Source organism: Dermochelys coriacea, chromosome 8 (assembly GCF_009764565.3).
Source record: "Dermochelys coriacea isolate rDerCor1 chromosome 8, rDerCor1.pri.v4, whole genome shotgun sequence".
Classification (NCBI taxonomy): Eukaryota; Metazoa; Chordata; order Testudines; family Dermochelyidae; genus Dermochelys; species Dermochelys coriacea.
In genome coordinates this window covers 79,165,167-79,281,245 of record NC_050075.1, presented here as the reverse complement: position 1 = coordinate 79,281,245, position 116,079 = coordinate 79,165,167, and the positions used below count along the sequence as shown (strand labels likewise).

Here is a 116,079-nt window from a genome sequence, read left to right as displayed (position 1 = left end):
GGTTAAAGAACTGGCAATCAGCAGCAGCCTTTCTACATCAGCATCGTTGCTACCATCAGTTGTGCTGCATGAATTGTAGTGCAATGGTAGAAAATGTAAAGAATATCTACTGTAGACAAATTATAGATGAAAATTTTTTATTAATAAAAGTGTTAAGAATGTCAGTTTTGAAGACTTTTTATGTCTGGTAGGTAAATAAAGTATCTATGAAGGAGAAGCAATAAACATTACTTATTACTATTATAATACAGAAAACTACCAGCTTTTTATAACATTTTGCAACAGACTATTCTAGAAGCACCTTATTTAATTACGTAATACTTTGCATTATTTAGATAGTGTCTGTTTGATCCATACATGCGCTCTTCCTGCCTCATGCTCTGCCTCAAGACTAACTAGCACTGCGTGCACGAACCACCCTCCGTTTCTTCTCCATCACCGAGCCCCTATCGAGAGCTCTGAAGTAGAGGGGAGGAGGGCGGGTCGTGGAGCACCCACTGGGGGACACAACTCGAAGAACCATTGTTACTGCACAAGGTGAGTAGCTTCCTCTTCTTCTTTGAGTAGTGTCCCTATGGGTGCTCCACTGTGACTCCTGAACAGTATCCCCAATGGAGGACTGGGGCTTCAGAGTCAAGTCTGTTATGGATGACACTACTATAGAGCCAAAGATGGCATTGGAAGCAGAGTCTCTAGTAATCGCATGGTGTTCTGTGAAAGTGAGCAGACACCCAACTGGGATGGGAACATTTTTAAGGAAGGTGACAGAGGTGGAAACTGATCTCGTGGAATGTGTGTGGATTCCAGATGGAGACAGCAAATTACGAGCATAATAGCAATAGTTTATACAGTTCGAGACCCATTTGGAAAATCTTTGAGTTTATCCCTGTGCCTTTTGACCTGTCCACAACTAGAGGAAGAGTTTAGGAGATTTGTCCTGTCCAAATAAAAAAAACAAAGCTCTCCTAACATCAAGCATGTGTAGTATAGCCTCCCTGTTAATTCTGGGTGTTGATTTGCAAACCCAGTTGCGTGAATACGTCCATTGTCCTTTGGATAGTCTGTAAGGCATTGAAGGAGCAAGCTCTGGGAAGACAGTCATCCAAGTATGGGTAAATCATGATCCTCAAAGTACATAGTGGAGCTGCTACTACAGAGAAGACCGTGGTGAATACTCTGGGTGCATATGAGATGCTGAACTGTACTGTACTGGTAATAGTCCTGTCCCCAAGGTAAATCTGAAGAATCATTTGTGGGATGGCTAGATTGATATATGGACGTAGGGTTACTGGAGGTCAACGGCTAAAAACCAGTCTCCCTGTTCTAGAGATGGAATAATCACTGCTAGTGACACCATCTTGATTTTTTTGTGCCTTCACATATTTAATGTTCTTATATCGAATATGGGTCCAACCTCCTTTTTTTGTGGGTGGGGGAGGAGAGAATCAGGAAATACTAGGAATAAAAGCTTTGCCTCTGAGGTGCACATCAGCTGCAACCTACAGACCTTCCACATCCCTTTGGATGTTGCCTTGCTCTTTTCCTCCATATTTGGGAAGACAACTTCTGACAGATGGGTCTTGAAGATCATTTCCAATGGGTACTCTATCCACTTCACTTTCCTCCCCACCCTCCCTGTCCCTCTTCAGGGACTCTTATCACAGGAGATTTCAGACAGGAAATAGTTGACCTGCTGTGCTTTGGGGCCATAGAACCTTAACAATCCCACCCCTGCCTCCAAAAACCTTCTCCCTACGTACCAATACCCTCCAGGTTCACTCCCAGGCTCCTTCCCTCTCCCTCAGCTCCTATGTTACCCATGACTCTCCCAAGCCTTTGCACTGCTTCTGACAGGTGCAGGAAATACAGTTCTGTATTAATATGCCTAGTAAGGAATCTATTTGTAAAAAAAAAAAAATGACCAGAACTTTGTTTTTTTTTGTAAAGTGTATATTGTTACAGACATACTGGCTGACAGATATTTTGAAATAAATTACCAAAGTAATTGAAACTGGCATAATTATATTGTTATTTTGACAAAATATGCAGAATTCTCAAATATTGTGTGTAGAATTTTTAATTTTTTGGCGCAGATTTTTTAATTTTTTGGCACAGAATCCCCCCAGGAGTAATGAGGAGGAGCTTCAACTTTAACTCCGGTTCTTTCAGGAGTTAGCCGTCAATTGCTGGCAGAAGGTGCACTTGTGTGGGATGTGAACCTCTGCAAGGCTCACAATGTAGGAACACTGTCTGTCCATAACTGGTATTGCCTCCCTGCAGGAGAGGCACCGTTTGAAACTGGGGGAGCTGGCATGCCCCTTACGGGGGGCAGTCCCTGGAACGGGCGAAAAACGGGTAAGGAAGTTTTTCCCCCTTTAAAAAAAATGAATGGAAACCCTATAAAGCTAAAAAAAAATGAACAGAAACTATAATAGGAGCTCAGAAAACTGAACTGTATCAATCTGAGGAAAAGAGAAAAGCAGACTGCTATTCGCTCCATCTCAGGTGGGGGCAGTTGAAAAGGAACTGAGGGTGATTTGCCTGTGCACTGCTGGTTAGCCTCAAGGCAGCGCACAAGGGAGGGAGAAAAAAAACCAACACAACTATGTTTAGACTAGGACTAACTAACCTTCCGGGGCCAACTAACCTTCCTTTCAGAGCTAGAGTAGTCCTCTCTCCCCCCCTACGAGGTGTGGAACCCTAGAACATGCTAAAAGCTGTTCCATTACTAGCCAAGTCATGCAGCCTGGAAGTGATATGGCTGTTTTGCTACAATACTGTTCGCAGCAGCAATACTTTGAGCTTTTGACAATTAAAACTAGTCTAGTTTTTCATGCAGGGGTCATTGCCGCTAGATGGCACTGCACTTCTGTGCACATATTTGCATATATTTAGTTAAACCACAAGTAACTGTTATAACTGTCGCTTTGCATGGATCAAATATATTTCAGTCATCCTGAGATATCAGTGCAGAGTGGTACAGCAGGGACTGGGGCACCAGAGATCAGGTACATACAACAAGCCTAGACATTAGCACTCAACTTCAGAATAAAACTTTCAGTCTCTCTGAGAAAAAGGACCCACCACAACATACCAGAAACTAATACCCAGGTAACAGAGAAGTGTCATCATTAACAGTTTTCAGAGTAGCAGCCGTGTTAGTCATTATTCACAAAAAGAAAAGGAGTACTTGTGGCACCTTAGAGACTAACAAATTTATTTGAGCATAAGCTTTCGTGAGCTACAGCTCACTTCATCGGATGCATTCAGTGGAAAATACAGTGGGGAGATTTACACACACACACACACACACACACACACACACACACACACACACACACACACACACACACACACACACACACAGAGAGAGAGAGAGAACATGAAACAATGGGTTTTATCACACACACTGTAAGAATGCAACGGGTTCTACTGAAAGGCGAACCGTCAGGCTGGAGGGAAGTTACCAGTGGAGTTCCTCAGGGATCGGTTTTGGGACCAATCTTTTTATTACTGACCTTGGCACAAAAAGTGGGAGTGTGCTAATAAAGTTTGCACATGATACAAAGCTGGGAGGTATTGCCAATTCAGAGAAGGATCGGGATATTATACAGGAGGATCTGGATGACCTTGTAAACTGGAGTAATAGTAATAGGATGAAATTTAATAGTGAGAAGTGTAAGGTTATGCATTTAGGGTTTAATAACAAGAATTTTAGTTATAAGTTGGGGACGCATCAATTAGAAGTAACGGAAGAGGAGAAGGACCTTGGAGTATTGGTTGATCATAGGATGACTATGAGCTGCCAATATGATATGGCTGTGAAAAAAGCTAATGCGGTTTTGGGATGCATCAGGAGAGGCATTTCCAGTAGGGATAAGGAGGTTTTAGTACCATTATACAAGGCACTGGTGAGACCTCACCTAGAATACTGTGTGCAGTTCCTGTCTCCCATGTTTAAAAAGGATGAATTCAAACTGGAGCAGGTACAGAGAAGGGCTACTAGGATGATCCGAGGAATGGAAAACTTGTCTTATGAAAGGAGACTTAAGGAGCTTGGCTTGTTTAGCCTAACTAAAAGAAGGTTGAGGGGAGATATGATTACTCTCTATAAATATATCAGAGGGATAAATACAGCAGAGGGAGAGGAATTATTTAAGCTCAACACCAATGTGGACACAAGAACAAATGGGTATAAACTGGCCACTAGGAAGTTTAGACTTGAAATTAGATGAAGGTTTCTAAACATCAGAGGAGTGAAGTTTTGGAATAGCCTTCCAAGGGAAGCAGTGGGGGCAAAAGATCTATCTGGTTTTAAGATTCTACTCGATAAGTTTATGGAGGAGATGGTATGATGGGATAATGTGATTTTGGTAAGTAATTGATCTTTAAATATTCAGGGTAAATAGGACTAATCCCCTGAGATGGGATATTAGATGGATGGGATCTGAGTTACCCAGGAAAGAATTTTCTGTAGTATCTGGCTGGTGAATCTTGCCCATATGCTCAGGGTTTAGCTGATTGCCATATTTGGGGTCAGGAAGGAATTTTCCTCCAGGGCAGATTGGAGAGGCCCTGGAGGTTTTTCGCCTTCCTCTGTAGCATGGGGCACGGGTCACTTGAGGGAGGCTTCTCCGCTCCTTGAAGTCTTTAAACCACGATTTGAGGACTTCAATAGCTCAGACATAGGTGAGGTTTTTCGTAGGAGTGGGTGGGTGAGATTCTGTGGCCTGCGCTGTGCAGGAGGTCGGACTAGATGATCAGAATGGTCCCTTCTGATCTTAGCATTTATGAATCACTTAAGATGAGCTATTACCAGCGGGGGGGGGGAGGGGGGGGAGAAAACCTTTAGTGGTTTTTTTTTTTAAGTGGTTCACCACTAAAGGTTTTATTCCTCCCTTCCCCCCCTCCCCGCTGGTAACAGCTCATCTTAAGTGATCACTCTTCTTAGTGTGTGTGATAAAACCCATTGTTTCGTGTGTGTGTGTGTGTGTGTGCGTGTGCGTGTGCGTGTGCGTGTGCGTGCACGCGCGTAAATCTCCCCACTGTATTTTCCACTGAATGCATCCGATGAAGTGAGCTGTAGTTCACGAAAGCTTATGCTCAAATAAATTTGATAGTCCCTAAGGTGTCACAAGTACTCCTTATCATTAACAGTGTAATCTGCTACCTTGATCTAATGAGTAGGAAAGAGAAGAGAGAAGGCTAACTGAAGGAATGCACACAGTGGTCACTCTTAAAACTTTCTAATTTTGCCTTAGATAAACTTTACCTCTGTTTTACTAGTATTCCCTATACTTAATATAGAATAGGGACCGTCTAGGGAATCCTGCAATTACTCATTACTTAGTTATCCAAGACAATCAAAAGGTTTAAGAGCAACCACTGTGTCTGGAATATTAAGACCATCACTTTTATACACACATTTTTTAATTGTTAGCCTTAAACCACGATTTCTTCTTAAAACATTTTAGTACAGACATGTCTTCTATTGGTTTTATTTCTAAACCTGTAATAACCTTTAAGATTTGAAATAAAGCATCATTTCAAATCAAAAGATACCATGAGAGAACTAGACTAAATCGCAAAAAAATGCTGTCAGTCTCAAAGTAAGACAACTACAATTCATAGTACAACTGATACTTTATTCCATAGTGATGGGGGTACATAGTATAGAAACTGCAAGAGACACAAAAATCTAAGTAAATCTTTTCCAATATAACCGTCTATGAAATGCAATTATGTTTTTGCCACAAAAAGTGGGCAACAATATACTGTAATAAGGTTCTCAAGGGTAACAGAATTGAACACTGTGGTGATTTTGTCATCCTGTTTATGTTCTGAAGAACAATACAACACAGAACAGTGACTAACATGATTCTCATGCAACTCTATGCAAGTTACATTATACATCCACTAAAACTTTTATTAGGTTAAGTGAAGTCCATAGTATTTTGTTCACAGTCACTATATAAAGAGTAGAATTATTTTCATAGGCTCTTATTTGTTCATCTTCATAATTATCCATCGAATCAGACAATCTGAACCAATAAATAAGTTTCTGCAAATGTTTCCATATGAATTTTGATTGTTACCACCAAGGTAATTCTACCTTGACTGCAATTAAATACTTATGTGGCTGAATAATACCACATTTTTCTACATTTCACTCAAAAACTGCAGTCAGTAAGAGGGGAAAAGGATGTCACTGTTCTACATTCCACTGAACTTTTATTTTTAAAACTGAACATAGTGTTCCATATGAGCTATGAACCATTCTCATGGGAATCACTGTGTTACACTTGTCTTAAAACTCCTCAGAATACTTTCTTGTAATGCTATATGTGCAAGACTTAGAGAAGTGTGTATCTGTGTAGGAAACAAACGTGAGGATGGAGAAGCTGCGGTTTATCATCATATGGTACAGAATGTATGCACATTCTTATCAACAGAGATGAGTACTTGCTGACATTTTATTCACATTCTGTTCAAGAGGGAAACTTACACATCACATGATCTTCCTAAACTTATGATGATGGAAAACAACATATGGGAAAGAGTAAAAGGTCTGTCACACACACTGTAGCGCCTTCATTTGTACTAAGCTAAATTATTTGATTTAAAATTTTGATTAGAGATTCAAATCTCAGTGCCAGCTATTTACCACTAGACCTTCTGCACTGGAATGACATGGCACAGTCTTATTTTTGGCATAAGAGGGTTAACATGGTGCAGACAGTGCATTGTGTTGCATCTCCATTTTTGGTTTGAGATTTTCCTTTATTAGTTGTGGACAATGTTCTACATCAGGCATCTGACAAATGTTGCAGTGATAAAAATGTCTGATGTGCAGGATGCTCATTAGCCATATACATGTTGCATCAAAAAACAGCCATTGTTTTGGTTTGACTTGAGCCAGGGTTAAAGTAAAGGAGAAAGCTAAGAGCAGAGGGAGAGGGGTCTCCTGCCCTCCCTGGTTCAGGTCCCGCAACTGCCCCATCTCCCTAGCTGCTGCAGTAAGGACTTGCCAGATGGGAATCAGGAGTGGGGCAGCATGAAGAATAATGCCTGACTAGGAAGTTTCTGGGGCTCCCACCCTTGTCAGCAGTCAGGTGCTGCTGGTTTTTCAACTACAGGAAAATAAGAGGCACCTCAGCCATGAATCTCTAACTACCTCTTCTACAGGACAATCTGTCCATTCACTAACTGTCCCTCCCTTCAAAGGGGAAAATGGAGGAAGGAAACTACTTGCCACCTCTTCCATTCTCCACAGGGGGAGAAAGAATATAAGAAGCCACCGGCCTCCACCACTATTGACTCCTTCCTCTCCTCTGGTGCAAGACAAGAGAAGATGAGTCACTCCAACACCCCTCCCAAGATACAAATTCTGCTGCAGGCTCCCCCTTCCATCTGCACGGAAAAGACAGGCTTTGTCAGATTCTAGGGAAACAAAGTGGGTCTATCAGTTCCCTCTCTCCTGGCATCTATGCGAGAGGGCATGGGAGAGTTACATTAGGAAAGGTTAGGGTGGAATGGGGGCATTTGCAAATGAATGGAGGGGAAGAGAGAAGGAGAGTGTAAAGGGATGAGGAGAAAAATGAAGGGACTACAGGAGGAGGGGGGCAGAAGGAGAGATTTAGATGGCTGAAGCGTGAATGTATCAATCAAAAAAAACTTAAAACCTCAGACAAAGGAATAGAGAGACAGGAAGACAAAGAAAGAAATGACTAGGAAGTTGATAAAGTGTTCAGACTATTTGTCAGCCTCCTGGAAAATTCCCACTGCTGCTTCTGTTTGGGAATTTCTCCATTCTTAGTTTACAAATGATTTAAAAAGCTTCATGTAAATACTACTGTCTATAATTCACTTTACAGTCATGAAATATATATGAGTCAGTGGGCAAGCATGTTGTGGAATTTGCTACAACAAATATATTTGTTTTAACTGAATACCACAATAGATATTCATACAATTAAAAAAAAAATCAGACTACCATTATTCCAACGAGATCCCCAAGGACAGATCAAATACATATGCCAGCCTTTTGGGAAACAAGTTTCCCTTACTCATGAACATACCCCAGGAATAATGTCCTTCAGCTAATTCTACTACCATTCCTTTGTTTTGTGGTTTGCTAGTAAATTGTCTATATAATTACAGAAGACAAGAACTATACCGACTAGCAGGAAAAATAACTTCACTCCAAAACAGGAAAGAACATAATAGGTAGAGGCTGAAATGAAAATACATATAAAAGATAAAAATATATTTCTAAATATCTTTTATAATATAACATTTCTACAAGTAACTCAAAACATTCATTTCTGTGGTTCACGTGACAAAAATATAGGCTTTTTAGAAGGTGATTGATATATGGCATATATACAAGCCTCTTCCATTCCACCCAATTTGAAAGAAAGGTAACCAAACTGGGAGTCTGAACCCCGGGGCACACCTAGATTGGCTGATGGACAATCTCCTTTCCTATAATTCAAGCGTACCAGACACACATACCTCTTTAATGCTCCTGTACAGAGAGGCTTTCCTAAGCTGCCACCTGCAGTCTGAAATTGATTCTAATCAGGACTACTCCTAGGGGAATTCTGCGCCAATGTGCAATGCAGAATTTTGCAGAAATTAATGTGCATGCAGAATTTCCTTTCCCACACAGAAATGGGCTGCAGTGCTGCTGGCCGCCGCTAGGGACCCCTGGACCCAGCAGAGCCCAGCTCGCACATAGAAGACACTGCCCCGGGGGAAAGGGGAGGGGCCTAAAGGGTTCCTGAGAGCTGCAGTTCCAAGCACACCCTGAGGGAAGGAGAGGGTGGCATGGCAGGAAACTCCCTGCAAGCCTGGAACCAAGCATCAGGCTGTTTCTCCTTCTGGATCCCTGGGCCCTGAGGGGAAGGGGAGTGGGTATCTGGGCTGGCGGGGAGCAGGGGAGACAGATGGGCTCTGTGGGGAAGGGGCAAGTATCTGGGCTAAGGCTGTGCTCGGGGAGGGAGGAGGTTTGGGTGTATTGGCTGGGGGGGGCCCTGCAGCTGGACTCTGGGGGGCAAAGAAACAGGAACTGGGTTGTCATACAGGTTTCTTTAATATACTACTCCTGGGGGAATTTTTGTGTGTGTCTGAATTGTTGTAGACCTACTTGCTGACAGGTATTTTGAAATAAATTACCAAATAAATTGAAACTGGTGTGATTATGTAGTGTTATTTTGACAAATAAAATATGCAGAATTTTGCATAATTTAAAAATATTGTGCACAAGATTTTTAATTTTTGGTGCAGATTTTTTCATTTTTTTGGTGCAGAATGCCCCCAGGTGTAAATGATTCTACATAGAAGTGGCCATGTGGTACAGGCCAGAATAAGGAGTATAATCAATTTCACACTGTTCCAACTATCATAAGAAAAGCCTACTTACTACACAAGCCCAAATTCATGGTTCTTTTGAATTTCCTTCATTAGCTATATCTTGAATTCTTGACAATAAGGAGAGGAAGATAGGGGAAAGACTGAAAAAAAAAAAGGGTGATGAAGCAGAAAGGAAAGGGAGAGAAAAGGTAAAACACATGGGAAAGGTGTCTAGACAATGGAGATGCTTAGCAAATGGTTAGGAACTTATTTTCCCCCCATGTAGTTTTCACACTGAGTATGTAAATCACTAAAGCTAGGGATTAGCTATCATAGTTGACTTTGCTTGCTCATTGCACTATATTCATCCCAGCAAAAGCACACATATACCCTAAATACCATCTACCAGGACATAAAAATACACAAAGCAAAAAATTTGTAAACAAGGGTTAGTAGCACAGTGGTACAGTAGATTGTCAATAAAAACAATAAAAGTGTGGATATAGATTTGTCTACCTTGCATGTACTTTATTGCCAGTTACAAGGGAGGGATTCTATATCTCATAATTCTGAAGTTTTGTTAATAAGGACAGAACGACAGGTGAGTAACCCATCTACTTTCTCCATTTCTGTGTTGGTTATAGGGATCAGCATGTGGTCCTTCAGTTTTTCAAAAACCTGGTTAGGAAATAGAAGGAAAAAGTCATTACACTTGAGCATCTCTCCCCTCCATTTACTCCAACTATTTATTGAATCAATATAATGAAAACAAATTTACAAATATGAAGTTGTGTTGCCAAATCCCATCCCTACCCCAGCTTTAGCACTCAAGACTTTAAAAGCAACATAACTGTGATGATTCTGCTTTCCCTGGGGAAGAATACAAGACTGTGGAGGGGCCACAAGAGGAAAGGGGAAAAACCCTCAACCCTCTCCCCACTTCCAGTGTGCTGCTAGGAGTTAGGCGAGTTAAAAAGAGTAACTCTACCCATTGTGTATCTCATTCTCTTGTGGTTCACGGTGGATAATTATTTCTTCCTTGAAACGACAGTTGTTTCTTCCCCATATTACCCAGATGATTAGCCAGTTGTTGGTAATAAATAGTAATACTTTGCATCTATATGTTGTTTTTCATCTGAGGATCTCAAAGTGTTTACAAACATTAACGAATGAATTCCCTCAATACACAAAGGGAACAACAGGAGGAGAAAGAGATTAAGTAATAAAGGTCAGACAAAAATAAGTAGTAAAGCTGGAAATACAACCTAGGTCTCCTGACTCTCCAAGTCTTGTGCTTTAATCATCTGATGTGTTTACATGTGTGTGCACAGTACCGGGGCCCCATCCCAGGAGGTACTGACAATTTTCAACTCCCATAGACTGCAATGGGAGTCAAGAACACTCAGCACCTCACAGGAATAGCCCCTAATTCGTAACTCTCCCTTTACCTTTGCACTTTCTGGATATTCCTCAGGGGCTCGGTGCAGCAAAACGTGGCCTTTGCCTGGAATGTTTAGATATATGCAATTTGCTGCAGCGTCATCAGGCACTGTCAGTTTGTCATAGCGATGGTCACTCATCTGCTGCATGGTCTGTTGACAAAAGTGAAGTGCAGCTATTTAGAGGAAGTGCACTAGCTTTCCAAAATGAACATACAAACTCAAACCTAGAAAAAGTAGCTGATTATGGTTTCGCAGGAGTGATTTCACTACATAACAAGCAAGGTTTCTTTTTATGTCTGCTGTTCAAGTACAGGACCTCCCGGTACCAAGCAGAAATGAAGTCAAGGTGCGTCAAGTCAGATGTAAATTTTGAAAACCCTTGTACAATGGTGGGATGATTCAGCAGGAACCTTCTCCCTACCACTCACAAAACCATAGTCGGCAGGGTTTTCTCCTTAGGGACATGGAATGATTTTCAGGGATGCTGAATACCCAAACTCCTTGTTCACATTAATGGGAGCTACAGGTGCTCAGCACTCCTTAAAAACTGGACATTCGTAAGGTTGCTAAAAATACGGTGAATTAAGTTAATATAAGCAGAAAAGTTACACTCCCCAGCATGGGTTCAGCAGCTTCATAATTCTTCCCAAAGACGTCTCTTTTGTCTCCCAAACAGCCTCTCCTGGAGCTCTTCCACTAAGCACCTCTGCCCAGGGAGGGGGAAGTGAGCCTGTGTTAACTCCTTGCTCATCAGGGGACCACATAGGAGGTATCAACACTGCAGCTTGGAATGAGCTTTGCAGTCCAGGTATTCGTGCTAGCGGGACTTGAGCTAGTGTGCTAAAAACAGCAGTGTGGGCACTGTGGCTTAGGCAACAGCTTGGGCTCTCAAGCCCACCCGACCCCCTCGGTCTGAGCTCAGGTCGCTAGCCTAAATCTCCATTGGAGCCGCAATGTCCACACTGGTGTTTTTAGCGAGCTAGCTCAAGCCCTGCTAGCATGAGGCTGTCTACCTGGGCTGGGAGGCTTGCGCCCAGTTGCGACATAGACATACCTGTAGTGACACGGTCAGAACAACAGAGTTGGCAGCAATTGCTCAGGGCTTTGGTTTGGCTGCTTATAAATGTAGGGTGAATATGCAAAAGTTGGATCTAAATTGGGATTTCAAAGACTCACAGGGTTTGAGAGGGTAACTGCATCCAACGTTTTGGTTTAAGCCCCATGTCTGTAATTACAGATGTAAAAAACTATTTGAAGACAATGAGCCAGATTCACCACTGCATCGCTCCAGCTTTACTGACATAAAACTAGAGTAACAAAGTGATGAATGAGGCCCAAAGAAACTGCCCCAAACTCTGGCCCTACCCAAAAATCGTAAGCACACCCAAATATTCTAAATAGGCTATCCTCTTAACCACCGCGTTTTGTGTCTTTGTATGTACTCCCAAACCTCTTTGCCCCTTTCCTTGCTCTCCCACCATACAATCTGGATCCCTTTGGCCAGGATCTACTGGCTCCCGATGAAGGAGCAACCACCAAATACACAGGGATCTTGTGAGGCATTTAGAAGAAAAATCCTGTATTTAAACTACTCCCAGCAAAATGCTGTGAACAAAGATCTTAGGCCATATTCTGCTCCGAGACGCATTGGTATAAATCCAAAGAAGCCCCACTAACTTTAGAATTACCCCAGCATAGCTAAGAGAACAATTTAGTCTATTGGGTCTAGATGAATTAACATCTGAATGATTAATGAGGTCACCCTTGCTACTGCTCATCAGGACAAAATGACATATGAAGTGAAGCATAGAAAGGATCTACAGCACACTGTTAAGTAATAAAGCACCTAATACTTGCACACACCTCCAGTAATTCCTTTGTCTGGGTACGTTCTCCACAGTGTAGTCTGACTCAAACACATATCCTGTGGAGAATATGAAACTGAAGTAAGGAATGTCATGCATTCCGGAGGAAGTGTTTATCTTACTCTCACTTCTTGTTTCTTAAATTCTTCTGAATTTCCAAGGTCCCATTTACCTCCATAAAAGAGCTAACAGGTTTTGTTAGAATAAACAGCACTTTTATTGCACTGGATGCATTTTTATTCTTGAAGTCATTGTCTTTGCTTTCCTATTTTTGATCTTAACTTGCTTGTATTTAAGTTGCCCTCATCTGTTTTTTAACTTCTACTGATATTGCACACACTTCCCAGGTGTACAGCCTACTGTCACAAGTAGTGACAGGGACTGCTCATGGTAGTAAGTAATAGATGTCTGGAGGATCAGGCCTTTACAGATCACACTCCATAGCGGGCTTTTCTCTTTGCAATTGATCTTTACAGACCCTATTTAAAACCGTATATTCTTTATTAGGCCTGCATCACACTACTGGTATCAGTAAAGGAAGAACCAGCACCTGGATACAGCAGAGTTTGAGACACTGGTGTTCTTCCATTCTTGGAGGAAAAACAAAGAGAAACCTGTTATTGTAATTGTGTTGTAGCAATAGTTCACCTCTCAGGAACATATTGTGATTCACTGCAGAACACTAGCTTTAGAAGTTGCAAAATGGTATTTAATACAGAATGATGCCGAAACCATTCATACAGCATTCTTTTGAATTCTTTTACTGCATCAAAGGCTTCAGATAGAAAATAATGAATATTGCACAATAATTTCAGTGAGAGAGAAGGCCCTACTCTATAACAGACAGATGGCAGATGCATGGGAGACTAAACAAAAAGACATTTTGGATGGATTCCTCTCAAAAGAACATAGAAGTAGTGACTGTATTAATCCTAACACAGAAAAGAAAAGGAGAGCGGGACTAACTAGAAATAACAAGAGAAAACTTCCAAGAACCCAGCTGTGAAGAGGAGAATGTTATTTTAGTTAGCTAGTTCCTACAAAGGACAACATAATAATGTGCTCTGTTTGGTACCTGGCCCTTTGGGGACACAGACATTCTAGTATACAATTAACTGCTTACCCCAGGGGTGCGCAAACTATGGCCCGCAGGCTGCATCTGGCCTGCGAGCCATTTTAAGCTGGCCCATGAGCCGCACTAGCGGTTCGGCCCCGCTCCGGGGCGCTGGGTTGGGGCCGGACCACATGGCTCGGTCCTGCTCTGGCGCTCAAGCCGGGGTGCTGGGTCAGGGCCAGACCACATGGCTCGGCCCTGCTGGGTCAGGGGCCGCACCACGCAGCTCAGGCTCGCTCCAGCCTGGGCGCTGGGTCGGGGCCGGACCACGCTTGGCCCCACTCCGGTGCTCTGGCTGGGGGGCTGGGTCACGCGGCTTGGCCCTGCTCCGGAGCTCCACCGGGTTGGGGCCGGACCACCAGCTTGGTCCCACTCTGGCCGGGGCACTACATTGGGGGCCATAACACGTGGCTCCCGGAAGCTGGCATAGCCCCTCTCTGGCTCCTATGTGCTCCAGTGGGAACTGCAGAGGCGGTGTCTGTGGATGGGGCAGCGAGGAGAGCCACCTGTGGCTGCGCAGGAGCTGGAGAAGGGACATGCCATTGCTTCCGGGAGCTGCTTGAGGTAAGCACCACTCAGAGCTTGCACCCCCCGAGCCTCTCCTCATGCCCCAACCCCCTGCCCCAGCCCTGATCCCTCTCCCGCTCTCCAGCCTGGAGCACCCTCCTGCACCCCAAACCTCTCATCCCTGGCCCCACCCCAGAGCCTGCACCCCCAGCTGGAACCTGCACCCCTTTCCTCGCCCCTGCCCGATCCCCTTCCTGCCCTCTGGACCCCTCAGTCCCAGCCCAGAGCACCCTCCTACACCCCAAAATCCTCATCCCCAGCCCCACCCAAGAGCCCACACCCCCCCTTCTTTTCTACAGGGGCACTGGAAGAATCCTCTCATCCACCAGCCACTCAAATGCAGTGGTGGCAGCAGCTGGGGATTTCCCCTCCCTCTACTGGTCACCTGAAGATGGGAGACCCCCAGAGAGGTGGCAGAGGTCACCTTTACTCTCAGCAGTGGCAGGAGCAGAGGCAGAGCCCCAAGAGTGGCCACAGGGTGGCACTTCCAGAGCCATTAGGGGCCAGTCTGCTGTGGTGGTGGGTGTGGGGCCAGGCAGCTTCCTTCCAGGCACAAGCAGCTGCTTAAAAAAGAACTAGATAAATTCATGGAGGATAAGTCCATCAGTGGCTACTAGCTACGATGGGCAGGGATGATGTCCCTAGCCTCTGTTTGCCAGAAGTTGGGAATGGGTGACAGGGAATGGATCACGTGATGACTACCTGTTCTGTTCATTCCCTCTGGGGCACCTGGCATTGGCCACTGTCAGAAGACAGGATACTGGGCTGGATGGACCTTTGGTCTGACCCAGTAGGGCCATTCTTATTTTTTTAAGTAAAGCACTAGCGAAGTCAATACAAACTAAAGTATCATGCAGACAATGACTTGTGTATACTGCTCTATATACTATACAATAAATTGTAAGTATAATCTTTATCTTCCAATTGATTAATTTTATCATTATAATTGTATGGTAAAAATCAGAAAGTCAGCATTTTCCAGTAACTTTGTGCTGTGACATTTTGTATTTTTAGATCTGATTTTGTAAGCAACTAGTTTTTAGTTAGAGGTGAAACTTGGGGTATGCAGGACAAAGACTCCTGGAAGGGGTACAGTAGTCTGGAAAGGTTGAGATCCACTGCTGGCTTAATCTGCCCCTGCCTATGGTTATTCAGACCCTACTGAGGGTGACCCAAAGGAGGAGCCAGAGAAGCCAGCAAAGGATCCATAATCACGTTTTGAACACATGCACAATTCTACCACCAGCAGTATCTGATTTTGGAGCCTCAGCTAAGTGGAGCTTGGGTGGAGCTTGGGAAAGTGCCACTACTCCCCGCTACCTTCCCCGCCATGCAATTCCTGCTACATCTAGATCTGCAGGCTGAAAAAAAAAAATTAAATCTCATTTCATGGAAGACGCATAAGCAGTAAAAAGACTTCTTCTGTACACTCTAAACCAGGGGTGGGCAAACTTTTTGACCTGAGGGCCACATTGGGATTGCGAAACGGAGGGCCGGGTAGGGAAGGCTGTGCCTCCCCAAACAGCCTGGCTCCCACCCCCTATTCAGCTCCTCCCACTTCCCACCACCCTGATCGCCCCCCTCAGAACCCCCGACCCATCCAACCCACCCACACTGATCCTTGTCCCCTGACGCCCCCTCACGGGGTCCCCTGCCCCTAAATGCTGCCCCAGGACCCCACCCCCTATTCGACCGCCCCGCTCCCTGTCCCTTGAGTGCCCCCTCACAGGGTCCCCTGCCCCTAAATGCTGCCCCAGGACCCCACCCCCTATTCGACCACCCCTGCTCCCTGTCCCGAGTGCCTCGATCCCTATCCACACCCAGCTCTGACCCATCGAACCCCTACCCCCCGACTCCTTATCCCCTGACTGCCCCCTCCAGGGGTCCCCTGTCCCTAAATGCTGCCCCAGGACCCCACCCCCTATTTAACGCCCCCTGCTCCCTGTACCTCCCTCCTGGGACCCCGCCCCCGTCCAACCCCCCCGCTCCGTCCCCCCCTCCCAGGACCCCACCCCATCCAACCCCTCCCCTGCTCCCTGTCTCCTGACCGCCCCCACCCCTCAAACCTCTGCCCCATCCAAACACCCCTGGGACCTCCTGCCCCTTATCCAACTCCCATCCCCCCGCCCCCCTACCAGGCCACTCAGAGCGGCAGGACAAGCTTATTGGAAAGCCTGGGAGGTGGGTGGGCACAAGCCGCACTGCCCTTGCAGTGGCGTACCTACAGGAAAGGAGGGAAAGCAGGGAAGGGGCCGGGGGCTAGACTCCCCGGCTGGGAGCTCAGGGGCCGGGCAGGACAGTCCCGCAGGCCGGATGTGGCCCACTGGCCGTAGTTTGCCCAGCTTTGCTCTAAACCATCCCCATATAAAACAAGAAGTCTAATGGCCTTCTAATGCAGAAAAAAATACATTGATATCTTTTGGAAAAAAAAAGAGACAGGTCATTTCATCTAATTTGTGTATCAGACACCCAACTGGAAAGATCTTTTTAAAATTGCCTTATGTACCAAGATTGTAGCAGTCATGAAGTGAGTTTGTAGGGGTCTGGCTTTCTGCCCAGGAGCACTTGCATGACCAGTTATACTAGCAGCCAGGCATTTCCTGCATGCCTAGTTTTTCTGGGAATTCTCTCCAGCCTATAGAGGGTAATATTCACTGCACATTCTCTCAGCCCTTAGTCATGCTTTCCTTATATTGAAATCATTCACATGGCCTAAAATGCCTTTTCTGTAGTGTTTTACAGCATGTCCTCAGCCAAACTGAGGTAATGGGTAAGCTAAATAACCCTAAATGTGAAACAGCAATACATGTGAAGGAAAAATGTTGACGAGTTTAAGAGATACTTTAAACATGTCTGGCATCCTTTAAAACATAGTGTTGTGTTAGCTCTCATATGATAATAGACCCCAGTTCATTCAGACAGGCCCTTGTGCAGAGCCTCAGTGACTTCAGGGGTCCGCTCGTGTAGAGCTCATTAGGAGTGTCACAATAGTCAGCAGGAACGTCACACCTAAAGTGCCTTAACATCCCAAGGACCCCACCGACACACACAGTGTACAGTGCATACGTGTACTAAAAAGGTAGGAGAGCTGGTCAAAACTTTCTCAAGCGGATGCGTTAGTCAAAAGCCTGAACACATTTCAGTTTTGTTTTTTTTTGTTTTTTTTACAGAAGCCCAAAAACCTGAAGAATAAATTTAGACAGACGTTCTTATTTTCACAGAGAGCGAGCGCGAGAGGGAGAGCGTGTGAGCGAGCGCACAAAGCCACAAGTTAGGAAATGACAGAATTAAGGTTATTCATCCAACTCTAAATCAGACCCCTTGGACTCCCACTTACACAGAACACATGCGTAGAATATACGCATACACATTCATATCACATACAAAAGTCTGTGGCAAAGGAGAAATAGAACTGGCTCTTCTGGGTCCCAGTTCAGCACCTTAAACACAAGTGACCAGCCTCTTTCTTCCTGCAACCCTGTCCATCCCATGCATTAAATGAGGAAGGAACCCTGTTGAATAAATATGTGATAATATAATTAAATATTGCATCATAATGCATATGGAGAACGGGTTGAATTAAGGTTACCAGTGTAACATTAATTCTGGCATTTCCTAACTTTTCAGTGCTTGACTTTGCAGCATCACTATTCTTTAAATGTAGGGTCTTTTTTGTATGTAATTTTAGTTTTTGTTTTTAAAAGAAGAATGAGAAATGCAAGTTCCATCATGTGGAATGATACTGATCTCCACAGGAGTCATCAGCAGGGATCCACAAAACAGGCCTATCACATGTGCTAAAGGAGTAACTGGCGGCAGCTGCTAGCTGCTATCCTCTATGTAGACTGACTGCTAGAACTGATGTTTGCTATACAGTAGCAGGATGTTAGGAATCAGGATCTCTGGGTTCTTTTTTTCCTACCCATGAACGGAGTGTGGTCTAGGGGTACATACTGCACAGCCATGCAAACAGATTTGGAACATTTGTTATAAAATGCAGTGTAGGAAAATGGCTAATGGATTTATCATATTGGAAACCTGGGTTCTATTCCCAGCTCTGCCAAAAGTGACTTTGTTTAACATCTCTGGGGGAAAGGATACTCGCCTTCCTTCTAACATAGGGCCTGAGGCCTTGTACTCAATAATATGGTGCCTCCACAATAATAAACAACAGAAACTGGTTGGGGAAGAGCCAAGTCTAGACCTCCTTATCTCCTCCTTGGTCCCACCCTAACTTCCCTTGGCCTAGGTCAAAGGGTATTTTGAAGTTGCTGCTTTATCTGCATATTGTCTGGAGTTCTCTTTGTGACTCCGTGTGTCCGAAAGCATGCTCAGTGCAGACAGAATGGACAGAAACTTTAACAGTAGGCCTCTCATGCTCTACGGAGCATCTGGAAATGGTGATTTTCAGAGTCTTATACCTTGACCAAATTTGGATGGATTTTCATGGAAAGCAGATGGCACTTCTCTGTCCCCAGAATCATTCTCTTACCAAATTTCAAGTTTCTGATCTAAAGCATGGAGATAACAGAACTCTTCAAAGATTCTGTAGGACAATATTTAAGATGAGATGTCAAAAATACCTAACACCTTGGGAATATCTACACTATTTTCACTGAAAGTTGCAAAAGGAATTCAAACTGAGGCAGAGAGCAAGCATGGAACATTTCCATCCAAACCATTAAAGTCTGGCAACCGAAAAGAGAAGATCATAATGGAAAAATATTGGGCAACTTTAACTATACGTGTCACGATGAACTCTGTCTCAGATGATGAAAATTAAGTCATTCTTGGGGTGGATGGTAACCAACAGCCAGAGATGCAGCAAGCTCAGCAATAGGCAACAATGTCCAGGCTGGCTTGTCTGAGGACCTATGACCCTGCTTAAAGTGAAGAACCAGTTACATTGACTTGGAGGCAGCAGCAGACCTATAAACCTCTCACATGGTTAAACCATGAGAAGGGGGAAAGAGACTCTTGGCCAGTGCATTATAATAGGGGGGCGGGCAGGGGGAAGAAAAGGGAAGAGGTAAATTGTGGCCATCATCATCCTGGAAACAGTCTATGAAACAGTTTTATGAAAAGCACCAATATCCAGACAGACTGGAAGACCTTGATTTTTAAGGTTTGGTCTGAAAGGCCACCACCTCCCTTCACCTCAGCGTCAGATTTCATAGTACTCCATTAATGTACCTCCAGATAACGAGCAAAGATTTAAACATGTGTCTCCAAGAAGCCTAGATAATTAAAAAAACCCGATGCCTAGAAAGCACTAAGCCATATCCCAGTAGAGGACATCCTCGTAAGACTGTTTCATTGTGGATGACTGCTTTACAGAAGTAGTATTACTTATACCCCTAAACCATGAGCCTTTGAATCACAGTTTCTCATATTTAAAGGAATAAATTGGCATTTTAGCATGTTCATTAGTTCTCTCTCTGGATTCACTCTGTTTCTAAAAACTGATAGAAAGTTTTAAAGGAAATCATGCAAGATTTCCTAGGATAGCAATAAATGAGAAGGGAAGAAACAAAGTTACCCGTTCTCCCAGCTGTGCACAGCAATTGATTGGTTGGATTAGACCTGCTTCAAACAAAGCTATCTGCTGTGTTGTCCTCCACTGTACCAATTTCCACCAGTACAGAGCTAGTACGGACAGGAATGGCATGCTAGCTCCAACACCCATTTTGACTCCAGTTTCCAACCAAATAGTAGAGATAGACTTCACTTGGAGTAACAAATAGTGCTGTGAAAAATCATGGGAATGAAGGTTCAGTACAAGGGGGCTTGGGACAATGAGAGTAGGCCTGGTGCAGGGAGGAAAGTGGGTCTTTTCCATGATAAGCTGCACCAAATCCTTGGTACTTGCCCTTCCACACTGATCAAAATCCTAATGAATAGCATAGAGGTTCTTTGAAATGCAGTGGTGAAGAGTAAGGTGGAGAACAGTGGTGCCATGTAGCAGACAGGTAAAAAGATGAGGAGCGGGACCAGGAAAAGCCAGAGACCTTGTCTGGATTTCATGATGTTTCGAGAATCCCAGGATTCAGACATAACGGTCAGGCTGTCTCAACAGGAAGAAGATGTGGTAGCCTCATATGGCATAAATTGGAGTAGAAATTCTTATTAGATGTTGAGACACCTCTTGGAGATTTGGAATAAAAATACTAAAATCCTTCAAAGACTCAGATAAGATCCCATGTGGGCAGTGCCTATTGTAGTTTGGATCTCACAAAAGAATAATTTTTTGATGAACGTGGTGTATTACAAATTAGTGGAACCAAAACAGTGAGTAATATGCCAAGCATCTAGTGTAGACAGGACAATAGTGAGATTGCCAAATACCAAACCATCATCTCCTACACTTAGTGTTCTTAAGAGCTAGGCTTCTGTTTTTAATTCCTACTGCATCCCTTCAGTCACGTATTCCACATTGCCTCGTTTATAAAGAAGTTTGCCCTCCTGTTCATTCCATTACTAAACTTTTCCTAACTCAGGAAAGCCTTTACATCCTCACAAATTTAATTGGTAACATCTGATGCTCATTAGCACAGCTTCAAAGCACACCTGTGCTGCATTACCTCCTTTAAACAACCTTGTACTGAGGTCACACTGATGTGACGCCATCAGCATTATACAGGGGCTGATGCAGAAGGCAAGTACCTCTTGAGGAAGGGAAAAGGAAATGATTTAGATTTGCTGTTGTTTTTAATAAAGGAATCTAGACGATGAACATCCTGTCTTTTGGAACAGGAACTCATGGAGAGAAGGGAAGCTGATGCCCCGAAAAAAAAGGAAAGCAAAGGAGCAGAAAAACAACAAAACAAAATTTCCTATTTACGGAAAGCAAGCTGACAGCTCTCTCAATCATTATAGCCTCTGTCTTTACTCTTACAGGCTGACAGGCTCCCTGCTCCCTGTTGGTCACAAGTGCATATTTAAAGGGGTCCCATACTGACCTTGTCCAGGCCTTTAAAAAATAAAAAAAGTCTTGCTGTTTCCAGTCATTCTGCAGGTTAATTAGTGTATCGAAGTGTATGTCCTCCTGACTACTAGATTCTACAGCAACTGGTACTTTATAATTCCTTAAAAATCTATAGACAAATACAACTAAGTAAATTCAGTCACATACACAAAGTTTAATACAACAGATATTTCAAAGACATGTCTCTCAATTTTAAAGAGGTTCTAAATATTGTACTGTCTCAACTACTGGTGATTTTTTTTTTTTTAAAGTAGTGTGCATTCTGGTACACAATGAGAGCCCAACCCCATGAGATGCTGAGTGCCCATACTTCCCAAAGCAGTGGGACAACAAGCGAAGTTGAAGATGCACAGTACCTTGTAAGATCAGGCCCAGAGTCAATAACTATAAGCTAAAGGAAAGTCTTTAAGAAAAATCAGGCTGAATTCACAAAATTCTATCTGCAAGGTTTAGAACAGCAGATGTCTCATGGAACTATTTTTTTCCAGTTATATTCAGAAGCAGTTTGTCTGTTGTTCTCTCTGTTTCACTAAGCTCATTCTTCATTGCTACATTTACACAAAAGTCAGCATTCATCTGCACTTGCTGCTTATTCCCTACCTGAAGTCATCCTCTTTGGGCTGTTAATATTTGTAATCATTTCCACAGCAACCCACTGCAATATCGTAAATAGAGAATTATGACTTCATGTGGGGAATAAGAGGAGGCATAAGTGATTAATGCTCAAGGAATAAGACGCGCTGGTTTTTTTACACAAACATCTTTATTACTAAAAATAAGAGACTAGAAAGACAGTATTAGAAGATTTTTATCTAAATAAATTGTTCTTAATATTTTCCAGGAGGTATTGGCTGTTCTAGCAGAATACAGAAGTATTAAGTTGCCACTTGGGGGCCCTGTTCTGCAGGCACTTACACAACTCATAGCTAGGAATTTCTTAGTATTTACACAATTGAGTGCAACTCTGCTATGGTGGTTGATAACAGTATTCTGCTTTTCAATAATGGCATGTTGCAGAAGCCCTAGCAGCTACACAGGAGATGTGCACCTAATATAAATGAAAGACAGTAAATCATAAGAACTAGGGCAATTTTGTCAATGTTATAACAATTTACTCCAAAGTCTATGAAAGCACTACTCTGAAATCGTGGCTTCGAATAAAGACCAAGCACCCAGTTGCTTGGAACAGACTTTTCTCTCTACTTCCTTCCTTATGTGAGGTTTTAACAAGCCTCTCCTGACCAGTATCAGAACTGTGCACTGAGCTGCATTTGTAATAGCATTCTTGAGCAGGAGTTCAGATGATGAATGATCAATCCCATTCCCACGTACCAGTGAAGTTACAGAATGGCAGAGTCGAGAATTAGACAAGCCAAAGATGTTATGAGGATCTTGTATTTAGGAAGGAAGAGTTCTTCCAGAGTTCTTACAATTCCACTACTACATATTCTAATACATTCAGATTCTAGGTTATATTCCTGGCTACCAAGAATTAGTTCTGAAGCACAAAGGTCAGTTGTTCCACATTCATTCTGAGTCCCTTTAGGGAAGAAACAAACAGTTACAGGCTCAACTGCATTAAATCGTTGGCAGTCTCATCTTTGCTACAGTTTAGCATCTCCACATGACAATCCTGTTCAAGACAGACATTTTGTCATGTCCACAAACTACACAATCAAGGTTGTACCAGTGCGTTCTGGACTCCTGAAACACTTGTTTTCTATAGTGCTCAGCACAATTGCTGAGAACGACTTAGGTAAAATTCCAAAAGAGCTGCCCATACCTATGGAACCATTTAGAAAGTTTTTCAGCTTTTGGATAGTTTTGTGCAAGTTTCACAAATTCCCCAGGTCCAGTTTGCATCACTCCCATTTCTAGCATGAACCCTAGCAAGATCTCATCATGGAGGCAATATGACAGCTCTTTACACTGGTAGTTGATTTCATAAGAGAATGGATGGAGTGGGAAAACTTAATACAGTGAGTAGAACCCCAGACTGCCAGCACAGGGCATTGGACATTGCTCCAGGAGGAGAAGTGTGTCAAGTGGCTTGACATCAGTGTTTGCTTTAACAGCCTTATGATAACAAACCTTGCCCATGTGGAGTGTCTATTTTGTATCAGGACCCAGTTCACCAACTGGTGGCATGACGCAGTACCAGGAGCTTGACATAAACGACTTGAGAATGATAGCTTTTACTAACTCTATGTAGACTTTGGCCTGATGCTACAGAGTCTATACATAGGGCAGACTAAATCCCTGTGGACAAGAACATCGCTATTGGCTTGTGGAGGTGGCCAAAAAATACAGTAGGACCATTACCAAACCTATATAAAGGGAATGTGCAAGTTGGAAAGTCAGGCAACTCGCAAGTTAGAAATTCCAGAAGTAAGGTTCCTCTAGAATCTTAATTTGGCTTTCTTCTGCGCAAGGATGATGATATGCTATCACCAACTACTACTTGTTCTACAGGAACACTGTCTCATCCAGTGCACAGGCTGGACAGCGAAGGAGACAGAGGGTTGTAAGATGAGGATGTTGTGTTTTAAAGCACAGGGCTGGAACCCAGGAGACTTGCATTCTACTTCTGGGTATACCACAGAACACCTATGTGATGAGGGCAATACTGTTATGATCACAAGGGGACAGAACCCTTCGGTGCCTGATTTTGTAAACTTAACTTTCTTTTAACCGTTTTTTTGTATGTAACTACATAGCATCCTGGAAAGGTGAGAATGAACTCAGATATTCCTGTTTCAAAATTACTAAATTTATTATTTATGAACAATAAATGACTTGAATAAATAATACCCAATTTGTTAGTTGCAAGCACTAGAACCAATTCATTCAGTACTTTAGGCCAAAATTTTTAGAGAGACTCCCCCACCCCTTGGTGCAGAGCTTGGTGATAAACTTTCAGACATTCTGCAAAAAATAAAATAAAATAAAAATCATAGGCTTTTTGAAAGAGTTTGATGGGTATTTACTTAGATATGGGCAGTTCTTTATACGATTCTATTGGGTATTCTTATTTATGGAATAGGTACTCAGGGTATACTTTTTTTTGGTTTTGTTTTGTTTTAAAATAAATTTGGTGAAATAAATCCACACTGAAGCAGCTAACCAAGGGCCTGATCCTAAAATGTGCTCACTGCTTCTGTGAGGTGCTGAGCACCCTCAGCTTCCCATGGCACTTGCATGGAAAATTACCTTTGAGGGCCTGATCCAAAGCCCACTGAAGTAAATGGAAAGTCTTCATTTATTCCAATTAACTTTGGGTCCACCCACAGCACCCTTCAGGACTAGCTTCAAAGGCAGCCTGGTTTTCAGATGTGCTGAGTGCTCATGACTCCTACCAAAGTCAATAGGAGCTACAGCTCCCATTGAAGTAATGCTGGGAAGTAGGCCCATGAAAGCTCAGAAGGATTCAGCACCTTTCAGGATAGTATCCTTAATTCAGGTGTCTCTAACAGGACCGAGTTGCCTAACTTCAGGACCTAGGTTTGAAAACTTTTCCCTTAGTTCAAATGTTTTCAGTTCAACTTAAGTTTGTGGCAATGATTTTTTAAGCTGCACACAAGTAACATTTTGTCCTACGAAACACAGTTTTCTTATCAGCAATACTTGTACGAACTTCTTTATGTCCCAATCGGTTAGGAGTATATTCTAACCTTGGTTAACGGAGTGGAGTTACATGTGCATATGTCTCATTAACACTGATCCTCATACAGAGATGTATATACTTCTAAATCTCGAATACCAAAAAAACCATGCAAACCAACATGGTCAACAATTTAAAAAGGTATTTTTCAGTGTGTTTTTTTTTTTTTTTAAATGTTTGGTTACCTTGCTAGTACCCTCGAAAAAGCTTGACAATGCATCATCCTCTCTTATTAGGAATACTCTGCATTTTGCTGTATCTGAACTGCTGGTAATATTTACACGGCTGGCACTTTACAACCTCAATTTATTTATCATCTTATCCACAAATATATTTTGGCTTCAATAGCTAAATTGACACACTGCAATATGATTAGCAGAGCTGTGCAAATGGCTTTAATCAAACTGAAGAGTACTCAAATTAGTCTTGGCTTGAGTTCAAATTGAAACTGTCAGAAACCAGTACCCTGCTTGAATTTTGTTAGTGTTTATAAATGGTCCAAAGAAGTATTTTACCATGGCTGAGCATCTGCACGATTTATCAGGCTGCTGCTTGTGATGCCTTTGGAGTTTGAGTCTGATTATTTGGGAAGGGCATACAGATCAACTCACACTGGGGAATTTACATAGTACTTCATGTAAGCTAGACTGTCTGGGATACAGAATCAGGAGTGTCAATGCACGGCAACTGAAGCCATTTTCATTTGGTTTCACAGAAAGCGAAAGGGGGCGTGGAGCTGCAGGTAGGTGTGGACTGTTATTAGCAGTCACTGCACACAGCTATAAGATATCATTTTTTAAGTTAAACAGAACATGTCCTAATAGGCTTCTCTCCAGTCATTCAGCCTGAGGGCCAAATACATTATTTCACATTGATACCAGTTTTGCATGTTTTTTCCTGTTCCATGTGACATTTTATGCAAAAGAAGAAGAATTTGCCTAAAATCATGAACTTAGGCTTGCAGTCACACCCCCTGCTCGAAGTGATAGCAGTGGGGAGGTCACAGAGATTCCTAGATTTTGCACCTCAGGCTAAGGTAGGTACATAGGCGGGTGCGTGTGTGGGATGGGGGAGTCTGAATGGGAACCTGTGTGGTTGTTTGGTGAGCAGATGTTGATATTGCTGGGGTTAAGGGGCACCTGGAGCTCTCAGGCCCTGATCCTGCAAAGACTTAGAACATGGCACAACTCTGAAATACACATGGTTCCTACCCCAAAGAGCTTACAGTCCATAGCTCTGAACCAGAGATTTATGCACCTGTTTAACTTTATGCATGAGTGCCATCGAAGCTAAGCAGTCTTTGCATGGATCAGAGCCCTAGACTGTAAACTCTTTTGGATCGGAGCTATGTTTATTTCAGGAGTTGCTCCATGTTCTGGCCAGCACAATAGGGGCCCTGATCCTGATCAGAAGCCTCTGGCACTATCACTGTCACAACATAAATATTCTTTAATTTTCAAAATAAGTTTTATGGTTATAATAAATAGTAATATACAAAAACCTTATATATCTAAAACAATAATAATTAATCAAAGAAAGATTAAGATTTCTTTCCCAATACAATTAAACAAAGGGAATCTCTTTCACCTTCCTGTTCCTCCCCAAAAGGAGAGACAGAGCTGAGTTACAACATTTTGTAATTGCATGGGTTAGTAACAATCACCACATTACTCTTAATCTGGAAGTAGATTTTTTAGTACTGACAAGCAAACCTGGATTCATTATTTGCAAGAGAACCAGTACAGTAATAGGCTGTACATTTGGGAACACATTGGCTACTGTTACTGAACAAATGAACCTTTTGGTGACCTTGAAAAGTCATTCCTGATAAGGAGTAAGAATGAGAAACGCTGTCAGATGCCCATTTAAATACAATTCTTTTGGACATGACTTGATTGTACATATAAATGTTACATTAAAGAAAGGGGGAGGGGAGAGCTGTTAGTGCTTTAGTCTATTCTAGACTGAAGACAAAAGACTTTTTAATGTCCAGCTTGTGATGGAGAGCCTCCCTAGGGTGAGAACTGGAGTCTCAGGATGATAATTGCATAAGGAGTTCATGTGGAAGACTGTGACACTTTCTGGAGGTGAAACTAGCCACCTTACCCTTCTGGCAGTGGGTTCATCCTAGATCTTGGACTTCACTTTACTCTAGGATAGCAAGGCAGAATCAGCAATAAATGTTCATGTTAAAAACTTCAAGGCAGAAGGTTTTTTTAGGTTGGTAATAGTTACTAGTGTCCCCTTTGAGAAAAGAAGCCAGAAATCCAACACTGTCCCTTCTCTCAGGTATTCGGTTTGGTATATTTGCCTGTTTCCTGCTCCTACTGTATTCTGTCCATATCCTAAAGCTACATGTCAGCACAATGTGGAATTATTGAAAGTAGAGCCTATATCTTCCCTTTCTCTTCAACCTGTCTTCCTTATTTTCTTCATCTCACACCTCCTGGAGAGGGCTGCATGGTTCTAGTTATTCAACTTTCTCTCTTCCATCTGAGAAACTTCACCATCCTCCTTGTTATTTCAACTCACATCCTTGGGGTTATTTTCTATTCCTCCTTAGCCTTCTCTCCTCACATCCAAGCTCTCAATCCTTTTATTTCTCCCTCTGACATTTCTAAAATCTACCCAGTCTTCTCTCCAATTGCTCCCATGTTTCTGCTTTAAAAAAAAAAAAAAAGAAATCTTATCCCACTGCTCTGACCATATTCACTCCTTCCTCAAATCCTTTCACTGAATTTTATGCATCAAGAGATAAGAATCCAAAGTTAATGAACCTAGATAACTCTTTCCCTGCCTAAGTCTCAACCTTTATTTCCACCTATTCCCCATCCTATGCAACAAACAAAATACATCCCCTATCACCAGAACAAGCTAGTAGAAACTCTGAAAGCTACTTTAGATAATTAAAACTAGATTAGCATAAAACTTTCCCTACATAATTAATGAATAATGTTCCCTGCATTTTGCTCATGCGGGATTCTCTGAGGTGTATTTATTTCCCTCTTGTACTGACACTACATCTATTTTAAACTCAGGTGTTCTTGTCTTAAGATAAAAGTAAAATTAGTCACCTATCTTGGGTCATTTTCCTATGCATTTTACCTTGAGGGTTTTTTGTGCAGCTTCAGTCGAACCAATGGCAATCAGGTTTGGTCCAGCCATGCTACAAAAACTCTTCAGATGCAAAGAGTCATAAACAGGGACTGTGGAGACAGCATAATCCTATGTAGAAATGAAGAAGGTGCACAGTAAATACTTTAAGTCAGTACCAATTACATAACTGCACTGAGTAATTCAATGACACATTTTAGCTCCTCTGTAAATTAACTCATCTGCAGGTTCTGAGGTAAACTGGCTACAGTCAACTGTGACATGCCCCTCTGGGCTGTCTTGTGCATCAAGAAAAAAAATACAGAACTACTGCAGTTTTCCACTACTTGTGCACCTGAAAATAAATCTGTTAAATGTATAAATATTACTTATATAAAAACCTGTCAGGAACCCAAGTGAAAATACGTTCATGCATATTGTTGAGCTTCTCTAGAGGAGTAATGGGAGGCCTAAGATAGTAGCAAGTAGTAGTGACCTGGCATTACCCTACTTACAGTCTTAGTCCCTCAGAACTGACTTGACTCCACATTTCCTTTGTCCCCTTTTGAAGATCTGTGACTTTGATGGATCTGCTGGCTTCTCTGCCTTTTTGTAATTCAGACCACTACCTAGGAATCTAAATAGAGATACTTTAGGAGCTAGACTTTAGATACCAATTTCTGAACATTTTGGCTAATGTATTTGGTTCAGTGGGCTGTAGTTTAACCCGTTTCTCTGGCCACAGAAAGCAGAAGTCTTATTGCAGAACAAGTGTACAAACCTTAAATGTGTCAGCCAGAATTTCTGCACCACGTTGATTTGTCCGTTTTGACAGACCCACAAAAAATTCCCTGCCTGAAATGAAAAGATTGCAAAGAATAGTAAAGACAAAACTAATGATTTTTTTTTTATTTGAATGGCTGAAAAATACACGGACACCAACCATATCTAATAATCAGAACATATACATTTTATAAATAGGCCAAATTTGAGATGGAGATGTAATATAAAGTCCTTCACAATTATCAATATGAGACTTAACTGTGGCTTAAAAAAAAGTCTAGTAACAAAACTAACTAGAAATGTAGCTTTTAAAAAAAATGCATCTTGCAATTGGATGTTGAGTCTAATTAAATTCTTCTTCTGGTGAAGAATGATAATCACTGTAAATTATACACACAAACAGCTCCCTTTCCTTTAAAACTTTGCAGTGGTCAGAAGATAAATGGAGAGAACAGCTGTGCTGGATTAGTAAGTCACCGATTGACCTTCTGTTCCTCTTCTGAGATTTCTCCCATTCTTGAATTTTAAACCTCAGTGATAAAGACACAGCTATCTTCAAGGTGCTAGGGAAACAGATACTGGGATCTGTAACATAGTAGAAATGCCTTTTTTTTGGTTGCTTAGTCTGAAACAATCTTGTTCCCTTTGTGATTAAGGCAAGCAACCTGTCTATTGTGATGGTGATCAAAATAAACAGCCTCATTTATCTCAGACAAGAGGCAAAATGTATACCCAGCCAATGTGAAAAGATACATAATGGGTTTAACTATGTAAAAATCAGCATCGGTATCTTCCTCTTTGAATTTGTTCATGCATATAACTTGAGTGGCAACACCATTTCTCTTCAATGTGACATCTGGCAAGCAAGTCTACTTTCCTCATAAACTACAAATGCACTATCCAGTGTTTACTCAACGAGCCAACCACAATTACGTCTGAATCAAGCTTTTATGATTCCCGCAAACAGGTCTGTGCAAACATGGCTGCCAATAACAAAAAATATGAAATGATGAAAATAACTTGACTGCTGAAAGCCTTTTCTTTATTAGTAAGTAATACTTTACAAGCTAGGTGAATTGATTAAGGCTTAAATACACATGATTTGTATTTTGTCTACTGCTACTTCCATTATTCTGCATTAGTCAGGAAATTTTGCATTCAAAAGACATCTCTCAAACTAAAGTGCCGTGCCGCCGTTTGGTAAGCAAATGACCTAATAAAATCTTTACACTAGTATAAAGTATAATATTTATTAATAGAGACCAGATAGTGTTAAATTTTCCATGCAGTCCAGAAAAAAAAAATCACTTTAATACTGTACCTGTAAATAAGACATCTCCACCATCTAAGGTTGCATTTTCATCTGTCATCTCTATAATATTGAGGTTAAGACTTTCTAGTGCTTTCTTCATTGCATCAACCTGTTTAAAAGGAAGTAGTTTAGAATCTCATTAATGTTTTTAATAGTGGAACCTAAACCAAATCACAATAGGCATTAGTTTAAATTTAAAAAAAAGAGGAGGGAGCCAGGTAACTATTAGTAAGACAAAGCAGATGTCCTCCATCCCACCAGGTCCTGCCAATCTCAGATCCCAGAATCCCTTCAGGGGGCTCCAAAGCACCGAAGGGATATGTGTGGAAGTGAGTAGCAAGAGTCACTATCTTTTGTGCAGACACTACGAAGGGCTAGAACGTGCCCATTATGCATGTCAGCTCCAGTCCCTCTCCCATGCTAATCCTTCAGTGCTACAAAAAAAGGGTTCCTGTGGCCTCGAGTGAAAGAGCTATGGCAGAGAGCTGGCATTCCCTATTTCTTCACCTCCTAGTCACAGGGTTTTCTTGTCCATCACCCATGGAGGCAGAGATTCTGACTTGGTCTCTATCCACTAAAGGAAAAGATACAAATCAATCAATTTAATTTTCTTATCTGCATCTTTACTGATTATTGATGTCTAATGCCTTGTGTTAATGAGCTCTTTGTATTTCTGTAAATTGTGGGCTCAATTCTTCCCTGAGTCTGAGTGCTGCTTAATGATAGGGGAAGCATGGAGCGGAGGTGTCAGAAATCTAGTTATGGTTTCCCCAAGCCTGCTCCAAGCTCAGAGCAGCCAAGAGACCGGTCTAACTTACAACACTGGTGCATAGCACTTTATGCTAGCGGAGGGCCAATATAGTAGAGATCTCCTCCACCATGCCCCTGACATGTTCTTTCTTCCCCAAATATTCTCCCTATGTTGGAGTAGGAGGAAAGAGTGGCTGGTACTGAAGCCATCTCCACTGATTGTACTACAAAAAGAAAAGGAGTACTTGTGGCACCTTAGAGACTAACAAATTTATTTGAGCATAATGAGCTTATGCTCAAATAAATGTTAGTCTCTAAGGTGTCACAAGTACTCCTTTTCTTTTTGCGAATACAGACTAACACGGCTGCTACTCTAAAACCTGATTGTACTACAGCCAGCTATCCTACATATAGGTTATCACCAGCTATACTACAGCCAGGATATCCAGCTACAGCCATCCCCTTTGTGCCGCCTGTGCCAAAAGAAGCTTATAAATGAAAAATCCATAAAAGGTGAAGATAGGGTTGATAACATGCTACAGGAACTACAGCTAATAGAAAAAAGGAGTTATTCCACAAAGCCCTGATCCTCTTCAACAGTGTACTTGGTATTCAGAGAAGCTTGTTCATTATATTACACTAGAGTAAGTTACCAGCCATTAAGAAATGTGGAAAAGACACCGAGTGTGTCATGAAGTTCTCTGTTTCAGTTCGGTCCTGGATCTGCGTAATCTGGCAACTTAAACATTTTTAGAAGAAATGAGAGCGTTCCAACATGACTGACACACACATCACAAACAGAAGTGAACAGGAATGTGCAATATTTAAATTAAACAGAGTGATTATGAGAAGTCATGCTGAACAACATTATTTCAAGTACGCTTGGCAAATTATAACAAACCCAGCAGACTCAGTTTGCTGAGTTACAACTGAATACAAATAAGGAAATGCTCTGTTTTTGCAGTGTTGTTGAAGCTGAAGGTCCCAGGATATTAGAGAGGCAAGATGGGTGATAAAAGATATCAAATATATTACCTCACTCACCTTGTCTCTACATTTTTGCAAGTCTGATGGTCTCACAATTTCAATAACTTTACAGAAAACAAATACTAGAATACAGAAAATACAATCTCATCTTTTTTCTAAAGCTCGTGTGAAACAAGCTGTTGGACCTACATCTAAGACGACGACCCTCTAATTCCCATGCAGTTCAAATGTACTGGCTATTCAAAACTTACATCTAGTTACATTCCTCCAATATCATGTGACAGTAGGTAACACACTGGCTCCTTCTTGGGTCCTGCCAAACCGCAATCAGCACAGGATCCAAGGCAGAGGGGTGATCCCTCATGTAAATTACAGCAGCCTCAGTGCCGTTGTAACCTGTGTTCAAGCTACCATGGCCCCAAAGGGGCTGTTCTGGCAGCTGGGAATAGCTAGAGGGCAGAGGTGCTTCAGCCATGCTTACTCTTCCCGGACCATTATCCCTACATCAGGGCTGTGACGTAAGAGTGGCACAGAGCTGCTCTACAGCAAATAGGGATTCTCCCTATATTTGGGGATGGAGATGGGGGATGCCAGTTATGATGCATTTGTGGCCACACTAGGCCACCAGACCTATATTGTAACAGAGATTTGGGCCTATTGGCCTTTTAGATATAAAGGACTGAGAACCTCTGCACATGGAACTCCACTGAGTTTACTAGGAGTTCCATGCACTTAGGGCAGAAGGCTCAAACCCAGAAGCTGGAACTTGTCTTGTGCACACATTAACATGTCTATTCTGACTTATCTTCAGATTAGCCTCAGAGATACTTCAGGCTGAAATGCTGCACGTAAAAAGATCTCCAGCCAGGAGCAGTGGGTGTTTTTTGTTTAGCTGGTTTAAGATTTAGTGTGTGATGTGTACCTGCTTCAAAACACAGTGCTTAATATTCCTCAGTCTTCTATGACTTTTAAATATAAAGGGAAGGTTGGATCCTTGTGGTATTTTTAAAATAAATGTAAAACAGGTGAGTTAACGTTCAAAATTTGGCTATTATGCAAGGACTGTAATTTGTTTCATAACTTCCATGCACACTGCTACAATGGCCATTGTACCACTGATTGATACTGAATTTCTTTCTTTGCCTCTACAGCATGGAAGTCTTTTCGACGTAGGCACAATGTGCAGAAGGGGAACAGGGCACAAATGAAGAAGCTTGTTATAGGTGAAACAGCAGGTGTGGCATTATTTAAGATACCAAATACAACACCACATGGATCTGGAACATAAGCTAGAGTGAAACAGACCAACTAACTTGTGACTCCGTGCAATGCTATCCTGGCACAAGAATAGAAGCACACAAGAACTCAAGTCACAGGCAGGGAGAGTGACTAAATATATACATAGCATAGGATTACAGAAGGCAGGACACCAAACTTCCAATCCTCCCACCCCCACAGCCTGTTGTGTAGTTACACATTTATAGTTAGTCTGCTGTCTCAATTAACTTCCAAAAAACCGTAACAAAAACAAAAAACCCATCAAGTTTCTACATGGAGACACTGGCCTTGCTGAACTGGGGCAGGGCACAGACACTCTCAAAGCAGTGTTCGTTCTGGAAATTGAACAAAGTGGGTTCCATAAGAAATAGAGCATCAAGGTCTGGGTCACCAAATTCTGCTACATCCAGGGACACGTGTGCTCCCCCAAGTATCCAGCCGCCTTTCACCCTCTCATTTCTTTGGTACCTCTCCTTTCCTTCATTCTTCACTCCCAAGTTCCTGCACTCCAACGTTTTTCTGTCCTTGTTCTTCTCCTCTGCTATCACTTCTTGCTGGTTTCCTTCCTTCTGGCTCATTACTTTCTCCCTCCCCACCGCCACCACCACTCCCTGTATCTTTGACCATATTCCTCCACACATCCTCTTTCATTCCTACACAAATGCCGCAGGTCTTCAAGCTTCTCTCTTGGGCTGTTTAAGGGCTAGTTCTGTTTTCAATACTTTTTGCCACGGCAAGCAGCCATGCATTTTGGCTGCCTCTGTTCTAGAGTAACATGCAAAACAGAGAGGCAAGACATAGTTCTTTTAATGGAAAACTTCACAAAAGAAGGGGTCTCTGTCCTGTCCCTCCCCCCCTCCCCAATATTTAACCTTGGACTAGGAGTTTTGTTTTATTTTTAAAAGCGTTCCCATACAAACAGGGCCACCTCTATCTTTCATAGGGCTCAGTGCAAAAGTAGGAAGCAGCACATACCTGCTTTCACCCATAACCACGTCCACATACCTTGGCCCTGCAGAGCAGCCTTCTGTATTTCATCCCTGAAAAATCACGGTTAACTGCTCCTCCCTGCCTAATCAATCAATCAAATCAAATCTGGGGTTCTGGAGACCACTCCTATTAATCCAGAGAGCCAGGAGGTGGAGTCAAAGGGCAACTTTCCAAGAACAGAGCAGTAGAGGGCAATTAAGGAACTCTATACCTGTTGATGCCTGCTGGCACCAGAATCAGACAGGACTGCAGGCAAGAAATTACATAATCAGACAATTAGCAATCTGTGTGATTGGCAGAAAGTGTTGAATGTGGTTGCATAGAGGCAAATGTTACCACAGATTGCACAGATCCAGAGCTGTCACTACACATCAACTCAAGCGAAGACACTACCATTACAAATAATAAATTTTGACATCTTTCTACATGTTACAGAGTGATCTGAAGACAAATTCCAGATTTGTGGTGGTTGAGTGTTGGATACAGATTTCCATATTTTTGCATAAATGTGTCTTGGGTGGAATCCAGATCCATGCAAGTTAATGACAGGTCTGTTTGTTTTTTGCCTTTTGTTGTTAGGCCTATTCTGAAGGGCCCTATTGTAGAAGAAGAGGATTAGTAAGCAACATCCAGATACATATATTAGGCCTTTTCAAGTGATAAGATGACCTTCACGTGGGTCCACTCCATCTTTGTCCAAGACTGCCGCAAGATGAACTAGCCATTTAAGACAGGTTTCAGAGTAGCAGCCGTGTTAGTCTGTATTCGCAAAAAGAAAAGGAGTACTTGTGGCACCTTAGAGACTAACAAATTTATTAGAGCATAAGCTTTCGTGAGCTACAGCTCACTTCATCGGATGGGTTGCAGCTTATGTTTAAAGCCACCTCCACCCACCCAAAAAAAAAAAAAAAAGTATCGCATTCTGGGGTGCAATCCAGATCAGTGAAGGGTTGTGTCACGCTAGTGATGTGCCTCCTAACCTGGGCCACTCACAAACATGCAGGTCACATCCTCAATGACTGTGTATAGCTGCAGCCCTGGTCCTGCTGCTCTGACCCCAGTAGCCTGTCAGCAACACTCCAGCCACACTCTGGCTTCTACCAGCCTTGGTTACCACTTGCAGAGTGACCCCAACATGCTCCCAGCCCAGAATTTTCCCCAAACATGTGTTCTGCACTGCCCAACCCTGGGCAGTACAGATATTAGAGGTCTGTTGTCCCTATAAGGAGTCAACATTCAACAGTCTGCTACTGTAACAAGAGTTACCAACAGGTCAGTTTAAACACAGCACTGGATTTGTTTAGATTAAAAAATAAAACAAGTTTATTAACCAAAGAAGATAGGATTTTAAGTGAATTGAAGGATCAGGTATTAAAATCAGAAATGGTTAAAAGACAAAGATTAAACACCTTCTAGTAGCTAAAACTTAAGCTAGAGTTGTTCAAGGTAAAATCTGAACCACACGTTCCCAGCAACATGGCTGACCAATTCTCAGGTCAGGCTCTCCCCCCAAAGTCAAAGGGCTGGTTCCTTTGTCATCTTATTGGTGTGGGGGGGGGGGGGGAGAGGGTGAGAGTGAGAGATCTATCTAGGGTATATTTGCCCCCTCACTTTTATAACCCAGTCACCCTTTGAAGTGGATTCTTCGGAAGGTTACTCCTCAACCCCAAGTTTATTCAAATAGTAAAAATGGCGACCTGGAGGTGAAGAAGTTAGCTCCATGCTCCTTCTCACCTGTGCTTGCTGAAATGCAGATTTGCCTGATCTCTTGCCATTTCCCTCCCCCCTGCTGTTTCAAGGATCCCATTTACTACTTATATGTAAATTGAGAGACATATCATGTTGCTATCTACATTTCACCACGATATTATTCACCAGCAAGTTATTAGTTTTCAAATGATATCTCACAAGGCATATTTTGAACAAAGATTATTACAATGGTGTGTGTAGGGTGTGAATCTGGGGTGCTTTCAGTCACAAAGGGTCATATGACAGAGCACATGGACTCAGAACCAGACTTGTTGAGAGATAAGGGACAGGGCATGGGCATTAAGAGAAGACACTCCAGGAAGCAGCAAGTTGTCTAAGTTGCTCCACAGAGATTCTCAGTAGTTCCCGGGCTGAGGGCCTGGGGAGGCCAAGCTTGCACAAAGCAAGAGTCAGCTAAGAAGGCTGGAGGGGCAGCAAACTTGTTAGAAGGAAAGCCTCAGTAGAGACAGAACTAAAAACCTTGCACCAAGAGCTGTGAGCCAGCTAGGAAGGCTGGATGGAAGATCTGTGTTTCTAACTTGGTAACTAAACCACATTCCCAAAGGGAAGGATTATTGAGAAAAGAAACTCACAGAGTGAAGTTTCATTAACTGGAGAAGGAGAAACAGAGCCAAACAGCAGGGCCTGAAGCCAGATGCCAGGAGAAGATATTTCTGTGATTAGAGTACTCCAGATACCACACCGATGCAAGGTACCTTCAAATATTAAGCAGGTGATTCAGAGCCAGCAACCACTGCCCCAGGAATGGCTAGTGTTGGTTGGGAAGCATCTGGAGGATGCATTGACTCAACTCATTCCTAAGTGATTTCCTATTGTGCCCCAATTGTAACTGAAGGCTGCCTTTTCCAAGTGGAATGCCTGTAGAACACCATAGGCCTTTCCCTGGAGTGCAACCTCCACAGGTAGGGCAGAGGAGAGGGTTATAGTTTGAACCCCCAATGCCGGTAAGAATGGTCAGGCCAGTGTGCACACGGGTGCTATTAAATAAAGCTCCTAGCTAATGAGAATATCTGAAAGTAAATACTGACTCTCGATCTGCTACTTGAGCCAGATGTACTTTTTAATTACCACATGCTGATTACAACTTAACCATCAGGCTGTGACAGAGGCACTGTGCCATGTGTCTTAATTTAGTTTATAGGGGACAGCTGCTTAAACATTAAAAAAATTAGAACTAGAAGCTGAAACAGTAGAAAGCCAGTGTATTTCATTTTTTCTCATGATTGTTCCAGCCTCCAGCAGTATATGCCCAAAGATGTTTTTTCTATGTGACAGTTTGGTACCAGCTTCGCTCATTTTGTATTTGCAGAGATCTTAAAAGCCATTACTGCCCTATAGACATTTTATCCATCAAGATCTTTTCTCATATATATATATATATATATATATATATATATATATATATATATATATATATAAATATAAATATAAATATAAATATAAATATAAATATAAATATATAAAAAAGCCAATGGCTATTTTTAAATGCACTTTTTAGGTTTCCAAACATCCAGTATCAAAATACAGTCATCTCTGTATTTGAAGTATTGCTCATGAACTGAGGGCCTACATACACCTGGAACATGACAAGTTACAGGAATATCTTGCCACATCCATCTCCTGGATAACATGCCAAACACGTCCCAAACTACTGTTCACCAAAATATCTATATAATGCATTCAATACAGAGTCAGAAATCAAGAGAGTGGGAAAAACCGAAAGAATGAGGAAAAAGGGGTGAAATTGGTAATCAGGTGAATCAACATTTTTCACCAAACATATTCCTGAAAAGTCAGGTTCCCAAGAGGAATTTCTTGTGTAGTAAAATAACGCAGGTTTACATTAACACGATCAGAACAGTATTCTCAATGGATTAAATAGTCTTGACCAGTTTCTTCAGTGTACTGAGTATAATAAACAAGATTTTCACTGCACAGCAGACATGCATGCTTTTCACAAGCAAATGTAATGCTCAGGAAAGATGCCAAAATTGACAGCCCTGGAAACGAAAATCCTCTTTGTAGCACCACGGTAACTCTGAAAGCATCTTCATGCTGTGATGCCCATGCATGTCAACCCTGACCTAGAAGTTTTCATGCCCACTGAGTTTTTGGTTTTTCAGCCAAAGGTACCACCTGTGGTGATGTTTAGCTATCCAATAAGTGGATAAGTATTGTGGTCTCAGCCTGGGACCCAGTGCATTTAGTCAGTCATAAAAGCATCCCCAAATCATGATGAATTAGTCACTTCTCAAGAGAGCTCCTACACAAGAGGAGCAGGGTTGTTACAGATCAGATAGAATCTGTAACAAATGGGTTATCTTTCCTTCATTAGTTATCAACAGCAAAAAACAAACAAATGGCAAAGATGCAGTATGATGATGCTTTGCCCTTCATTTCCCCCTCCAAAACAGTTTTGGTTTCTATTTTTAAATCAGAGTTGTGTTTTTCTGAAATGCAAAATTTTCACAACAGAATAGTTCTAGTATTTGATAACGATGAAAGCAAAAAGTTACAGGTCAAACTTTGTTTTACGAATAAAGCACCAAAAATTCTGTTTACTCCAGGATAGAGCTGAATAGAAGTTTGCTGGACAAAGTCCTCCTTATAAGACAAATTCTGAAATGCACAAAGATTTGTGGAAATGAATTCAATAATAAATAAAGCACATTCAATATAAAACAGGTCCATTGCTTGCTTCCACCATACTACCCAAGAGGAAAGGCTGACTTTCCTCAAACCATCTCCCTTCCATGAAGGCTAAGTCCTCAGATACAGTCCAACCGGAATTTTGACAGGCAAAACAAAACCAAACCCTACTCATCTTTATCATTTTCAAGTTTTCTGTGTCATTATATGTCAGCTTTAGATTTGATGTAATACAATACTAGGATTTTATAACTATACCGATTAGTACATCAAGTGGCTGAATGTTAAAGCTTTTATGCTTTGTGTAGTGATTTTTTTTCTAATAAGCACATTCCTACTGTGAGATGGCATGTATCCAATCCATAATAAATCTGGTTGAGAGACAGTGGACTTCAGCCAGTTCAGTTTCAAGGAAAAAGGACAACAAACATGTCTGACATTTATCAAAATCTAATTTCCTCACCCCCTGCACTTTAAAAATGGAACCCATTACACTTCAGATAGATGGGCTTTATCATCAATTATTGTAACTGATATATACAAATCCCTTGCTTCTTCACATTCACATTTAAAGTACTTTAAATGGATGCAATTTCTTTACAAATTATTTATTGGGATTCTTTTTTCTAGCCATGTTCAAACAAATCTTTTCAAAATAAGAAGAGAAGTGAGGAATTGAAGGGAGGAGGGAAATGGTCACTGGTACGATTTTTGAAAATCCAATGAAAAGAATAAATAATAATTAATTGTGAGATGGGCCTGAACCCAAACACTCAAAGTTCTAGGAGAAATATGGATCCAGATCTGAACTTTATGTAGCGAGTCACTCCTGTGTATAGGAGAATTACTTTGCACTTGGGGTGAAATTCATCCTTGTACAGAGCGGCCAGCCCAAGGGCTAGGCACCACTTAAGCTCTGAAGTACCACTCTGCAGGAGGATAACATTATCTTTGAAGAATACTTTGGCAAGAACCTACTGCTGCGGAAAAACTATTGAAGTTTTCCTGCCTCTCCAGAAAGGCCTATGGTGTCAAAACAAAACCAATGCTGAAGAGAGGTTCATTATGGGTGCCTCACACTAAATGTGCACAGTGACAGATGTTACTGGTTCTCAAAAGGAATTTTTGCTGTGGCTGTGCACGCAGCCCCAGCAAATTCACGGTGGCCACAGTTTTGACAGTTAAAATATTATACTAGTGACACTCTAGTCACATGGATATTTGGAAGAGTTATGAAAATAAAATAATAAATCTTTGCAATGTAAAGAACAATTATTAATAGTATCACCTTGGGCTTGGGCTGCTGCTGCAGACAGCTGAGACAGTGGTCATGCCAGGGAGCTTGGGGGCCAAGAGGAGGAGAGTATTACTATAATACTATTTCAGAGTAGCAGCCGTGTTAGTCTGTATTCGCAAAAAGAAAAGGAGTACTTGTGGCACCTTAGAGACTAACAAATTTATTAGAGCATAAGCTTTCGTGAGCTATTATGCTCTAATAAATTTGTTAGTCTCTAAGGTGCCACAAGTTCTCCTTTTCTTTTTATAATACTATTAATACTGTTACACAATGATCATAGGGAGAACTATTTTCAATTCTATAGCATGCTTTATCAGAAAATCTTAAAGCTCTGCCAATGTAGGAAAACATTCACAGTTTACTATTTTTACACTTTGGCAGAGATTAGAGATTCGCACAAGGTCACACAGCATGTCAGCTGCAGAGCTGGGAATACCCGCAGATCTCCCACATCAGACCTCAGCTCTCACCAATGATTTGTTAAGTGATGACAGTGTGTTTGGCCCTGTACAAAACACAGTCCCTGTCAAAGGGAACATACAGTTTAAGAGCCACTAAACTACATTCTCTCCCTAAATCTAATTCTCAGATGTGGTAGATTAGCGTTATTGGGCCTGATCCTCCACTCCATTGCACCTTGTATTGCCATTTACAGCTCTGTAAGACAAGTGTCACACTTACAATATGCAAAGGTTAAGCTATGGTATCTCTGAAGTGACAACTTTTTCTGGAGCCATTAGCACTTTGCTCACAAAGTGTTCTTTCAGCAAGCCTCTGAGTGAAATTTATAATAAGTGGTTATGGACAAAACAGGGGTTTGAGGGAGGATGGATTCTGGTTTTGCAAAACTAAATAGTGTGTAAGTGTGTGTAAAAGAGTCTGATCCAGTTCCCATTTTATCTGAATCTGCTCAGTTTGAAGACTAAGGGTTTTCCCCTCTCTTCCTGACAAAGGTTCAATGTTAGGTCATTGACATTTCAAAGCAAACCAGGCAACACAGAATAGTTTGGGTTTTTGAAAAACCCAAGTGGTGGTTTTTCTGGACCCACTAGCAGTGGTTTGGATAGATGCCCTTTTTTATAAGGATCTCTTTAGTGGAGGGGGAAATGGGAAGGTTTCAGCTACACCTCTCCCCTGGGTCTATCAAGGACAGCCATTTATTTCAGGAGGACATTTGGACATAGGGCAAAAGGAACAAGATATCACTAACTCTAAAATGGCAACTCTTCAGACAGGCCATGCCGCAATACCTTGTACAAGTGTAATCATATGTTACTCACGTGCCAAGTAACATGACTAGACACTGTGTACCTGGGAAATCCCCTACCAGTCACATCAAAGACTGATCCTTAAAATCACCCAGCACCCACTCAAACCAGATTATTCAAGTATCAGTATATAATCACTACATATGGATAATCCAAGGGGCTAAGTCATGTCATGCAGCAACACTAGGAAGAAACATATCAGAGCTTTTTCTGAGCTCTTTCACTGTTGCTCTGTGTGACCCTAAGAGCATCCCAAAGCCAGAGGACAGGGGTCTCCCAAGTATCTAGCAGTGGGTCTCAGCTGGCTTGACCAGCTAAGTGTACCCTACTCACCGTTGTCATAATCTGTATCTAAAAAAGTGTCCCGTAAGGTATCATATGTGAACTGGTGACATGCTAGTCATTAATATTATTACGTGGTATTTATACATGTGATATATGAAAAGCTATAAATATGTGCTGAAGATACGTCCTCAAAATGTGTTTGGCAAGCAAAGTTGAAGTTGCCCCACCCTTGACAAAGGAACATGATCCTGTCTGCTTGAACGGGTCTCCAATGTAAATTGAGAAAGAGGAGACAATGAAAGTAGCTTTACGCAGAAGGTACACAAAGCCATCACACTACCAAGTGGTGGTGGTGGTGGGGGGGGGAGATAGCCTCTTAACTATCTCAACAGGAGGAGCCTACAAACAATTAATGTAGCATCAGCTCCCTGTGGACATAGCAAGCTGAGCCCAAAGGAGGGTTCCCTGACTTTGAAAACATAAGTAGAGAGAAAAAAGCCATTTTGGCACCCTTTGCCTGAGAAGTCAAAGAAACCAAGCACTTTGAGCTCTATGTGGTGGATCCTGGCCAGCAATGCTGGAAGAATAACTGGTGAGAAAAACTTCTTTGAACAAAAGACCCCAGGTTGTTGAGTTTTATTCTGAGAAGCATATTTTTACTTTTGTTTGTTTGCAACCATTTTTATCCTTATACTTGGTATCACTTAAATCTATGTCCTTTTGTTAATAAACTTGCTTTATTTTTACCACAAACTAACTCAGTGCTTTGACTTAAGGAGAGGATTTGTCAACTCCAGTTAAATTAAGAAGCTGCTGTGTACTCTCTTAAGAGGCAGCAAACTTAATAGATTGTGTTGGTGCTACAACAAGAAGGGCGAAGCACTGCAGAGACAGATATTTTGGGGGGAGAACTCGGGGCTGGAATGGTTATTGAGGTCGCACTAGAAGAACCAACGAGATGGCGGAAGCCAGGGTGTGAGCAGCATGCTTTGTCTGCTGGCTGTTGGTGTCACAGCTGTAAGCCACAGCAGCTCAGCTGTTAAGGGATCCAGAGTTACCAGGCATAGTCTCAGGTTCTCCCATACAACTGGTGGTGACACTGAGCCACAGCACTAGCCTGATAGGTCATGTCCAAGCTCCGTGATGTGCTAAACACAACTATCTGGTATCCTGTGGTTTGTGCCAGTATCTGCTGTCGAATGACAGCTGATGTGTTTGTTGTTTCTTTAGAGCATCACTAACACTAGCATTTATCAGGATCAAGAAGTTCCCTCTTTTCTTTCTGAGAAGGACAATGCACGTTCCATCTGATCCAGCAGGAAGATATGGTATACGCATTCAGTACAACACAAAATGCATTGAGCTTAACTAAGACCATTTCTAATAGCACAAACATGGTCATGGGCACTGGATATCCTGGTACTCTCTCCAAGTGGAGATCTGACTGTGCGTGTGGCCTATGAGGGCTTGGTAACAAGAGACTCTGTTAAGTGAATTGATGCGCATACTCACAGAGCGCATGCTGCCCACTAAAGCTGGCCAACAATGGAGTAGAGGAGCTACTGAAGGAGAACATAGCCAGTAGGGAGAAGGATGGACAGAAACACCTGGGGGTAGCAGAAAGTGGTAGATGCTAAGCTCCATCATGGCAGAGCTCCACTTTTGCAAAGCTTAACAACTCCACAGGAGATAAATGTGGCTGCCAGGCAGACCTACTGAGCTTCACAAGAAAAGTGCTCCAGTCTGGTGGTTCTCAAGAGCCCAAGTGGCAGTCTCCACTCCCAGGTCTCCCAATGCTACATCCCAAGATGAATCTATATTCTCCCAATGTCTTTCTGCCATGCAACCACTAAGCCTCAGTAAAACAGCTCATCTTAGAAGCCAATGCATGCCCCTCTCATCCCAGTCTGATGAAACTCAGGACAGCTGCTGGATGAGCTGGCAACAGCTGCAAAGTGACCATGTGCTATGGATATTGTGGTATAAGAGACAATTCATTCACCATTTTGTAAAAAAGACATTTTGGGGCTACATGATCATGTTATATCCAGGGCTCTGTTCACAATGTTAACAAATGATACATTTAGTACTTAAATGTTACAGCTACAACAAACAAGATACCTCGAGCAAATTCAGTGGAATGATGACACCTGAAACATACCACAAGAGAATGGTGAGGATTTAAACAGAACACTCCTTTAAAGTTATTGTTGCAAATGGAGAATAATTCTTAATTTGGACTTGTACATGCACTAAAAATAACAAAACCAGCTACTCATACACTCTGGGTGTCTTTTACACACATTTTTATTTAAGTTAAGATCCAAACATAACTGATGTGCAGGAATGCAATTTAATATAACTCACTATCGGCAACCAACAAACAATTTCAAATCCCCCTTCCCTTCCAATAATTCCCAACAATTATCATTTAGAAACATCAACTCATTTTATCATTGTATCATTTAGAAACATTTCCCACAAAATGTGGGGTCCAGTAACAAATCTACTCTGTACAAAAAGTTAGGTTGAAAACTCAACCAGTAAGAAATGGAGGCAAATTTTGAGAACACTGTGTTAAGTCAGTTGTATAGTGTTTACAAAATAACAAATGCTTTAAAAGTTTAAGATTTAAATTCACAAGACGTTTTTCCCCCCCTCAAGATGTACCAAAGTGGAATGAAGTTAGAAAGCTAGAGAAAAGTATTGCTTGCATAACTAGATTGTTACAAAATACCAGTAAAAATTTTTCCAGATAAAGATGAATGAAATTTAAGTCTTAAAAAAGCATGCTGAGAAAGTAACATTTTAAATTCTTTTCTGCTTACAGTTACAAAATGATCAATTGTTAAATGTTGGACAGAGAAACATTCTATTCTGTCTTGATATGCACGATAGGCCAAGAATGCACCTGGATAAGCCAACCATTCATTATCTTTGAGATACCCTATATCTCATAATACCCAGAGTGACTGCCAGCTCCTTGTCCACTATTGACCACACGCCATGTGCCCCATTTTGCAACTGAAAAGTATTTAAAATTCATGAACCTTGTTGAAAGCTCAACTGTCACATTCTACTCATTCCAAAGTGTATGGGAAAAAAGAACAGAATGGACATTTCAACTGGAGCTATTATTGCTCCTGAATAACCAACTTATCTTCAAGTGGGTTTATTAGCAATTTAATGGAATATTGATCACAATCAAACCATGCAGTAGCATTCCTTTCCTTTAACACAGTTGTCAGATTTCACTCTGTACAGTACAACTGTTTGTGCCATTTGTTCAAAACTTGACACAGCACATTCAAGAGGTACTCAATCCAAAGTAATCTAGCTACTCTATTCTAATGAAGCTGAAAGATCTTTGGCAAGGATTATAGTTAACATCTTTTAAAAGTACCAATATACAGTATCTCCAAGCAAAGTTATGTTAGACAAGTTAAAAATGATTGGAGATCAACAGGGATATTCATTTTTATACGATTTTCAGAAGGGGGTTCACAGACTGAAGCAAGCAGTAAACATTAGCATTCATGGCTAGACAGAACCTTTTTTTCCCCCAGCAGTAGGCAAGTTTGGGCATGTTTGAATCTTCATCTGGGTTCAACACACTAATCTCCAAAAAGCTTCACTTACTCTAACAAAATACAAAGACTTAAATAGTTTTTTTTAATTTATTTTATTTTATAAAGATTATATTAAATTCCTTGTACCTGTGAATTGTCAATCATTTGATGACCACTGTCAGCCTCTGATCTTCTTTGTGTACATATACAATGCTGCCATTTTGCCAGTCTACAATAGGGCTCAAATATTAATTTTAAAGTAACACTGAAAAGCATTTCAAACTTCAATATTTTTCAACTGGAACTAGTAACTTTTACTTTATACAGATCTAAAGTATATTGTTTAAATAGGCTCCCAACATACTGAGGTGTTTGAAAGCACTATTGGAGATTTCATCCCATTTACCAGCAGTTTTAAAGAGGCAAGAAAATCAGGGACCTGCTTAAATAATTAATTGTGGTGTATTTCTGGCCTGAGTTTCTAATAAGCTAAGACAGACAGGTAGGTTACCGATTCTGAGAACGAGCATGACAAAATATATTCCTCCAATATGTTTTGTTATCTAACATTGGCTTTTCCCTTTCAGCAAAGTGTAATGTTTTTCCTGATCATTTCTGAAAAGAATGACAGAAGTGTTTGAAGATACTATTCGGTATAAGAACCTGCGTAGAATAGAATAGTTCCAGCAGTAGAGCCATTGATCAAATTTCATTGGTTTGTTACAGTCCAGATAAAGTCAGGTTCATCAGACAAGGGTTTTGCTTACTGCATCCACAAAGTTTGTATTTTGGCAAGTCTCTTCACCAGTAAAGAGAGAGAAGCTGTTCCTCCCTGTATTTCAACTATACATTTATTTTAACTTATTTAATCAGCCTCAGGTGATGTAACTCTTGGTTTCAGACAGGTCAAAGACGACATCAAATGCAAGGCACATTTCAGCAAATGATCACAAATGCAGCAAAAATGACACGGTGAAAGAAAAATTAAACACGAGTTCAAGAGCAATAACAATCATTATCAAGTATGTTCAGTTAGTTGTGCAAGTGCAGTGTGAAAGGTCTCTGTGTAAGAAGCAGTTTGAGATATTCTAGTCATCAGGAGAGGAAAAGAAAAAACCTTCTCTTCTAACAGAGATTTAAATCTCTCCGTGTGTATGTGTGTGTATTATGGATTCTTCAATATTTGAAAAACTAAAGAATCCTCTCTGCTCTTAATGTAGGCAAAATCCTTGGTTTCATTTTGGGTATTGCAAATCTACTTGACCACCCAAGGCCTTTTTCCCTTCTGCCAGCAATACAATTCTCAACTGTGACATACAATCTGTGTCTTGACATCTGTTGCAGTCACACCTTTGTGGTTCAGTTTGTCTTCTACAACAGCATGCTAACATAGCACCTCTTGTCATTTTCATGCCGTTTGACATAATGCTGCAAGATGCAATCCACTGTGGTGGCAGGCATTATTTCCCAAAAAATCCTCTGTGTTCTTTTCTCCACTGATAAAGGATGTTTTGGTGCATGTGTTAACAAATGCGATCATGTGATGGATGCATGTGATGCCAATGCCATTGTAACAACACCCCCTGCAGGGACTGTACCTGGGACCTCTCAAACTATTCTCCATTGCCTGAGCTACAAGACCAAGTCTACTTCCTAGGAAGCAGTACAAGACTCAAACATCTACCTGTGGTCTAAACACTAGAGGGAGCCAAGAGCCACACTGTGTTAGCATGAGTTATGCAGTGCTGATGTGGTGGAGGGGCCTTCAGGAGAAATGGTTGCTCAGGCAATATATTATGCAGTCTAAATACTATATGCACTCTTCCCCATTTTTTGACCCTCACACTCAGCCCAAATACTAAGGTTCCATCTGAATGAAATATGGGTATTTAGTGGCAGGGGCATAATGGAGTTGTGATGTTTGGTTTTTAAAAAGCCCTTACATATACAAACCAACACTGGAGCAGTGAAAAACCAATGAGTTATGGTACAAGTAAACCAGAAGTCATTTATTTAACAAACTGGCCAATACCGAGCTAGGTTTAACAAGCTGAATATGTCAAATTATGACTTAATATAATATGGTATGTTCATTTTTAATGAATTTTTAGCTTTTAGAGACATCTGCAGTGCACGTGAGCTGAGGCAAGGTCATTCTACAAGTCATTCTTCTCCAAATACAATTCCTTTTTCTTCAACCAACAGTGGCTCAGAAGAGCCAAACTTGGAAATGGCTAGTTTTACATGAATGTCCCAACTTGCAATAATATTAAAAGGAAAGAGGTGTGTACTCAGATTTAGACAACACATGGAAAAAATACAGCAATTCTGTATGTAGACAGACATTTTTAACAAGTGGAAAGCTTGGCATATACAGTGCCGTCTTCTTACAAATTAACCAAATGTTCAGACAGTTGCTCACAACACTGGCAAGTCTACAGCAACAGCTTTGAGAAAGGACTTCTATTTTTCCTTGTAGCTGCAACAGGATGTATGCTAATACAGACATAGTGACAACAAGCAATAGTGACACTTAAGTAATGCAGAATTTAACTAGAAGTCATCTTAGGCTGCTCTGTCCACTGTTTAGAATTTCTCTAGCTCTTTTAGTCTTTTGTGAGTTTTCTAGAATTACACAGAAATAAAGTGCAAGAGTTCACTTTAGAAGATTTGTCTTCTACATTTTAAACTGTATACGCTTACAGGGAATATTTCAAAACCAGTACATAAGCCATATTACAAAACCAGACAACTCACATTTACAGATAACACTGCTCACCTGAGACAATCCCTTTAATTTTTAGTGTACCGTAAGTCTGACTGAAAAGTATATACCTAAGCTTACATCTTGAACGGACTCGAGAATCATCAATCCCAAATATCTCCAAGTACCCACTGTATCTGTAGTGATGGCTGAGTAAACAAAAACAAAATACTGTATACAGAAGTAAGTTAAATAGCCTGTTGCTTACGGTTAATAAACCTCACTTATGACAACGTTCAGTACTCTATGGCAAAATGGCAGTGAACCCAAAACGGAGGTTGAAAAACTGAAACTTTCCTCCCCTAGGAGGGATCATGAAATAGACCTAAAGATGAATATCCCAAAGATAGTGGAATTACTGGAAAGTATGGAAAGGGGAAAAAAAAGGCAGGTAAAGGGCTAGCGTCTTTTGCACTAAAGAAAGACTAATCTCTTACCTCAAATACACACAAGAAAAACTACCTCAAAAAGTTTTCAGAGTATCAGCTGTGTTAGTGCGTATCCGCAAAAAGAAAAGGAGGACTTGTGGCACCTTACAGACTAACAAATTTATTTGAGCATAAGCTTTCGTGAGCTTATGCTCAAATAAATTTGTGAGCTGTAGCTCACGAAAGCTTATGCTCAAATAAATTTGTTAGTCTCTAAGGTGCCACAAGTACTCCTTTTCTTTTTACCTCAAATACTGGCAAGAAAAACTAAAGCCTGGGAGAATGGTAGGCTTCTTGTCTTGTCCTCGCCTCAATCTATAGCTCTAGTTTAGATATCTGGAAATAGCAAGCAACCTAGAAAATGTTTGCTACATTTCAGAAATTCTCTTGCAATGACATTTCACTCAAAAAGAATCAAAAACGGGAAAGCTCAGGAGGTCAATGTTCTGAGCCTAAGCAGCCTTTTGTACTAATTCCAGAATAGATGGAAACCATCCAATAATAAGAACTTTATCAAAAGTTGTCCATCTCCTATTTACTTCACTGCACATTTTATTTCATGTGTTGGGATTTCACAACTGTATGTGACTAACTTTTCGCCAAAAATCCAACATGTACATGGCACATGTTTTACTGTATATAACTAAGTACAATAAGGTTGTCCTGTAGTTTGATCTCATGCCTAACACATAAAATTGTTTCGAGAGGAAGAGAAGCAATTTTACATTACCATTATATAGCTTATGCATGAAATGTATCTGGAAAGTACTGCAAGTCTAGTTAATGGGAACTTGGTCAATGTTATTGTTAGTCAAGTTTAACCCCCAACAGATGCTAGATAAGAGAGCATTCTAAAAAGCTCTGATCTCCGTGATCAGACTGAGAAATATCTGCAAAGAAGTAGTCAAAGGAATTCCCTTAGAGCTTTCCTACGCTTTAATTGGCTCGAATTGCGAAACATTTCAGTGCATTCAAAGCATATTTATACAAAAATCCAAAACAATCTCTGCAACATAGCTATATACATGAAAAGATACACTACACTGACACAGATTACCTTTAACATCAGGTGACAGGTGAGAAAGGTGCACATTTAAAATTAGGGTTGTCAAGTGATTAAAAAAATTAATCGCAATTAATTGTGCTGTTAACCATTTATTTAAATATTTTTGGATGAGTTCTACATTTTCAAATATATTGATTTCAATTACAAACACAGAATACAAAATGCACAGTGCTCAATTTATATTAATTTGATTACAAGTATTTTCCCTGTAAAAACCCCCAAAATAAATAGTATTTTTCAATTCACCTAATACAAGTACTGTAGTGAAATCTCTATCACAAAAGTTGAACTTACAAATGTAGAATTATGTTCAAAAAAACCTGCATTCAAAAATAAAACAATATAAAACTTCAGAGCCTACAAGTCCACTCAGTCCTACTTCTTGTTCAGCCAATTGCTCAGACAAAACAAGTTTGTTTACATTTGCAGGAGATAATGCTGCCGGCTTCTTTTTTACATCATCTGAAAGTGAGAATAGGCGTTCCCATGACACTGCTGTAGCTGGCATTGCAAGATATTTACATGCCAGACGCTCTAAAGATTCATATGTCCCTTCATGCTTCAACCATGATTCCCGGGGACATGCATCCATGCTGATGATGGGCTCTCTTCGATAACAATCCAAAGTAGCATAGACTGACGCATGTTCATTTTCATTATCTGAGTCAGATGCCACCAACAGAAGGTTGATTTTTCTTTTTTGGTGGTTTGGGTTCTGTAGTTTCCGCATCAGAGTGTTACTCTTTTAAGACTTCTGAAAGCATGCTCCATACCTCAACTCTCTCAGATCTTGGAAGGCACTTCAGATTCTTAAACCTTGGTTCGAGTGCTGTAGCTCTCTTTAGGAATCTCACACTGGTACCTTCTTTGCATTTTGTCAAATCTGCTGTGAAAGCATTCTTAAAATGAACAACAACATGTGCTGGGTCATCATCTGAGACTGCTATAACAGAAATATATGGCAGAATGCGGGGAAAACAGAGCAGGGGACATACAATTCTCCTCCAAGGAGTTCAATCACAAATTTAATTAACGCATTTTTTTTTAAACAAGCATCATCAGCATGAAAGCTTGTCCTCTGGAACGGTGGCCAAGGCATGAAGGGGCATACGAATATTTAGAACATTTGGCACGTAAATTTCTTGCAATGCCAGCTACAGAAGTGCCATGCAAATCCCTGTTCTCACTTTCTGGTGACATTGTAAATAAGAAGAAGGCAGAATTATCTCCTGTAAATGTAAACAAACTTGTTTGTCTTAGCGATTGGCTAAACAAGAAGTAGGACTGAGTGGACTTGTAGGCTCTACAGTTTTACATTGTTTTGTTTTTTAGTGCAGTTATGTAACCAAAAAAAAATTCTACATTTGTAAGTTGCACTTTCACAACAAAGATTGCAGTACAGTACATGTGTGAGGTGAATTGGACAATACTATTTCTTTGTTTATCATTTTTACAGTGCAAATATTTGTAATAAAAATAATATACTTTGATTTCAATTACAACACAGAATACAGTATATGAAAATGTAGAAAAACATCCAAAATACTTAATAAATTTCAATTGGTATTCTATTGTTTAACAGTGTTATTATAACTGAGATTAATCACAATTAATTTTTTTTGAGTTAATCGCGTGAGTGAACTGTGATTAATTGACAGCCCTATTTAAAATCCCAGAGCACAAGATTAGAGTACCACAAAGACCAATCGTTTTTCAGACATAAGTCACTTAAGCACTTATATAAATTTTAATTGGTAGGAAAACTTTGTTTTAAAACTGAAATTTAGACTGCTATCTCAAATGGCAGTGCTGTTTTAACCACCTGCAACACTTGTCAACACAAGTCTGATAATCTTTGTTAGGAGTGTTTTTAATTGTAGCTGTGATTTAATTGTAGCTAATTCCTACCTTTAGGAATCACAAACTCCATATCCAAGAGTGATACATTGCTCCCATAGTTATCTATAGGAGAGACAGGATGAAATCCTGACCCACTGAAATCAATAACAAAAACTCCCACTAACTTTACTGGGGTCAGGATTTCACTCAGAAATGTCAATTTACATTTTGATAGAGTAATCTAAATTTAAGCACTCCTTAAAATTAAATGTTTTAATTTGCCAGTAAATGTCTCCCAGTGCAGACCACTGACAAGTCAAATCTGGCTCAAAAAATGATCTTTTACAAACCTGAGACCAATGCATATTTCTATGAAACTAAGAGGTCCAGGAGAGAGAGAGACTGAAATTTTTGCATCTTAAACAGGGTTTTGCTACTGCATGATGAACTGAAAATGGAATAATAGAATTGGACTATAAACAAAAGAGAAAAAGCTTATTTTTATTGCCCAGCCTTAGAAAAAAGTTTTAAAACAAAAAACCCAAACAAATGCCCCACACACACACTCCCCCACCCCAAACAAGGCAAACCCAGCTTGCTACAAACCAACCCCACTTTAACGAAAACTATTTTAGTAAGATAGATATATATTAAGGATAGGATTTCTAACTGGGTAACTTTTCTTTTACAGGTTTCAGAGTAGCAGCCGTGATACTCTGTATTCGCAAAAAGAAAAGGAGTACTTGTGGCACTTTAAAGACTAACAAATTTATATGAGCATAAGCTTTCGTGAGCTACATCCAATGAAGTGAGCTGTAGCTCACGAAAGCTTATGCTCAAATAAATTTGTTAGTCTCTAAGGTGCCACAAGGACTCCTTTTCTTTTTGCAAAGCCAATTAGAAAACTCAGAGATATACTGCATTGTGACAACTGAATTCAATGATCTACATTTCTTAAATGCACATCCTGTATCTCATGATGCCAACCACAAAAGCTTATGCTCCAATACGTCTGTTAGTCTATAAAGTGCCACAGGACTCTCTGCCACTTTTACAGGCAATATTTTGTTACATGCAGAACTCTTCATAGAATTGCTGTCAGCTTACACTCTAGAATGTCCTAGCTTTGTCTTTCCTTACCAGATCTGTTTGCCATCAGACTGCCATCCACAACTGCTTTCAAGAAGCAGTTCCTTGACAATCTTTTCAACAGATTCACTATTTAAGATTCCACCTGTGTCACAGAAGACCAGTCTGCACCTGTTTAAGCCATAGAGCAAATAATAACAGAGTAACTGACAGACAGAATGCAATAGAAGTCCATTTTCCAGACTCCTGCGGGAATACAGAGCATGTCTGCTGAAACCATATCCAAGAGTCAATGATACTGTAGACCCAAGTATTATTTTGTAGTCAACCTAATAGCTTTTCCTTTCTCAGTATTTTACTATACCCATCTTAACCACAATATACAAAAGAGAAATATTGTGATTTACAGAACTGCACAAAATGGAAACTATATATCATACCAAATGCCTACCAAAATTATCCAGCACATACAACTAACTTAACATACCATTGCTTCAAGACTTCACTCCAAAGGGGAATGTTCTTATAAAGTCTAGACCCCTATGTTGGGTGCCGAATTCTAGGTCAGGTGCAAAGGTGAGCTTTATACTAGGAGGACTCATTTGTGAAGAAATTAAATCCCATGTTTTCTGTATTTTTGCTACTGAGATCTGAACAAAGCATTTCTCCCTAGCTGATTTTATGCATCACTGATGCAGTCCTGAAGGATCACCCAGATTCCCCTGGGGTCATTCTCTCTCAGTGTGAGGAACACTGCACAAGATCCCCTCTGGAACCAGTCAGCGCCACCAATTGGCCGGGGTGTCAAAGGGGAGGTCACTGCCAAACAACATGAAGCACTTTAGTCCACGGTTGAACGAGCTCTCTCGGCAGCCCCTCTAGTGCAGGCAGGGCTCAATCTTGCAAAGGGTTGAACAGTCTAGCCCCTATACACCCAAGGACTTCACTATATGCTTAGCTTTAAGTGTGAGAGTAGTCCCATTGGAATGAAGCACTGGGACAGAATCTCCAGTGTGGCAGTATATTCCAGTGTGTCCCAGACTCTCCAGCATGGCAGTTCAGATCACACTCCCAGGCCAGTGGGATGGCTCTTAAGCAATAAGTGCATCTTCCACAAACATTGTGGTGGGCACCCCCACCCCAAAAATTCCACACCCTTAAGCCTTGTTATTCATTCTTGATCTAGACAAATCAATTTCATTTCCCCATATCTGTCTCCAGCCTACTGAAGACAGTGTATTACACAATGGATTTTTTACTTCCTTAGCATATTGAACATGCTATTCGAAGGACACCTAAAGCAACTGGTACAACTACCAAAACCAGACCAAACCCCAGAAGGTCTGTAGGTCTAAACTAGAAAAGTGCACCACTTAGGAAGTGGTGCTGGAAACTTGGAAAAATATTTACTGCCACATGCTTTAAGACGTTAGTGCACTGTTTTTAGAACTTCCCCTGTAAGATAGTGTATTGCTGCGTGCTTTTCAGGATTAATGCCAATCAACATTGGTTTATGGAGAATAGATTTGATCAAATTTACAATCTCATCAAAAGAGATACAAAATTTAATTGATAAAAGTCATAGTGTTGATGCACTATACTTAGACTTTTGTAAAGCACTTGACTTGGTACCAAGTGACATGTTGATTAAGAAACCAGAACAATACAAAACCAAAATGGCACACATTACATAGATTATAAAGGGGAGAACAGATAAATCTCAAAACATAACTCATCAAGTGGGTGTATTTCAAGTGGAGTCTAGTAGAGATCAGTTCTTGGCCCTACACTATTTAACATTTTTATCAGTGTCTGGAAGAAAACAAAATTAAAAGGTTTGCAGATAACACAAAGACTGGAAGAGTGGTAAGTAAAATAATCTGGACTGCTTGGTAAATTAAGATCAAACAAACATTATGGGTTTAAATACAATGTCATTCATCCAGGAACAAAGAGGATGGGAGACTATCCTGGGAAGCAGACTCTGAAAAAGACTTGGGGGTCACGGTGGATAATCAGCTATCCTTGAACTCCTGGTGAGACCCTGCGGTCAAAAGTCTAATGCAACATTTTGACATATAAATGGGGCAATTTTGAGTAGGAAGGTATTATTATCCCTGCATTTGGCATTGTTCTAACTGCTGCTGGAATACCGCGTCTAGTTCTGGCAACCACAATTCAAGAAGGATGTTGATAAATTGGAGAGAGTTCAGAGAAGAGCCATAAGTATGATTAGAGGATTGGGAAAGCATGTCTTAATAGCGAAAGATGCAAGGAGCTCAATCTTTAGTTTATCAAAAAGAAGGTTAAGGGGCAACTTGATCACAGTACAGCCATTGGATCTTGTTATAGCTTTGTCTGCTTGATTGAAAGCCCTCTATGAAAATCTGTTCCCCATGTAGATACTTGTAGACTACGTTGAAGCTAGATAAATTTAGACTGGAAATAAGGCACACATTTTTAAAGAGTGGGAGCAATTAACTTACCAATGGTTGTGGTGGATTTTCCATCACTGGACCTGCTTTAATCAAGATTGGATGATTTTTCTAAAAGATATGCACTAGTTCAAACAGGAATTAATTCCAGGAAGCCCTACCAATTATGTTCACAATGGTCCCTTCTGGCCTTATACTCAATTTATGTATTGAGTCACCTATTATAGCTCTTGCACCATAAACATCAATGGGCCCAACCCACTTTTTCCTGAGCCTATGTAAATTTTGGAATTGATCAACGGGAGGAGGATTAAACACAATAAAGAGAGGCTACCAAGCCATGGGTCCAAAGGTTCTTCTTCCTCACTGAATCTAAGGGAGGAAAGGAGACAATGAGCCTAATGGGACGATCCGGTGCCCCTTTTCCAGACTGCACAATACTGACAAGCCAAAGCAGCACATTTTCAGAAACCGTTAAAACACATTTTAAAGAGGATTTCATCAAAGTCCCCGTACACACGAAAAGCTGTGGAAGTTGTGCTGCGTCTTCTGTTCATAGGATTAGAGAATGGATAATTATTTCTGTTAGTGGGTAGCAGCAGACATATCTGATTAATGCTTATAGTGACTTTAGACACCCTTGTGATTAAAGATAAATTACTGTGTATACTAAGTGGCACCACAAGAAACTGACCTGCAGCTTCTACTGATGTGTTTAGAGAATGAGGACATTAAACTGGTACAATATTAAATAAAACCACACTGGATCTGATTTATGTATTGTCTTTCCATTACTAAAATTACATTCCTTGAAGTAGCCCTACATCATTTGAAGCGGGTTTATGTAAGGACACTGCAAAACAAGTCATTTCACAAAGTAAGATTTTTTGTCTCCTTCCTCCTCCCCTTTCCGCTATGCATCCAGTTGTGAAAATCCAACATTAAATTAAGTCCAGTGTTCCCAGACAGACCGAGGACTCCAGCCTTAACCAGAGTTAAGTTTTCCAGCTGCTTACAGGCCCCTCCCTTCCCCAACAGACAGGCTCACAGCAGTGCCTTAATCATTTGTTTAGGAAGGATGTGACATCTTCCAATTTAATACATTTAGCCCTACTTAGAGCAAATGCAGAATTAAACCTCAGTATGCCCTTGACAGATCTCTTAGCAACTAGAGTGGAATCAGCCAACAATGGATGATTCACGGTTTTAGCTAGAGTGTGCAGAACAGTCTGCCAAAAGGTCTGAATAAACTCACATTGCTAGACACTATGGTAAAATGTACCCTGATCTCTTTTAAACTATTATATCAGAGGAAAGTTAAACTCCATGCATTCCAACAATTCAGTAGAGTCTGGAAATACAATTGAACTGTAACATCTTGATTTTTTGAGAATTAATATACTTTGTGGTTATTTTCACGTAGAATAATGATACTTCTTAAAGAAAATAGCAAAAGCCTATCAGAGAGTCTATGAAACTAGGGACAAACACGTTTTTTCTGGTTTGAAATGTAAAAGAAGGTTTTTCAAAACACAAACTACCTCCACAAAAGTCCTTAATTATCACCAGTGATACTGACTGGACAGTTACCTGAAGACTATCTAATTTCAATAAAAAGACTGGGCTCAAGTCTCCTCTCATTTACAACAATACGATTAATTGTAAATACACTGTGGAGTTACACCGGGTTCTAATGCACCTCTTGCACCTTTTAAAACTTTACAAGTCTCTCTAATCTACCAACTAAAATAACAGTAACACAAAAGAAAAAAGTACAGTGATCACTCCCGAGTGTTTACACAGTACCCAAAACAACAGGGCCCACATCCTGACTGGGGCATCTATAAAGTAGAAATAATAAATCTGTATTCTATGGACAAATTTCTGTTTTCACACACATGACTGATTTCACTAGGAGCTGCAGATTTTGACCTTAAGATGACTTCCTTTGTGGTCTACTTGTTCTTTGTGGATATACTACATGCCAAGAGACCAGAACAAAATTAGTGAACCACAGAAAATAAACAAACAGGAAAACACTGTAGGGATTAATCCAATACAAAGAGAGAACAAAATGACTGAAGAGAAATCACTGGCCTTTCCCCTTTTGCTACAGAAATCAAATCAGAATTAGGGCTTTTCCTCTAACCCACTAGAGACCAAAATAAAATACCTAGACAGACAGTAAAAGATCTATTTTCAAGAATATTCTATAATGCCTCCCAGTGTTACAGCCTCGTTTTAATGAAATTAGTTAAGGTTTTCTCGGGCTCTCTACTGCAAACTTTGGGTTTAAAAGTCTAAGTTCAGAAACATTTCACTCAGCTGAACTTACAGAGATTCTTCTCCTCCCCTACATCTTAGCCCTTCTTTCCCACTGGATAGTGGGTATCCTATCTGGGATAGGACCTACCTGCTCCGGCTAAGTGAGACCCTGATGGCACACTTCCCTCAGGACCATCTATTGGGGTTCAGAAATAAATCACTCCCCTCCAGAGCCCTTGACCAATATTCCCCTTCTTCTGTGGTCTACTTTATTTAGTTCATGCAGGTTCCCCAAGAAAGCTCTCCTTTAAGCATGGAGATCTTAACAGCCCTCCTACTTAGGAGTGTGGGGGGTTTTAGTCCTGGCCTTCCTGGCCCACAGATTCTCCCCTCAGGTTTGGGAATCTTCCAGAACACCTCCTTGGGGGCAGGAGTTTGTCAGACTTCTCCCTCCTTGGCACAGGAAGCCCAAGGCTCCCCTTGGTGGGCTACACTCATCAGTTCAGGCCAGATGGGGCTTTCAATCAGCGTCTCCTTCAGCTGGTCTTACTTCCAATTAGTCCCCAGGCTCGGGGGGTTCAGCAGGCAGCTTTTTCCTTCTAATTCTCATTTTGTTCTTCTCCTTATGTTTTATGATGAAGCAAACTCATTGACCAAGTCTATAGCCATATCTACTACATTCCATGTACATTCATGCTACTACTCTTTGACCCTGCTCTATATTCTTAAGAAAACACTGTAGAGTTTTTTTTTTATTTTTATTTTTTTAAATGCTACCCCACTTTCCCTGATAGTCTCATGAAACCTCCTCATTGTGCAACTGGTCACCTTAAAGCATCTAAGTTCTTCATCAAGAGCATTTTTCCTGATAACACTCCTTGCATTCAACAGCACATGATCAACTGTTTCTTTAACCTGACATGTATTACACAACCTATCTTGGTGTCTATTCCAAAAATATTAATTATTCCTCAAACCCAAATGGCCAGTTAACATTCTAAATAAGAGCACTTACTTCAAGGTTATGACAGAATCAGTATCACATTAACCTCCATTTTGCAGCATACTTCATAGAATCTTCTCTCTTCTCCTTGGTCCACATTTCTTACCATCCTTTTTAAAATCCTTTTTAAATTAAACTTTTAAATTCATATCATATCAAAAGAATTTTTACATAAAAAGCTTTAAAATGAAGTTTTTTTTTTTTTTTTTTTTTTGCTTCCTTATCTGCTATTGCATTGCCACGTATTGCAGCATGTGCTGGAATCCATGCTGAAATGTTCACACCCAGGCATACTAACTCTGTTGTCAAAAACATTATTCCATTTATTAGATCACTCCTCTTGCTGAGGTACCCTCTTTAATTCTCACTCTGTTGCAAAGGAAGAGGCAGATTATATCCATCTCTCTCCCCCGCATCCAACCAGAGACAGTTCTTGGAAAAAGGGAAGTCTTGCCAAACCCTCTCTACAAGGCTCTGGGTCCCAGGCTTTTAAAGGAATGGCAGCACAGGTTTACCTCAAACACAGACTGTTCTCCTGGGACTGTTTCCTCTCTCCCCATATCTACCTTTGTAATTTTCCTAAACCCAAACCTTAAAAGGACCCTTAGGCCCTACTAGTCTGGAAAGGAACAAAACACTGCTGTCACGCAACTTCCCACCAGGGCCAACCTAAATCCAAGAGTACAGTCAACTGAAGTTAACAGAGTCATAGAACTTAAGGCCAGGAGAAACCATCAGTCTGAACTCTTGTATATCACAGGCTACAAACACCACCCAGCTCTCTCACAGTACACATAACTGGAATTATGCCAAAGTACTACCGCCCACAGGAGACGAAACTACTATGTACAACAGGCAGAGAACAGGCGGAACCAAGGTGCACCAATACCTGAGGCCCCTGCAATGGCAGGGAATTAAGTGAAATATACCCAGATACCTGGCAAGTGACCCATACTCCATGCTGCAGAGCAAGGGGGAAAAAAAAACCAAAAAAACCTCACTGTCAATCTGACCTGGGGAAAAATGTCTTCCCAACCTGACATAGGCCATCAGTGATACCCTGAACCTGTGAGTAAGAACCAGCCAGCCAAGCATCTGACAGAGAGAAAGCTTGGTGTCACCTCACAGCACTGGCCCACCCAGTCCAATGTCCCATCTTCAGCCAGGGCTATCTTTGAAGCTTCAGAGGACGGAGACCAAAAAACCCCTCAGAATATATTGCGATGGAGGGAAATCCTTTTCTGACTCCTATAAGTAACCAGCTGAGGCCCTGAAGCATGAGCTTGAAGAACATACACCAGAAGGGACCCCAGGGCTGCTAAGCCCTGCCCCTCACCATCACAAGCAACCCCCGTCATACAATTGTACTCAAAAATTTGTCTAGCCCTCAACTCCTATTGGGAGGCTGTTCCAGAACCAGACTCTGCTGATAGTTATAAACCACCTTCTAGTTTCCAGCCTGAATTTGTTTATGGCCAGTTTTACACCCATTTGTTCTTGTGCCAACATTTTCCTTTACCTTAAATATCTCTATCCAGGTTCAGATCCCTTTCAGAGTTCCCAAAAAATCAGAGATTGCAATGTTTCGCCTACAGCTTTTAGCATTCTACTCAGCAACATCAGTATTTTGTGAATGCCATTCAGCATGGTAGGATCACTTCAATCTTCCCCTCTCTTCGAGGTGCATCTCTTCATTTCCACTGTGGCCTAGCTGGGGCTTGGCATAATAACTTCCAGTTTTCTGGCCCATGAGGGGGCTTTTGTCGTCTTCACTTTCTACTTCTGCAACCACAGTCGCACCACCTTAGTCCTTAGAATCAGAGGGGCATCAAGGCCAGTCAGCTTTCTGAAGTAGCCTCATTCTCTTTTCCCAGCATCCTTCCAGTTCTTTCTATGGGGGCCATCATATCTGTCTTTGGGCCCTTCAGCTTTCTGTCTGTCTCTGAATTGCTCTTCATCTTTGGTTGGATTTTCAGCTGGTTCTTCTCAGCCTCTCCCTGCTCCATCTGTTTCTGACATGTGTCTTCTTGTCACACGCATTGTATCATCTGTAGTTGGGCACCCAGCTGTGCCACAGACTCCGCTAGTGTGAGAAACTTACTCTCCACATGGTTTGGCCTTCCTGAGCTGCCATCCGAACTGAGTGGCCATTCTGTTGCTCATTTCTACATGTGCAAAATGTTTCCTTTGCCAGAAGTGATATAGCTTCATTGGCCTGCTAAAAACAGTCACTCTCCCAGGCCTGCCTCGCCCTTTCCAGGTCTGCTTCCACCTGCTCTGTTCATTCACACTATGTGGTCAGCCCTTCCACTGCCTGGGAGCATTTCCACTTTAATTCTTTGAGTTGGGCTTTTATCCAGCCATCTGATTGGAGGCAGAAACCCCTCATCTGGGCCTGCAGTTTAATGAAAATGTTTGACAACACCAAACTTGTTGCCAACACTTCCATGGCTCTCCAGAACCCTGTAGTCCAAGGGTTCTCAAAACATCATTGCTCTGCGACCCACTTCTTACAAACAAAAATTACTACGCTATCCCAGGAGTTGGGACTGAATCCTGAGCCCGCTCGAGCCCTGCCATCCCAGGTGTGGGGGCCAAAGCCCAAGCCCCACCGCCCTCCCAAAACTGAAGCCCAAGGGCTTCAAAGCCCCAGGCAAGGGGCCTGTAACCTGATCCACGCCGCCCAGGGCTTCAGTCCAGACAGTGGAGCTTGGGCTTCAGCAACTCTAAGCCAGCCCTGGCAACCCCATTAAAACAAGATCTCGACCAACTTTGGGGTCCCCAACCCACAGTTTGAGAACTGCTGCTGTAGTAAATTTCCATCTCAGTGCCCTCAGCCCTTGTGATGCATGTCCAGAAAGGATTAAACATCCTGCAGGATGAATAAGGGTTGAAACTGAGTCAAAGATGTGGGGAGATGATGTCTGTGTTTTTGTGTATTTACATGTATATGGGTAGAGGTCAACAATGTAATCAACAGTCCCTGCCTATCCTGTAGTCTGTTAATTCAGAGACCAAAGGAACAGCCTAGCATTTAAATGAAGTGTAAACAAGAGATGTTTCTGTATTCATCTCTCTGAAACGTATAGCAAATAATTAGTGAATGGTTAAGTACTGGTTATAGATTGCCTGATGGATAAATTGCCTTTTGTTAATCTGTGTGAATAATTAACTATGATGCTTAGGAAATAAGGGCCTGTTGTTCCTGAGGGACTCCAACTTCTCAAAGACAACCTAAAATTGTATAAAAGATCCTTGGGACCTGATCTTTTTTATCTCAGATCTGCTTGAGGCCTCATACAAGGGAAGCTTAAGCAAGAAGGACTGAGATACCAGTCCTAAGATGGAACAGCCTGCAATGATATTGGACACTGGACTATAATCTATGAACGATTTCTGAAAGAACTCTTTGGAACTACAAAGCTCACTATCTCTGCTATGAATCTGACCCTTAAGAATTGAACTTATGTCTGTATGCATATTGATCTTATAACCATTCTCTCTCTCGTTTTTTAATACATTTTAGTTTAGTTAATAAGAATTGGCTGCATGCTTGTATTTGGGAAAGATCTGAAATATTCAGTAACCTGAAAGGTAAATGTGTCCCATCCTTTGGGATTGGTAGAACCTTTTCTTTTATATGATGAAATATGATTTTCAGAAATCATCGTATTTGACTTGGGTACTTGAATGGAGACCTGAGGCTGGGTCACTTCAAGAGAACTGTGTTGTTCGTTTTTGGGCAACCAATGAGGTAATAAAGAAACTGTTTTATGCTGGCTTGGTAAATTTAAGTACTGAATTATCCACCAGCTTCAGGGTTGTCTGCCCCAACTTCTTTGCAGTTCACCCTAATTGAGTGACCTCAGCTGGCCTCCACTGGGACTTCAGTCACTGCCCCGTTACCCAGCCCTCCTTGCATGAAGCCCTCTCCAGCTCCTGGGTCTGACCAGGTTCCTGTAAAAAGGCAGTCAAAGCCCCTAAGTTCTTATCCAATGGGGCTGAGAATGGAGTCAGGGTATGTCCCATAAGCAACAGAAAGTTCAAACCCAGGGTCCAGAGCCTTCAGAAACTGGAGGGAGCTGAGTCCAAAATCCTGAGAGGGAGAGTTCAGAACCCAGAGTCCACTAAGGGGGAGAGGATTCAGAGTCTTGAGAGTAAAGAGAGCTCAAAAGAATAGATCTGGGTTGAGAGCTTCAGGGAGGGGAGGCAGGGGCAGGAGGAAGCAATAAGAGTCCCCGAGGAAGCAGTGGAACCAGCTCAAGGGCTGCCCTATGCCACTCCCCGCATTTGAGACATCAATCTCTCTAAAGAAGCTCAACTTGATGTCCCTGTTTGTTTCCTCATCCCACTCTTGTGTCTGTGCATTTTACTATGTTGTCCCTTGTGTGTGAAACAACCTCCCTACCCCAACTTCCCAAGCCACAACCCTCTCATAAATTCAAGTCCTTTTAAGAATCCACTTCTTCCCCAAGGGCCACAAGAAAACATCATTTCAATTTAAAACAAAAGAAAAACCCTTCCCAATATCACTTAGTCCTCTTCCTTTCTGTTTTCCCCAGTCCGTCTTGTTCTCCATGTATCACTTACACAACAAACAAAAGGAGGAAGGATGGTCTAGTGGTTAGGGTACTAGCCTATGACTTAGGAGACCTGAATTCAAGTTCCTTCTCATCCAAAGACTTCCCGTGTGACCCTGGGCAAGTCACTTAGCATCTCTAGCCTCAGCTCCCCATCTGTAGAAAATGGGATAACAGTCTTTCCTTATCTCACAGGGGTGTTATGAGAATGAATACATAAAAGATTGTGAGGTGCTCAGATCAGATGGAAATGGGGATCATGTAACTACATAATGTAGACAGGTGACTATTCCAGTTAGAGAGTTGTTTTTATTTTTGTGAACTATGTCCATGTGCTTAAACAAATGATAAGTAATGTTTTCACTCCTACTCCAGCCCCTGGAAAGAGCAGAATAGCTCTTATTACTAACTGGGATAAAGTAATTAGTATTAGACATAAGCTATAGCATATCAGCATCTGATCATGTCTAAAAAGTACTCTGCAAGCCTAGCATTGCTTCAAACATAAGCAATTCTGGGATCACCTACATTCCACAAGGAAAGGATTACTGGGAAGGTTTGGAGCAGCTTTATTCTAGGTAATGGAGCAGATAGGCTTGGCTTTGGGATAAGAGGAAAGATCCTTTCATGGATTGAGAACTGGTTAAAAGACAGGGAACAAAGGGTAGGAATAAATGGTAAATTTTCAGAATGGAGGGGGTAACTAGTGGTTACCCCAAGGGTCAGTCCTAGGACCAATCCTATTCAACTTATTCATAAATGATCTGGAGAAAGGGGTAAACAGTGAGGTGGCAAAGTCTGCAGATGACGGTAAACTGCTCAAGACAGTTAAGACCAAAGAAGACTGAAAAACTTCAAAAAGATCTCACAAACTAAGTGATTGGGCAACAAAATGGCAAATGAAATTTAATGTGGATAAATGTAAAGTAATGCACATTGGAAAAAATAACCCCAACTATACATACAATATGATGGGGGCTAATTTAGCTACAACTAATCAGGAAAGAGATCTTGGAGTCATCGTGGATAGTTCTCTGAAGATGTCCATGCAGTGCGCAGCAGCAGTCAAAAAAGCAAACAGGATGTTAGGAATCATTAAAAATGGATGGATAGATAAGTCGGAGAATATCTTATTGCCTTTATATAAATCCATGGTACGCCCACATCTTGAATACTGCGTATAGATGAGGTCTCATTTCAAAAAAATATATACTGGCATTAGAAAAGGTTCAGAGAAGGGCAACTAAAATGATGAAGGGTTTGGAACGGGTCCCATATGAGGAGAGATTAAAGAGGCTAGGACTTTTCAGCTTGGAAAAGAGGAGACTAAAGGGAGATATGATAGAGGTATATAAAATCATGAGTGATGTGGAGAAAGTGAATAAGGAAAAGTTTTGTACTTGTTCCCATAATATAAGAACTAGGGGCCACCAAATGAAATGAATGGGCAGCAGGTTTAAAACAAATAAAAGGAAGTTCTTCTTCACACAGTGCACAGTCAACCTGTGGAACTCCTAGCTTTCACAACCTCCTCAGGCAAGGACTATAACAAGGTTTAAAAGAGAACTAGATAAATTCATGGAAGTTGAGTCCATTAATGGCTATTAGCCAGGATGGTTAAGGAATGGTGTCCCTAGCCTCTGTTTGTCAGAGGGTGGAGATGGATGGCAGGAGAGAGATCACTTGATCATTACCTGTTAGGTTCACTCTCTCCGGGGCACCTGGTATTGGCCACTGGGCTGGATGGACCTTTGGTCTGACCCAGTATGGCCATTCTTATGTTCTATAATAGTGGATTTCATTGTGCCGAGGGAGTGAAGCATTCCACTTGGCTGGCATATTTTGCCTCTACCTAAGAAGAGGGCTCTGGTTGGGAAGAGGAATTTTAACGCATTGTGCCCAGTGCTTTCTTTAATGGTCGAATAGCCACAGGCTTCTGGGCATGCAAGATGACAACAGCAAAATGAACAAGGCTGGGAAGAAGCTCAGCAAATCAAAGAATTGCAGAAAGTCAGAGCTACAATAAGTTTTATACTTTGTGTAAAAACAAAACAAAAAAAACACAGAAAATAAGCAAGAAAGAGGAAAAATGGTGGGTAAGCAGTGCTTACATATTTATTGCTTTTGCAGAGAAGTTTCCCAAAAAGACTATTACTGAGATGGAATTGATCGAATCCCAATGGAGAAACGATATAGCGTACTGAATTTTCCCCACAGATATCCATAAGGATTAGATCAAAGGACTGAAGGCATGTCAGTGGAAGAAGTAACACTCTGTACTGGAGTTGGAGAGCAAAAGCTTCTTTGAAAAAGGGAACTACAATGACAAAAAAAAATCCCACTACATTCTATGATTACTTTAAACTTAGCAGTAATGTGTGATCTTTAGTAGGGAACTGCAGTCTCCACTGAGTATTGCATGATCTAAACAAAAACCATGTGCTATAACAGCTAGAAACAACAAGCCATGCAAGGATCTGAATTTCAGTCTTAACTTTAAATAGGCTCTCCTTTGTTGAGATGAAGATAGACTCTAAAGATTAGAATAATAGAAGATTAGGGTTGGAAGAGACCTCAGGAGGTCATCTAGTCAAACCCCCTGCTCAAAGCTGGACCAATCCCAACTAAATCATCCCAGCCAGGGCTTTGTCAAGCCGGGTCTTAAAAACCTCTAAAGGATGGAGATTCCACCAGCTCACTAGGTAACCCATTCCAGTGCTTCACCACCCTCCTAGTGAAGTCATTTTTCCTAATATCCAACCTAGACCTCCCCCCACTGCAACTTGAGACCACTGCTTCTTGTTCTGTCATCTGCCACCACTGAGAACAGCTGAGCTCCATCCTCTTTGGAACCCCTCTTCAGGTAGTTGAAAGCTGCTATCAAATCCCCTCACTCTTCTCTTCTGCAGACTAAATAACCCCAGTTCCCACAGCCTCTCCTCATAAGTCACGTGCCCCAGACTCCTAGTCATTTTTGTTGCCCTCTGCTGGACTCTCTCCAATTTGTCCACATCCCTTCCATAGCGGGGAGCTCAAAACTGGATGCAATACTCCAGATGTGGCCTCACTAGTGCCAAATATAGGGGGGGAAAATCACTTCTCTCAATCTGCTGGCAATGCTCCTACTAATGCAGCCCAATATGCAGTTAGCCTTCTTGGTAACAAGGGCATACCGTTGACTCATATCTAGCTTCTCGTCCACAGTAATCCCAAAGTCCTTTTCTGCAGAACTGCCACTTAGCCAGTCGGTCCCCAGTCTGTAGCAGTGTCTGGGATTCTTCTGTCCTAAGTGCAGGACTCCACACTTGTCCTTGTTGAGCCTGATCAGATTTCTTTTGGCCCAAATCGTCCAAGTTGTCTAGGTCACTCTGGACACTATCTCCCCATAGCTTAGTGTCATCCGTGAACTTGCTGAGGGTGGAATCCATACCATCATCCAGATTGTTAATGAAGATGTTGAACAAAACCGGCCCCAGGACCAACCCCTGGGGCACTCCGCTTGATACCGGCTGCCAACTAGACGTTGATCTCTATCTGTTGAGCCCAAAGACCTTGCCAGCTTTCTGTCCACCTTATAGTCTATTCATCCAATCCATACTGTGGGAGACCATAACAAAAGTTTTGCTAAAGTCAAGGTTTATCACGTCCACCACTTTCCCCACATCCACAGAGTTATCTCATCATAGAAAGCAATCAGGTTGGTCAGGCATGACTTGCCCTTGGTGAATCCATGTTGACTGTTCCTGATCACCTTCCTCTCCTCCAAGTGCTTCAAAATGGATTCCTTGTGGGCCTGCTCCATGATTTTTTTGGGGACTGAGGTGAGGCTGACTGGTCTGTAGTTCCCCAGATTCTCCTTCTTCCCTTTTTAAAGTATGGGTACTATATTTGCCTTTTTCCAATCGTCCAGGACCTCCCCCGATTGCCACAATTTTTCAAAGATATGGCCAATGGCTCTGCAATCACATCAGTCAACTCCCTCAGCACCTTCGGATACATTATATCCGGCCCCTTGGACTTGTGCATGTCCAGCTTTTCTAAATAGTCCTTATCCTGTTTTTTCACCATTAATTTACCTTCCTAATGTAAATTTTTTGCCTTCAGGTTTTTAGATAGAAAAAATTTGATATACCAGTTCATGCTAAGCATCACTACCATTTAAGCCACAAAACATACCATAGCTATATTTCAGTTTTACACATTTAAAGTCAGTACATGTTACTCAATGGCTCACATGAATCCCAGTGTGATATCAGGCAGCAAAAGAATTCACTTACTTACTGTTTTACCTTATAAGGACATTGCCTGATAGTTCTGTGAACCTGTGCCTTCACACTTTTGCTGTCAGATGCTTCTGAGCCAAAATTCAGTTTAGATTCCTGTATGTTGTGATAATCAGCTGGGGTTTGGAAAATCCTTAAAAAAAAAAAAATCTAGTGTTCTGGCAACTTAACAAGGATTCTGAAAAAAAAATATAACAGTTTAACATCTGGACCAAAAATATTTTACGGAAGTCTAAGATCAGCATAGTACAGAACATTTCCCCCCCACAGTAGCTGTTACAGTACAGCACTTCCTTGTCCCTCACTAAATAAAACAGGACTATTTGTATAAAGATAAAATATTTTACTTGAAGTAAAGTATGGAATAGGGGAGATAAAGAGCCATTTTTATTTTCTGGTTTTTGTTTATTTTTATTTCTGTTCTATAAATTTCTTCAGCTGTTTAATATATATCTTAATGTCCATCCACACTTAGCCCTACAAAAGGAAAGTCACATTCTCTGTACTTTCCTATTTTACTTAAGAACGGGGGGAAGTGCTATAGAGAGGGGGGAAAAATCCAGCTCCACAGAAGTCTACCCTTCCTTTTCCCACAATCTCTCCTGATGAGAGAAAAAAAATACTACAAAAAAGGAATGAATTAGTGCTGTAATTTAGTACACTCGTCTTTCCACCTCTGGAGATCCATATTCAAGAGTTGGTTTGGATCACATAAAAAAATGTTCTTGGTCATCTCAACCTAGTTCCCATGGGAGAGCTGTCACATTTCACAACAGTAATAATGAACAGCTATAGTTGTATAAACAACAAGGAGTACTTGTGGCACCTTAGAGACTAACAAGTTTATTTGAGCATAAGCTTTCGGGGGCTAAAGCCCACTTCATCAGATGTATGCAGTGGAAAATACAGTAGGAAGGGGTGTGTGTGTGTGTGTGTGTGTGTGTGTGTGTGTGTGTGTGTGAGAGAGAGAGAGAGAGAGAGAGAGAGAGACTACAGACCTAAAAGTTCCAATTATTCAACAAAAAATGTACATAGCAGAGGAGCATTGCTGGCACATGATGACATATCACATTGATAGATGTGCAGGTGAACCAGCCTATCCTTGCAACAAAGCCTGTTGCCAACTCTGTCCACATATCTATTCAAGGGACACCATCAAAGGACCGAATCACATCAGCCACATGATCAGAGGCTCGTTCGCCTGCGCATCTACCAATGTGATATATGTCACCATGTGCCAGCAATGCCCCTCTGCCATGTACATTGGCCAAACTGGACAGTTTCTACGCAAAAGAATAAATGGACAAATCAGATGTCAAGAATTATAACATTCAAAAACCAGTTGGAAAACACTTCAAACTCCCTGGACACTCAATTACAGACCTAAAAGTCACAATTATTCAACAAAAAAAACTTCAAAAAACAGACTCCAATGAGAAACAGCAGAACTGGAATTAATTTGCAAACTAGACACCATTAAATTAGGCTCAAATAAAGACTGGGAGTGGATGAGTCATTACGCTAACTAAAAACTATTTCCCCGTGCTAATTTTCCCTCTACTGTTACTCACACCTTCTTGTCAACTGTTTGAAATGGGCCATCCTGATTATCACTACAAAAGTGATTCTCTCCCCCGCCCTCCCCCCGGCTGATAATAGCCCACCTTAATCAATTGGTCTCATTAAGAGTTGGTATAGCAACCCGCATTTTTTCCACACACACCTCTTCCTACTGTATTTTCCAATGTATGCATCTGATAAAGTGGACTTTAGCCCACGAAAGCTTATGCTCAGATAAATTTGTTAGTCTCTAAGGTGCCACAAGTACTCCTCGTTCTGATGATACAGACTAACACGGCTATCACTCTGAAAGCTATAGTTGTGACTCACTAACAATGAACTTTAAACGTTCATAGCACCTTATCTTTTATCCTAATGTTTGAGAGCGTTTTGCAAACTTTCACGAGTAAATTCACAAAATCCCATCATAATTTAATATTAAATGAAACAGTGGTATTATTCAGTGGGATTCTGAATCCAACACCATAGGCACGTCTTCACTTCAGAAAAGTTCAGGATTAGAGAACGGAAGTATAGAATAGAACAAGATGCTCCACGTGGCTATAACTATTGTGACAAAGTTCCTCCTCTACCTTGGTGGGTCTTGCGCTTATTGGCAGATTTGCTCGCCTTGGAGCTTCCTGGCAGCCCTCAGTTTGGCTGTTTTTGTGAACCCACAATCCAGGTCAACTCCTCCCATATCTGATCAGGAGTTGGGAGGATTTGGGGGGAACCCGGGCCCGCCCTCTACTCTGGATTCCAGCCTAGGGCCCTGTAGAATGCAGCTGTCTAGAGTGCCTCCTGGAACAGCTGTGCGACAGCTACAACTCCCTGGGCTACTTCCCCATGGCCTCCTCCCAACACCTTCTTTATCCTCACCCTAGGACCTTCCTCCTGTGGTCTGATAATGCTTGTACTCCTCAGTCCTCCAACAGTATGTGTTCTCACTTCTCAGCTCCTAGTGCTTCTTGCTCCCAGGTCCTCACACTCACACCACAAACTGAAATGAGGTCCTTTTTAAACTCAGGTGCCCTGATTAGCCAGCCTTAATTGATTCTAGAAGCTTTTTGATTGGCTGCAGGTGTTCTAATCAGCCTGTCTGTCTTGTTTCCAGAAAGTTCCCGATTGTTCTGGAACCTTCCCTGTTGCCTTACCCAGGGAAAAGGGACCTACTCAACTTGGGGCTAATATATCTGCCTTCGATCACTCTCCTGTAGTGGGATCTTTTAATTGGGCCCCCGCTCCTTCACCGTGAGCCGGCTGCACAAGCTGCAGCTGGTCTGCTTCCAGACCACACCAAGAAAACATCTAACACGCTCGTGCTCCACACCCTTTATGTCCTCACCCTCACATCCCACCCCGAGACAAAATGGCTGGACCTCCTGTCACCTCTGTAGGGTGAGGAGCCCCGGTGGGCCAGCCTATACTCTACCTTGGTCCCGAGGCCCACTGGGATATCAGTTGGCGGCTCCTTCATAGAGCCGTGAGCAATGGTGTGTACTTGGCGCGGTTCACCCCTATCCCACACACCTGCTCCCTTTGCGGCGTGAGGGAAACCCTGGCGCACATATACTTGGAGCGTGCCAGACTGCAACCCCTATTCCGGCTCCTCACCAATATTTTGTTACGCTTTTGGTTGCACTTTTCCCCTCACCTTCTTATTTATATACTCCCTCTCTGTGGCCCCACAAAGTCATAGTACCTCCTGGTCAACCTCCTCCTGACCCTGGCTAAAATGGCCATCTATAAAACCAGGGTGAGGAGGTAGGCCAATGGAGTCTCCTGTGACTGCGGGGCCTATTTCCGATCCTCCATCAGTTCACGTATCCGGGCAGAGTTCCTCTGGGCAGTGTCCACAGACTCCCTTGATGCCTTTGAGGAGCAGTGGGCACTGTCTGGGGTTCTCTGCTTGGTGTCCCCGTCCCAGTTCCCTTCATTTGACCCTTTGACCGCACTCCTGTCCCCGTTATTTCATTAGTTGTCCCACGTATTTATTTGGTGTCCAGGTCCTGTGGATCCCCCTCTTAGGCTGGAGGGGAATCCTTTAGCAGTGGGCGGACTTTGCCCACTCATTTCCCAGATCCCAACAGGATCACTCTCTTGTAGCCATCTGGCCCGACCCTGTCACGCTAGTTACCTTTACTGGCCTGAGCCAGTATTATTAATCTTTTATTTTCGTATTTCCTCCTTCTTTTGCAAGTTAATTTTATTGCTCCCGAAAAGCAGAACCTGATATCTAACTTCCTCACCAGGGCCTATTCCAAGCACAGGCACGTGAAACCTGGATTGCCAACTGTGCCAGAAAGGGCAGTTGTTTCATGTTGTGCACGGAGTAGGGGGTACAATGAGACCAAACTCATTGTCATCCTTTATGACCCAACCCTTGGGTTTCCGGAGAGAAAGGCTGGTGGCACCACTTCGCTTCACTGCCTGTCCTGCACCTAAATTACAGAGGCTCTATTTGCTTCGTTACAAGCTAAAGGCTTGATCCTTCAAAACACTACTGGTCTGAGGTTTGCTACTTCACGTTGATCCATTGAGGTATATGGGCAAGATCCTCAGCTCGTGCAATTTTGTTCCACTGACTTCAAAGAAGCTACATCTTTCCCAAAGCATTTGCTGTGATGGGGTCTGGACTTTCAGATATATTCCTTCAAGCTCACTGTAGCTCAGTTTTTCATGGGTGCATATGTGTATAAATATAAGGAGGCAACAAGGGTTAGTGACATTGGAGAATAGCCCTTGTCTTACTCCTGAGCTGCTGCGAATCTTTCAGAATATGTCTGCCCTTCTTGGTGAGTCTTCAGAATAAGGATTCTGTTTTCTATACTAACAACGTTGTTCATGTTCTATTAATAAAATAACTAAGGCAGTAAGAAGTTGAGATATCAAAATTCTTACTATTCAAAATGCTTGAACAAGCTTTGACTGACAAAGAATTTCCCATTTTCTTGCACCCTGATTGTGTTTAAAATCAATCAACATCTTAAGTGCTTTGTACTTAAAAAGGCAAAGAAAAACTGCAGATGATGCTTTTTATTAATGGACTGTTTCCTAGTTAAAGACAAAGGGTGACATTCTGGACCAGTTGAAGTCAACTGGAGAGTTGCCATTGACTTCAGTGGGTCCAAAATTGCATCCAAAATATTTGCTGGTTGGTAGGCTAATTTTGATAGGTATCTCTGCACAAATATCCGTTTATTCTCCATGGTGTAATTTTTATTTATGAGGCTGTATGTTCTTGGAGGCATATGTTTCACAAAAGATTCCGTGGGTCTTATGTTTGGAGACTATATGATGTATATTCATACATACAGTGTGAGTGCTATTAAAATGTAGAACTAACTGAAGTTAGTTAGCAACTGAATGTTACTTGATGATTAATTTTGGAAATATAATTCAGCTATATATAGTTTATTTGCTTACTTATTGCAAAAAAAATCAACTGAGTTGGACTTCATAGTGTTCCATCAAGACTGCACAGTCACTGATTTTATAAAAGCCCCTCAAACCTTAACACCAAATCAAATAATAACACTGCATTTGTGTGTAGAGAATAGCTGACTATTCTACTTGCTTAATCAGATAATAATCCTACTTGCTACTCAGGAGAACAAAGAATTAATGGCTCCATTCCAAATTATTAATATTCAGGTAGTAAATTTTCAAATTGTGTGTGTGTGTGTGTTGAAGTAAGTAAGAAATCTCTATAGTATGGGGTAAAAGTACACAAAAGACCAGATATCATGGTCTGTGATGCTTTTTTCACAGCCATGAATTTGGTAGGGCCCTAGTTATACATTGTAGTAATAAGCCATAAATCCAGTGTCTCCATTCAATCCATGATTTTTAGTGTCTAACACAGTTATGAATTTAAACCCCCAGGTTAATCTTTTGAAAGTAATGTGCAGATTTCCTTTGAGGATGAAGACTGATAGGTCAGATACTGAGTGATCATTTTGTGAAAAGTGTTCACCCACAGGTGATGTGGTGTTTTTGTCTTTTATCATTTTCCTGTTTGAATCCATTTGAAAGCATATTATTTGTCTGGTTTCACCCATGTTGCTATGGGGGCATTTAATACACTGGATGAGGTACACCACATGTTGTGATAGGCATGTTGTGAGCTGTGAGCCCACAGCTGGACCTGGGTCAACTTCCCTTTTGGGGGATGCAGGAGTGTGAGACTTTTTTTAGGAGGGTGGGGGGGAAATAGCTCAGTGGTTTGAGCATTGGTCTGTTAAACCCAGGGTTGTGAGTTCAATCCTTGAGGGGGCCATTTAGGGATCTGGGGCAAAAATTGGGGGTTGGTCCTGTTTTGAGCAGGGGGTTGGACTAGATGACCTCCTGAGGTCCCTTCCAACCCTAATATTCTATGATTCTATAAGTTTAAATCCCTCCTCTATCACAATCACCATAGAAGCTCTCATTAGCAATGTTAGACTTCTAATGAATGAAGAGTACAGCTCACCTCTATTTAATGAGCAATGCTATAGCATTTCAATTAGCATGCCTACCCTTAAAAGGAAGGCCTACAGAATTCAGAGAATCAGGTCCTTTCTACATAATATTACAGAGAATTATAACCCTTATGCAGAATCATTAAAAAAACCAACAACATAGAAAGGATCTCACTATTAAACACTACAGATCAGCATTTCTCAAACTGAGGTCCACGGGCCGCACTGATCAACTCCTTCCTCTCCCTCCCAGTGCCTCCCCCGGAACAGCTTTTCCCGGGCATGCAGGAGGCGTGGGGGAGGAGAAGGGGAATGGGCGGAAAGAGGTGGGGTAAAGGAGGGGCAGAGGTGGGAAGGTGCAGAGTGGGGATGCGGTCTGGGGTTGAGCAGATGGCCTTGGGGGGGTCCATGAAAAATTTTAAATCAAAATGGGGGTCCTCAGGTTGCTAAAGTTTAGAACCACTGCTCTAGATTATTAGTCATTTCTAAAGATTGTTTTGTTAGGTTTGTCTACGTATAAAATGCAACACCACTTTTCCATGAGGGTAAAGAGACTGTTTTGCTTTGTTTGGGACACTCCTCCATGTGCTCATGAGCTGTGCTATACAAGGGTTTCCCTGTGCTAGAGTATGCAGGGGCCTGATCCATCCCTACATAGATCCATTGGCCATTGCCCCTGACAGAGGGCCAGTATTGGCAGAACAACTTTGAGATAAAGTTGGGGGAAAGAATCTCTCTCCTGCTGTAGCTGTGGAACTCCCCACATGCCAAATCTAGCAATGAAAGTTTGGTGCAGAAAAACTGATATGGCTCTTTGGCTCCAACAGGAAAAGAACACACACTTGGATTTCTGATTATTTATTTTGATCACAGTATATTATGCGGATGATTTACATGCATAAAAACCTGTGCACTAAGCCAAGAACAGTCCGCAAAGAGATACTTATTCCAAGACAATGCATTGCTTCAAGTTGCAGAAACATTGAAAAAAGAACCTAGAATGAAATATAGTAGGGAAAAGGAAATTAGAGTTCATATCACCCCATATCATCTCCTAGGAATTTTGTTTACATAAGGACTGCAGAAGTTTTAAGGCTTGTGAGTGTTGTCAAAAACAAGTTATTGGGCTCAATACAGAGTAATGGTGAAGTTTTATGGCCTGTGTTACACAGGAAGTCAGATTAGAGAATTTAATGGTCCCTTATAGACTAAAAAGCTCCTATACAAACTTAGAAACAGGACTATCCTGAAAGAAAGGTGAATGCCTTTTTAAAAAGAGGTAAGATCTGATGGGGACCTCCATCAGTGAAATACTCAAATTACAGAGCTTAAAGATTTGATTTACATTTATTCTTCTCAATTGCAGCTGAAATCTGAAGCCATGTCAATAAATGCTTGGCACATATACAATATCTTTCAAGCATTTTAAAAACATTATTTAATCCTCGCTACATGTCTGATGTAGGTTATTTTTCTGCAGTAGCTATGGGGGAAAATGAACCTCTCTGTCTAAATAATTTGGCCAAGGCAAAAGAGAACTTCTGAGAGTGCAGATTGGAATGTTGGAATTCCTGGCTCCCAGTGCTGTACTTAGACCACTAAATTGATTGCTTTGGAGCACAATACACAACACAGTTTGGATGCCAAGGTACAGATTCTTGATGGCAGAACCTCAGAACAGTTGGCTTTTTTAGCAGAGCTGGAGAAGTGAAAACTGGCAGTAGATCAATGGCTGGAACTGGTAAAGAATGCAATGTGTTCAAAAATGTTTGAATTCTTAGAATCTGAGTGAACTAGGAGAGTCATGAAGAACTTGTACCATGGAAGAACCTGTACTCACTGTTTTATGACTCTGTATCCAAGAGGATCCTACTTGCATTAAAAAAGAACAAACAGGGTCCTTATGAGGAAAGTCAGGCAAGGCCAGCAAAACCAAAAGGTAGAGTTTTAAGTTTCCTTCTGGTATGTGATCTGCTCATGGAATTTTCTATCAGATCTCACAAGCAGCCAACAGGGATAAGGTAAAATATGAACAAAATAAAACATTCCTTGAGACCTGGTTATGAAAGCCACACAAACTTTCCTTCTTTTAAGAAGCCTTTTCCATGAAGGTGGTGCAGGCTTCTACATGCTTTCTTGTTGAAATTAAGATTTTTGTATTAAAGATATACTGGGGTATGTGTTTTCTTTTTGTTCTTTATACTCTTCTTCTGTTGATCGAAGAGAGCAAAATCAATAATCACTTCAGATAGGTAACTGAGATGCTGGTAATTCAGCCCTGAGTCTCTTAGAGGTTTGTCAAAGGTTTTTTTTAAATCTTCAGATTGAAATATCACCCTTTTCACATCAGCTTTTCTACTATAAACCTTAAAACCAAACCAAAACCAAAGAAAACAAAGCAAACACCACAGCACCAAACACCTCAGTCCTCTCTTGCGCCAAACCAAAAGCCAACCAATCACTCTTTTAGGTAGAGTTACAACCCAGTCATCTGTTTGTACAATTCTAGTGGCACTCATGTACCAAGTCTGGTGGGTGCATTACAGATTAGATAGAAGTACTTAATTAAATTGCAGACTGTCACCAATTATCTTGATATTAGATTTTATGGGGCACTTTCACAGTTGCTCACTGAGACCACACTCTATTTAACACCTCCTTGAAACAGGCAACACTATGATGATAAAGATATAACCACTGCAGCTTGAATACTATTGGAATTTCACTTCTGGTTTTCTTCTTACCAATTTTTATTAAATATAAATCATCATTCCATTTTGTAATCAAGTTTTTAAAAAAGGTAAAACTTAAGATCACAAAAATTTGACTGTAGATCTTGCAAGGAAAGTTTATTTAGTCCTGTTCTTACTGCCACCTACAAAAGGTAACTCATTATGTTCTAGAGAGAGAGAGAGAGAGAGAGAGAGAGAGAGAGATACACAGACACTTCACAAAACTTTTTTTTTTTTGAAACTGTGTTTGACAGGACAGCATACAACTTAACATGTTATTATAAGAGACTTGAGAGCATAAGTAGGGTAGAGATTTAAGGACTGGGATTTTATAGCAGTTAAAGAACTACTACTGTACATGAAGATATTCTGCCATTTAGGCACTGACTTTGCAATAGGATCCATAGGGACAAACCCATGCACTGTTGTAGAGCCGCACTGACTTAACTGGGACACTGATCAGGTATGTGGGCTCATCCACATGGATTGGATTATAGGATCAGGGCCTCATTTGCATTGTCATATTATACAGAGTGTTACACATGTAACTAAAACAGGCTTGGTGAGGAAACTTTTTTTTCCACCAAATGCATCCGATGAAGTGAGCTGTAGCTCACGAAAGCTTATGCTCTAATAAATTTGTTAGTCTCTAAGGTGCCACAAGTACTCCTTTTCTTTTCATTAAGCATGGAATCTGTTAGTAAGACAAGAAAACAACCATCTTCCCCACAGGACCAAATGAAACAATTAAAAACACTTGTAGCCCCAGTATTAGTCTTGTAGAGGAACAAATACAGCTTTTGTTATCAGTGAGACTAATACACTAGCAAAAAAAACCCAACATTGAAAATCTTTTCTAAAATACGCATGCTGCTCGAAGATTTATAAAAGATGCTTTTAAAAAGTGGTGGTTAAACTACTGATTTTACAAACACAGTACAACCTTGTAATAGAGCTGCACTTCTAACTTCAACTGATTTCTGCTCACACAGGGACTAGCAGACTGGCATACCCCGTGACAAAACATGCAGACTGTTGCACGGAAGGGACTCCTGTTCGGGGGTGTACGAGCTGCTTGCACACACGAGTGCTACAAGGGACAGTTGCAGATGAGCCTGGTGCCTGCCCCAGTGGGCGGGGCTGGTGGCAGTACAGCCACACCAGAAGATCTGCCCATGCAGGGCGCTGGCTCCCGCGAGTGGTGGCCTGACATGCTGTTGCTTTCGCTGCTGCAGTTCCCAGTAGAGCCTGCAGCTCCACGGATATTTTATTTATATCTGCAGATATAAATTTTATATCAGGGCAGGGCTCTACACATTCAACAGTATTATTGTTGCACTTGTTTAAATGCCATGATTATATAAGTCGCCTAATCAACATACCAAAGTAAAATCACTAAACCTCAAAAATATTTGTCAAGTTAATACGTATGTAAGGCCAGACTGCAGCATACTGAACAACATTGTTAACTTAGGTACTATGGATAGGTGGTAAATACTGTGGCTTTCAACACTATCAGTCCACTGAAGTTAAGGGGACTGCTCAAGTATTTAGAGTAAAGCACATGCTTAAGTAGTTTTCTGCAGATCCAAGTGCTCAGCACCTTGCAGGAGTGAGCCCTATTTACTCATTTGCCATATCTGAGGCAGACCGACATGATTTCACTTCTTAGTCATCCTTTTCCTTAAAAAGGACAAAAGTATTTTTTAAAAACAAGTTCTGCCTCCGGGATCCAAACATTACATCACCCCCATTGTCCATCTTTCTCTAGTATTCTGATCTTTCACTTCATTCCAGGTCCCTAGCATGAACTAAATCTTGTACCTAATTACACATTTTTCTTTAGCAGCTCATATTGACTGCCCGCACGTGTAGCTGCTCTAAGCTACAGCGACTTCTCAAAATGTCTTGCCAACATTCATATTTCTTTGATGGATAAATGTAGGCTATATCCCACATTCAACCCACTACTTCTAGCACTGAGATTTTATTCCATTGATTATGACAAAGTTTTTTCTTTAATTTAAAATGATCAGAGGCATGCATTTAAAAAAAAAAATCATTAAGGCTTAAGGATTTGTTTTTCCTTTTCTTTCCTACTGTTTGTGAGGCCTAACTACAAGTCAACCTTTTACCAGATCAATATTTCTTTGCATGAAATTCAGTAGGGATGTGATGAATCCACTTTTGGCATGTGATGCCAAATACTTACCTAAAAATACAGTCTTGTATAAATACAAGTCTGGATACGCATTATACAGTTTATATAAAATTACTGTTTTAAAAAATAAAACTTAAAAAAATCCTATATTCACGTATCTTCTCCTAGCAATATAATTTGATGGTTTTAAAAGCTTCAATAGGAACGTTGCTTAGTTTTAGAAACTTCAGCAGCACATTTAAAAAAAACACATTAAAGCATATCTGGCAAAGGTGCTTGAGTTGTGTGCAGTAACTCCTGTAGAGTGTTTCAGGAAACTATGCGCAGTGGAAAGTAGGTTAAAATCTGAAAACCTAGTGTAGAATTATAAGTGGTGCCATTACTCCTTAAAATGGAGTGTAAATGGATTACAGTTCAAAAAACACAAAAGCCTTTCTGCATTTTCTGGTGGCACCTCACATCTATGCCAAGAAGCCTCCCAGGTACAGAGCCCTGAGGAAGTTAAAGCCCGGTTGGGAAAATGGAAAGGCCACACATGGAAAAAGTAAGCTCAGGAAGGACAGCAGTAGCTCAGACTTGCTACCATTTGCAGTTATTGGAGCTTGAGAGTCAGCCTTTTCCCAGCACTAAGATATATTCATTTGGAATGAGGCTCTTTGTATCAGAGGTTGGACTGCATATTCCCACTTTAATATTAATTTTATCTTCTCTCGCTTTTCTTTTTTTGAAACCCTTCAGCTATCCCACATGCGGTGCCATGGCACAGTAATGAAATTCTGAGCTGAATGAAAAGAAGGCAAAAGGATCCAGCATGCACACTGCAACATCTCTCTTCTTTAGATGCCTCATCATTAAAATACTCAAACAGAAGATGACAAGGATTCTCCTCCCCACTCCCACCATCCCATAGTTTTGATGTCTTGCTCAGGCTCTTCCATGACAAGCTGGACATCAGAGCCAATAGATACCTTGCAAGAATTTGAATCACAGGCTCCCCTCAGACTCTGTCTTGTTTGAGTACAGCAATGGTTTCTGATCACTTTCCACACCAGGCTTTCTGTAATAAAATGGATATGGAATTCCATCTTGATATCTCCAAAGAACCCTAGTTCAAAACCAGACAGCTTTGCAGTTCACAAAGCTTTTGGAAACATCTGCAGATGATGCTTGAAATGGATGATCCAGCATCTGGCTCATTGCATTCATGTTTCTCATGAAGCCTTGATTCTAAAAAACAAACAAAAAAAAACCCAACCCCCATCATTTATCCAAAGTTGCAGGGTGTAGGTAAAGTTGCACAGGGTTACCATATTTCAGGTCCCAAAATAGAGGACCTTGTGGGGGGAGGAGCCAGGGAGGTACAGTCAGGGGAGCGTGAAGGGGTACCTGCAGCAGAGGTATTCATGGGAAGTAGGGGGCAGTCACTCCCTGTCACTTGGCACAAGGCCTGGACGCAGCAACAGATGTCAGTCAGTGCCTCCCTCTGGGACCCCCTCCCCAGGGCTGGGAACCAGGGTCTGGGTGGGTGGGGTCTGGCAGCTGTGCCTTCAAGGGAATGGGTCAATCAGTTGCCAATGCAGGATAGGGACCAACTGGGAAGCAGACCAATTGGGGCTCTTTGAGTTGCAGCATCTGCTCTACAAAAGCCCCAAACATTTCCTGTTATTTGAAAAAATCTGCCAGGACAGAGGAGGGAGGCTCAGAAAAGAGGCAATATCCTGGAAAACCCAGACACATGGTAACTCTGGCAAAGCAGCCCAAACTGTATACTTTTAAGTCCAAAAGGGCTCTCAGCATTTTCATGGCATTATTTCAGATAACATGATGCCGGATTTCCCCACCTGGGAATTTAACCTGCCATTTTTATCAAGCCTACCTGGAAAGACATCTGAAATGGTTCCTGGGTGTCTGCTGTTTACAAACTTGAATGCAAAGCAAAGAATCTTTAACTCTTTAGTGATCCAATGAGCTATGCATCCAAGGGAAACAGGGCAGAGAAGAAAAGGAGTACTTGTGGCACCTTAGAGACTAACAAATTTATTAGAGCAAAAGCTTTCGTGAGCTATAGCTCACTTCATCAGATGCATCTGGAGGAAAAAACAGGGGAGATTGATATACACACACAGAGAACATGAAACAATGGGTTTATCATACACACTGTAAGGAGAGTGATCACTTAAGATAAGTCATCACCAGCGGGGGGGGGGGGGGGGGGGAGGATAGGAAAACCTTTCATGGTGACAAGCAAGGTAGGCTATTTCCAGCAGTTAACAAGAATATCTGAGGAACAGTGGGGGGTGGGGAGAAACAACATGGGGAAATAGTTTTACTTTGTGTAATGACACATCCATTCCCAGTCTCTATTCAAGCCTAAATTAATTGTATCCAGTTTGCAAATAAATTCCAATTCAGCAGTCTCTCGTTGGAGTCTGTTTTTGAAGCTTTTTTTGTTGAAGGATAGCCTTCAAAAACACCATCCTAGCCACTATGGATGTAGAAGCCCTCTACACCAACATTCCACACAAAGATGGGCTACAAGCCGTCAGGAACAGTATCCCCGATAATGTCACGGCTAACCTGGTGGCTGAACTTTGTGACTTTGTCCTCACCCATAACTATTTCACATTTGAGGACAATGTATACCTTCAAGTCAGCGGCACTGCAATGGGTACCCGCATGGCCCCACAGTATGCCAACGTTTTTATGGCTGACTTAGAACAACGCTTCCTCAGCTCTCGTCTCCTAATGCCCCTACTCTACTTGCGCTACATTGATGACATCTTCATCATCTGGACCCATGGAAAAGAAGCCCTTGAGGAATTCCACCATGATTTCACCAATTTCCATCCCACCATCAACCTCAGCCTGGACCAGTCCACACAAGAGATCCACTTTCTGGACACTACGGTGCTAATAAGCGATGGTCACATAAACACCACCCTATATCGGAAGCCTACTGACAGCTATTCCTACCTACATGCCTCTAGCTTTCATCCAGATCATACCACACGATCCATTGTCTACAGCCAAGCTCTACGATATAACTGCATTTGCTCCAACCCCTCAGACAGAGACAAACACCTACAAGATCTCTATCATGCATTCTTACAACTACAATACCCACCTGCTGAAGTGAAGAAACAGATTGACAGAGCCAGAAGAGTACCCAGAAGTCACCTACTACAGGACAGGCCCAACAAAGAAAACAGAACGCCACTAGCCATCACCTTCAGCCCCCAACTAAAACCTCTCCAACGCATCATCAAGGATCTACAACCTATCCTGAAGGACGACCCATCACTCTCACAGATCTTGGGAGACAGGCCAGTCCTTGCTTACAGACAGCCCCCCAATCTGAAGCAAATACTCACCAGCAACCACACACCACACAACAGAACCATCAACCTAGGAACCTATCCTTGCAACAAAGCCTGTTGCCAACTCTGTCCACATATCTATTCAGGGGACACCATCATAGGGCTTAATCACATCAGCCACACTATCAGAGGCTTGTTCACCTGCGCATCTACCAATGTGATATATGCCATCATGTGCCAGCAATGCCCCTCTGCCATGTACATTGGTCAAACTGGACAGTCTCTACGTAAAAGAATGAATGGACACAAATCAGACATCAAGAATTATAACATTCAAAAACCAGTTGGAGAACACTTCAATCTTTCTGGTCATTCGATTACAGACCTAAGAGTGGCTATCCTTCAACAAAAAAGCTTCAAAAACAGACTCCAACGAGAGACTGCTGAATTGGAATTAATTTGCAAACTGGATACAATTAACTTAGGCTTGAAGAGAGACTGGGAATGGATGAGTCATTACACAAAGTAAAACTATTTCCCCATGGTATTTCTCCCCCCCAACCCACCCCACCCCTCACTGTTCCTCAGATATTCTTATTAACTGCTGGAATTAGCCTACCTTGCTTGTCACCATGAAAGGTTTTCCTCCTCCCCCCCCCCCCCCGCTGCTGATGGCTTATCTTAAGTGATCACTCTCCTTACAGTGTGTATGATAAACCCATTGTTTCATGTTCTCTGTGTGTGTATATCAATCTCCCCTCTGTTTTTTCCACCAAATGCATCCGATGAAGTGAGCTGTAGCTCACGAAAGCTTATGCTCTAATAAATTTGTTAGTCTCTAAGGTGCCACAAGTACTCCTTTTCTTTTTGCGAATACAGACTAACACGGCTGCTACTCTGAAACCATGGCAGAGAAGAGTACTACTACTTTTGTGAACTTGTCCCTTCTCACTGAATAAACTATTGTGTTGCCTTTAATACAGACAATATTTTCAAGCAAACTCACTTCATATCATATTATCAATATTGCTAACCCCAAATGTTCAAAAATCATGAGTCAGCCTCACCAAAAAGCATGAACTTGGCTCTAAAATCATGAGATTACATAAAAATAATAGATTTTGTATTCTTTTTATTTGCCATCTGCTATTTGAACCATTAGGGTGCATTGGGTCACATTTTGAAGATTTCTCTACAGCCACATGGGCTAGAAACTTACTTTCTCTTTAAAAATGAAAGCAGAAATCATCATATATCCACTTGATGCTAGGAGCTGGGGCTTTAAGGAAAAAAAAATCATTGTTTTGAGTCTCATGATAAAATCGTGCGAGTTTGTAACACTTATTTGGAAAGATTTGGCCAAAGCCCACATCCTCCACAATAGAAGCAGGTTAGGAGCTGCCACCAATTTCCCTGTGCCAATATGGATCTTATCAGCCTCCAGCAAATCCACCTTCCACAGCATTGTCTGGGACACTTGCTCCTCCAGATTTTTCTGCATGGCTCTTGATGTAACAAAACTCTGCATCCCACCTACTCATTGCTAGTCCTTTGTAAGCGTCATTTTCAGAAGTTTATTTTCAACATGCTTCATCATGGCTGATGTGGAGAAGCCAGATACAGTATTCTTCTCAAGAAGTTTCTGCTTTACAGAATGCAGACACTGTTTAATATAGTTAAATCTGATTTGCTGAGAAAAAATAAATCCCTCATGTAGTTGAAATAAGCGTCTAAGCCTAAAATAGCAATCACTGTGTCTTCAGCAACACAATGCTTTTCTTTACTGTAGTGGCAAAACATTTTGCAGGGCCTGTGATGGGTTGGATAAATAACACACTGAACCAGGGCAGAAAGGGGTTAAATGTTCTGTCCTGCAGACAGGAGTCCCTGCATTGCATCACCTGCCAGGCTGATTGAACCTGGTAGGAGGACATCCAACTGGATGAAATAAGAGGCCAGACAAGGTGGGATTTGGGGTCTAAAGTAGAGAAGACTTAGAGGGTTAATTAAACAGCCCTGAACTAGGAACCCCAGGATTGGCCAAGCCTGGGAAAAGGCTTGGATAGAACTTTGTTTTTGTATTCATTTCTTAGTAACCTGATAAGATTTGACCCTACATAGACCAGTGGGAGGGTCACCTGCTTACAGGGCAGAAGTCCTGTGGGCAGAGTTGGGGACACAGAGGGCATTTCCCATCTCCCACAAACAGCAGCTCAAGAGCACAGCAGTCCTGGGTGCAGTTCCACACCTCGCCCACCCCATCCCTTCTCCCCACCCCGTGGCCAGATTGGAGGCGGGAAGCCGGAGCCAGGCAGTGCAGGGAAGCTGCTGCTGCTCTGGCTGGTACCATGGAACAGGCAGTGGCAGCATTCCCTGGTCTCCTGCTGGTGCCCCAGGTTGAAGCTGCTCCTCAGCTCGCAGCCCACTTTGCTCCCACCGAGGCAGCTGCTAAGAGCCCCCCAGGTGGGGAAACCCGGCTCTGTGGTTGGCAGACCCTCCAGGAACAGGGACTTTAGGGGAGTCCTCCCAACATACAGACCCTAATACCCCTCTCCCTGCACCCTGATCTACCTCCCTGCCCACACACAGCCCCAGCTACCCCCTCCCTGCACCCTAAGTTACCCCTCTGCCCCCACACAGCCCCTAGACACTTGCCTCCCTGTACCCACAGCCACCCCGTCTGCACACGGCCCCAGCTACCCTCCTCCCTGAGCTACCCCCCTGCCCATACACAGCCCCTAGACCAACATTCCCTCTAATTTTTGACAGGCCATGTGCGCAAAAAATTTCTTCTATGCAAATTTTTATGCACATGATGTTTCGCCATGTGTGCGGGGTTTCGGATCGGTGTGTGTGCACGCACATGCACAGCTTAGAGGGAACAGTGCCCTAGACACTCGCCTCCCTGTACCCACAGCCACTCCATCCACACACAGCCCCAGCTACCCCCTTCCTCACCCTGAGCTACCCCCTTGTCCACATACAGCCCCAGCTACCCTCCTCCCTGCATCCTGAGCTACCCTCCACCCGCACACAGCCCCTAGCCACCCCCCTCCCTGTACCCACAGCTACCCCACTTGCACACAGCCCCTAGCTACCCCCTCCCTACACCCAAAGGTGTTTTCAAACTTTTTGAGCCAAGCCCCCACCTTTGAGTTATAATTTTTGGTTGCACACACACCCCAACCCAGAGAGGCTAGGTGGCCTGCTGAGGCGAGTAGGGAGTGGAAGTGGTGCTCCCTCCTTGGGCCCCACCATGTGGTGGTGTCTCGAGCCCCGCTGGCCCCTGCTCCACCCCCGCAATAGACATCAAACTACACTTATGCCCAAGGCTCCGGCCTTGAGGGTTCCCGTTCCCCCCTGCTGGGCCCTGGACTTTTTAATAGCATGTTGAGGGGGTCTCAGAGAGAAAAAGGTTGAGAACCTCTGTTGTAGGGTATTGAGTCTTCAGGGCTACAGCAGTCATCACACAACACTTCGCTTAGACCAAGCTAACTGACATTGTACTTCATCAGCTACAAAAACATGTACAGAGTATTCAGTTGATGTCAATACTCTATTGATAGTCCTAGCCAGTTTTCTATATCATACTGAACACTGGCAACTGCAGCAATGTCTATTACTACAATTTTAGGAGAGCTATTAGTATTCTAGGGGTGCATTGGGTGAGTGGATTTCCTACTAGCTCATTTTACTGGCTGGGCAGGCACTAGCAGAACCAACCCCGTAGTACCTTCAGTGGTAGCAGGAACCCAACCAGGCTAGAAACCCAACATTCCACTCCTACCTGCCCATGGTGCAATCAGAGTACTTTTGATACGTAGCAAATAGATGGGGGCTGCCTGGACTTGAGGTAGGTAGCTGGCAATCTATGTATTTAGTTAAGTTAAGAAACTGGCTACTCTGCCCTAACCCAACCTTGGCACTGGAAAAAGGAAATGATAATTAGCACTCTAGCTAGTAGATGGCAAGAGCATAAATCAGTGCGGATACAAAGGCTGCTGACCACAGCAACTATGCCAACACAAACAGACAAGCAGTACACAGTGCTCTTCTGTGCTGGGCAATATTGGCAGAACAAGATACTCTTAAGATCTAGCATCTTTACTGCCTTCCAGAACAACCATGAGGTCAGAAACATTCAGCCAGGTATCTGGATATCCAGTAAGGCAAATCCCCACAAGATTCTTTTAAAATCAACAGAAAAGTATCATTATACTATTGGCTAGACACGTCTATCATTTTAATAAAGGTCACAGACTAGAGTTTCCTGCCAATATTTAAAGTAAATAAAAAAGTTACATTCTGCTTTTTCTAAACTTAGGATAAAAGGTAAGATTTCCTTCCTGAACACTTTTACCTCTCCAGTTAGATGGAAACTTGTGCGCTCATGGAAATAACATTTTCCACAGTACTAGTCTGTGACTCAGAAAGGAGAATACATACCATAATAAAAAAAAATTACAAACACACACCTAACCTCAATACTTGTCTGGAAAGTCCACCCATTTTATGGGGGTGGAGGAGAAGTGACATGTCATACAGTTTCCATGACAGTCCTTGTTCTGAGTTCTCCAGAAAAATAATAAAATAAATAAATAAATAAATAAAAACCCCCCACCAAGACACTTCTAACCGTGTCAAATTATAAATATTTGTTTCACAATATTCAACACTGGTCAGCTGGGACCGAGCCGAGACAGAATTTAATTTTGCCAAAGAACTCAGGTTGGTGTTAGACACACAGTTGGATGGTCACTTCTTTATTAACTATTAATCCTTAACCCACACAGCTTCCTAAAAACAGAATACATAGAGTCTTTTTGTAAAAGAATGCTACATACTGGATATCTTCTGCAATGTATAAAAACAGACTCTATAAAACTCACCTGGAAGTTGTTCATTAGTCTCCAGAGAGCTATATTTAATTTTTATCTTGGGTTTTACTAAAGTAGTGAATCAAAATAACCAAAAAATAAAAAAAAAAAGTGATCAGTTGCCTTGTGTTAATACAATGTAGTGGTAGAATGCAAGATGTAGTTTATGTACATATTTTGATTGTTACCTTCTCAAAAATATTCACGATATACAGATCTACTTTAAGTTAATTTTGACCAAGCTCTTTTACACAAACTTTTTAATTCTGACATGACTTAGCTATACAAACAGAGTTTTATTGTAGCCATCTTCCTCTCCCCCATCCTCAAATGTATTGCTACAAAAGATGCATGTGTAGATGGATAGGAAAATTAATTTAAAATACTTGCACCTGTTTTTGCTGTTGGAGCATCGTAATGTAATTATAATAGAATCTTGACTGGCCAATGCCTACTGTTATCCAAAGCCAGGTGATATCCCTGGGGTTGGATAAGTGAGATTTTGCCTCCCATTCTTCTCGGTTTGAACAGAAAAATTTTTCCTTTTTTAAAAAAACAAACAAACATCTTTAACTATCTCATAAGAACTGGCAGCCAGCATGGGCAGCTTCCCCAAGGCAGCAAGCTCAGCAAGACTTCTGCATGGATGTCTATATGCACTACAGTGACCTTTGGATAATCAAGGCTCTACTCTATTTGAGTGACTCATGCCCAGGTCATTTAACATTCTGAGCAGTTACACACTATTTACAAAGCAAACCCATGACAGAGGAAAGGAAGCCTAAGCAAATAGAATAATACAGAACCATTGACACTGTCTCCCTGGATTTGTTGTGCCACCAAAACCCATGGAACACTTTGAAAGTGAAGGGAGTAATGTAGATTAAAGCTTCCGATGTAGTCATTTCCTGCAATATTCTCAGTGGAGTCATGCTGTGTCTGCAGTCGCGTCTGAATGCCTGCTTCAGTGTTAGTCTGAGAAATCGGCAAGGGAAAAAAATGGTATTGGGATAAATTACAGTTTGTGCATGTTTATTTTTAATAAAGAAGTCAGTGTTTTGAGCACTCATCTCTGCCTAAGTACTGGGTGCACCATTTGGCTTGCTGAGAGGGAAGGTCTGGAGCTTGTGAATTTGTTCAGAATGTAACTGGAATCTGTGCTATTCCTCCAAATACTGTGATTGTCTAATAGTCTGGAGGTTCTTTCTCCCCCCGCCCGATATTGGCTCTGAAAGGGCAGTGGACAGGGAGCGTATTTTAAAGTGAGCCAGCCTGTCTGCTGCCAGGGCCTTGTGTACATTTTTTGAACAAGCGTCGAAGAATTACACTAGTTTATATATAAAATATAAAGAAGTTTCATATAAAACAACAAGAATCACAAGATTAGCATGAGTGAGGGAAGAGGAAGTACCACAGAAAGTACTCGGAAACAAATGAGCACAAAATAATTTTATTGCTAGAATCTGAAAAACACTTGCTTCAGAAAGCAACATAGCAGAAGAGACTGATGAAGCAGAGGACAAATTAAACCCTGGAAGGATAAAGAGGATGAGAGAATAAAACAGATCGGTTTAATGGGATTAAGGACGAGACAGAAGAGGATTTTTATATCACACCAACATACAGGACACAATTCTAGTTACTTGCGTGTTTCTAGAGGACGTACTAGAATGTGGATTAAAGGCTCGAGATGAGCTGTATGCATCTTTTCTCAAAACAAAGATTGCACAGTGCCACATGATGAAAGAGGCTTCTTTAAGCAGAAAAGGACCTAGCATCTAAGCCACTCACATTCATGTTTTATGAACTACAAAACGTCTAAATTATTTAATGTAAAGGGTTTGGTGGTAAGGCAAATTAATAAAATTTTAAAAACAAAAGTACATGAAGACAGGCAGAATTGAAACCTTCTATCAAACCATTTTGAACCACTTCTCTTAAGCTTAGCTTCCACAGAAATAAATATAAAAAAAATTACAAAAAATATCTTTGAAGTAAATTCTAATATGATCTCACTAGAAACCATTAATGTTACACGGACAGGTGCAGTAAAACATTCAGAAACTCAATGTCTGCTAGAAAACCAATGAATACGCCATTTCATTGTCTGTTGTCCAGGACTTAGAGCCAAACCCTGCTTGCCTTGTTCACGTGAACTGCCCACTGTTGTAAAGTAGTGATGAAGGTAACAGACGTATTGGATGTGTTAACAACTGAGATACATCTAAACTAGTTTCTAAAACAGAGAATAAGAAGTCAAAAAATGCAGAAATTGAAGTAAATGAGACTACTCACGGAAGTACAGCTCTGTGTAAGCACGAAAGCTAATCTCACTCACCAACAGACACTGGTCCAATAAAAGATGTTACCTCACCCCCTTGTCTCCTTACCCACAGAAGGCACTTGGCAGACCACAGATTGAGAACTCTTCTAGAAAGCCCAAGATTCTGCAGGAACATGCTAGTATTACAGTCTGTAAACTGTACAGTCACTTGTGGAGGCTGAGTGTAAGTTAAGATACAGCATGCAATGGATGCTGCAAATCCAATCTTTGAAGTACCAAGGAATCAAAAAATAAAAATAAAATAAAAAAAAGTCGAAATTCCCTGAGCTCTGGTTCTTTCTAAATAAAACTTTAATTGACCATCTAACCAGTGAAAAAAAATCCTCTGGAAGATTCAGACTCAATTTAGAAGTGTAGGCCAATCTCTTGGGGAAAAAAATATGGAACTCCAAATTAAGTGTATGGGCAAGGTCAGCAGAATAAACTCTTTTTATATTTCTAGTAAAGATTTTAAAATAGATAGAGCCCATTAATCATTTATCCTTGACAGTGAGTCATGAGCCTTGTAAGAGGCCATTTCTAATGGCTAGCAGTGCAGTGATATTGAATAAAAAAAAGTTAGTGACAAAGGCTGACTAAGCCTGCACAGTGATATTCAGCTTCTACAGGAGAAAAAAGTTTGATTTTTTTTATTCTCAACTCCAGAAACTCAGATATTCTCAAGAATTTCAATATAAAAGCCCAGCAACCAGGCCTAAATTTTATTGGAAGTCACGTGAATGTTCAAATTGCTTCTTTCAAGTCCCCTATCTAGACCCTTTTGAAAAAACTACTAGGACATTGCTAAGAGATTGTGTTTTATACTCCTGTTAATAGAGACCAAATACATCTGTGATATGGATTAGTTTACTGGTTTAAGATTTTTCACTTGAGAATAGTCCTTTGTTAGAAATTGCATGATATAGGCATCTACCTGGTCAAGAACTAAGTTTTCTGAAGCCAAAGGAGGAATCTGGAAATCAGATCAGGAAATCAGAATCAGGAAAAAGTACCCAAATTTATACCACAGTCCTAAGGTGCATACCAACTAAACCAAAGTTCACTTTTAGGATCGACTTATTAAAGACTGACCCGTTTTTACCCCAAGCCCAGTGAAACCAATTGTCAGCCTGATGGTACCTTTTTATGCAGGTATATTCTAATTTTGCCTTAAATGTGGTCGTAGAGGGAAAGACATTCTCTCCACCCTTCCAAATTCTGGTTAGTTTAAAACTGTGTTTGAGACAAGCAAATCCCCCAAACAACCCTGAAAATGAAAATTAATAAAAGTTACAAATAAAGAAAGACTGGTGATGTTTTAACGTAGAGCCTAGTACAAAGAGCCAATTTTCGGGAGGAGGAGATTTGCGTCAGCAAGCACACACCAGCAACTGTTGCAGCGATTGACTCTCTTATCAAGTTTCATACCTTGTCTTTAACTCCTATTTATCCACGGACAGAACTGCTTTCCCTTCACAAGTGCTGAAGCATGTGCCTCCAAATGACACACACTTTATCAAAGAATTATACTACCTACTGCTCTGCTGACTACATACTTTCTGTGCTATAGAGTAAGCCTTCCAGGAAGCATAGAGATGCCACACCTCCTATAAAAACTGACACAGGAAATCAAACTGAATCTATTCCTCTTTCTGGCACAGAGTACACTGCGCTCACAGGCTACAGCTACACAGATTAGTAATAAGTCAGTTACCTCATTTCTGTACATAAAACCTTTACTCTGAACAGAATCTATCTTGATGCCACTCTGCTCATCAGTAAGATACTACATGATCCCACACAGGATAAAGGGGAAACTATAGAGGAGTTAAGCTACAGAATCAAAACTAAAAAGTCAATCCTGTGAATATGGAATAAAAAACACTCAAAGACCAGACTACCCTGTGTGTAACAATAAAAAAAAAAAAAAAAAAGTCTGTGAACGATAACTAAGGGGAGATGGATCTGATACTAGAAAGGGCAAAACGTATATGCCAAGCAGCAGAACAAACCACACACAAATAAAAAGCCAAGAATAAGCACAGAGACAGAGTAAGACAGCTAAACCAGCAAGGGAAATGTTTACAGAAATTAAAGTGGTCAAGGACAAAAACATGGAAAACAGAAAACAATGCCAACAATGTGGCAACCACAATGCGTATAGGAAATACCCAACATTCATTCAAATATGTAGAAACTGTAATAAGCCCAACCATTATGCTAAAATGTGCAGAGAAGGCAGGAAAGATTGGCTAATGAAACTATGCACAAATGGCACTTAAGTGACATCCAAGACAGACACTGGAGCACAAGTAAATGTAATAACAGAAACTGAAAGAGAGCTGTAAGGAAAACAAGTAAGTGGAAGGGCAAGTGCATGCTAAACGCTTAAATACAAAGGAAAAATTATACAACAAGAATTCATGGTGGTACAGAGGCCAACCACCAGTCTTGGGTCTGCCCATATGTAAGGTGCTTGGTTTTGTTAAGAGGATACGTACCACAGAAGGATAGAAAGCCAACACAAATCCAGATACGTAAATATCAATAGCATCATATGAAGATGTATTCACAAAAAGTGGGCGTCTCCCAGTAATGTACAAAGATATGGTTATGGGGAGATGCAGAACCCATGGTACATGCTACATGAAAAGTTCCACAAGCCTTAAGTTGCAAAACGTGGCAGCAACTGGTATTTAGAGCAGCGGTTCCCAAACTTGTTCCGCCGCTTGTGCAGGGAAAGCCACCTCCAGCAGCTCCCAATGGCCTGGAGCAGCGAACCGCAGCCACTGGGAACTGCGATTGGCAGAACCTGTGGACGCAGCAGGTAAACAAACTGGTCTGGCCCGCCACAGGCTTTCTCTGCACAAGTAGCGGAACAAGTTTGGGAACCACTGATTTAGAGAATAGAAGAACCTACAGATTGGGTTCACCCTTTAGTATTTATAGGTAAAAAAGGGAGGGGGATAACTTGGCCAAGACAAATGAAGTGAGAGCAGACATACAAGTTGAAAACAATTCACAAGTTGACCCTGTGGGCTTGTCTATATGGCATCAGCAAAGCTCACTAGCGCAGTGTAGTTTTAAAAGCACATTCTAACGTGTTATGCTCTAACTGTCCTGTGTAAACTCTGCTAGCATGCTCTAAAGATACCTAGTTTGCATTGAAACAGTCCTGTTTCAAATAGGACTACACTAACATGAACTGTGTACTTTTTAGAGCATGCCAGCAGGGTCTAGACAGAGAAGTTCGAGCACAACACATTAGAATGCGCTTTACCCCGTGGCACGCTTTGCCATGTCATGTAGACAAGCCTTGAGACTGAACAGCTTGTTACAGAGAAGGATTTGACTAAAGAGGGTTTGTAATGAAGCATATCGTGAAAATTGCTCAAATGCCCTAAGAGACTGCTTGAGATGTATTAGGTTGTATTCAGACAACCCAAGAGTTATGTTAGTTATGGTAATTGTAATATCTTGACAGTGTTTTAGTTAAGTCAGAACATGTTTTAAAAGGGGATCTAAAAAAAGGAAACTAAGCTACAGCATAAGTCCTCCAGGAAGTGAAGAGATGGTTAAACTTCCTCTACATTCCAGATGCAGTCTTTGGCTTCCTGGTGCACACTGCCTGCTGGAGCAGAAACAAAGAAGCCCAGAATGGGGCAGCGAGAGGCAGCAGCCGCACAGAGTAGAAAGTTTATAACCTCAATAGTTTGTGTTCATAATAAAGGGTGTACCTTGAAACCAGTCCATTCCTCATTCAACATTATCAGTATAGTCTCTCTGCAGGAACCTGGGCAAAACCCAAGAAAGAATATTGTCTGGCTAGGGCTGAAGATCCATTCCTTCCAACCTAACTGAAGACACTTTAAGCCAATGAAAAGTTGGGGACCCTGAAGAGACTGTGCATTCATTTTCATTGCAATACAAGATAGCAAATACATGAGAAACATCAATACACTTAAGACTCATCTGGACAAGTTTCTAAGACAGAAATGGGGGGAAATATTCAAGAGAGAAAGAGCAGAAGGACAAATTCCTAATTTTTTGTCAATATGTAATGCTTTAAATTGACGGAGTTTACCCAACTGTCATTTTAAGCATCAACCCATTATAGGGCAGCAAAAAGTGGGCAGGTGTCAAGACAAGATGCTAAAACTCACAGATAACACCCAAGGGCCTTGGTACAAGGAGGTAAAGCAAAGGATGAGTGGGCGGCTACAAGATTCATAGGACTAGTCCTCTAAACCACTGAGACAATCTGAATTAAACTAACTGTTAGAAATTCTCTCTTTTGCCCCTCCCTCTCAGTTTCATCGCCATCCTTTGGGGAAATGCAAGATGATTGTTGCCAGCTGTGCTGCTAGATTCTGCTAAAGTGATCAGTCAGCAAATGGAGGTTCTGTTGGCACCAGCATGACACTGTCAAAAAAAAAAATCACTTATCCCAATTAACTTTAGGGAGCTACCATAGCCAACATTTTTCTTAGCTATGCTTAGGAAAACCATCACTATCCATCATTCTTTTGGAGTTGTGCTGTTTTGTTACTTGGTAGCCATTCTCTAGTTTTTTCACTCTTTTTCCCAGCCACCCAACAATCTAGCAGAATTACAAAGCTCCAAGAGAGCTAAGGATACCAGTGATATTGCTGACCACTATACAGTTTATCTCAGACTTCTACAGTGGCACGCACTCATGTGTGTGTTTATTTTTCTCCTTGTATGCCTTTGGTTGTGGCACAACCTTCCACCCCCTCAGAGGCATCATCTGATTGATTGCACAGTGTAACTCTTGATCAGAAAGGAGCAACTTGCATTTGGGACTGATCTACCCTGACAAAGGGTAAAAAGACTCATGGTTTATACTTCTAAGCTCTAAAACCCGTAGCATCATAGGCTCCAGTGTTGGTATAGTAAATTCCACCTTTCATTCTTCTGAATTAGATAAACTGGGTTCTGTGCAATTTTGGGAGAGAGACTTTTTCCAAACAAGATCTTTTTAAAAAGATCATGTGTCTTGTCTGTTGTTCATGAGCACTTAAGAATCCAGAGCATTTTCTGTAGTAACAGAAGCTGGACGTAATACGCTTGGCAAAAATTCACCTCCCTGCCCCTTGGTCACGTTATGTGATGTGATGCACAAGGCACTGGTTGCCATCTGCATGCCTAAGTTGGCTGCTCTTCAATGGTACTCTGTGTCCAGTCTATGAAGCACTTGAGGTGAAAGACACTGAATAAGTGTGAAGTATCATTCTGGTTGACATGTTTGCACTGCTTTATGGGACTTCCAACTAAGCAACTAGCCTTCCCGCTGGACTTTCATCCCATTTGTTAGGAGACTGCAGTTCTGTTATTGAATACAGGAAGGTTAAAATTGTGTCCATGTTTTTTAAAGAAAGTTTCCATTTATTTCTTGATCTCATGTAAGAATAGAACAACTCCCATAAGCTGAGCATGTCTAGGATTTAAATTAATGAAAGGGCCGAGCAAGGGACCAATTGGTTCCCCTCCTCCTCCAGCTGACCAATGGGTGGATAAAGCCTCTGGAAGAGGAGGGGGCTCTCCGTGAGGAACCATAGTCCTTGCTCTCCTCTCAGCTTCTACTGGGGCTGTCCCAATCACTGCCAGTCCCATCAAGTTTCTCACCCGTTGTTGGGGGATTGGTGGCAATACACTCTCCCATACCACCTCTAGATACTGGAAGGCAGCCCTGCCTTTCATTCCCTTCTGGACTGCTGAGTCAGGGGTTACAGGTTCCCTTCTGCTTGCAAGACAATTCCGCCTTTAAACCACCAAGCAAGGAAGCACAAGGAACTTTCCCTTATTGAAGAGATTTCCTGCATCACTCTCTTCTGCAGCAACCCTTCTCTTTCCAGGCAGCAGAGGAAAGAGGAGGATTACTGGCTATGGGTACTGTTGCTAAGTACTTGGATTTCCATCTGCAAGGGTTAAAGGATGGCGGTAGTGCTGCTTTGAACTATCCCAGTCACACAACAACAATTTAGGCAGTGAGAGAGACATGGATCAAACTTCTTCAGAACAAAAGACCCCAAAGTGTTTAGAATGTGACCTGAAGAGCTTGCCCTAGAGGGCCAACTGAGTCAGAACACACGGGTATAAAGAAAGGTTTTTGAACTGCTAATAATTCAGTGACCACAGCATTATTTCAATCATCATGACTTGAACACTGCATGTATCAATGTTTGCATGTGGCCTCAAAGAAAGACAAATCAACTTATGGGCATCAGGAAATTAACTAAGGTTTGCTTTTAGAAATTTTTACTTGTTGAATAACTATCATTCTCCAAGACATACGGATCTGATAACAAAAATTCTGAGGCTGACAAACTTAACTCCTTGACATCAAAAGTTCTTATATTTCCATTAAGCTATTAAACCTGTGATTTACTTGATTATTTTTCTAGTTTGCTAAAATTAATTCTGGAATTTATCCATTTTATTGACAAATGGATTTAGCCTCTATTCTCCCTGGTTTGCAAAAGCTTTGATCAAAAATGGTATATTCCCCAAAATGGTACATTCTCAGAAACTGGCTTCTGTCTAGAACATTGAGCCATCAACCAAAGTATCTAAAAGTGCTTGGTGGTCTCAATGGTTTTAATATAACCACCAATTATACCTGCAAAGCCCGAGAGGTCATTCTGTACTGGATTTTATTCTATGGATTTGACTGGTACATACACTGCTATTATAATTTACTTCAGTTGAATGCATATAATTACAGCAGTCCGTATGAATTAACACATTTGGTTCCCCATTCTCTCCTCACACCAGTGTAATTTCATTGAATTCAGTGAATTTACTCCCGGTTTGGACTGTTGAATGGAAAATTAAAACAGCATTTAAAAATAAAATGGAAGTGGGCAGTAATCATACTAGTTAACTTCCAAGCTTAATACTGCCAGCACTACCCCACTCTGGGACATGTTAATCAAAGGAAGTCAGAATTGCAAGATTAAGGGAAATAAATAAATAATTGTGAAACTAACATGACAAGTGACTCACTCCACCATGTGTTCACTCTGCTCTTTCATTGCCCTCCATCCCACCTTCCTCTGGGAGAAGGTCTGCCCTGTCTTTCATTTTAAGCAGCCCCACTGAACTTAAAAGTTGCAGTAATGGCAATATCCATCTTTTTGCTATTCTCCCTGACACTTTCTTTTTGCTGTCATTATAATTAAATCCATTTTTAAAAACCTCTAAAAATAAAGTATTATCTTGAAATTTTTCTCTTATACACACACACACACACACACACCCCACAAAGACCTTCTCCTTTTTCCTGATAGCTAAATCTTCCCCTGACCTTCACCCCAATGAGTTGCCTTTTGGTCACTGAAAACGGACTCCATCCCAACATAAAATGCTAACAGAAAGTATTGCTACATTCATTGCTAAGGAAAGCTCAAGGGACTGTATGTGTGTCTAGAGTTTGAGTTAGAGGCAACACTCAAGTTATAACTCAAGTTAACTTCACAGTGAAGACAAGCCCTAAATGACTTAGGCATTCTTGAAAATTTTATCCCATATCTTATTTATGAGACTAATCAGTAAACAAAGTTCCTAAATAAATATGCCTATTCTCTAATCGGTCTTTTTATGGGGGTAAGAAAGACTTTTCCGTTAAAGTAGAGGTTGGGATATGGAGCGCTAGTTTTCCTATTATGGAGAGTCTAATAAAAGTGAATGGATTATACTGCGATTTTAAAATTTTGCTTTAAATATTGTTTTAAACAACGTCGAACATGGGATGATAAACATGGCGCTGCTCTGTAATAATTTATTACTATTATATGTTGACCTGTTTATAGGGATGTTTATTATATGAATATGTTGGTTTATTTTATGAATATGTTGGTTTATTTTAAGAGCAGGCTACAAGGGAAAACAAGCAGGAAGGGATGCAGGATAACTAAAGATAAGCCACCCTTTGGCCTTCTGCAAACACTTAAGGGTGATGTTACAGGTTACGGGGCAGAGACACTGACTTTGAGGAGTGTGGCTCAACCTCCTGTTAAGCCTACCAGACTAGCTTTGTCCAGGAAGGCCAAAGCATGGGAGCTGACAAGAACAAAGCATCTCTAGCTGCATTAAAAGCTCCCTTCTCTCTTGGGGAGGTAACTGTTGAGGAGCTGTTTGGAAAAACCAGACTGACAGTCATCTGCTGGGGTGTCTGAAGAAGCTAGTCCTGCCCAGGCCACCATTACAGAATGGAAAGTCTTTAGGTAAGCCAGACATGCATGCAGATTTATTGTTGTTTTAAAACCCTTTTTCTCTAAATGCTTTCTTCCTACTGGTAAAACAAACAATACTTTCCTTTTAAGAAGTCTGTGTGGTCAATACAACCACCACTAGTCTCACACTGCCAAAGAGCCACAGGTACCAAACCTAACTGGATTTGATGAGCAAGCCCAGAGACTATACACGTGGTACTGCATCCCAGGGCATAGTCTAACAATGGGAGAACTGCTAAATTCCACGCAAGGAAAGGTAAAGGCAACCTGACCCCTGAAGGAATGCACTCAGAGAGATCAGGAAGAGGACAGAGGTGCAGCTAGCCCTGTGATACTGACATTGGGAAGTACCAGGAAAAGAATGAAATAAATAAGAAATGGTGCCCATAAACACAGAAACGGTGGTCTCACCTCACACCTCAACACAGATTTCACAGAAGAGTGCTGCTGTGAGTTCTCATCCCCAGTATGAAGTACTGTCTTAAGTCATTAAGAACTACACCAGTAAGACAAACATATACTTCATGATGCAATATCTGGGATTTTTTTATGTTTACCTATTTTTCAAATTCACAGAATTAAGTAATTCACAGTGGATGTTCCAGTCATTAGAGCCAGTAAGTGTAGAATATGGGGTTTTCCTTCTCTTGTTTTTTTTTAATTATAAGCACTTATGGACCAGTCACTTGATGAAGTAAATCTGTACCTGCTGAATTGTTGCAAAGTAGATCTTAACATATTCATGATTTATTTGAGAACTGGTTTCTTAGGAATTAACTGTGTCAACCTGCATTAGAATAATCAAAACTGATTTTAGACAGTAGACATGATTAAATAATTTTTTCAGTATAAATATACCTGAGCTTCACCCCTTTCTGCATCTCTCCTGCATACAATACTCCATTAGAGAAAAATGTCTCTGTAAATGGGGTTGTGATATGAATGGGATTGGGTATGGATTCCTTTCTATTTATCATTTCATCGTTTAATTTAGAGCTTTCAAAAATCTGTTTGTATATGTGCAATACATACTTGTTCAAATACTGATGAGTTTGACTGTACCTTTCCAAATACAGTGAAATTTAATGGTGCTCTGTTCGAGCATGGATTCAATAAGGAAACTGTACATAAATACAGCTGGATTTTATATTACTACAAAGCAGACAATTTATCTAACTGAAGGATAATTTGTTACCATATGCAGCCCTCCAGAATAGTCCTTTTAAATTTTTGAGCATGCTTGTCCCAGTTGGGGTTATGCCATCTTGTGGGTTTTGGTTAACGGGAAAGTTAAATATTTTAATCACCTGGCTGGCATTTGTAATAACCAACATACAATTAATTTCACCCTGTTAGTTCATTGCTTTTATTACCAGGAGCAAAAAAAGGTATCAAGGGCCCAGATCTGCACAGATTTTGCTCCAACTCCCCACATAAATATTTCCTCCCAATACAGACCACCCTGTCTTCTTTCCCAGATCCCCTCCATGTGAGCCTCTCTTTCACTGCCTCCTCAGCCTCGGGCTGTCCAGCTCATCCACCCATCTTTCAAGTCCCAGTCCAATTAGTGTCGAAAAAAAACTCTTTAAAAACCACCTCCTCTCTTCTCATTTTACAGCTGAGTCCATGCTCTTTGCCTGCTCCTTAGTCCTTGCTCTATGGACCACATAAAGTGTAGAAAAAAAAAATCCATAAATACCCCCATTTAGTTATATTGCTGAATCCTATCCCTGTCAGATCTCTCTGCATCAGCACAAGATGGGACCCAACGGTGGGCCAGACACTCATTCCTTGCTCCAAATCTGCCTACAGCCTTCTCTTGAGCTGAGTGAGCCCCACCTCCTGCCAGTGCCATCAGTAGCAATCAGTTGTGTAGCAGGAGCCTTCTACTCCTGCCTGTCTCCCACAAGCTGCTGCCGCATTTTGCATTGGCCCCCTTGTTGAATCTTTACATTACAACCTTCTGGGCTCCTTCTGAGCACAGACCTGGATCCAGACTTAATCTGTCCATTTATTACAACTCATAACATAGTGCTGGCAATTCTATAGCTTAGGGAGAGATGACACCTCTATTCTAAGGTTAGCATGGTCCCTTACGTTCACATAGAGCAGTGGTTTTCAACTCAGGGTATGCGTAGCTCTGGGGGTACGCAGAGGGCTTCCAGGGGTACATCAACACATCTAGACATTTGCCTACTCTTAAAACAGGCTACATAAAAAGCACTAGTGAAGTCAGTACAAACTAAAATTTCATACAATGACTTGTTGATACTGCTCTATATACAAGTGTAAGTACAATATTTATACTCCAGTTGATTTATTTTACAATGACATGGTAAAAATGAGAAAGTAAGCACTTTGTCAGTAATAGCGTGCTGCGACACTTCTGTTTTTTTATGTCTAATTTTGTAAGCAAGTACTTTTAAGTGAGGTGAAACTTGGGGGTACGCAAGACAAATCAGACTCCTGAAATGGGTACAGTAGTCTGAAAAGGTTGAGACCCACTGACATCGAGCTCCACTGAAGTTGCCAGGACTCTACACGGGCATAATCAATCATGCCAGGAGGTCATGGTATAGGTTCAGTGAAAAAACTCTCTTGAAGTCTGGTTGAGAAACAGCTGCATTTGAAAGTAACATACTGCACCCACATACTACTTTGATGTCATTACCTTTTTAAACACATATCTGGCTGCACTCCTCCAAATACATGCCCGTGCATGTTCTTGAATGAGAGATTTGTGCATTCTCTCAGACAGTTGCACTACTTGACAAGACACATAGAAAACAACCTTTTAATTCATTTTTTTAAGAGAGAAAACTAAATTCAAATAATCTATGTAAATGGCACATTCAGTTATTTCCTGAGGGCCCAAAAGTATGCTAGCAGCTTCAAAGAAACAAGTAAAAACTCAGCCCTACCCCACAGCTCATCTGTGAATACGGAGTGTGAAAAGAGCAGTGAGGGTAAACAAACAGAGAAAAAGGGAGGGAAACTGGAATGAGGAAGATAAGTATTACAATAAAGATTATATGAATACACAGTAAGACACGTTCCCAACTTCCGGGTTCTGTTGGGGAGCACATTTTATTCCCTACCTCTGTCTCACTTACTAGAGGCAAGATGACAGAAATGCGTTTAAGATGCATTTGAATGCAGAGAGGGAGGTGGTTTGATTAACAGGTTTGAAGGGTCAAACATAAAGACTGGAATTTCAGAGCAAAGGTTCCTACAGCAGTAACTCAGTCACTTGCACCTACTTGTTAAATGCCAGAGTCTGCACTCCTTGTGCCCAAGATTTTCCACTGATTTCTACCACACAGAAATCATAGGTGCACCATGAATGCACAATTGGGTTTAAGGCATTCATGTTAAAATTACATGTATTGACACAAATAACTCACATGCACACAAAGGGCTGGGGAAAGGTGACCATGTGCATCTTTGTTCTGAATGTCCTGAAATGTGAAAGATACACTGAATGCTTTATCAAAAGAATTTTATTCTGAATATATCAGAACTGTTACTAATTTGCACTAATAACTGAAGACCCATTATGAATTACTGTACTCTGCAGGTTAATAAATACTGCAAATTAAAACTGAAAAGAGAAACAATGAGTCTAAGTTTACATTGTAGTAGTGTCAGTTATTGATAACTATTCAAAACACACTAGTAAATATGATGCAAAAATAATAAAAACTCTAACATGCAATCTCCCTACATTCTATGACGTTTTTACTGAAGAACGGCAAGAGCAAACAACAAAAACATTGTGCAGTTTTATATAGTGTGCTGTTTAAAACACTTCTACTAAGTCAAAGTACTAATTATTTGTAACAGAGAATTGATAGATCTTTGTTATTGTATTATCTAACTGCCTGATTTCTCTTAGCTGCTAATCTGCTTCAGACTTTTCCCAGCTCATCCTCTGCTGACTGCTTTTATTTCATTTTCTGGTTGGCTGATCTTTTCCCTGCTTGTCTGAACTGAATGCAAAGGTCGTTCCTGACATGAGTTACTTCTGCCCTGGGTATAGGGTACATCAATAACTGTAATTGGGAGGAGTGTTAGTAGATATCCTCTTATATAAAAAGGGGAGAAATACTATTTAATAAATACATTGTTGAAGGACTCCAAGTGAAGATGTGACTTAGAACGGTCATAAAACACATTTGAAAATGTCAGAGGGGTGCTATTGCAGCTTAATGAAGAAGAAAACACCGAAGCCCACTTAAATTATTGAATCCCAAGAGTCCAAGACAGCTAGAATCCCTAGAAGCACACTATTTTTAAAAGTGTTGCACAGTAAGTTCAAATACTCCCTGACTGTGGCAATGGCTTTTTAGTCAATTTATATTTAAAGATATTTGAGAAACTAAACTGACTGCATGTTTTAAAAATGTACTTAACGCTAGTCTACACAGGCACTGACCATCACAAGGTCTACACCCAGGAAAGATATTAAATATCTGCACTCAAAGCTGCAATATAGTGCTTATACAACCTGCTGAGTTAATAAGATTAACACTTTAATATACTATATTGATATATTAATCTGTTATAGGGACATATGTCACACTAAATTATGTAGGTGTGCATTTTTTTTTGTTCATATGTAAAAAACACACAAATCCACACACCATCTTTCAGCGTTTTAAAGGAGTAATGCACATTCAATAGAAATGTCAGTGAAACGGAATAAATTCAATGTTTCGATCCAGCTTCTCTAACGCAAGAGTGAATTTAAATTTTTCTACATCTACACATATATTAGATTCACACCGACCCTTGTGCAATGTTGCACATATACCGAGAGTTAACATTATTAGCATAATGGTTTTAACATTGTTGTACCATCTCTCTAGATTGTGTTTAAACTTACAAAGAACTGCTGTGATTTACTACAAAAGGCTTCAGTATGTCTTAAAACACATCAGAGTGATATATTTCGTGCAACAAAATGACAGACATCCAGACATGTTTGTTAAGCACAACTACTGTAGTTGTAAAAGATAAAGGACTAGCACCGTTTTTCAGACTAATCAATTTGAAGTCACCATGACAGCCTTGTCAGGACAACAACAAGAACATACATCTGGATTCCTTTTCTTTCTGATACAAATTGTAGGTGATTCACTGCACGACTGAGAATTAAGTCAGACGTGTTCTTCCCAAGCTGTGGCTATTGTGCTAAGCATGGGAAAGCTTCTCCGTAAGGGCTCAGGTTGGAGTTCATTGTGGGAAAGGGAGACTGCAAGTGCCTTGAGCATCTTCTGACTCTCCTCTCCCATCATGCCACCAACCTGCCACGCCTTACAGCATACACGGCTGCCTTCCCGGAACAGCTGTTCCTTGCAAACATTTCCCACGGAGATCTTCGGTTTAATTCCGTGCATTTGCATTTTCACCGGCTCTGTCTGCATGAAGTTAAAATAAAACGTCACAGAGCAAGTCCGGCCAGAAAATCCCAGCCTGGGATTTTGCGGACAATGGGCTCTACCCCCGCCCGGGAAGTTACAGAGATCTTGGCAGAGGCCGCGTGGGGACTTGGGGGAAGGGAGCAGCAGGTAGGGCACAAGGTCTGGAGCCCCGCCCGTGCTCAGCGAGCCTCCCGCCCCCGCTCCCCCTGCAGCCGGTACCTCCTTTCGCCTGCTGGGAGCCCCCGGCCGGGTGATCAGGGCGGTCTCCTCGCACACCACGGCCACGTCCTCCACGAAGACACAGTCGGGCAGGCTCTCGTCGGCCGGCAGCTCCAGCACCTGCAGCCCCAGCTTGCTCTTGAGCACCGCGACGTAGAGCTGGTGCTCCCGCTCGGCCCGGGCGAAGTCCACCTCCTGGCCCTTCTCGATCCGCAGCGCGTGCTGGCGCAGCGACTCGGGCAGAGCCCGCACCACGGCGTGGCTGCACCGCCCCAGGCTCCAGCCGCCGCCGCCGCCGCCGCCGCTGCTGCTGCTGCTCAGCCCGGCCATGCTGGGAGTCGAGTAGCAGGCACCGCCGCGCGCTCACTGCACAGCAGCCAGGCTCCGTCCCCGTGGGGTAGGGCTCACGCCGCTCTGCCTGCATAGGCAGCCCACCATTGGTGCGGTTCCAAGGGAGTTCCCATTGGCTGGCTGCTCGGATCGAAGCACCTGATTGGTCGTTTTGGCAGAGCCCTGTACCTGTTTTCTGGGTTGCAAGGTGGGGGGGAGGGGGGCGAGGGAGCCCTAGGACCTGTTCCTGGAGGGGTGGGGGGAACTGGAGGAGCGCGCTCCGCGGGCTGCCCTTGCAAGTGCTCAGCTGCTGCACCGCTCGGAGCTCGCTGGCTGCAGCCTGTGTGGAGGGAGGAAGATGGGCCAGGTGCCCAGCCCCTCATTCGCTGGGACTTCACTGTATTTGGATTCTTCTGAAAGCACATAGGCCACCTTCTGAACCTGTGTGCCAGTGCCTACCGGCTGGCTCCCCTGTAAGTGAGGGTGGCAGGGAGAAGAGCAGGAGGTTCTTTATGCCCTTCCTCCCTTCCCCATCCTGCACCTATGTAAGGACCAGGTGTATGTACTGCATCCTCAATGTGCAGGGATGGGAGAGGACTCTTCAGCTCTAAACCTCTTTTTGGTAGGGAGGTGTCCACTCAACAGAATTTGGTTCCAGATGCAAATCCAAACGTTCCCTGGAGCTGAGGAGGGAGGATATTTAGGGCCATCTCGAATTTTGAGTTGCTAATAACTTTGCAAGAGCAATTTCTTAGGCCAGGTCTACACTATAAACTTACATCCGTATAACTAGGTTGCTCAGGGGTGTGAAAAATCCACACCATCGAGTGACACAGTTATACCAACCTAAGCCTGATGGAGACAGCTCTATGTCAACAGGAGGGCTTCTCCTCTCAACATAGCTACTGCCTCTTTTAGAGGTGGATTAACTACGCCAACAGGAGAAGCTCTCCAGTTGGCATAGTAGCATCTGTACTAAAGCACTATAGTGGCATAGCTGCAGTTTTTTTAAGTATAGTTCTTCGCATCCCAGCACTGTATTTTGTTAAAGGAATTTGTGTTTGAAGACAAAATGAGGACAGGTGAAGTGTGGTACCTTCAACTTGTGTAATACATTCGTTCAAATAGTTGTACAAAAGTGACAAAGCATATCTCTCCCTCTCTCTCTCTCTCACATTTAGTTCTTGACATTTTTTCCTCTCTCAAAACTTCCATGAAATGGCCTGCCCTGTTTCATATAAAAACATGAAAAAAAGAAAGTTTTGCATGTACTCAAGGACAATATACTTTCAACTGAAAGAAGTTTCACACTTTTCGGAAATGTGATACTCTTGCCCATATATGGTCCTGTTTCAGAGAAATATCCTGTAAACATTCAGTTTTTGAGTTAGGTTTTGTTGTATGAATTTTTTTTTAAATACAAAATAAGGCCATTTTTGAAATTTTTAAAATCAAAGCAAAACTTGAGGTTTTCACATTGGTTTAGCATTTTAATACACTGGTATTAGAAACAATGGTATATTAATTTGAAAATCATATACTATACATGTATAATGTCATTGTCTACCAATTATTTACCAGAATGGGGCCAGACTCTGTACCATGAAACCAATGGGCATTTTGCCATTGATTTCAGTGGGAGCAGGAACATAATAAGGCTTAAGGCCAATGGGGCAATGGAGCTAATTCCAGGATCAGATGCCAAGTAATCTTAATACATTGAGATAAACAGCAAATGTGAAATCCTGGCTCCATGGAAATCTGTGGCAAAACTTTGAATTGACTTCAATTTTATTTCCAATAAATTCAGGAGTACTTACTTGGATATCTGATCATTTCCATAACTACATATCTATATTTTAGTTTACAATTATTCCAATAACCACAAGGGCACTTAGATAGCCAAATCATTCATATAACTGTACCTGCAAGTCTTTGGCTTCAGGTTAATGAACATCTAATTTGGGTATTGTAGAAAAGTGCCTTACCTCTCTCTGTCAAGATGCACAGCTCTGACAAAAAGAAAAGGAGTACTTGTGGCACCTTAGAGACTAACACATTTATTTGAGCATAAGCTTTCGTGAACTACAGCTCACTTCATTCGATGAAGTGAGCTGTAGCTCACGAAAGCTTATGCTCAAATAAATGTGTTAGTCTCTAAGGTGCCACAAGTACTCCTTTTCTTTTTGCGAATACAGACTAACACGGCTGCTACTCTGAAACAGCTCTGACAGTTTCCCCACAGTAGGCCATAGTCTCCCTCTGGTGGTGGGGTAGTTTGGTTGGACGATTGAGGTACTCCAGGGCACAATGAGCTCCAGATAAAAGTTCAAAGGAAATTAAAAGCAAACTATCAAATCTCCAAGTCTTTTTACTGGGTCACTGTCCTCCCTTGAGGGCCTGTCTGACTTCTCCCCCTTCTTCACTACGCCACCTTTTCTCTTCATTGCAGGGATTTCCACTTCTATGAGGTAGCAGCAAGTGGGAATCCAGTCCCTCCCTCTACTCCAGTCTCCAGCTCAAGGACCTAAACTATGAAGCAACTGTCCACTCAAAGAAAGACCCACCCTACTTCACTTTTCCCTCAGCCATTTTTTTGCTTTGGAACGTCTCTTCCTAGGCCTTATCCAGCATCGTCAGCCAGGTACTTCCCAGGTTCCTTCCCTGGTTATTGCAATGACCACATGTATGTAGTATTTGAATAGCTATATAAATATGGGTATTAAATGTATTTTCAATATACAAACAGGCAAATAATCTCTGTTATTTAGGAGAATGACAAACTATTGAGGAACTTGAAGATAGAATTGGAAGTGGTGGTTCAACACACATATAAAATTTGATGATTCTACATTTATCAAAGCATCATTTTGTATTTTTATCATTATAAATCATAGTTTTGGCCAATGACACACACTTTTTGGGGGGGAGGGGAGCATGATTTTAGCCAGAAGAAAAAATAGTAAGATTAGTCAATAATTAGGATAAATATAGGTTCCATAATAAGAAATAGCATGTGTTGAAAATAGTGATCTCACAATCACTGAAGAGAGTAGTTCTAATAATTTTAGATTTTCAAACATTCAAAATATGTAATTTATTTATAAACTGTTACTTTTTTTTTAAACTCTTACTAAAATTTGCAGGAATATGGGATATTAGGTGATGCTGCCATCATGTGCACTTATATGATAGAATAATGTGGTTTTCCTGTAGTAATTATCACTGACATGGGATGACCTCAGATGGACAATAGAATTTATAGGTCTACATATCATAAACTTATGATAGTGCTGTATGGAAGGACTAAATATATATAAATTGTTTCTAACAGCTTTTGTATGCCATTCTGTTTCTAAGAAGGAGGGAGGCTGTTTATGGACAGAGGTCCTTATGCAAAGAATACAATGCACTTTGAACCAGTAGCACTGTGGATAAACACAGGCAAATGGAGTTTATCCACTTCTCATTTGAGGACTGTGGAGTTTAGTTTAAGTTAGTTTACCCACTTCTTTTTTTACCACTATTCCACTGCTTTGAACATACAAAATATTATATATGGACACAAAGTTATAGAAACAAAGTATTGAATATGCTATAAACCAAAATGCTACATGTAGCTATTTAAAGGTACAGGTGCAGTTTAAATGTAAATCAAAACTAGCTTTTTGAGGTTAATATTTTTGTAACCATGACATGTCATTAACAGTGTCTATGAACAGATGCAGTATGAGCAAAATTGTGCATATTTATGGTAAGGGTAGCAAAAATTATTCAGTTTACATATAAATTAACAGTACACACAAAAATTACACAGTCTGATTAGTTAAAATTCATCATAATAGCATATGCGTAATCAAAAAGCTACAGGGTCAACTATAATCATCTTCATTCTTTCCAGATTCATGGAGTATATTTATTTCATCACTTTATGGATTACATTATTACAGATACTTTGTGTTTTCCAAATATAGTGAGTTCAAACAGGTGCTAGTGGAAGTCAGTAGAGATGCCATCTGCTAGCCAGAAAAGAAAGAGATGTCACAAGGAAAGTATCCTAAATGAATTCAGCAACAAATAAAAACAAAAACAAAAAACACCACCATTCTAACAGGGACCAGTTTAGAAGGTACTATGCACAACACTTAAACAACATGAAAATTGGTAGCTAGAAAGAGAAAATAGGGAAAACACACTGTACGTTCACATAGAAAAGTATACATAGTCATTGACATCAAAGTGACTTATCTGACAGTGCCAGTGAGAAAGTCGGAAGAGGGATAGAAGAAAGTTGAATTACAGGAATGTACTTGTGAAAGCACTTTCAAAAGAAAGCAGTAGCTTTGAAAAAAGATATATTATTTTAAAGGTTTGTCAGAACAGAAAAAAAATCAGCAAGAAACAAAGTAAAAATCCATCACTTTGACAAAATCACTTGGCATATTAGCCAGATTTTCGAGCCATGGCATTACATTCAGAAAAGAACCAATAATTTTGGCAGAAGATGGTTACATACTAGAGATTCTGAAACTTATTTCTGGGATGAGTCGTGTAGTGTAAATAAAGCATGTTTTAACACATATATTTCTTTGGCATGTTATGTCATCTTTGTGAGTCAATGAGGACTCGGAATTTATGCCAAAAATCAGGCAACGCCCATGTACTGCACTATGTAATTGAAGATCACAGTTGTTCACTGCTATTGAACAATTTGCGTGACAGTAACAAACTGTGGAATTTGGATCTATGCCAAGTGAAAAAGCATATCAAGCAGCCTGGGCAATTTTTTGAAGCCTTCTAGGATGCCAAGTCTGAACATACTTTCCAGCACTTGCAGATGCTAGCAGTCCTTAACACCACTCTCTCTCTCTCTCTCTCCCTAAAGTTTTTATATAGGGTGTGTCACTGTGTTAACTAAGTGTTGCACAAAATTAAAGACCAGAACAAAAAAGGCATGCTAGACATTCTACCAGCAACTCTCTGCCATGTGGATAAGTCCACTGTACCAGAAACATAGTTAGAAGCCATTGGGTAAAATTTTCAAGTTTCTTATAACATAATCAGACTGCTGCCCAAACGTGAGATGTATGATCCTACACTCCTTACTTGGGCAAAACTTCCATTAGTATCAACTGGAGTTTGGTCTGAGCAAGGGAACATGATTTGGTCCTAACTGACACTCCTGTGAGGGAAGTAAGTATTATTTATCCACATTTACAGATAGGGATACTGAGGCAAAACTGTTAAATGAGGGCTTGTCTACACAGGAAAAATTATCCTGGAATAGCTATTTTGCATTAAACTATTCCCAGTCAAATTCCTGAGTGGATTCTCTTATTCTGGAATAAGAATTCTTTATTCTGAATTATCTTAATCCATTTTGAATGTGGAGTTAATCAGGAATAGCTATTCCACTTTATAGTCATACCCTATCTTAAGCCAAAATTTACTTCACAATATAGACAAGCCCTGATTTTCCAAGGTCACACAACAAGCCAGTGTCAGAGCTAGGATTAGCATACAGAATTTCCTGACTTTCAATCCAGCCCACTTTTACACAAAATAGCTCAGTCATTTAGGCAAATTATATTCTTACTAAAAATCGTGTTATCAGGATATCAACTCAATAATCTGAGTAAAGTCAGGGGAGTTAAAAAACATTAACTGATTGCATTCAGGCAACATATGCACAAACACTAAGACACCTTACTAAGCTTGTGCCAGTCTTTATATTTTCAAAGGGCTGTACAAATATAACTATTTAATACTCAAGTTTATTCCCTTTTTATTATAATGGTAGAAAAAGAAGCTAATGCAAGCTGAAAATAGCTGTGAACTATTCAGTGTTTATGTAGCAGAGACTTCTTTGGAGGGAACAGTGATCACTTCCAGATGTTAAACCATGTATCTGTCAGCATCTGGCAGAACCTTCTGGAGGTACAATGTTTTCCTGATTTCTCCCCTACCTGAGCCTAGGGAAACTAGAGGTAAGTTATCTGAACAAAAGGTTAGAGATCCATACCCTGACTGCAGAATTTGTTCTATACTGGTTCAGTAGAAACACAGTATTTGTTTAATCTACTGTGGTATAATAAAGTAGGCACTTTGTCAGCTGGCACTTTACATAAGACAAATAGCAATTTCCATGAACTGACAGCTAAGCAGTTGGGAAAAAAAAGCTGTCAAAGATTATCCTTTAGAAATCAGCTTTGACAGCAGTCTTGCCAATATGTATGGCACCAAGAAGCACAGACAAAACTCAGAGGAGTCGTGCATGCTTAGCATCTACGATTGTCCTACTTCTTTTGTTACAATGAGATGCACTAGTACAGCTAAGATGAACTTTGGATTTACTCAATTGGGCAAACAGACCTTTTGGACCTTAACTGCATAACTCCTGTAGAATTCTTTTCTATAGATTCATTGATAGTACCTCATCTTCTTTGCCATAGCTCACACACTTCTAAAATTCCCTTTCAGTAAATGAAATCTGTCATTTAGGAGTGTGGAAGATCAAAGCTGTGGTGCACCACAAATTCACATTACCATGGATAAAAGGGTCTCCAGGTGAAAATGAAAGCATTAGAATTTTCCTTACAGAAAAGAGTGGGGGAAGATAATATTTGATTCAATGATGGATGTATTTCCTAGACAAATGCAACAAATACTAGACAGGTTTCAGAGTAGCAGCTGTGTTAATCTGTATTCGCAAAAAGAAAAGGAGGACTTGTGGCACCTTAGAGACTAACACATTTATTTGAGCATAAGCTTTCGTGAGCTACAGCTCACTTCATCGGATGCATTTGGTGGAAGATACAGTGGGGAGATTTATATACACACACAGAGAACATGAAACAATGGGTTTTATCATAAACACTGTAAGGACTGGCCTGTCTCCCAAGATCTGGGAGAGTGATGGGTGGTCCTTCAGGATAGGTTGTAGATGCGTTGGAGAGGTTTCAGTTGGGGGCTGAAGGTGATGGCTAGTGGCATTCTGTTATTTTCTTTGTTGGGCCTGTCCTATAGTAGGTGACTTCTGGGTACCCTTCTGGCTCTGTCAATCTGTTTCTTCACTTCAGCAGGTGGGTATTGTAGTTGTAAGAATGCATGATAGAGATCTTGTAGGTGTTTGTCTCTGTCTGAGGGGTTTGAGCAAATGCGGTTATATCGTAGAGCTTAGCTGTAGACAATGGATCGTGTGGTGTGATCTGGATGAAAGCTAGAGGCATGTAGGTAGGAATAGCGGTCAGTAGGTTTCCGATATAGGGTGGTGTTTATGTGACCATCGCTTATTAGCACCGTAGTGTCCAGAAAGTGGATCTCTTGTGTGGACTGGTCCAGGCTGAGGTTGATGGTGGGATGGAAATTGTTGAAATCATGGTGGAATTCCTCAAGGGCTTCTTTTCCATGGGTCCAGATGTCAACAATGTAGCACAAGTAGAGTAGGGGCATTAGGGGACGAGAGCTGAGGAAGAGTTGTTCTAAGTCAGCCATAAAAATGTTGGCATACTGTGGGGCCATGCGGGTACCCATAGCAGTGCCGCTGATTTGAAGGTATACATTGTCCCCAAATGTGAAACAGTTATGGGTGAGGACAAAGTCACAAAGTTCAGCTACCAGGTTAGCCGTGACATTATCGGGGATACTGTTCCTGATGGCTTGTAGTCCATCTTTGTGTGGAATGTTGGTGTAGAGGGCTTCTACATCCATAGTGGCTAGGATGGTGTTTTCAGGAAGATCACCGATGGACTGTAGTTTCCTCAGGAAGTCAGTGGTGTCTCGAAGATAGCTGAGAGTGCTGGTAACGTAAGGCCTGAGGTGGGAGTCTACATAGCCAGACAATCCTGCTGTCAGGGTGCCAATGCCTGAGATGATGGGGCGGCCAGATTTCCAGGTTTATGGATCTTGGGTAGCAGATAGAATACCCCAGGTCAGGGTTCCAGGGGTGTGTCTGTGCGGATTTGTTCTTGTGCTTTTTCAGGGAGTTTCTTGAGCAAATGCTGTAGTTTCTTTTGGTAACCCTCAGTGGGATCAGAGGGTAATGGCTTGCAGAAAGTGGTGTTGGAGAGCTGCTTAGTAGCCTCTTGTTCATATTCCGACCTATTCATGATGATGACAGCACCTCCTTTGTCAGCCTTTTAGATTATGATGTCAGAGTTGTTTCTGAGGCTGTGGATGGCATTGTGCTCTGCACGGCTGAGGTTATGGGGCAAGTGATGCTGCTTTTCCACAATTTCAGCCCATGCACGTCAGCGGAAGCACTCTATGTAGAAGTCCAGTCTGCTGTTTCGACCTTCAGGTGGAGTCCACCCAGAATCCTTCTTTTTGTAGTGTTGGTAGGAAGGTCTCTGTGGGTTAATATGTTGGTCAGAGATGTGTTGGAAATATTCTTTGAGTCGGAGATGTCAAAAATCCCTATATCGGAAACCTACTGACCACTATTCCTACCTACATGCGTCTAGCTTTCATCCAGATCACACCACACGATCCATTGTCTACAGCCAAGCTCTACAATAGAACCGCATTTGCTCCAACCCCTCAGACAGAGACAAACACCTACAAGATCTCTATCATGCATTCTTACAACTACAATACCCACCCGCTGAAGTGAAGAAACAGATTGACAGAGCCAGAAGGGTACCCAGAAGTCACCTACTACAGGACAGGCCCAACAAAGAAAATAACAGAACACCACTAGCCATCACCTTCAGCCCCCAACTGAAACCTCTCCAACGCATCATCAAGGATCTACAACCTATCCTGAAGGACCACCCATCACTCTCACAGATCTTGGGAGACAGGCCAGTCCTTGCTTACAGAAAGCCCCCCAACGTGAAGGAAATACTCACCAGCAAACACACACCACACAACAGAACCACTAACCCAGGAATCTATCCTTGCAACAAAACCCATTGCCAACTCTGTCCACATATCTATTCAGGGGACACCATCATAGGGCCTAATCACATCAGCCACACTATCAGAGGCTCGTTCACCTGCGCATCTACCAATGTGATATATGCCATCATGTGCCAGCAATGCCCCTCTGCCATATACATTGGTCAAACTGGACAGTCTCTACGTAAAAGAATGAATGGACACAAATCAGACGTCAAGAATTATAACATTCAAAAACCAGTCGGCGAACACTTCAATCTCTCCGGTCACCCGATTACAGACCTGAGAGTGGCTACCCTTCAACAACAAAACTTCAAAACCAGTCTCCAGCGAGAGCCTGCTGAATTGGAATTAATTTGCAAACTGGATACAATTAACTTAGGCTTGAATAGAGACTGGGAGTGGATGAGTCATTACACAAAGTAAAACTATTTCCCCATGTTATTTCTCCCCCCCCCCCCGCCCCAGCCCCCACTGTTCCTCAGATGTTCTTGTTAATTGCTGGAAATGGCCCACCTTGCTTGTCACCATGAAAGGTTTTCCTCCTCCTCCCCCCCGCTGCTGGTGACAGCTCCTCTTAAGTGATCATTCTCCTTACAGTGTGTATGATAAAACCCACTGTTTCATGTTCTCTGTGTGTATATAAATCTCCCCACTGTATTTTCCACCGAATGCATCTGATGAAGTGAGCTGTAGCTCACGAAAGCTTATGCTCAAATAAATGTGTTAGTCTCTAAGGTGCCACAAGTCCTCCTTTTCTTTTTGCGAATACAGACTAACACGGCTGCTACTCTGAAATCTGTCATTGTAGTAATGTATGTTATTGTATTAGCTTGGCAAGAAAAGGTCAATATGCATTTTAAAGAAGAAAATTCAGTTGTATCTGACAGGTAGATTACTCATGCTCAGCCCACACAATTGTATTGTAAGTTTAGGTAGGAAATGCTGATCTATTAATGATGGCACAGCTCTGCAGTAAGTTTACCAAGGGATGTTTGCACATTCTGATATACCCCACCACGCATAATAAGACACAAGAAATTTGCAAGACATATGGGATGAAATCTGCAATCAAAGGCTTCACTGCTCCAATGGTAATCATGTGGGTGGACACCTGCACAGCACTCACAGCAGGAGCAGAACCAAGTGTTGGATTTAAACCATGGTTACACAGCATGGTATCTATAAAAGAACCAATCATTTAAGTGGCACAACTGCAGTTTGCATTGGAGCTCCTGTGATAGCAACTACATTAATAGTAAAAATATATACACAGTATTTACTATTAAAAGCTTAAAAAGACTGATAGATTTGTAAGGACAGTCCAATCTGGTGCTGACTGGATGATTACTAAGGGGGATGCTTGGGAAGAAATTAAGTAGGAAAAGGCAGTTTCAGACTTACAAAATACAATGGCACTCAGACTTAGAGATGTGAGGCTGCAGTTTAGTAATTACCCAAAAGGGCATTGTCAGACACCTGTAGAGAATGCATTGCCTTCAGAGTTGAGTGTGTGAGGAAATCTGTAATGTATAAAGCAGGTTTTACAGATTGCTCATTTTATTAATCTCAAATTGTTAAGAGCATCTAAAATTAATAAGGAAAAATGCAGGTGGATATTGTCAATAGCTCAGGATACTCTCTGGGGCAGTCAGAAATCTGGTGGCAATGATGTTAGCCTTCTTGGAGAGCCTACTCCAGCAATTAAAGCAGAAAGGATTATGGCATATTCACTCATGCTACACAGTCAGCATTTAGTGAACCTCAGATAGCTAAGTAAGATAGCAGGACAGGGTGCAGGGACACTAGCTAGTGCCCAGTGAACAGACACTAGCCCACCTTCCCCCAGGGGAAGATCTGTAAGGTCTGCCTGGGAGACAGAAGGGGTAAAAATCCTTTGGGAAGTTAGGGGTCCACAGCCAGGGTCACATGGCAGGGCTGAGTTGTAGCCATGCGAGGGATTTTTCTGTTCAATTTTTTGTGCTTGTGTTTATAACAAGAAGTTATGTTAATTTTATTCTTGAAGAAAGAAGCCATGGTGCCTGAAGGTAAAAGTTTCAGAAGTGCCTAAGTCCCATTGAAAAAGTTAATGGAACTTAGGTGCTTTCAAAAATGTTACCATAAGACTACATATGGCTTTTCTGCTGAGTCATCCAAACAGCTGACAGCGCTTTGCTGGTGCCCTACTGCGATCAGGTGGGCCAGGCCCAGGAGGGGACTGGACAGATGGGGGACAGCTGTTGTCCACAGCATCATCTCCTGACAAACTCATGGAGAGTCAGCATTATGAGACAATGATGTTTGGACTGTTGCTACAGAATCTGATGCTTTCCTTAGCTTGGATCTCCCATTACCTTTGGGAGCTATTAGTAGGTGAACCAGACTTACTCATCACTTAATCATCTTTTGTTTTGAGTTTTAAATGTTTGATGCATTCTTGATGCTGATGGGCCCTCACGATTTAAATATCGCCTAATATATTAGTATCTTCCTTCTTTATGGTAAGTATATTGTCAACAAACAGTTTTCAGATGTGACTGTGAAAAAGGATATTTAAATGAAAATAGCTAGGTGGAGTTAGTTACATATTCCTGGGAAAGACACCACTAAGTTATTACTTATATACAAGTCAGCAATTTTGTGGATTTCTTTTTGTTCCCACCTAGGCCAAGCGAAGGTTATTTTGCAAGCTAGGACTGGAGCCAGCCAGCCAGCCATATTAATACATCACAAATTAAACTAAAATAAAAAAGTGAACATTTCCAGGGTTCTTATTACTAAATTTAATAATATACTCTGTCAACAGTGATGGTTAAGAGATTGTATAAGCAGAAAGAATATGGAAGGTTAGCTTCAAAATCAACCCTCTGGGTTTAATGCAATTATCTTTGCTATTATCTAGCACAAAAAAGGATGGGAAAGGTTCTTCTTTCTTCAACGCAAGATGTTCTTTAGACTGCTCAGATTTGCAAAAAAATGCAGATAATTCCATCGGAAGCATGATCAAAATGTAATTAATATGGGCAGCAATACCATAGGAAATCTTGAAAGGATATCAGCTGTTAAAATTTATTCTTTTAGGACTTTCATATTGAATATCCATCAGTTTAAACAACCGTATGTAAGATACGTTAGCTGTGCGCTGGGAATGTTCTGCCTCCTCCTTGCTTAGCTAGCCTACAGCTAATGTGCCTTGCAGACCTGTTGACATTTTAAAATTTCTATATTTCTATGTTTGATGCCAGTTTTTGCATTATATGACAATTTCAACCACCTTTGTATTATGTACAGACAACAGATATTTGGCATTTTTAGTTGCCTTATATGAATGCAATGAATGTTGGTTTTACCATGTAGTTAGAGAGAAATTGAGTAATATATGCAGGCTCTCTCTGCTGTTAAGTTTGGTGGCCTTATTAGTTTAGTTGTGTTTGAGGGCAGGTGACATTAATGTACAGGACTTGTTATACTTTTCCCAAGGTAACTGAAAAGGAGAAAGTCAGCACTGAAAGCAGGTAGCCTTCCCACCAACGTCTCTGAAAGAAACAGCAGATCATCAGCAGAAATGTACTCCACACAGTCTGCCAACTTTGCTCCTTACTCACACCTTCCCTTCCTAAAAACTGTTATATTCTTATTTCACTCAATATCATCTAAAAACACCACATATTAATCAGCAATACAGCCAAAGTGGAAATGTAAGAAGTTTGCCTTTTATTTTGCATCTAAGAACAGAATAATTATTTAACGATTATGGTATTGGTTTTGCAAGATTTATAAAACTGAAAAGTAATTAATTGTTCACTTTAGCAGATATATTAACAACAGTAATGGAGGTTCGATACTTGTACAAGCCTTTCAATTAGAAAGTCTTTTGAAACAAACTTTTTTTTATTATTAATTAGGGGCAAAGCATTCTTTAAGGAAAAAGGCGAAGATCAATATTTTGAAAGGTGATTAATGATTTTAGGTATCTTCATTTTTGGTTGAGTGTCCATTAGAGCTTGTTTATTAAATTGTTACAGAGTTTTCATATGATTTTCTTCATTTGTGCCTCTGCTTCATGATCTTGATCTTCCACAATACCTACATTTCACAAGAATGGTGGTTCTCAAACTATCGGGTGCGCCTCCTAAGGGAGGCATGGGAATATGTCAAGGGAGGTGCGAGTTGTGTGATTTTTTTTTAAAAAGAGCTCTGGTTGTCAGCCCTGGATGGCTGGGACTCATGCAGAAGGGCTGTACACACCTGGGAGGCAGGGACAAAGGGGAACGCCGGAGCCCTACCACCCCAGAGCTGACAGCTGGAGCCTGGCCACCCAGGCTCAGGTTCTCCCCCGTCTCACCGGGAGACAGCACAGGCTCAGGCTGTCAGCCCTGGGGCGGCAGCAGCAGTGCAGAAGTAAGGGTGGCAATGCGGCACTAAGCCTGCTGTGAAAAGTGATATTGACAAATATCACTTTTCTCTTTGCCTCCCTTACTGCTGTGCTGCTGCTGGCATGGCGCTGCCTTCAGAGCTGGGCACCCAGCCAGCAGCCGTTGCTCTCTGCTCTGCCTTCAGAGCTGGGTGGTGGGGAGAGGCCTAAACAACTACAGGCACAAAGAAGGGGAGCCTGATCAAATAAGTTTGATCACCACTGTACTAAAACAAAACTGGCAACTACAAACTGAAATGTGTGCGTGCAGGAGACAGAACTTTCTTAGCAACTAGCCTGTGAATTTGGAAGCCACTCCCTGAAGAGGTCAGCTTTGCG

General features: G+C 41.4%; 1 protein-coding gene and 1 long non-coding RNA gene across 3 annotated transcripts; one reads left to right on the top strand and one right to left on the bottom strand.

Moving 5' to 3' along the window:
* Window positions 1–5,624: 5,624 nt before the first annotated feature.
* DDAH1 (dimethylarginine dimethylaminohydrolase 1) lies at window positions 5,625–102,810 on the bottom strand. 2 transcript variants are annotated; one of them, XM_043520099.1, is made up of 7 exons: window positions 102,099–102,561; window positions 101,763–101,876; window positions 30,186–30,285; window positions 28,863–28,936; window positions 28,094–28,213; window positions 10,803–10,946; window positions 5,625–10,032 (listed from the first exon to the last, which is right to left on the bottom strand). In XM_043520099.1, exons 1-7 carry the CDS (start codon window positions 102,426–102,428, stop codon window positions 9,916–9,918), a joined length of 999 nt encoding a protein of 332 aa, XP_043376034.1. In that variant the 5' UTR covers window positions 102,429–102,561; the 3' UTR covers window positions 5,625–9,915. The 2 variants fall into 2 exon arrangements, with proteins under 2 accessions (XP_043376034.1, XP_038270346.1); XM_038414418.2 differs by lacking the exon at window positions 101,763–101,876 and having other exon boundaries at window positions 102,099–102,810.
* LOC122461236 lies at window positions 101,763–115,658 on the top strand. Its single transcript, XR_006283082.1, has 3 exons — window positions 101,763–102,026; window positions 104,881–105,114; window positions 114,807–115,658. It is a non-coding gene; the product is annotated as an uncharacterized LOC122461236 (long non-coding RNA).
* Window positions 115,659–116,079: the final 421 nt, after the last annotated feature.

Bases quoted from the DNA above. Each gene is read 5' to 3' on its own strand.
- DDAH1 (XM_043520099.1), bottom strand. From the start codon at position 102,428: ATGGCCGGGCTGAGCAGCAGCAGCAGCGGCGGCGGCGGCGGCGGCGGC. The intron at 101,877-102,098 runs GTACCGGCTGCA...AACTTCATGCAG, and splicing joins CTCCCAGCAGGCGAAAGGAG to ACAGAGCCGGTGAAAATGCA. The intron at 10,947-28,093 runs GTAAAATGCATA...TTTTGTCAACAG, and splicing joins CTGCACAAAAAACCCTCAAG to ACCATGCAGCAGATGAGTGA.